Source organism: Papaver somniferum, chromosome 7 (assembly GCF_003573695.1).
Source record: "Papaver somniferum cultivar HN1 chromosome 7, ASM357369v1, whole genome shotgun sequence".
In the NCBI taxonomy this organism is placed as follows: Eukaryota; Viridiplantae; Streptophyta; class Magnoliopsida; order Ranunculales; family Papaveraceae; genus Papaver; species Papaver somniferum.
Window position 1 is genome coordinate 1,499,711 of NC_039364.1, and position 144,179 is coordinate 1,643,889.

At 35.9% G+C, this 144,179-nt stretch overlaps 4 protein-coding genes, 3 long non-coding RNA genes and 8 pseudogenes across 7 annotated transcripts; 9 read left to right on the forward strand and 6 right to left on the reverse strand.

Moving 5' to 3' along the window:
• Positions 1-5,275: 5,275 nt before the first annotated feature.
• On the reverse strand, positions 5,276-8,931 carry LOC113294267 (annotated as a pseudogene).
• Positions 8,932-10,027: 1,096 nt separating this feature from the next.
• On the forward strand, positions 10,028-16,941 carry LOC113293563 (annotated as a pseudogene).
• Positions 16,942-18,159: 1,218 nt separating this feature from the next.
• Positions 18,160-18,988, forward strand: LOC113292770 (annotated as a pseudogene).
• Positions 18,989-27,219: 8,231 nt separating this feature from the next.
• LOC113300477 lies at positions 27,220-28,249 on the reverse strand. The gene is made up of 2 exons (XR_003335811.1): positions 27,917-28,249; positions 27,220-27,798 (listed from the first exon to the last, which is right to left on the reverse strand). It is a non-coding gene; the product is annotated as an uncharacterized LOC113300477 (long non-coding RNA).
• A 5,712-nt stretch (positions 28,250-33,961) lies between these two features.
• On the reverse strand, positions 33,962-35,120 carry LOC113300467. Its single transcript, XR_003335809.1, has 2 exons — positions 34,774-35,120; positions 33,962-34,655 (listed from the first exon to the last, which is right to left on the reverse strand). It is a non-coding gene; the product is annotated as an uncharacterized LOC113300467 (long non-coding RNA).
• Positions 35,121-39,296: 4,176 nt separating this feature from the next.
• LOC113294281 (norreticuline-7-O-methyltransferase-like) lies at positions 39,297-40,889 on the forward strand. Its single transcript, XM_026542677.1, has 2 exons — positions 39,297-40,163; positions 40,322-40,889. Exons 1-2 carry the CDS (start codon positions 39,387-39,389, stop codon positions 40,616-40,618), a joined length of 1,074 nt encoding a protein of 357 aa, XP_026398462.1. The 5' UTR covers positions 39,297-39,386; the 3' UTR covers positions 40,619-40,889.
• Positions 40,890-62,054: 21,165 nt separating this feature from the next.
• LOC113292792 (UDP-glycosyltransferase 90A1-like) lies at positions 62,055-63,654 on the reverse strand. Its single transcript, XM_026541646.1, has 2 exons — positions 63,502-63,654; positions 62,055-63,158 (listed from the first exon to the last, which is right to left on the reverse strand). Exons 1-2 carry the CDS (start codon positions 63,652-63,654, stop codon positions 62,055-62,057), a joined length of 1,257 nt encoding a protein of 418 aa, XP_026397431.1.
• A 425-nt stretch (positions 63,655-64,079) lies between these two features.
• LOC113300468 lies at positions 64,080-65,732 on the forward strand (annotated as a pseudogene).
• A 430-nt stretch (positions 65,733-66,162) lies between these two features.
• LOC113299893 lies at positions 66,163-66,879 on the forward strand. Its single transcript, XR_003335241.1, has 3 exons — positions 66,163-66,334; positions 66,421-66,484; positions 66,839-66,879. It is a non-coding gene; the product is annotated as an uncharacterized LOC113299893 (long non-coding RNA).
• A 6,601-nt stretch (positions 66,880-73,480) lies between these two features.
• On the reverse strand, positions 73,481-75,214 carry LOC113292596 (annotated as a pseudogene).
• A 743-nt stretch (positions 75,215-75,957) lies between these two features.
• LOC113294299 lies at positions 75,958-77,604 on the forward strand (annotated as a pseudogene).
• Positions 77,605-85,333: 7,729 nt separating this feature from the next.
• On the reverse strand, positions 85,334-86,728 carry LOC113292808 (annotated as a pseudogene).
• A 1,081-nt stretch (positions 86,729-87,809) lies between these two features.
• On the forward strand, positions 87,810-89,634 carry LOC113294298 (annotated as a pseudogene).
• A 6,466-nt stretch (positions 89,635-96,100) lies between these two features.
• On the forward strand, positions 96,101-97,930 carry LOC113294301 (codeine O-demethylase-like). Its single transcript, XM_026542697.1, has 4 exons — positions 96,101-96,434; positions 96,510-96,757; positions 97,003-97,333; positions 97,445-97,930. The coding sequence occupies exons 1-4, from the start codon at positions 96,165-96,167 to the stop codon at positions 97,688-97,690; spliced, it is 1,095 nt and encodes a 364-aa protein (XP_026398482.1). The 5' UTR covers positions 96,101-96,164; the 3' UTR covers positions 97,691-97,930.
• Positions 97,931-104,463: 6,533 nt separating this feature from the next.
• On the forward strand, positions 104,464-106,270 carry LOC113294305 (codeine O-demethylase-like). Its single transcript, XM_026542701.1, has 4 exons — positions 104,464-104,773; positions 104,849-105,096; positions 105,342-105,672; positions 105,784-106,270. The coding sequence occupies exons 1-4, from the start codon at positions 104,504-104,506 to the stop codon at positions 106,027-106,029; spliced, it is 1,095 nt and encodes a 364-aa protein (XP_026398486.1). The 5' UTR covers positions 104,464-104,503; the 3' UTR covers positions 106,030-106,270.
• Positions 106,271-144,179: the final 37,909 nt, after the last annotated feature.

Here is a 144,179-nt window from a genome sequence, read left to right on the forward strand (position 1 = left end):
CCTATCTTGGGATACTTGATAGAACCTATCTTAGGTTTTGTAATCATGGTAGAACCGATCCCTACCTATATTGTGAGTCTCGGTAGAACTGATCCTAGTTATTGTTGGGAATCATGGTAGAATTGATCCCTACCTATATTGGGAGTCTTGGTAGAACCGATCCTATATATTGTTGGAAGTCATGGTAGAACCGATCCCTACCTTTATTAGGAGTCTCAGTAGAGATCATAGTTATTGTTTGGAATCATGGTAGAACCGATCAGTATCTATATTAGGAGTCTTGGTATAACCGATCATAGCTATTTTTGGAATCATGGTAGTTATGATCCCTACCTATATGGCGAGTCTTGGTAGAACCGATCCTAGATATTGTTTGGATTCATGGTAGAACCGATCCCTACCCGTATTTTGAGACTTGGTAGAACCGATATTAACCTCTGTTAGGAGTCATGGTAGAGCCATTCCCAAGATCAAAATCGATTTTCAACATTCACATATTACTTTACGGTTTTTTGTGAATTTGGAATTAGGGTTTTCTAGGTAGGAAAGTTTCAGATGTGGATATAATATGTACATGTACATAATTATCATTGATTGTTCAAAGATATTCCTGGATACTCAAGGTGATCCCAAACCGAAATATTGATAATATTTTAATTAAGATTTTCGAATTATATTTTTTAATTTTCCAACAATCAAAACATATCTCTAAAAAATATATATTAGTTATGTTAGATCATTGCTCGGTTAAACCCACCAAGTATTGGTATGTCAAGTTTGGTTATCATATTTGAGTATCAAAATTCAATTAGGTTAACTTGATTAAAATTACTAGAGTCAACTTTGTTTAGGTTAGACTAGAAAATCTATGAATGTTGATACATACAGTTATTACTTTGAATACGTGAAGAACGTGAAGACGTATCGATTATAACGAAGACATCATCCTCGCACTTGAGGTTAGTATGTGATATCGACTTGACTTGTTTCTATTCCAATAATTTATTTCATGTCATTCAAGATTGAAAACTAACATAAGAGGTTATATATATATATATATATATATGATACTTTAGTATTAAACTTGATCATATTAGTATGATCAAAATGTCAATGAAGTATATTGAATTACTAAGTATAACATTTATCTTTTCAACTTCGTGAATGCGACATAAACATAATCTATGTAACTTGATACTTGAGTGTGTATTGGGTATAAGTGTAATTCCATCCTAAGAAACCATGTTATATTACATTGGTTTAAAGGAAGTAGATATACCAACTTGCTTCGTAATCGAAAATAAATCAATATGTTTATTAGCCCGGTTTTCAGTGAAGATATTTGGATAACCAATTTGAACATAATGTGGGAATTCAGGTAGAACCGATCTTAACTTTATGTTGAGGGTCAAGGTAGAATCGATCCCTACCTATCTTGGGATACTTGGTAGAACCGATCCTAGATTTTTTTTGGAATCATGGTATAAACGGTCCCAACTATATTCTAAGTCTTGGTAGAACCGATCCAAATTTGTCACAAGAATCACTCATTTCGGTTGAGTGAATCAAAATCTTGGGTTTCACAAATATCACAAAATTAAGGTTTTTTTTTTCTCCTCTATACTTTACTTTTTTCTTAAACTCTAAATAAAATATGATTTTGATTTGTTTTAGAGTAAATATAAGTGAAATTTGATTATCAAAACTAAACTAGATTATCAACATTAAACTAGATTATCAACACTAAACTATGTAAGGGTTAATTAGTCATTAATTATTATTTTTTTGATAAGAGGCTTTTGAAATTACAATCTAATGATCCTTTTTGTCATATTATATCAGCTCCTCTGATAAAACCCCCTTCCCCTATAACATGTTACTAAAAGTGATCGACAATTTCTTTCACTACATCTTCAACATACAGTGTGAGTTCTTCCTTTTAATTACTAATTAGACTCACGAGTTCAATCAATTAAATTGCTCTAAAATCCCAACAAGATGAAATGTGGAAAAGATATGATGAGTTACATAATTTGGGCAGCTGCAGTGAGGGTGAAGAATAAACTCGTAAGCTTGTTGATCCTGATGTTTTCTCTAGAGCTACAATGCCCGTTTTTAGTCTTGTAACACCTGCCTCTAGTCGGATTGTAAAAACCACCTCCGCCGCCACCGCAGCTGTGTCCACCATCACCGCCGGCTATTAAGTAGAAATATCGACGGTTAAAGGTTTATGATTTAAACAGAATTTACACAAAAGAGTTTTTGTGTATTATCTTTTTCAGATCTGTTGGCTGTTGGATCTTAGGGTAAGTGGACAACCTTTCTTCTTATATGGATTTGAAATTGCCCGTTTAGTTTAGGGTTTATTATTGATCGTTGATTTATTTGATCTAACGCATAACATATATTTTGTGGCTGATCGCCTGACCAGATTTGCTGACCAACATATTTTCCATAGACGGATGTGATTGTGTATTTTATAAACGTGGAGGTTTCTTAAGGATTAAATATGTACTTGATCAAGCATGAATTGCACATACAAACTTAAAGGACTGATTGCAATAGGACAACTCCAGTGAGCGTGACGAATAAACCCGTATGCTTGTTGATCCCGATGCTTTCTCCCTAGCTACGATGGCCATCATTGGTCCTGCAACTTCTGCCGCTTGTAGGATCGTAGTAACCGTAAAAACCACCACCGCCGCCGTCGCCGCTAAGTCCCTCACCACCACCGCTCAAACCAACAAGACATACATTATGACAGTTAGAGAGTTTTTTTATCAACAAAAACAGATCTATGAGAGAAAAATATATCTATGAGAAAACAAGTTATCATCTTATCAAAAATTAAACAGAGAAATAATTATGTTGATGAACATACCATAAATCGAACACAACAAGATCAGGAATAAGAAAAGGAATGATGCTGCTTTGATATTTATATTGTTTCAGTCTCTTCTCTATAACCTTTTACGATTTAGTTAGATCAGTGAGTTTTCTTTTTTGAAACAAAGGGATGGTTCAGTGAGTTGTGTATTATTGTTGGTAATTTGAGTGATTAAAAAATAAGGTTTGGACTGATTTGTTAATGGAGAAGTAGAAATGCAAAGGCGGCAGCGGCAGTTAGAGATATGGTTTTACATTAGTTAGGTTTATTATGACCGTTTGTTAGATCTAACAGTGTTTATTTACTGATTGAAATCAAAATAACCTTGTGACCCTAAATGAAAATGCGAATTCAGATATACCACTATGATTCACTCAAAATAACCCTGGTAGTAATGAAAATCTATGTATGCTCATACTACGATTCACTCAAAGTTCCAGATGTCGACATAATTTGAACATGTACATAACTCTTATCACTGATTCTTCAAAGATATTCTTTGATACTTAAGGTGATCCCAAACCCAAATTTGGAGAATCTTTTAATTAAGATTTTCGAATTATATGTTTTTGATTTTCCAGCAATCAAAACATATCTTTATAAAACTATATTATTTAGTTGCAAAACTAATATTAAATACTTTGTAAAGAGAGATTTCATAATTACAAGTTGGATATTAGTTGGAAATATGATAACCGGAATCAGATACTTTATTGCATATCATTCGAGGTTTTCATTTTTATAATTTCCTTATTGTCCAAACAACCTTGGTATATAAATAGATATGTTTGTCAATCTTTCAAACTATCCTTAGCCAGGAAAACTTCATTGTTTCCGGCGGAAATCTCTTATGTCCGCTCATTTAAAGATTTCTTTTGGATAAAAAATATCTAGAAAGTACCGTTGGTGGAAACTAGACAAGAGCATTGTTATTTAGTTTTCGATTATTGATTTGATGGAATAACGGTTGTTGAAACTTTAATTTCACCTAGTTTGATTATTCTTGAGATCTTTTTGATCTGACATAAGGTCACTCAAACTAGATCAAAGTATCTACATGAGCTTCAAAACTTTTTTTTAATGAGGACAACTTGTGATCATCCATTGTTGACAGACTTTGTTTTTTGCGTGATCGATCATAACTGGAATCAAGTTGTTGTGTGTAGGTACAATTGAAGATTTGAAGACAAGAAGATTTTTCTGATTAAGGAGTCATATACATTGGGAACTATCATTTGATGGTATCTTCAATATCCTAATCTGATAATTATGAATTTGGATCTGATTATTTCGGATCTTAATTGATCTTGCCCGAAAAAGGAGTTTACTTGTTTAAATAGAAGATCATTTGTGAAAACCCAACATGTCTTTATTCTTAAGAATTGATAGAGGAGTTGCCAAACAACTTTGTTCATTTACTGTTTGGAGTACGATCAAAAGGAGTTGAGTGATTAAAAAGCAACTCAAGTTAGTAATTTCTATCTTCGGATTCACGTGTGTTGGCCAGACGGTTTTAGGCGCAGGAATACTAAGGGAACTAAGAAACTAGGGGTAGATTACTTGGTCTCAACTATACGAAGTTGAGTTTATTCTTTGTATAACGGTTTAATTCTGTAAGTATTCAAAACTGGACTAGGTCTCGGAGTTTTTCTACACTTGCGTTTTCCTCACCATCTTGATTTGTCATTTACTTTACTTCCGCATTATAATTTTTTTATGTTATAATAAAGTAAATAACACGTGTACGTTGATCCATGACACTTGGTCGTGATCCTATAGTATGTTGGTTTCATACCGCAACTATTATCAAGTGTACACCTCGTTGTTGTATTATCTCGATTTTGTCCATAGACGGTCACTTGGTATCAGACTTATATAGGTTGAAATCGAAAAGATTGTGGTGTACTTGGGTACCCTCGTCATTTCATAGAAACTTACCCTAATACAATGTTTTAGATCCATTTTAAGACATATATAAAAAAATATAGGCATATCAAATAAAGACAAATAAGATCTCTAGGTGGTAATTCTAAAATCCCCTTATCGGCTTATCCATGTATTTTCTTAATGACAAAACTGCTCTTATGCATGTTTTTTCATTTTAATTTTCTTGTATTATTTTTTTGTGATTTTTGTTATTTACAGCGCACTAGGTTCGGCTAACAATTTATCAGCTGAACCTCCGAGTATTCTTCATATGCGTAGAAAAATATGAAGTTCGTCTGATAACTTGTCAATCCAACCTAGGTGTTTTGAAAACATACCCAGGTTCAATCGACATATCGTCCAAGATTCACTCTGTAAGAGACAAACTTAGGTTTGGCTTGTTCTAAAGGAAAACAAAGGTATACGGACTTAGTGTTTTTATTCATAAAATGAACTTGAGCTATCATTTTCGTGATTAATTACAACCGAACTGTTCAGCAGCACCTTCAGAATGAAATAATTACAGTTTGGTTGATAATTCAACCAAACTTCATTTTGTAACATCCAAAAAACTTGAGTTTTTATTTAAATAAACCTAATGTATCAATCAAACGCAAGAGAACAAGACATAGGTTTGTGGGAAATACTTTTTATTCGGTACATTTCCTTGTAACGAGGATTTGGTTCTTACTTTACAACTTCTCTCGATCAGTTTTCTGATTCAACTCCTCCCACCTCTTCACCAGTTCGCGAGCTAGAAAAGTGATAAAACCGTTTCATTTAGTCAAAAAATTCAAGTTGGGAAAGGTAGAAGGGAAGAAAAAAAAATTAATAGAAAAATCAAAAAAGTAAAAAGAATATAAAATAAAAAGTAACAAATAAATAAGTAAACTAATAAATTAATCAAGGTAACTCACCCTAAGATACCCCTTATAAACACACCTTAGCCAGGCAAATCATTTCATATGCCTCAAAACAGCCTTAATACTCTAAGGTGGAGACCTCTGACTTCATATTTACCGGTGTTGATGAACTAATGTCTGATAGAATGGAGATGTTTTTTTTCTTCCAATTATTTGCTCCATGGAACGGATTTGTTGAACCATAACCTAGCTTTTCCAAAAAATTCTCCATGGACTCTAGCTATATTTGCCTTCAATTGCATCCAAGGGATAATTGTTGTGTATTTTCCCTAAGCATATTGATAAAAATCTGAGTCCTGCTATGGAGAAGGTAACCCATAGTTCCAATTGGTTGCTTTCAAATTTTAAATCTGTTGTTTGAGCTGTGCAATGTCAGGCACATAGCGAATGTTACTGCTAAACATGCTCCAGCTGAATAAAATTTTGGACTGAAATTTCAAGGAATTTTGAAAGGTTACCTGAGCAAATGACTACCGGTCAAACAATAACTCAAGAAGAACAGATTTTGAAAGGTTACCCGAACACCATCAACAACACAACGATCCCCGACGTCAAAAGGGTGCATTACAAATACGAAGATGATAGCTTCAAATATTTGTTTCGCAGTATTTCCAAACATAAAATCAACCAATAACATTTGCGAGGACATGAAAACAACCACTTTGGTTGTTAAGAAGCCCATAATGAGAAGCATCACAATAATCATAATAACGATAACAGCCCCCGAAACAAGTTTGTTCAACTGCCTCACAGCTGTTTTGGTGTCATTTAGAGAATGCGCTAGTGACTTGCGCTCAAGGTAGACTTTCACCTGATAACAAAAACCAAAAATCCTCAATTTACAGAAGTTGAAAATGATTACTTGACCAATTAGCTCATTGTGCATACCGGTCTTGCATAATGAGCTAAACTTTAATGAACATAAATTGCTTTTGTAGAAATGACATAGGCTTGGAAAACAATCTTAGGAATATAAAACCGGAGGAAACAACAAAACTTGAATGATCTAAAGAAACAAAAGTTGAAAGGTATATTACCACCCAGTTCCTCAAAGATGACTTCTTAATTTTTCCGGTCTCCACAGCTCCTTCAAATAAGGGAAGCACATTATCCACCTCCTCTTTACTCAAGAACCTCATCAAGTCATCCTCATCAATATACCTAGTAGTCCACAAAAAGAAAAAGTAAGAACAAGAACTGACCAAATTATTTTTTTTTCAGATATCATCAAAGCGACTAAACGATATCCTTGCTTGCTATTAGGTTTGGCGACATTCCTGAAAATCCGATAAGCAGCAGCTTTTGCTTCCCACTCACTAGTAATCTCCTTATCTTTCTGCTCATCATGTTCACTATATATCTGATCGATTGTATTTGAAATCGTGGACAACCCTGAAGTCCTTATCACATTAACTAATCCCTTCATTGTCCAAGCAGAAACCTTCTCTTGTTTCATCTTATTAAGCTTATTCACATCTATGACATCCGGTGCTTCAGCTCCTTTAGGTGTCTTCGTACTCCGGAAACTCAATTGCCTTGTACTTGCAACAGCCCCAACCTGCTCAGCTAACTCCATCATTGGTGGTCCAGAAAGTGTTTGAAGTACATACTGATGAAAAATACTCTCTTGTATCCTATCAAAGAACGTGTTAACGTGAAATGAGCCAGCCAACATCTTTACCAACAATGTCTTCACAAGCCATATAACTGATCCAACAAGTAACGAAATAATTCCAGTCGAAACATAATCCAGAAACTTAGTAGTACTTCTCGACCTTTTTACCCCACGGTTGAACAACAATGTCCATGACAACAACACCAAACTCAACCATATAACAATCTGAACACTCTTCTTCAATCCGTAAACGAAATACAAAACTTTCTTCTTAAACAAAAAATTCTTCTCGATCAAAAACACTAAAACATGAATAATCCAAGCCGTAACCAACCTTCCACACACAACATCCATTACCATGACACACCATTTCCATTGTTCCAACCCCCACATCATCATACGTTGCAATCTATGAACTGTTAAGCTACAAACTAACAACCAGTAATACAAATCAACAAAATCCATTCAATGATAATTCTAGTTGTTTCCCACTTACGTGACGTTACATCCGCAGGTGCACCCTTATCGATCTTATAAATTTCCTCATCCTCATCCTCCTCTCCTCCAGGGGACGACAAGAACGGCGTCTTCGGAGAAACAGGTGCAGTCTTTGTACCACCACCTGCTCTAGGTGTACCCCCAGCTACTCTATTTGTCGGTGAAGTCCTAAACGGAAACGGCGGCGCCTTATCTTTATCAACCAAATCTGCAGCTGAAGGTGCAGATGGTTCAACAAACCGAGATTTCGGCTTCCAGAATGCAGACCTAGCTAAGGCTCTTCTTGGTGTAATGTTATCAGGCACTTTCGGAGGCCGGCGAGGGCTTCCACAAGCTCTTGAAATCTCAGGTGATGGACAGAATGAAGTCATTTGGATTTTTGGTCTATCAAATTCTTGATATCCTCCTCCGCCACCACCACCACCTCCTACATTTGAATTTCTTGGTGGAATGAAATTGGTTTCTGATGATTTAGTAGGTGTCGTTGAAGTTGAGGTTGGAGATTTTTGTTGTGGTTTGATTGGTTCATCACCTGATGAGATTGTTAAAACTACTTCTACCCCTCCATTACTCCCATTTTCTTTCTTAATTGAAGGATCCATTTTGCCAAAACCCTAACTAGTTATAAATTTGAAATCACCATTGAAGGATGAGTTTTTTCTTGAGATTTAGTACTTCCAGTAAAGACCCAGATTCTATTATCAACTTTATTGACCAAAGAGAAGATCAAAAGTAAGAAATTTTCAACATTTACAGCTAAAAGAGGAGATTCTTTACTTCAGATTTCAGTAACCCCAAACTAAGATTTCAAAAAGAAAACACTCAAATTTGTGACAAGTATCGAAATTTCTACCTGATTTAGTGGAATCAAACTGAGATCTGTAAAGGGTTCTGCTCAATTTTTGAATCTAACAACTTGATGACTTCTAATCAGCATTTTCTTTTCTCTTACAAAACAGGGGTTTTCAGTGAAGAACAGAGCAGAAGAGAAGATGAATAAAAAACTAAAAAACACACTCAAATCTCCAGAAAGTTTAGATATTTCTGGGTACTTTCAATCTAAAAGACTGAGCTTAAAAATGGGTCTGTCTCAATTTTTAAATCTAACAGCTCTCTGATCTCATAATACTAGTAGGGTTTGTCTTTCTTTTGAGAACAGTAGTTGAGTGTGAGCAGCACGTGGAGTTGAACAGAGAAATTATTAATACAGCAATTATTAAGTGAAGTTAAGGATTTTCATACAAGATTAGAGATTAAATAATTGATAGATTTGAATCAAAAAATTCAATAATTTTATGGTATAATAATAATCACGGGAGAAATTGCCGAGAAGCATCGTTTCTTAACAAGAAAACATGTCTCAAAGCCTGCACAATTTACGAGGACAAATTACCAATTTTATTTGGTTTTTATTGCTTTGCAGAACACTTTATTTATCAAGAAATTGCTCTGCAGAATTAGACCAGCTTTTTCAACAAATAAATTACGGTACAATGGAACCTTCGGTATCCTAACGATTTGCATTCATGCATGCGGATTTTCCGGTCAAGTGTGAATCCCGCTTACATCTTTGATTGACAAATAATTTTCAACTGAGGTTATTGGTATCAATCATCATCTAAAATTCCAAATCATTAGTTAGCGCCACTGGAGACTTTTTTTCAGCATCTTTAATAAATATCCTCAAGTTCCATGCATATATGCACACCATTATGATTTTATTTGACTTTTCATTTTTTTTTTTTTTTTTTTTTTTTTTTTTTTTTTTTTTGTAAGTAGCTGATGGGTTAGAATACCAGCTTATCTTCTATCCGTCGTCACACAAAGGCATCAAGACTAATCATACCTTAGATGACAGTCACTCCAAAGGACATGAGGTAGTACTCCAATACAGTGCTAGCACCCTTTAGCCTGGCCTAGTATGCATAATACATGAAACTGTTAACATTCCATCATTATACGTTCTCTAAGTCCATCGATTACCGAGATACATTGAATTGCAATTACTATAATGCACGGTTATGAATAAATTCTCAAATTTCGAAGAGTTTTTTGACTTTTCATTTCTCCGTTCTTTTCTATAAATGGCTGATGATGGGTTAGAATGCAAACAAGCCATACCAATTAATCAGACTCTATCTATAATCTGAGAAAAAGTACTTGTTACTGGAAAGATAAATGGGAATGCAAACTGACAAGGTGAGGTTCAATGTTGGGGGAAAACTCTTTGAAACAACAGCAACAACACTTGCAAACGCGTGCAGAAGTTCCGTGTTTGGAGCTATGTTTGATGATCAATGGAACCTTCAACCTAGAGAAGTCAATGATGAATACTTCATCGATCGAGACCCTGAATGTTTCTCTGTTCTTCTTAATCTCTTAAGAACAGGTGAGTTTCATCTTCCTCCTAACATACCTGAAAAATTACTCTACAAGGAAGCTTTATTTTATGGTCTTTTAGAAAATGTTAGAACTGCAAAGTGGGGCAGATTTGATGGTTACCAGTTAAACCTAACAAGTACGGTCAAGGGTCGCGCTCCTCACCATTGTACTGCAATAAGGGCAAGTCCTAATGGAGGTTGTGCTGTTGCTCATATAAGCTTTGTTCATGTGTACAATTGGATGCTTGAAGAACACGCACCGTTGATTCTGGATCATCGAAAAGTTAATGGTATTGGGTAGATCGATTCAGAGAATATTGTCGTCAGTGCTTCCAAAAGATCAGGGGATAGAGATGGAGGAATGGGTCTTTTCAGTTCATCGACAGGTGATCTAATGCACAGGTATGAGTTTAAAGGCCAAACTGCTGGAAGTTTATGTTCTAACTCTAATAGTAAGATATTTGCTAGTTGTACTGGCGGAATTGGAATGTGGGATCAAGTTACTGGGAAACAGACTGATTATTTCAATGAACCTTCTGATTGTCCTCTTGGTGATGCTGATAAGATTCAATGGCTAAATGGAAGTAACTGTTTATTTGTTTCTGCATTGTTCCCATGGAGAGACCAGAGTCACATTAGTCTTTTAGATTTTAGAATCAAAACAAGGGTTTGGTCTTGCTCCAACAAAGTTCATGTAAAAGAAAAATATATTTACGATCCAATTGCAATCGAAGAAAGTAATTCAATATGTGTGGCTGGTAATAATGAAGATTTGGGTTTCATAGATTTGAGAAGTACCATTGGTAGCATCAGATGGAATCCAATAACTCGGAAAAACAAAACGTATCCTTCTTATCCTAAATTAACATTACATGGAGGACATATATTTTATTCCAGGGGAGGCAATGATGGTATCTCTGTGTTTTCTGGACCTGAGTACTCGCTTTTAACATCTAGTCTTGGTGGTGTAACTATGATGTAGCAAAGAACATGATATAACAAACTAGTTGCTTAGGTTTTGAAGATAGATGAAGTTCCGTCAAGAACTTAGTTAAAATCTGACTTTAGGATCTAGATTCTAAGGTAAAAAGATTGATAATCAAACTTGATAATAATATTGATAATAAGAGATGTGTGTCTAAACAAGAAGGCATAGCCTTTAAATAGGTTTTCAATAACCGACTAACTGAAAGAAAGAAAAAGGAAATCTACCTAAACTAGGAAAGTAAGAACTTGTAAAGCAACAAAAGTAGTTAGACGGATGGGATCAACTATAACAGTTGATACGTTTGAAAAGGGATAAACAACTATAGTTGATACAGTAGTAATGGATCAACAAACATTGTTGATACTGTCAAAGATGTACTACATCAGTCCCCTCTTGTTGAAAGAAACTCTGCCTCGAGTTAATGAATAGAAAGAACTTCATTCTCTCCATGGAATGTAAAAATTTCTTGCACATTGAAGATGTTACAGATGCTCAAATTCGATGGTAGATCAACAATATATGCATTATCACTGATTTTCTTCAAAATCTTGAACGGTCCATATTTCTTCATCTTGGTCTTGTTACAAGTACCAGTAGGAAATCTTTCTTTTCTGAGATGAATCATAACCAATTCTCCTTCATCTAAAGTTTTAAGTCTTCTATGCTGATTTGCATCTTCCTTGTATTTGTTATTAGATTCTTCAAGCTTTGACTTAACTTCTTGATGTATGAGTGAAGCTTTCTCAACAAAGTTATCCGCCTTAGCATTTGATTTACGTAGCTTGGAAAGAACTACCAAATCCAAAATATGATTAGGAACCTTAGAATAAACAATTTGAAAAGGTGTTTTACTTGTGGATCGATTGACTGAAGTGTTATAGGCAAATTCCATATTTGGAAGTAGATTATCCCATTGTTTCTCTTTTCCTCCAATAACCTTGACTCTAATCAGATTTCCTAAAGACCGATTGACCACTTCAGTTTGTCCATCTGTTTGAGGATGAGCAGTTGTACTATACTGAAGTTTAGTTCCCAAACGCATCCACAAAGACTTCCAAAAGTAACTCAGAAACTTAGTGTCTCTATCAGAAGTAATTGTCTTGGGAATTCCATGCAGACGTACCACTTCTTTGAAAAATAGGTAAGCAACATTGGAGGCATTTATAGTTTTCTTGCAGGCTATGAAGTGAGCCATTTTTGAGTAACGATCAACGACCACCATAATAGAATCATTTCTCCTGGCAGTACGTGGTAAAACAAGCATAAAGTCTATGCTGATATCTACCCAAGGTGCAACAGGAATGGGAAAAGGAGTATACAATCATGTATTTTGAATATTCCCTTTAGATTGATGGAAAATAATGCACTTCTGTATATACTTCTGAACGTCTCTTTTAATTGAAGGCCAAAAATAATGTTCTTCAACCAAAACAATGGTTTTATCACGTCTAAAATGTCCACCAAGACCACTTCCATGTAGTTCTTGTAATATATGAAGACGTAAAGAACATCGTGGAATACATAATCGATTCCCTTTTAAAAGAAACCCATCTTGAATAAGATAATCAATACCACTGCTTATTGAAGATCCACACTTTTCCCATAAACTCTTAAATTATTTGTCTTCACCATAAAGATCTTTCAAGAAATCAAAAGCTAAACTCTCATGTTTAAGAGTAACTATAAGATGAGATCTCATAATCAAAGCATCAACAACTTGATTAAGTTTTCCACTCTGATGTTTAATGGGAAATGTATATTGATTGATAGTTGATAATCAGTGTTGACAACAAACTTTGCTGAAGTTTTTAAAAATTTGAGAGCTTGATTATCAGTGTTGACAACAAACTCACTGTGAATAAGATAAGGATGCCAATTCTTAAGAGCTTGAACAAGAGCAATTAAGTCCAACTCATAAGTTGAGCACTTCTTCCTTGTATCTGAATTCTTTTCACTATAATATGCAACTATATTTCCTTCTTGACATAATACAGCACCAATGCCGACAACAGAAGCATCACAATGGATCTCAAAAGGTTAATCAAAATTTGGCATGGCAAGAACAGGTGCACTGCACAATTTTTATTTAAGAAGATTAAAGCTCTTATCTGCCTCTTCAGTCCATTCAAAAGTATCACGCTTCAAACAATCTGTTAAACCAGCTGCAATAGTGCTGAAATTTCTAACAAATCTTCTATAGAAAGAAGCTAACCCATGAAAACTTCGTACTTCTTTTATAAATGTTGGAGTAGGCCAATCCAGAATTGCCTTAACCTTAGAAAATCATCCACAGAAATACCACTATCTGACACAACATATCCCAAAAAAGTAACTATGTTTGTAAAGAATATGCACTTCTTTAAGTTCACATAGAAAACATTGTTTTCTAAAGCATGAAACACTTGAGATAAATGTGAAATATGTTCTTCTTCACTGTTACTAAAAATTAGTATGTCATCAAAATATACTATGACAAACTTTCCAAGAAAAGGTTGTAGAACTTGATTCATTGGGCGCATAAAAGTACTAGGAGCATTAGATAATCCAAAAGGCATTACTAACCATTCATATAAGCCTTCTTTAGTCTTGAATGTTGTTATCCATTCATCACCTTCACGAATACGTATTTGATGATATCCACTACGTAAATCAAGCTTGGTAAAGACTTTAGCACCAAATAGCATATTAATCATCTCATCAATTCTTGGTATAGGAAATCTACATGGTATTGTGACTCTGTTTAAAGCTCTACAATCAGTACACATACGATGTCCACCATCTTTCTTGTCTACCAAAAACGCTGGACTAGCACATGGACTTTTACTGAGTCTTGTCAAACCATTTTGTAACAAATCATCAACCTGACCTTGTAATATTTCATGTTCCTTAGGACTTAACCTATAATGAAGTTGATTAGGGATAAAAGTTCCAGGTATAAAGTCTACCTGATGTTGTAAATCTCTAAGTGGAGGTAAAACATTTGGTAACTCAAAAGGAAATAAGTCACTAAAAAAATATAACAAAGGTTGTACCTTGTCTGGAATCTCCACCATATGTTTAATAAATTCATGAGAGCTCAAATAATGAGTGTTCAAAAATTGAACAATTGTAGCTACCAGGGCAGTCATCTTCTTGTTTGTTGGCTCCTTGACTGAAGTAGAAGTTTGTAAAGGCCATAAAACTTTTGTAAAACCTTCATGAACAAAAGTATAAGTGTTTTCATAAAAATTATGAACATCACGAATATCATATTGCCATGGCCTTCCCAACAGTAAGCTTGCTGCATTCATATAAATAACATCACATAGTACATAATCCTCATATCCAGGAAAAGAAAACTTGACCAAGCACTGATGAGTGATTTGATGAGTTGAAAAACTTTTGATCCAACAAACTGAGTATGGGTTTGGATGAGAAGTAATAGATAAACCAAGTTTTTCAACAAATTGTGCAGAGACATAATTTTCTGTGCTTCCACTGTCAATGATCATGTTGCAAAGCTTCTCTTCAATGAGACAATGAGATTTGAAAATATTATGTCGTTGAGTAGGACATGGTTCAGTGATTAAAACTGGTCGAATTACTCCAAGGAAATCAGCATTGTAAGTCTCATGTTCTTGTAGATAAGTAATTTCATCATCTACTAATATCTCTTCTTCTTGTGTATCTTCCGGAATTTCATTAATATAAGCATGAAACTTGCAACAGTCACTAGAAGTATGGCCAGTTTGATTGCACTTGTTACATCTATCCCCTATAAATTTTGAATAAAGATTAGATGGTTTAGATAAAGGAGGAAATTGCTGTTGAAATTGATTACCTCTAGTATTGCGAGCAACATATCGTTGTGGAGTAGTCAGAGGTGGTTTAGCAGATGGTATATGCATCATTGGAGCAGTTTCTGAAGGAATATATGTTGATTGTTGTTGCTGAGATGATTGGCTAGTACTTCTGTCTTGTTGATCAACAAAGACAGTTGACCCTTTTTGATATGGATCAACAACTACTGTTGATCCCTTTTCACCCTGGTAACCACGAAGTATTATATGGTCTGGCAGATTTATAAAAATGTTGATAAACAGCTTGACGTGGATTTGCTTGTCTAGAAGTACTGAGTACACACTTTTCAATCTTAATAGGTTTTTGAATCGCCTCAACCATGGTAAACACTGATTGTGTCATCCCTTGCTGAATTAAGTTGTCTAACCGTCAATAAAATGTGCAACCAATTTTGCTTCAGTTTCATTCAACTGGTTACGTGTAACCAAGCTATAAAATTCAGCTACATATTCCTCGAAAAGTCTAGCTCCTTGTCGACAGTGTTGAAGTTTAATAAACAGTTGTTGCATATAATCATGAGGTAAAAACTTATCTCTTAATAAATCTCTCATTCTTTTCCAAGTACGTATTGGATGTTTGTTAACGTTACGTCGATCTTCAGGGATCTTATCCCACAAAGCTGCAGCTCCACCTTTTAGCTTATATGCAACCAGTTTTACTTTAGAAGAATCAGGTACCTCCATGAAAGTAAAGAAAGATTCTACTTCATAAAACCAATCCAACAATTCATGTATTTTTAAAACACCATGAAAGTTGGGAATATCAGCTTTTAATTTGTATTCAGGCAAAGTTCCATAAGGATTAATGCTGGATTTTAACCTTTTTTCATCTTCCCACTTTTTTCTTCTTCGACTTCAATTTTGTCCTCATCTTCATCACCGTGGAGATTCAAATTTGCAGGTTTCTTATAAGGACTATTAAGAAAACTCTCAAATTGTTTTGTGAACTTAAGAAATTGAGAAATTTCTTCAGGAACATGAGTAGACTGAACAAAAGGATTCTTCTTCATATCTTTAGGTGTTTCATCATCTTCATGAGCTTTTGTTTTCTTAATTTCATCTTCAGTATCATCAGATAAACCAGGCATCTCAACTTCAAAACCAACATGTTTCCATAATTTATCTAGACTCTCCCTGAAAAACGAACTTCTGTTCGATAGTTGCAAGCTTCGTATCTAAGATACAATTGATTTGTGTTTGTAACTTTGGCTTAAGTTCTGTAATGAGAGCAGTAGATAATGATTTGAAAAGTGCTTTAGCAAGGGCTTCGTTGTGTAAATTTTTCTCCCATTGAAAAGAAAATAGGGTTTTGAATTTGTATTGCGGAAGCTGTGTGTAGGATCTGTTCATAGATAAGAATATAAAAACACTGTATCTGATACCAACTGGTGTAGCACAGAACATGATATAGCAAACTAGTTGCTTAGGTTTTGAAGATAGATGAAGTTCCGTCAAGAACTTAGTTAAAATCTGATTCTAGGATCTAGATTTTCTAAGGCAAAAAGATTGATAATCAAACTTGATAATAATATTGATAATAAGAGATGTGTGTCTAAACAAGAAGGCATAGCCTTTAAATAGGTTTTCAATAACCGATTGAACTGAAAGAAAAAGGAAATCTACCTAAAATAGGAAAGTAAGAACTTGTAAAGCAAGAAAAGTAATTAGACGGATGGGATCAACTGTAACAATTGATACGTTTGAAAAGGGATAAATAACTATAGTTGACACAGTAGTAATGGATCAACAAACATTGTTGATACTGTCAAAGATGTACCACACCAAACTAGCGACTTCTCAATAGGCTGCGACCCACTTTTCACTCTCCATTGTCTGAAGAATGTTTTCGACGTGTGGGAGACTCCATCTCCCCCCATTATTTAACAATTCCGGTTTAATGCTTAGACCGTCACCATCTCGACATTTGGTGGTACTGCTATTAGCGGTGTCTCTCTAGTTACATGTTGCAGAAGTGATTTTGGATTTGATTTTATCATATGTAGGTTTGATGTTTATTTACATACATTCCCATTAACAGTTCTGGTTTATCAGCTTATCATGATACATAATGCTTGTAATCTCAAACATTATTAGTTCATGTTTTCCTACTTTATATTGTGTCTACAGTTTAATGCGTAAACCATTCACCCGAATCACCCCAACAGAGAATAGGGCCTGATCATGCGCATGGCGTGCACCTACGTCCCTAGCTAGACAATATGATAATTACACGAGTGCTTAGAATCTTCATTAGTAGCCTAGTACGTAACAGAACCCTAAGATTCCTAAATCGGTAATTTTCCTAAGGATCCCATCGAAGGAAGGATTATCTATGGATAGTCATAACCAGATACTGATTCTAATTCTTCCAGGGCATTCCTTTATATACCCCTCGAAAATACTAACGGTAGGCCCACTAAGTTGGTTATGACAATTTAGTTAATAAGATAATTATAAAATTGCATGAAAATTTTGTTATAGATACCCCTACTTAAAAAAAATACTGACGGAGACAAAAGAAAGAAGATATTTCATCTTCCTCGGAGGTAAATCCCTAATTGTGAAATTAATTTCTTTATCTTCAATATCTTCTTCTGTTTATACGAACTACATAAAAATACTCAAATTCATTATAAGATCCGGGAAGTATTCATGCCCAGTTACGAACATGAACTTCAACAATGATAGAAGGTGGAATTGTACTACGGACAAACAAACAGTTCCCCACCCACTAAGTTCAACACCGTGTACATTTCAATTTCACAAAACAAAGAAACCCATGATCACCTGAAGTTCATAAAGTCAGAAACTCCATTAGTACAGTATTTAACTTTTAGACCTTTCTTGAAACATTATTAGTACAAAATCTTTTATAACTCGTATATAGACAATTTTCAGGGGTATATAGATAAAGGGGTATCATTAATAATTTCAAGGGGTACATAAAGGAATTCCCTTCTTTTATAACTAGTATATACGTTTTATCAGTATAAATACTCACCGTAACCCATCCTCAGATCACACGATTCTCTAATAAATTTTCTAGTCTTTGCTCTCTAGCTAACCATATCTCAGATCATACTGAAGAAGTTAACGAGAAATATGTCGAAGTCATCATCAGACGTTGTGTGTTTCGGTGAGATGTTAATTGATTTCGTGCCAGATGTTGCTGGTGTATCACTAGCTGAATTAAGTGCTAAAGGCGCACTAGGTTTAGCGCCTAGCCAAAAAAGGCGTCAAATTATATTTGAGTCTGGTTTTTTCTAAATTTCAGGCGCTTTCCTAGCGTCTTTTACAACATAGGGCTCCGGGTGGTGCTCCTGCTGATGTCGCTTGTGCCATTACTAGGTTCTTCTGCTTTCATTGGAAAGTTTGGAGATGGTGAATTTGGGCATATGTTGGTTGATGTATTGGAGTGAACACTGTAGGTGTATGCTATGACAAAGATGCAAGAACTTCTCTTGCTTTTGTTACGCTGAAAAAAGATGGTGAAAGGGAGTTTATGTTTTACAGAAACCCTAGTGAAGACATGATGTTAAAAGAATCTGAGATTAACATGGATTTGATCAAACAGGCTAAAATCTTTCACTATGGTTCCATTAGCTTGATCACTGAACCATGTCGTTGAGCACACATGGCTGCCATGAAAGCTGCCAGAGAATCTGCTGCTTTACTTTCTTATGATCCTAATGTAAGGTTTCTCTGGCCTTCTGCTGAAGCTTCTCGCGAAGGTATCATGAGTATCTGGACTAGTGCAGACGTTATCAAGGTTAGCGATGAGGAGGTAGAATTCTTAACCCAAGGGGATCCATCAGATGAGAAGAATGTTATGTCACTTTGGTTCGACGGTTTGAAGTTGCTGTTGGTAACTGATGGAGAGAAGGGTTGCAGATACTTCAGCAAGAACTCCATGTTGGATATCTTCTGCTGAAATTGGATGCTATAACTGTGAACAAAACGGATCGAGGCGTGAAGAAACTCACTGTCCTTAAGAATAGATTTCTCCCCTACAATGCAAACGGTTAATGGCGTCTATTCCCCAGAATTCAACGATCTTAATCCGGTAAGAGTGCACTCTCAATACTGGATCCTTATGAACAATACTAAGTATATTTTCTTGGCAATCAGAAATTCACAATGGTGTTGCTGATTAGAGAGAACGAGAGAGAGAGATTGCTCTTTTCATTTCTTACAGTTGAGAAGTCTCACCGTTTATATAGAAATTCAACAGATGTGTCTCTTAGGATTAAGACCCAATTATACATCTGTTCGTCCTTTATGAAACTGTTGATTGGTGTTAACCAATCAACACAACACTTCACTAAGTGGTGCAATTCTCTTTGTCACTCTTCTCTGTAACCAACCGATTGTAACTGCACGTAACTTAACATGTTACAGTATGTATTTTGAAACTTGGTATAAAACTCCAACAATCCCTCACATTTCAAAAATATACCTTAAAAGAGTAGTCTTTAAAACATCACAAACTAAGCGCATTAGAATTGGTGCCTTTTGGGCTATGAACCAATCTTTGTTTGATAAATCATATTTTACTAGAAGAATATGGTGAAACAAAGGTTTCTATGAAGCACTATTATGTTTGTAAAGCAGAGGGCTTATCATCCACGCGGAGTTTATCAATCAGTATTGTTCTGCGGTTTGGCGCTTCTCGGTCCTGCGCCCTCCTGGTTTCATGAGTTATGTAGAAACATGCCTTAGTTTCTACTGGAATCGACCTTATTCCAAACTCACATAGGTGAATCTCCATCAAATGTGTACTGCATTTATACACCCCAACAAATGGTATGGAATTCATTAAGAGTATTTGTAATAACTCATCCTTACTGCATATGTGCACTATCGCGCCATAGGAATGGACTTCTCAAAATTTTGATAGTGCTGTAGAACAACTAGTGATTTGTTTTTCCTCTATGAACCTATTTGATGATGTTTTCAATCAAATAGGTGAGATTACAGTCACCATTGATCTAAGGTTTAGGCATTAGCCCCATTCCCTTCGACGATTCTGCCACTATCCTTCTATTTAGTGGTTTTGTCAGAGGATCGGCCAAATTCAACTCTGACTTTAAATAGTCTATAGTTACTATTCCGGACTCTAGTAACTGTTTAACAATACGGTGTCGTATTCGAATGTGTCTATTCTTCCCATTATACATTTTATTCTTTGCTATTGCTAGTGCTGCCTGACAATCACATAGCATATGCACTGATGGAGGCGGTTTAATACCAACGGGAAGATCTTCCAAGAGATTTATAAGCCACTCATCCTCAAAACATGCCTTCTCTAAGGAAATTAATTCTGATTCCATTGTCGACCGAGCAATACAAGTTTGCTTAGACGATTTCCATGATACTGCACCTCCGCCAAGAGTGAATACATAACCACTAGTGGATTTGATTTCGTCAGAATCAGAGATCCAGTTAGCATCACTATAACCTTCTAAAATTGGCGGAGTGCCACTGAATTTGATTCCGTAATCCATTGTACCTTTTAAGTATTTGGCAATTCTTTCGGTGGCAGTCCAATGGACCTTGCTGGGACTTTGTGTATATCTACTAAGTCTGCCCACGGCATAAGCAATGTCAGGCCTTATTGAATTCATCAAATACATAAGGCTTCCAATAATTTGAGCAAATTCAGTTTGCGAAACACTATTTCCTTTATTCTTCTGAAGATGGATATTTGCATCATATGTTTACAGTCAAAATATCCAAACTTTCTCAAGAATTTTTCTACATAGTGCTCTTGAGATAATATGAGACCATCGCTAGTTTTATTTATTTTTAACCCCACAATAACACTAGCTTCTCCCATATCCTTCGTATCAAATTTAGAGGCTAAAAATTTCTTAGTATCATCGACAACAGCAAGGCTAGTTCCCATGATAAGCATATCGTCGACATAGATAATGACATAACTACTAGAATCAGTAGATTTGTAGTATATGCATGCATATGCCTCATTGGTTTGATATCCATTAGATACTAGCACGGTATCAAATATTTCGTGCCACTGTTTTGGCGCTTGTTTCAAGCCATACAGTGATCTAACTAGCCTGCAAACTTTGGTTTCACTACTAGCCACCACACAACCTTCTGGTTGATTCATATAAATTTCCTCTTCCAATTCGTAAAAATGTTGTTGTAACATCCATTTGATGGATAATAAGATTATGAACAGTATCTATCAAACTCCTTTAAAAATCCAAGTCATATGAGGCCCTACTTCGCACGGTGGGAATACCTCCTTCCTCCTTCAACGGTGACTGTGACCCACTCTTAGAATTGCTCCGTTTCACTTCAGGCCGTGGGTTATAACCCCATAGGTGTCACTATCCATCTACAAAAACCCCATTAAAACAAAAATAACACAAAAACCCCATTTGACCTTAACTGTCTAAATTACCCATTAATATATTTGAGCCCACGCAAATAAATCCCACCTCGTTATCTTATAATGATTAAACTTTCTCTTTTCTCCCTCCAAAACAAGAAGAAACCTAGATCTGAAACAATTTTGATTCCTTTTTCTTCTTACTCCACAAAACAGTTTTATGAACTCGATACTAAGGAATCTAACCTTAAATGAAAGCAAATTAGGTTTAAGTTTCTTTTTGATTTTGACATAAATCAAAAAATGGCGAAGAAGCAAGAGAAAAAGAAAGGAAAAATCTTAAGAAAATGGCTGAACAATCTCCAAAAGGTAAATCAAAATCTAATTTCAATCCACCATTGATTTTACTGTCTGATGTATACATAAATTGATTTTTGATTTCACAAATTTTAGTTTCGTCATTGATTTTGCATAAAATAGGTTTCATCAGTGATTTCATAAGTAGGTTTTTGTTAGTTTCATAAGTTAGCTTCATCCGATTCAATATTTTTAGTTTCATAATGGATTTTATGATAGTCTCATAATTGATTTTATGATAGTTTCATCCTCTTCAATTCTGTTAGTTTCATAATCAATTTTCTTCAATGGTTTCTTTGATGAAACCAGGTTTCATCAATTTCATATATGATTAGCTTAACTCTGTTGGTGATTTTCTTCAATGGTCTCTTTGATGAAATCAATATTGGTTTCATCATTTTCATCTATATTGGATAAAATTCGTTAACAGAACACATAAACATCGCTTAACTTTGTTGGTGATTTTGTTCAATGGTCTCTTTGATGAAACCAATTTTCATCTATGATTCGTTTAACTCTATTGGTGATTTTCTTCAATGGTATCTTATGGTTTACATATGGTTCAACAACAGGAAAAAAAGAGATATACATAGCTGTATAGGTGCTCGTTGCATCATTTTTAATTATTGGTGTTTAGTTAATGTTTTCTGTTGACATGTTTAGTTAATGTTTTATGTTAGCGTGTTTAATGTTAACGATGAAGCCAGATTTGGTTTAATCATTTTCAGTTATTGGTTTTCTGTTGCTAAACACTTTCATCTTGTCACTTGTAACCGTAGTAAATGGGTTTTAAAGATGGAATCAATTTGGTTTCATCATTTTCAGTTATGGTTTGCATATGCTTGATTTTTGTTTTTGGTGCTTATGGTTTAACAACATGGAGAGAAAGAGAAATAGAGTCGTATAGGTGCTTGTTGCATCATTTGTGTGTGGTAGCATTTGCACGGCACGATGCAAATCTCCCCCGTGATGAGCAGACAAGTAAACCAACAACATACACCATGCAGACCCCTTGGTGTTGTCAACAAATAGGGTAAGCTAGAACAATCATCAAATATTTGGAAGTTTGGTAAAACAATTTTTTTTTTTTTTTTGTGAGTGCGAAATATTGAAACATTTTTTTGGTTGTTTCAGAAACGATTGCGGCCTTCATGTTTGCTATTACATGTACAACCTCTTGAAGGAAAACATGGCGTCTCCTGAAGATGATATACAAGAAAAGGTACATAATTTCAGACCAAAGTTGGCGTGTAAGATCCTCCTTGAAAACGGAGAATAATACTCGCATGTGGTGCCCAATGTTTTTTTTTTACAGTTCTTCTTGCAGATTCAGTTTTAGTTGAAGTTCAAAATCACAAAATGGAGCCAAACCATTGTTAGCAACTGTTTTTTCTGTAATGCGTCTTGATGGTTATTCTTTTATTCTCACATTCAATAAGTGTCAAATATCTCCACTTTTCGCCTCCGAAAACCCTAATCTTCTTAACTCATTGTTTATTTTTTATGTGCCGCTTTTTTTCTTATATTTATCTGTGTTTGGCTGTTTATTTTGATCTGATTTTATTCGTTTTTTGTGATAATATTTTTTTCTCTGATTTATCTTTATTGTTTTTCTTATTGTGAATTCATGTTGTTAATAATTTTGATTTTTTTTATGTTGTTTAGATTTTTTGTGGTGAGAAGATAGTAATTTGGATTTTTCAGTTCATAGAGAATTTGTGTTTCCATAGGAATACTTTGTTCAGCCTTGCAAAGCAGTACGAAACTGGAGAGGCGCTCCCAGAAGAATATGTTGCAGGATACTACTGTTACATGTGGAGAGAGGTGTTATCAGCCGATGCTTTCTCTGCATTTGAGGATGTTTGGTTGCCAACAATACTAATGGTTTAATGCAGGTAACCTTCTTCACATCCTCTCGAACCTTAAATTGTTCTATTATCATACCACTATCTGCGCGACAAAAGTCCCCATCCATTTCTTCCCTAGCTTTGCACAGTTGTGGGCCATGGATTTTTGATTGAATAGCAAAGAAAAGAAAGCATACTTCGACATAGACGATGAAGAATATCCTTGAACATCAGGTACTTATGCGGTTTGCATACTGTACTTTCTTTGGTTGTTCTATTGTCATTCCATGAGTACAGTATTCGTGGTGACTTCAATTAGCTATCTACGTATCTTAATTATGAAGTCTGTACACTTTCTAAATTTTTTATTTTAGACGCATTATGTGACATAGAGAAGTTCATTGTTGGAACAAATGTATACGTTTTAGACTATATGCCACCTTTATCAGTAACACTCAAGGTTGGGGTTCTCTCATTGATGATTGATCCACTGAATTGCAATCCATGTGCTTGCTTATAACCCTTTTTATTTTAGATGTTAAATTAATGTCTCTTGCGTTTCAGGCCATTGCTAATAAGTTGACTTAGGGAACCAGAAAGGGAGTAATATCAGTAATCGGAGGAGCTGGATTGATTGCAGCCATGAAAAAAGTAGGTCAGGCAAACAAGAGAGTAATAACAATCGCTGGGGTGCTGAATCGATGAAAACAGTAGAAACAAGATGTGCCACATGACCACCAGAGGAGCTGCCAGTAAGGAGCCTTCTAGAGACTATGTGCCTGCTTCGTTTATAGTAAAATTAATAACGCATGTGACCATAGCTTTCAACATCCAGAAGCTTTAACATCTAAAATGGGGCTTAGGGTGAATATACATTGATTTTCGATTTGCTAACTTTTATTTTTATGCATGCATGTTCTAGGTTTCGATTATGTCAACTAGCTTGGATTAATTTTAATATATTTTCTGTAGGTGGTAGTCAATTTATTATAGAAGTTATCGTCCAATACAGTCCATAAAGAGGAATAAAATTGACGGAACAAGACTGCATTGAGACACAAGCATGGCACTGTGCAACACGAGGAAAAACTGTGTGATTATTCTTTTTTTTTTCAATGTAATTGTGCCATGGTGACACTACCTTCTTCAAATCGATAAAAAGGTACTGATTTTTTTTTATTTAAGACATACCAGAGACATTACTTAACGTGTCCTGGATATTGCCTATGTATCGAGCTGTGATTTCTACCGGTCGTTGTTTTGCTAATTCGTAAACACTAAGTACAACCAAAGAACCACCTAACTTTATTAATTTTCGTGCCTCCATGGATCTTCAAAATTTATCAGATTGATGAACCTCCTCTGTATCAGAATAAAACCACGGTCACGCACTCTCTAATAGCTCTGCTAATAACAAGGAGCGTGCAGGCATATCGCATGTTCGTGGAATTGTAGGGGGTATACTTTTACTGTCTCCAATTTGAAACTTATATTCCGTTCCTAAAGTATTCACCAACAGTTGTTTTGTCACGGCCATTTTTGCAACGGATTTATCAATGCAATCTACACCAGCAAAATCGTTGCCTTTGTGTGGTGAACCATGACCTGCTTCACGATCCCATATTCACTGGTCAGCCCATTCGACAGCGATCATCATTTTCTGGTGAAAAAAGTCCCTGCTTCACTGTTCATTCCCTTATTGCTTCCAGAGGTTAGATTCAACAAACTTTGTGAGTGGGAATGCGGACCAGAACACTTGAGGTAAGGTCAGATTGCTAATATTAATGAGGGTAAAAAGCCTATGTGCCTGGGTCTGAACTCGCTGTCATATTATTCAAAATTTGTGGAAAGGAATAAGCCAGTGGAGAGGTGCATATCAACAGTTAATGCATCATCAACTTTTGGACCATTTTTGCGTCTTTTCGAGGCTCATCTAATCTGTGGGTCACACACCACCATCTACGTTTCCCTCGGGAGTCGGGTCATATCATATGTGTCCTCCATTTATGTTTTTGATAGAAAACCTACGTAGTAAGAAAAATAGCATAGTTGGGTTTTTCATTGGATTTTTTTTTTTCTTTTTTGTAATATGGGTGGAGTTCGGTTACTAGATAGTTTCAGAATTTTTTGCGAACCAACCGAACAGAGTAGCCAAAGTTCGGTTAAAGAGAAAAATAACACAGGTTCGGTTACATTGTTTTTTTTTTGTTTTTTTATTTTTGGGTAGAGGTCGGTTACTAACTAGTTTTAGAATTTTTTGCGAAACAACCGAACAAAGTGGGAAAAGTTCGGTTAAATCATAACTCAACATAGTGGGAAAACTAGCACAGTTCGGGTATATTGGTTTTTTTTTTTTTTTTTGTATTATGGATAGAGTTCGGTTACTAACTAGTTTTAAAAATTTTTGCGATCCAACCGCACAGAGTGGGAAAAGTTCGGTTGAATGAGAACTCAACATAGTGGGAAAAATAGCACAGTTCGGTTACATTGGAATTTTATTTTCTTTTTGTAATATGGGTAGAGTTCGGTTACTAGATAGTTTTAGAAATTTTTGCAAACCAACCGAACTCGCAGTTTGGTAACCTAATTTTAAATCCTATTGAACCGCATTGTTCTTCGTGTTCTTCCTTTCAGGAAGTTTGGTTAAGAAATTAGGATTTTTGTGAATCGCGTCCTAACCGAACAAGAAGAGAAGAACATGAGAGAAGAATAGGGGAAGAAGAGAAGAACCCTATTTTGATGATAACTATTCAATTAAAAGTATAGGGGAAGAAGAGAAGAACATGAGAAAAGAATAATTTTCGACCAAACGAGTAACATCAAGGAAAGAGAAAAGAAGAAGAGAACAATTATTTTTTTCAAAACTAAAAAATTTCGATTCCTCTCCTATTTTTTATTTTGATTTTGATTTTGATAGTAGATTCATTTAGATCAGATGTATATGATTAGATTTATATAGTTATTAGGTTAGTTTTTATTTAAATTAGAGCAAAGGATAAATGTGTATTACCTAACTTTAGGACACCCCTTATAAGTATAGGGAGGTTGGCCTAATAAGATCACGGTACCAAAAAAACCATGATACCTACAAAATCATTCTTCTTTAACCAGAATGCAAAGTGTAAGTCACTTGGTCGCTTAGTATTACTTTATGTGAATCAGGACGTAGTTACTAGGACTTGCTGCAGTATAAATGGCGTCCCCACTACTCATGGATGAACATCCGGTAACAGAAAAGAAAATATTATGTTGGAAAAAATTTCGAACAAGAGATGGTTCATGGACTTTACTTATGTATCACATAGAGAAGTAATAATTACCTACTGATTGTGTATCATTGACAGATGTTTCGTGAAATCTTGAATAGATGACAAATCAATACAAGTTCATTAAAGATTGGATTTGTTTTCCCAGGAACTACTTATCGTGAACTAGTACAACTTCTTTAAAAATGACTATTTCATGGGCACTAGTACTACTATAGCTGATTAGCAAATTATCGGTATTAAATTGGATTTGCTAAAAAATGATTATTAATAAGGGGAAAGGATTTTATTAAATCCACCCCAAAATCAGCTTTCCCTCGGGTAATCGTGGCTTTCCGCCTGGCAATTATCTTTAACATTTGCAGATTTTTATTAGCCGCATACATGATACATCTTACTAATACAAAAAAAAGGTAATACATCTTACATATAAAAAAGAAAAAGTATTGATAATCCAACTGCTGCTGTGTTGAATCATAGAGTACTCTGATCTTCTAGCTTTTTTATATTCAACCAACATCGATTGTTACTCTTCTACTTGCTCTTAAATCTACATTACTTAGTGTTGTTGGTTAGAGGAACAAAGATTTGACAAACTACTCATCATCATCATCAAGGTTAGAGGAACAGCCGCCAAAAGCATCGATCATGTGCTTTGCCAGTGATCGGTCTTCTTCATTTTTTGTATGTCAGCGGGCGTTTAGTAGTTGCAGTACCACCTGAACTTCTCCCTCAACTTCAGAAAGATGTAGGTAATGCTAAAGGAAGAATTCTTGGAAAACATGGAAATTGGACTGATCATATATATACCAAATGAAGAGATCACAAAACTAATAAGAATCCAATTAGAAAAACGTCTCCAATGGGGTTTCAAACCCACCCTGATTCAATCTCCATCTCAGTTGCCGTTTGAAAACTGCATATCCAAATTGATGATCTTAATTTTAGAACACGAGTTAAGAAGAAATTAGGAAGAAACACAAATTAAGAGTACTGTAACATGACTGCACTAAGAAAGAGAGAGTAACACTTACAGTGCCCTAATTCAAGTAGCTAGTTGAGAAAGATGTTCTTCATGCGGGTTGATTCGTAACCCCATTTGAGACCTTTTTGTAATTGGTTTCTTATCAGATTTCTGATCTCTTCATCTGGTACACCAATTTTCATGTTCCCCAAGAGCTGTTCCTTTGGGATTACCTACATTTTACTCAACTTGCAATAACACAGTTTCTAGAGAGGAAGACAGGAAGAAGTGTTGGTAGTACCATAAGCACAACTGATATGGTTATTAAATAGAGAAGTTTGTAAGAAAAAGTAAGGAATAAGATAATGCAGTGACTAAATACAACCCTCAATTGAGTTAAATACACCCATCACTACAACAACACTCAAATTTATAGAGTCTAACTGAACAACACCAAAAAAAGATTATATACTAATAAGGAAAGACAATTTTGAGTCTCTCACACTCAATTGCGTTACAATGCAGTGACTCGCCTTTTTTTTTTTTTTTTTTGGTTTCAAGAGAATAATAATCCCAAAATCCTCCAGATAAAATTATCTGGTCTCACTCTAAAACTGGAAAATACACGACATCTTCTGGTTACAAATGTCTAATTGATTATTGATTTTTCGTGGTTGTAGTAATGAGATTCAAACTCTCGGACTTGTGAAGATTAAATTTAAAGATTTAATAAAAATAAATAAACAATTTTATATGCACAATATTAACAAAATATGGGAGAGAATTTTTACCGGGGATCAGGATTCCACCATTCACCAAAATTTATGTGATTCAATAACAATTCTTATCATGCAATTCTAGACAATATAACTCCAATCAAAGGAAATTGTGATTCTAATCATTGCCTAAATTAGATTTTGAAAACATCCACTGTTAATCGCGAGCATGAAGTATCAAAAGCAATTTACTAAGCATACTCCATCAAGAGAAAACACAATTGATTAATAAAAATCATTTACTCCATTTTTATTCGGTGCAATTAATCATAAAAGAGTTGCATAAATAAATTTAAATAAATTTTACCACATAACTTTTGGAAGAATGGCTTCCTCCGTCACCCGTGGGATTGGGTTTAACTCATCATGGTGTAATGCATCTCAAAGTATATTATTATTGATCCAAAGTTGAGTACAAATGATGAAATAAAAAGAAATAGTTTCAAGACTGTCCTTTGCGACACACAAGAAGCGTAGGGAAGAACGGCACTACAGAAGTGCTGTAAGCTCGTCGCGGGAAAGGAATTGAGAATTGTCGCAAATTTGCGACCCTAATCAACGACTTTCCTGGACTGTACAATGTTCTTCGTCTTCAACTACACCAGAAGAACTCTTCTCTTCTCTGCGTGATTTTCTTTTGATTCTCTCGACTCCTAAACTTCCCCCAGACTCTCCAACTCTTCTCAATTCTTTAGCCTTGTATTTATAGTGTTTTAGAACAAAAATATCCGACCATAACACCGTATAATCTCCCATTAATCCCGTCATTGCTCGCTGCCCATATTTAACAATAATTTCCATTTTTGGCTTCTACACACGTAAACTTTGATCCTGCACGCTCTAGTTAACCTTCCCCACGCCTCCAAAGTCATCGAACTCCTCCAAAACACTCCATGCATGACAAACACACAATCAAACTCGTGTTACAGGACACGTTGCTCTGTTTTGAGCTCGTGACTCAAACCAGGATTTCCAGCCAATTCCGATCAAATCTGATGCCCACAATGTGTTCCCTATCCAATATCACAACTTCCCACCAAATTTCAGCGATTAAATCGCACTAAAACACCTTCATTTTCTCGATCACAAATCTGCCAGTTTTGAATATATTTTTCCCGCCAAAAAGCTGTTTTTGAATTTAAAGAGAAGATGGATGCCCCTTAACTAGAGCTTGGGTGCGAATAGCAATTGGGTGGAAATAGTAATTTTTATGGATTCCTCCGGGACATTTCTGGGATGCTTCCGGTGCATTTCTGGGGTGCCTACGATACATTTCTCCGGGGTGTAAAACACTGCTTTTTGAGCCCATTTCTCCGCAAGGGCTTATTTCTCTAAAAATTCCTACAAAGACATAAAAGAATACAATAAATACAAAATTGAGCACTAACAATACATACAATAGAGACATATTAGACACATAAATGCGTCTATCACTAATCCAAGGTCAACCAACACACACGCCGCTACCACCTACCAAATTCCTATGAAAATTAACATGTCCACCAAAAATTCGGTTTTTCTTATGGAAAGCCATCAATTAAGGATTGCCAACCTTCTCTCTTTTACATCGAATCCATTTAACCAACTCACAAGTATGCCCAAAATGTAATAATCATTCGGAATCAGCAAGCCACCTGAGTAATATGTTCGGATTTAATCCCAAAATCCTTCTTATCCTTTACTGAGTAATATGTTCGGATTTTTTTTTTTTTTTTTTTTTTTGAAAATAACAATCCCAAAATCCTTCTTCTCCTTTACTGAGTAATATGTTCGGATTTAATCAAAAGGTCGAGATTCTGTATCCAAATGTTTTGATTAAACCAGTACTAGATGTGATTAGTTGAACGGTTGAAAAATTTAACTAATGCAGCATCTAACTACCATTATTCCTTGATCATCTTACTGCCGTTTAAATGTCTCCTCCATCAAAAACAGTTTTTTTTTCCTACTTGATCATCAAAGTTAGCAAATAATCATTGATTTGTTTTAGGATTAGGTTATAATAGCAAGTTGACGGTGATGATAAAATCTACGGAGACTATAGATTTGGAATCACGATTAATGACATTTCTTGAGGTGGTTATAGCGATGTTTCTTCTCTTAGTAATGAAAGTTCTTTTTGTCTCCTAATTCTACCTCATGCAATAAGCATTTTTAGTGGGTTTAATTAAGCGGGATAATTTCTCAAATATCCAAATGTTGAACCATTTGGGTGGTCATCCTATAGTTCATGGTACAAGTACATATATACACTCACTCGGTCTACATATACACGGCCAGTTAATTTGAATCATTATATTCTGCTGCCGGTGTTTCTTCGCCCCAAAAATTTTTCTTAGTCATTTAGGGTGATTGTCCATTTGCTTTACGGACGATTTCTTCAAATCTTTATGCATGAATCGTGGCTTTGTATTTTTCGATTTAAAAACATCAATCAATTGACACGGTATCGCATTTAATCTATTTTAAATATGAGAGATTTAGGACATCCGGGTTCACAGTGAGGGAGCCAGACTTTTATTCAAGTGGAGATAAATTCATATAGTAAAACTTTGGGCATAACATCGGTTTTGTATCATTTTCTAAGTGAAAATCAAGTTTAAATTAAATTAGAGATAGTAATTATTTGTATTTGATGCATATTTAATTATTAAGTTTGCAATTTTGCTCGTATCAAGTAGAATTTTGATTTTATCATACGTATTTGCACCACAAAACGTGTAAATTACAAGGGATAAGATGGACCCTTCAGTACACTTTAAAGTTGTGAAAGGTCGGTCGTATAGTTTATTACATTGCAGAAGAATTGGTAGGTGGTAGTCAATTTATTATGCAAGATATCGTCCAATACAGTCCATAAAGAGGAATAAAATTGACGGAACAAGACTGCATTGAGACACAAGCATGGCACTGTGCAACACGAGGAAAAACTGTGTGATTATTCTTTTTTTTTTCAATGTAATTGTGCCCTGGTGACACTACCTTCTTCAAACCGATAAAAAGGTACTGATTTTTTTTTATTTAAGACATACCAGAGACATTACTTAACGTGTCCTGGATATTGCCTATGTATCGAGCTGTGATTTCTACCGGTCGTTGTTTTGCTAATTCGTAAAAACTAAGTACAACCAAAGAACCACCTAACTTTATTAATTTTCGTGCCTCCATGGATCTTCAAAATTTATCAGATTGATGAACCTCCTCTGTATCTGAATAAAACCACGGTCACGCACTCTCTAATAGCTCGGCTAATAACAAGGAGCGTGCAGGCATATCGCATGTTCGTGGAATTGTAGGGGGGGTATACTTTTAGTGTCTCCAATTTGAAACTTATATTCCGTTCCTAAAATATTCACCAACAGTTGTTTTGTCACGGCCATTTTTGCAACGGATTTGTCAATGCAATCTACACCAGCAAAATCGTTGCCTTTGTGTGGTGAACCATGACCTGCTTCACGATCCCATATTCACTGGTCAGCCCATTCGACAGCGATCATCATTTTCTGGTGAAAAAAGTCCCTGCTTCACTGTTCATTTCCCTTATTGCTTCCAGAGGTTAGATTCAACAAACTTTGTGAGTGGGAATGCGGACCAGAACACTTGAGGTAAGGTCAGATTGCTAATATTAATGAGGGTAAAAAGCCTATGTGCCTGGGTCTGAACTCGCTGTCATATTATTCAAAATTTGTGGAAAGGAATAAGCCAGTGGAGAGGTGCATATCAACAGTTAATGCATCGTCAACTTTTGGACCATTTTTGCGTCTTTTCGAGGCTCATCTAATCTGTGGGTCACACACCACCATCTATGTTTCCCTCGGGAGCCGGGTCATATCATATGTGTCCTCCATTTATGTTTTTGATAGAAAACCTACGTAGTAAGAAAAATAGCATAGTTGGGTTTTTCATTGGATTTTTTTTTTCTTTTTTGTAATATGGGTAGAGTTCGGTTACTAGATAGTTTCAGAACTTTTTGCGAACCAACCGAACAGAGTAGCCAAAGTTCGGTTAAATCATAACTCAACATAGTGGGAAAAATAACACAGGTTCGATTACATTGTTTTTTTTTTTTGGGTAGAGGTCGGTTACTAACTAGTTTTAGAATTTTTTGCGAACCAACCAAACAGAGTGGGAAAAGTTCGGTTAAATCATAACTCAATATAGTGGGAAAACTAGCACAGTTCGGGTATATTGTTTTTTTTTTTTTTTGTATTATGGATAGAGTTCGGTTACTAAATAGTTTTAAAAAATTTTGCGATCCAACCGCACAGAGTGGGAAAAGTTCGGTTGAATGAGAACTCAACATAGTGGGAAAAATAGCACAGTTCGGTTACATTGGAATTTTATTTTCTTTTTGTAATATGGGTAGAGTTCGGTTACTAGATAGTTTTAGAAATTTTTGCAAACCAACCGAACTCGCAGTTTGGTAACCTAATTTTAAATCCTATTGAACCGCATTGTTCTTCGTGTTCTTCCTTTCAGGAAGTTCGGTTAAGAAATTAGGATTTTTGTGAATCGCGTCCTAACCGAACAAGAAGAGAAGAACATGAGAGAAGAATAGGGGAAGAAGAGAAGAACCCTATTTTGATGATAACTATTCAATTAAAAGTATAGGGGAAGAAGAGAAAAACATGAGAAAAGAATAATTTTCGACCAAACGAGGAACGTCAAGGAAAGAGAAAAGAAGAAGAGAATAATTATTTTTTTCAAAACTAAAAAATTTCGATTACTCTCCTATTTTTTATTTTTATTTTTATTTTGATAATAGATTCATTTAGATCAGATGTATATGATTAGATTTATATAGTTATTAGGTTAGTTTTAATTTAAATTAAAGCAAATGATAAATGTGTATTACCTAACTTTAGGACACCCCTTATAAATATAGGGAGGTTGGCCTGATAAGATCACGGTCCCAAAAAAAATCATGATCCATAAAAAATCATTCTTCTTTAACCAGAATGCAAAGTGTAAGTCACTTGGTCGCTTAGTATTACTTTATGTGAATCAGGACGTAGTTACTAGGACTTGCTGCAGTATAAATGGCGTCCCCACTACTCATGGATGAACATCCGGTAACAGAAAAGAAAATATTATGTTGGAAAAAATTTCGAACAAGAGATGGTTCATGGACTTTACTTATGTATCACATAGAGAAGTAATAATTACCTACTGATTGTGTATCATTGACAGATGTTTCGTGAAATCTTGAATAGATGACAAATCAATACAAGTTCATTAAAGATTGGATTTGTTTTCCCAGGAACTACTTATCGTGAACTAGTACAACTTCTTTAAAAATGACTATTTCATGGGCACTAGTACTACTATACGCTGATTAGCAAATTATCGGTATTAAATTGGATTTGCTAAAAAATGATTATTAATAAGGGGAAAGGATTTTATTAAATCCACCCCAAAATCAGCTTTCCCTCGGGTAATCGTGGCTTTCCGCCTGGCAATTATCTTTAACATTTGCAGACTTTTATTAGCCGCATACATGATACATCTTACTAATACAAAAAAAAAAGGTAATACATCTTACATATAAAAAAAAGAAAAAGTATTGATAATCCAACTGCTGCTGTGTTGAATCATAGAGTACTCTGATCTTCTAGCTTTTTTATATTCAACCAACATCGATTGTTACTCTTCTACTTGCTCTTAAATCTACATTACTTAGTGTTGTTGGTTAGAGGAACAAAGATTTGACAAACTACTCATCATCATCATCAAGGTTAGAGGAACAGCCGCCAAAAGCATCGATCATGTGCTTTGCCAGTGATCGGTCTTCTTCATTTTTTGTATGTCAGCGGGCGTTTAGTAGTTGCAGTACCACCTGAACTTCTCCCTCAACTTCAGAAAGATGTAGGTAATGCTAAAGGAAGAATTCTTGGAAAACATGGAAATTGGACTGATCATATATATACCAAATGAAGAGATCACAAAACTAATAAGAATCCAATTAGAAAAACGTCTCCAATGGGGTTTCAAACCCACCCTGATTCAATCTCCATCTCAGTTGCCGTTTGAAAACTGCATATCCAAATTGATGATCTTAATTTTAGAACACGAGTTAAGAAGAAATTAGGAAGAAACACAAATTAAGAGTACTGTAACATGACTGCACTAAGAAAGAGAGAGTAACACTTACAGTGCCCTAATTCAAGTAGCTAGTTGAGAAAGATGTTCTTCATGCGGGTTGATTCGTAACCCCATTTGAGACCTTTTTGTAATTGGTTTCTTATCAGATTTCTGATCTCTTCATCTGGTACACCAATTTTCATGTTCCCCAAGAGCTGTTCCTTTGGGATTACCTACATTTTACTCAACTTGCAATAACACAGTTTCTAGAGAGGAAGACAGGAAGAAGTGTTGGTAGTACCATAAGCACAACTGATATGGTTATTAAATAGAGAAGTTTGTAAGAAAAAGTAAGGAATAAGATAATGCAGTGACTAAATACAACCCTCAATTGAGTTAAATACACCCATCACTACAACAACACTCAAATTTATAGAGTCTAACTGTTTTAAGAACACCAAGAAAAAAGATTATATACTAATAACGCAAGACAATTTTGAGTCTCTCACACTCAATTGCGTTACAATGCAGTGACTCGCCTTTTTTTTTTGGTTTCAAGAGAATAACAATCACAAAATCCTCCAGATAAAATTATTTGGTCTCACTCTAAAACTGGAAAATACACGATATCTTCAGGTTATAAATGTCTAACCCAAGGTTAACCAACACACACGTCGCTACCACCTACCAAATTTCTATGGAAATTAACATGTCCACCAAAAATTCGGCTTTTTTTGTGGACAACCATCAATTAAGGATTGACAACCTTCTCTCTTTTACATCGAATCCATTTAACCAACTCACACGTATGCCCAAAATGTAATAATCATTCGGAATCAGCAAGCCACCTGAGTAATATGTTCGGATTTAATCCCAAAATCCTTCTTCTCCTTTACTGAGTAATATATTCGGATTTTTTTTTTTTGAGAATAACAATCCCAAAATCCTTCTTCTCCTTTACTGAGTAATATGTTCGGATTTAATCAAAAGGTCGAGATTCTCTAACCAAATGTTTTGGTTAAACCAGTACTAGATGCGATTAGTCGAACAAATGAAAAATTTAACTAATGCAGCATCTAACTACCATTATTTCTTGATCATCTTACTGCCGTTTAAATGTCTCCTCCATCAAAAACAGTTTTTTTTTCCTACTTGATCATCAAAGTTAGCAAATAATCATTGATTTGTTTTAGGATTAGGTTATAATAGCAAGTTGACGGTGATGATAAAATCTACGGAGACTATCGATTTGGAATCACAATTAATGACATTTCTTGAGGTGGTTATAGCGATGTTTCATCTCTTAGTAATGAAAGTTCTTTTTGTCTCCAAATTCTACCTCATGCAATAAGCATTTTTAGTGGGTTTAATTAAGCGGGATAATTTCTCAAATATCCAAATGTTGAACCATTATCATCAAAGGCTGATTTTGAATGGGTGAATGATCATTTGAATTATAAGATTATTAACCTAAAGACTTAAAGGCCTAGTTAAATAAAGCCCCCATGATGAACGGTGGCCTCGCTTCTTATTGATCGAAATAGGTCTTTTTTTGAGTTTTTTGTGAAACGAGAGTTTTGGCGACGACATTTGGCCACATATAATTGGTTTTAAAAGAATAGGAAATCCGGATTGTACCTCAGCTGGTTTCATGCGCTCCACAGTGATTTCTTGCGCTCCAGGAAGTCCCAGATTTGAGTCCCAGATGACGCAATATTACGAGTCCATTTTTGTGCAGACTCCTGAGTGTACACGTAACAAAAGAATTCTATTGGCTAGATTAAAACGAACCCGTATCCATTTAATATTATTATTATTATTATGTTTTATTTAATTTAATTTATTAATTTTAACTTTAAAAAGGTAATAAAATGTTATTATTACTTAAAATATAGAATTTTTATAATAACTAAAATGATCCTTCTTCCTCGACCATCCTTAAAAAAAAAACAGTGATTCTTCCTTGGTGTGAAGATCATCAATATGCAACAAAATTTTATGTTTCTTTCGATCCTTGGACAATCTAGAACAAGTAAATATTTTTTTCCAGTCGAATACTTTTGAACTATACATAGACATCTTAATTTCGTTCCAACTCCAACAAAATCAACAACTGCATGAGTTCCTTAATTTGTATGGATTCAGATTCACCAATAACTATGATATTGATGATGTGTCTGTCGCCAATAACATATCATTATCTTTGCTGTACCATTTTCCCTTACAAGCGACTAAAAACTACTAGTGATTGATCATTAATATATGCTTAGATCCGTCCTTGATGATTTCTGTAATAATTCCTAGTATCGTTATTGATTGTCGGAGACAACTTAGAACAGAACACAAATGAAACATTGGGTTAGGAATTAAGTACCATCGTGTGCATCGGAAGAATTACAGGAATGTTCGTTGACGCCAGATCATGATATTCTCATCAACTCATCCAACAACACTCGCTATGTAAAGTTTCAGCACTCATTATGTAAAGTTTCAGTAAAATGGATATGTATCTAAATCAATCGAATTTATGAATACTACCCATTTTAAAAACGCTATATTCTAGGTAACCATTTGTAGGATATATCCTTCTTACCTTTTAAAAAATCATATCGAATTAAAACAAAAATAAAATAATTATTACATAGATAAGTGTGTTTGTTTTGAACCAACCAACGAGATTCTTTTGTTACATGCACACTCTTTAAAGGAGGAATGTATACAAAATTGGACTCCAATATTACAAAGTTTGACATGGATTGCAGAGTTAACTTTCCCCCTTGCGACAACCATAGTCTCACTATCCGCTTCGGCTCCCTCGATTTAGTTCCTCTTGAGGCTCGACGGTACGCTAGTACGACAACCTGTTCAACTAATGTAGTAGTACGCTGTTAGCTTGTTCGATTTCCAATTAGTTAAATATGTAATAAATGAATAAATAACTTTTTTTTTTAAAAACAATATCCAGATAAAAAAAAGGAGTAGTAATTTAGCTAGTTTTACACATCTTATTTTCGATATGATGATTTATTTTTATAGTAATACATATATTAACTAAAATACTTGGAAAGTATTTAAAATAAGTGTGCTAGCACAACACAACACGACACATTACACTTACTTTTCTGGCATATTACAACATGCTATTTAATACGACACAACACATCACCTCTGAATGTCTGGCACAGCCAGGCCATCATACAATATGCTAAGCACGAGACTTCGTGGGCTGGGATGTGCCGGGCCGGCAAGTTATACACCTCTAGGTTAGATGTATAAAACGTGCAGACACAGCCCAACACATCCCATTAAGAGGCGAACCCGCCGTGCTACATGTGGTGTTCCGCCGTGCCAGAAATTAAGGCATGTTGTGTTGTCCCATGCTTGAGCGTCCTATGCCATAATGTGTTGTGCCTAGCACATTATTTTATATTTTTGAAAAGAAATATTTTCAACATATTTAGATTTTGTATGTGTTTTTATAATTCGACATCACGAAGATAAAATGTCAAAAAACGGTCGCAATAAAATTTTTTTGAGAAATATACAAAAAAAATTGTTGTATTGTACCGTATTACATGTTATGACTTGTTTTGTTAACGTGTTGTGCCGTGTTGTGCCAAATGTTTATTCGTGCCACGTATTGTTGTGCCATTGTACTGATTATTCTGACCCAGCACAACACATCAAACTAACATGTTGTGTTGTGTTAACTCACATGTTAAGTTGGGTTGTGCCCGTGCTGGCACGACCTAGTTTACAACTGTAATCTAGGTTCTACCATACTTGTATTTTTCCTTTTTCTTTTATGTTTCTTCTCTTGATCGTATTGGAATAATTGGTAACCTTGACTTGTTACTAATGAAAAGGCTCTTTCTTTATCATCAAAAATATAAAACAATTGTAGATTTTAATGCTGTATTAAATGTGGACAAGCATTTAATACAAGTGTCTGTTTCTATTCTAATGGCCGAACCATATTATGCGAAGGAAAACTTATCGAATCTATTCCAACGGCTTCATCTTTCAGTAAATTTAACTTATCTACTTTTTGCTTGCTCTATTTTATTGTCTAAATCCGTGAACTTATGAAATTTCCTCCGCTTTTCCTTGTTCGCAACTCTCTTTTTTTCTTCTTGTCATTTCCAGTGGAATAATTGAATCAAACCCACACCGACAGTTTCATTTTTCAGCAATGGCTGTGACACACAAAATTCCTCCGATTGTTTGTCGACCACACTCCAATAGTAAGGTCATGTGAAACAGTCAAATGATTGAGCCAAAGCAGATTAATTCTCTCTTATGCTCAATAGACCTCACTAACAATGAAAAAGCTGATGGTTTGGCCAGAGAGAAGATAAAAAGCTTTTACCATAGCAGGAAATATGACTGGCCTTTCTCTAAGGAATTGGGTACCAGATACTATATTAATGCACATACAATGTGTGTGTATGTTTGATGCTCACGGGATGCTCGTGGGAAGTTTGCTATTATCTTCAGAAGTAACACATACAGGTACAGTACAATAAAAGATTAATGATTTAAAAGGAAAGCCCACGCTTTTTCTGTTGCCGTGGCAAAAATTTTGTGTCTATAAAATATACTCCAGAAACATCTCTTACTCATCATCAACAGCAACAACTAAACTTTTAGTTCAGAGAGAATAAGAGAGTCCCAGAGAGAAAAATGGAAGTAGTTAGCCAGATTGATCAAGAAAATCAAGCAATAATCTGGAAACAAATTTATGGTTTTTCGGAATCATTACTTCTCAAATGTGCAGTTCAATGTGAGATTGCTGAAACTATTCATAACCATGGAACACCGATGTCTATATTGGAATTAGCTTCTAAGCTTCCAATTGATCAACCGGTTAATATCGAGCGTTTGTACCGTGTGATGCGTTACTTAGTTCACCAGAAACTTTTCAACAAGGAAGTTATCACCACGCTTAATGGTGGAACCGTTCAAGTAACAGAGAAATACTGGTTAGCTCCACCAGCGAAATACCTAATAAGAGGGTCTCAACAATCAATGGTTCCTTCAGTTTTAGGAATAATTGATGAAGATATGTTTGCTCCGTGGCATATTCTAAAAGACAGTTTAACTGGTGAATGTAACATTTTTGAGAAAGCGTTAGGAAAGAGCATTTCTGTTTATATGAGCGAAAATCCTGAAATGAATCAAATTTCCAACGGAGCAATGGCTTTTGATAGTGGATTAGTTATTTCGCATTTGGTTAATGAATGCAAAAATATTTTCGGTGATGAAATTAAAACACTCGTTGATGTTGGTGGTGGTACTAGTACTGCAGTCGCAGCAATTTCCAAAGCGTTCCCCAATATTAAGTGCACGCTCTTTGATCTTCCTCATGTTATAGCTGATTCACATGAAATTCAAACTATTAAAAAAGTTTCAGGAGACATGTTCAAGTCAATTCCTAGTGCTGATGCCATATTCATGAAGGTAATTATTTTTGCTTTTAGTATTTCTTTATAATTTAATTCAGTCAATTCCTAGTGCGAGGTTCTTTTCCTTGCCAATAGGGCTAGTCTCTAGCTGGGTTGGTCTCTGTATGTGTGGCTCATATGATTTTAACTTCTTACTCATGTAAAACATTTCAGAATATCCTTCACGATTGGAACGATGATGAATGTATTCACATTCTAAAGCGTTGCAAAGATGTAGTGTCATCGGGAGGGAAACTTATTATTGTTGAAATGGTGTTGGACGTGGATTCTGTTCATCCATATTCAAAACTTAGACTCACATCTGATATAGATATGATGGTTAACAATGGAGGTAAAGAGAGAACCGAAGTGGAATGGAAGAAACTTTTTGATGCAGCAGGTTTTGCTAGTTGCAAATTTACTCAAATGTCAGCAGGTTTTGCAGCTCAATCTATAATTGAGGTCTATTGATGATGATATATGTTGAGGAATCGCGTTTAGCCTATTTGGAGGCCGAGAGTTTGTTAGCTTTAGAGACTAACAAAGGCGTTCCTATTATTGGAAACTTTGTATCTTCAAGTAATTTCATGTCTTTAAAAAAAAATCAGATTTACTGTGTTTGGCAAGTTTATAATTTTCCAGTAATAAAGTTTGTAAGGGTGAAACTTTTTATGTATAAGTAGGGCTTCTGTAATGATTTGACCAATAATAATATCGTGATCAAATTCGTGTTTCTAATAATTTACTCTCCCTCATCTCCTCTAGAAAGAAGACAACAAAATCCTAGTATGTCCTTTATCCTTCGTCGTCTTGTTCAAATCAGGTCCACTTAATCTGAGCAAGGTTTTAGTTTTTGTGTTTTAATTATAACTAATTTGTTTTTGTTTTTTCTAAATAAATAAATACAAAACTAACATTGTTTTATATTTTTTTTAAATATTTTTATTAAATAAAAAATATTTTTATTTTTAAATATTTTTATTACATTAACTAGTTGGAAACCTAACAAGCTAAACTCCAACAACGTACTACTACATTAATTGAACAGGTTGATGTGCTAGTTTACCAGCGAGTTTCATGAGTAACCTAGCTAAAGGAGCCGAAACGGATGGGAGATAAGATTTTGTCACAAGGGGGTCAAGTTAACTCTAACTTCCATGTTAATTTCTGTAATATTACGCCATTCGGAACTCGAACCTGGGACCTCATGGAACGCATGAAACTTTGGAAAACAGGGATGACCAGCCAGACATGAACCTTCTATATAAATTAATATTTGTTTTATAATATAAATTAATATTTATTTTAAAATATTTGAAGGACTATCTGCACCAGCATCCTAGCCATCAATAATGCAACAAAGATTTTGAGTTGATAAAGATCCGATTAGCCGAGAAACTTTACAAAAAAAAAAACATATAAATACAGATTTGTATAGATTGTAGAATATTAGGAACAAGATACCTAAAGACCAATTTCAAATGTAACATATTTCAAGCACCTATATTAATAGGAGGAAGGCACACTTTTATTAATAATTATCTTCAACCGCATGTCCTAATGAATGGGCAGTAGAAAAAAAAGGATCTAAGAGCACCCGCAGTGGTGCAGTGGTGCGATCAAAACCGAAGATCAAATATAAAAAAAAGACTAAATTTTGGATTTAGTCGGTGTTGCTACGTTACGGTAGTGGACTATATTTGATCGAGCAGAATATTACGTTCGTTTGCTAAGGAATGTTCGTCCGTTATGGAGTGTGGACTTTATGCCCACCGGTTATGGGGCGGAATTGTAATCAACGCCCCACCATGGAACGAAGATAATATGTATGTCTGATGGCGCGTTATTAATACGTGCGCCCGTGGTCGGGCGTACATTATATGTCCGCTCACCTTTCAAACTTTCAATTGAAGGTATTTACTGTGATTTGTGATATTTTTATTGTTGTAAACTTGTAATTTTATTCAACACCTCACAATTTTGTCTGATCTAAAAATTGCCTCAACTACTTTTTTTTAGTGAGTTGGAGATTTTTTAATTATCTGAAACACTATAATCGCGATAATTGGTTGAATCATCTAGAACATATTTTGATATTGGCTGAAATGAACTGTTTATTAGTACTTACATTGATATCATCTAACTCACATATGCAATTCAATTTCCATGTCAACATATTTTGCTATTCAATTTCCATGTCAACATATTTTGAAATTGGGGCAAACCTATTATCACCGTATGCAAGGAGGCGTGAACTATACTAACGCATTAATGGGGCGAATTTATATTGTTCGTCTAACTGGGACGAACCTAATAACAACGCCTGTCATGAGGCTTAAATTTTATTTACGCCTAATTATAATCGGGCGTACATTTTACCAACGCTCCATTGCAATGTATTTTAGAACTTCGCCTCACCATGGAATGGGGAATATACAACCGCTTCATATGAAATGTACTTTATAACTTCTCCTATTAGCAAACGTACGTTATACGTTCGCTCGACTATATATGGTTTTGGTCTGGTCCCAGACCAAATATAGTCTGGGATTTAGTTTTAATCCAGCTTTTACTCTTTAGACGTCCCACTGTGTCACGTTTCTGGACCATATTTATGGGTTTGATCGTCCATTATGATTGCTCTAGGCACCTATAAAAAAAAAAGCTAGTTTATTTATTTGACTCCCCTGTGACTTCATAGTTCTTAATGTTAGCTTTGGGAAAGGTGGACAATTCATTATCTGAGTGGGATACTATGATTATTTTTTTTATTTTTAGGGTAACCAGCATTTTATTTATTTAATTTTTTTAAGCACTGGTTACAATTCTGAGAAACATAACTAATATTATGACAAGAATTACAATTTGATGTAGAAAGTTTGGGTAAGTGTGTTCCCGAATAGTTGTTGTTGTCGGTGTTGTAAGGTGTATTTGGTCTTCAACTGCTTTGTTGGCCAACTAGTGGGATACTATGTACATGTATAGCTGTACTATTTTATAAAAAGGTATACTTACTATGATGTACATGTATAGCTGTGCTATTTTATAAAAAGGTATACTAACCCAATTACCAAATCAGCTTGCACAAATTAGGCGAAGAAAAAACATAGTGGTTCCCTCGATCACTCCTTAGTTTTGGGCAGGTGACAACCACTAAGTTGTCTTACTCTGATAACTTCTACTAACCCAAATAAACCAGACGTTCGAGAATGGCTTAGCAGTAATAACCAAGATAAAATAATTTAGCTAAAATATATGAAACTTGTTTCGAGGCATACTCTTTTTTTTTTTTTGAGACATCCCTAATGGTTCCAAAATAGGGTCATTATGTAAAAAACATAATTACCCCTTATCCACCATTTTTTTTTATAATGGTAAAACTATCCTTAATTAAAGTTAATGATTTTGATTAGATTTATTGATGTTAATGATTGATTAAAGTTAAATTGTTAGTGTTATACTAGTACACAAATCAGATCTTTGTGATAGAGTTGGGTTTTTGAGAGGGAGAAGAAGTGGAAAAAAAAACCCAGGTTTTTCAGATTATTAAACTTCAAGACTGATGATTCAAATGACGAAGGAGAATCTTCATCACGTAAACAGAATATAATACATAAGTATGTTTAATGTCTTTTTTATAGGTTGAATTCCTAAATAAACTGATTTTTCACATGCAAATTCGGCGAACCTGTGAGAGTTCGTCTTATAACCGATATGATAGATGAACATTTCGGCTCATTCGATAAATAATACTTGTCGGCCGAACTTCTATCTTGATAGAAAAAACACAAGTCAAAGGTTCGACATATAAACTAAATAACGAATCAATTGTACCATTTTTAAATAACATGTTCGTCTTATAAACTAAATAATCAGCCGAACCTTACACAAATACAATACACCGTGGGAAGTTAGTCATAAGGTTCGGCTGATAAATCAAATTTTCGAATCATCCGAACCTGGAAAAATTACTTCTTTTACCTTTTATATGGTTCGACTCTATTTTCATATTATCTAATCAGCTCAACTTACATTCCGCTAAAAAAATATTAAACTAGGTTCAACTGATAATTGAGATAAACATATGAGCCGAACTGTTCGTAAGCACCTTCAGGGGTGATGAACATAGTGAAGTTTGGCTTCTCATGTGTCTCAATTATAAGTCGAACTTCACTTTGTGATCATAAAAAACTAGGTTTTTTTTTATGATTAAACTTATTCCATCAATAAAAAAGAACGAAATAAGAAACGAGTTTATAGAAAATATCTTCTAATACTCATTTCAAAATTCGTTTTTTCACCCGGTTGAATTTCAGTTTCAACACCTTAAGTTCTTCTTGTTCTTCAATTGATGGATTAAAATAAAAATTTAAAAGCGCAACTAGTACTTGTTTTTTTATAGGAGTCATTTTATATCCATGTTTAGTATGGACGATCAAATTTTCATGAATCGATGATCCATCGTGACAATTAATAAAGTGTTGATTTTGATTTTTTGATTTTAAAGTTAGAGAAAAAGAGATTATGTTTTAGTTTAAAAGTGATTTTGATTTTTGATTTTAGGTTTTTAAGGGTAAGTGCACTTTAGTATTTTAAATCGTATTAGGATATACATGTAATTGCTCTACCCTTTAGACACCCCTTATAAACCCACCCTAGATGAGATAATGAATAAGTATGCCTCAAATAAATGAGTACGCCTCAAAACAGGTTTCAAATATATACCAAGAACTCCAGAGTGCAATTGGTCCTGATTAACAGAAATCCAGATTAAAGCCCAATAAAAATACTACCTCCGTTTTAGAAAAAGAGATACTATCTCTTTTTCATTTTAGCTTAAAAATAAGCCGAATTGGAAAAATAATAGTATCTTTTTTTTTAAATCGGAAGGATTATAGATGAAGTTAAACGAAAAGAGACAAAGAGATGAATAAATAGAGGATAAAAGATGAGTTAAGGACAAAAAAAATTATTTGATTTTAGGCTTTTCTGAGAAATTATAGGACATTCTCGGGGAGAAATACTGTAATATCCTATTGGTCGGGTATCCCTCTAGTGATATCTAGTTTGTGGAAAATTTATGTGAACATGAGGTGATTTTTTATTGGTCTAAATATTTTCAAAGTGGAGCCAGAAAGCTATGAGAATTGAGAGAAAATTTTAACTAGAGGAAAAATTTGTGAAATTATGTTATATATATAATATATTAGAAATGTTATACTCCTATATTGTATGCTCCCTATCATACATGGAAAGCCAATCTGTGCAACAAGACAATAAGAAGAAAAAACACTAATCAAAATAATCACGTGATATTCTCTCTCTAACTTTTCCTTTTTATCATCTTCTTCGCTATGTTACAGTGTTTTCATCTTATTGTAGTTGCATCTTTTCTGATGTCTACACCCATGATGATTTGAACCATCAAAACATACATCAACGCACATCAAAGAAGATAAAATGCAGGAAAGTAAAGGGAGACAAATCATTTTACGTGGTTCGGTCAATTGTGACCAACATCCACGGGTTTCACTATGATGTGAGGTGTTTACAAGTTTCTCCATTGGAGAGGCTCTCATGGAGCTTTAAGGAAGACGTAAAAGACCTATGGAGGCCATCATAGAGAGAGATATAGCCTTAGCTAGAGACCACCCAAAGGATCCCCCTAACCCTATTTTTATTTCTCTTATATAGGGTAGGTGGTTACATTTACAAATATGCCCATAGGGCTGACTAGATAGGATAAGACTAAGTAGTTCGGTATATATAGTGTATTTGGGTGTATCGTAGTAAGATACTCCGGCTCTTAATCTTGCGCCACGTAGTGAGCTCATCTTTTGCACTCACATTTCGCTGATTTGGTTGAGGGTTGTTGGAACTATAATCATTAAGCAAATCAGTATCCGGTGCGGCTTCGAAGGAAAGGGGAGTGGTTGCGCGAGATTTCCGGGCATGCTTGGTATTGATTTGGATTCACTTATGTGGTTGGAGTAGTCCGATTTTGGCTATTGCGATGTTTGAGATTCACGATCTGTGGTCTGTGCTACACGATGTAGATGTGCGAGTTGCAACTCTGAGTAATTGCGATCGCTCTGAATTCTTGGTTATCGTTTTTTTGCTGGTGTTGGTTCGTCACTTCAGTTGGTGGTTTATGCTCCAACTATGTCTAGGTTGGTTGGCATCAGTTTCTGACGACTTGTCGTAGTTGTGTCTCTCTGGACCATCATAGCCTGTTAGATTTCTTCACAATTGGTTGATTTCCTTTGCATCTGTACCTTGCTCCTTGCTCAGAGAGATGAGGATTTTTCCTTATGGGTATGTCAGTTTCAACATATATGAAATCAAATGAAATCAAATGAAATAAATTGAGATAACTTGAGGATAGATAAGCTTTGAATCCTGTAGCTCTTTACTGAGTGTAAAAAGTGGTATGTGTATAATTCATCGTTGTGGGGTCTACCAAATGACTTCAAATTGTAGTCCGAGGTCTTGCCCCGAGGACTTACTGAATGCCTCAAATCGTGCTGCTTCCCGATTTATTAGATGCTATCGGATGGTGGTCCGAGGTCTTATTGTGTGCTCCGAGATTTATCGGATGCATGTATCTGTGGGGACTCAAAATGTCTTCGGATGGTAGTCCTTGCCCCGAGGACTTACTGTTTTCCACAAATCGCATGGCGATGAGATTTTATTTTATTCCTCCGGACAGTGGTCCGAGGTCTTACTTTTTTCTCCAGTTGGAGACTTGTTTTTGTGGGGACTCGAAATGTCTTCAGATCTTAATCCAAAGTATTGCCCCGAGGACTTACAGATTGCCTCAATCATGTGGACGTAAGATTTTGTTGAATTCCTTCGGACAGGAGTCTGATTTCTTACTTTGTGCTCCAGTTGGAGACCTGTTTCTGAGGGGACTCGAAATGTCTTCGGATCGTAATCCGAAGTCTTTCCTCGACGACTTACAGATTTCCTCAATCGGTGATCCGTGGATCTTTACCTTTGCTGAAGGTACTGAGGGTATATACTGCCCTCTTTGGTTTTTCAAAGCTTAGGAGATTATAGATTTTGAAAGCCAAAGTCAAGGTTTTATCCCTAACTCCAATTTCTGAATCATCATTGATGATGGTATTGCATGTAGCTTGTACATGCGTAGTAAATCAAATTTAAGGTAGATTAGCAACCAAGCAAATTCAAAATTATAATGAAATTACTGTAGTTTAACCTTGATACAATTTTACTTCTGCACTGGTGTGCGATTTTATACGAGGATCACACCATAGTAACATCCCTTTCGTCCTTGCACAAGTTATGGGCTATAAGTCGGAGAAGTGATCAACTTCTATTTTGGACAGATAACCTCTTACAGTACAAGTCGAGAGGACTTCGAGGATCCTCCTGCTGCCGAATATGTGTCCTTATCAAAAATATATTCGTAAATTATGTATAGTGCCTCACTTTCAGAAGGCACCTGCCTTATAGTTGGCTCGTGGCACTAACTATAGTGAGGGAGATGCCTCTGATAGTTGATTCGCACTTCACCCTAATGTGAGTCAACCACATGGTACCTCCTGAAGTACAGGACATCATCTGACTCGTGGTCGAGATGGCATTACCCTAGGTCAATGATTCCATCTCAGGTAACTTAGGGAATCCCCGCATCATCCAACTTTTACGGTCAGATGGCATTGCCCTAGGTCATTTTCCGTATCAGGCAGTTTGATCATTTCTCGCATCAACCTGTTAAGGATGAATGGTGTGGATAGCACTTTACTGTTCGTGATGGTCTCAAGGAGACGTTTCCTCGCATAGAGGTCATGCCCCTGTTACCACTCGTGATGGTCTCGAGGAGATGTTTCCTCGCGTAGGACTAGTGTTCTGATTACCATTCCGAATGGTCTTGAGGAAATGTTTCCTCGCATAGGGAATGTACCCCGATTACCATCTGTGATGATTTAGAGAGGATATTTTCTCATATTGGGATTATACTCCACTTACCATTCATAATGTAACAAATTTAATACTAAGTAACCTGCAAACAACATATAGAATTCATACATTCAACGGATGAAAATAATGAATAAATGAAGCACATGAAAAATATTATGCATCGAGAAGAGGTCTTCTCGTAAGGGGCTCGTAGCCCGATTACCATCGTGGTAGTCTAGAGAAGATGTTTTCTCGTATGGAGTTCATGCCACTATTGTCATCTGTGATGGACGATTTTCATATTAAGCACAATATATTACCCTGCAAAAAACACACATTTGACAAGGGGGAGATATTTATATCACATTCATTCAATGTTCCTCCAAGAAAACATATGTATATAACAAGCAGATGGAGATGTATGTATGATACACCAAGTAACCATGCAGGAAAATACATCAGGTGTACCTACAAGAAAATACAAATATATGTGGGGAGGAGGATGTATGTCACATACATCAAGTGACCCTGCAAGAAAAGGCAAACACAACAATAGCTTTATTGCGGATTACAACTGATCCGAATCTAACCTTAATGCATGATAAGCATGCCTTTATGTAGATTTCAACTAATATGACTTTATTTTTATCTAGCATGATGCTAGTTCCTAATGCATGATAGTCATTCCTTTATGAGGATTATGTCTAATCCGACTTTACTTTATGCGGATAATTAATCCGACTTAATTGAATTCAATCTCAGGAGATTCGTTTAATGTGAGCAGGTGCGCTAGATTGCGACACTTAATTTTGGATGTACCAGTGTGATACGTATATCGGCTTAAGTCTCTGGAAGTACCAGTGCAATACGTATATCGGATTAAGTTTTTGTGACTAGCTATTTTCTTAGCTTGCTCTTAAGCAAAATTGTGCCTTGGTTAGGCATATTGATACTCATTATCGAATGTAAATAGATGAGTTAGAAACTGCCTTATATCAGGTGCAATACGTTAGGCATATTCATTTAATGTGATTCTCGTTGTGGAGCAGGTGCGCTAGATTGCGACACTTAATTTTGGATGTACCAGTGTGATACGTATATCGGCTTAAGTCTCTGGAAGTACCAGTGCAATACGTATATCGGATTAAGTCTTTATGACTAGCTATTTTCTTAGCTTGCTCTTAAGCAAAATTGTGCCTTGGTTAGGCATATTGATACTCATTATCGAATGTAAATAGATGAGTTAGAAACTGCCTTATTCGCCCTTAGACTGGCAGGAATAGAAGGAGATCATATCATCCTTGAGCTTTTGTAACGTTTATCATGAGGTTGCTATTTGCCTCTTAAACCCCCGGAAATCGTTGGTTAGTAATATCAAAAATAATATTTATAGATGAGCATGCTTCAAATCAGTGATTAGGAATGTTTAAGTTCATTTATATAAAATGATGAATTTAGAGATAAAAGTATCCCCTGCTATGGACGTTATTATGCAAGCTAAACGGTGAGCTTGGCGAGCTCGGATGCACTGTCGTGACCAATCGAGATGAATGCATTGAGCATGTAAAGCATTTTATGCATATTATATCATGATAATTTATTATGAATGGCATGTTGGATGACATGAGCATGTTTCGTAGTTTTGAATGTCACTGAATACAGTAAAATGGTTCTTTAACTATCACATTATTATGTGACGTAATGCATGTGAATGCTATCATTCATGTATTGGCTACTTAGAGATTTTATATATCATGTTAAAAATAAAATGCATCAGTGGCATACTACCCTTCATTAAGGAGTTGGTGTTGCTCATTCAAAAGTAAGCAATTCTAATATGTTATAACGATGCTAAAGTTTGCTTCTAAAGCATTCAATTCATTCAAGTGATTCTATCTAACCCCTGTAATAAGGTATCGCTTAGAGTAATACTACATGCGATTCTGGATTATGCATTACTGTATGTATAAGTATTATACATATCAAATTGCGTCTCGAGATTAGTGATGCTTAGCCTGCTGTTAAGCTAGATAACGGCTTATTGGACCATGCCCATTGTTTCTTTGCATCGGCGATTTACTCCAGCCCCTGTGAACTTCATTTGAAGGTTAACAGCCATTTAATACAGCTAAAGACAAGTTATTTTGTCATAATTCATAAAATAGTGATTTTTATTGTAGCTTATGAGATTTTAATTAAACATGTATGTTCAGACTTGATTTCAGTTTAAGAAGTCGTGCAGCATAATAAATTTCATAGATAGAGATAAGAATTTCTCCTGTTTTAGTTTGTTGCTCTCGAGGTGATTCTCGTATCGTAGTGGGCTTCGCGAGCAAGGATGCACCATCGTTGATGATCCAAGATGAATGCTTTCGACAGCATAAGATTAATGGTCTTGAAGTGACCATCTGAGCAGACACCACAGAAGAGTCCTTCCGTAGGGTATGTTATCATGTACCTGTTGGTCATGAAATGCATCAAATATCTCTTGATCCAAAGCATTAATCATATATGAGTATTCTAGGTATTAAGCATTTAGCTATTATTAATCAAAACAAATCAAGAGATAAGGCAAGAGAGGTATGCTATCCGAGTTGCTGGTCGGAGATGGATTGATGAATCCGAGTCGAGGTACAATCCGAGCTCATGCTCTGGTTTCACTGTTCATTGCCTATCCGAGTTTGATGCTCGGGGATGAACTGTTGAGTCCAAGCTGATTGCTTCTTCACTATACGATCTTAATCGTGTCCGACATCATCGCCTATGGTACGATATGTGTTGGACTTATTGTGTTGAATGTCTGTCCGATCTCGGTTGAGCATCATCGTACTGATAGATTTCACAAGAGTCGACCATGGTTGACTGTCCGAGATGGCTGCTCCGAGTTGAGCTGTGCGATATGGATTCTACTTCCGATATCGCTTGTAGTTCAAGCTCTGGTTGGCTTGCAGTACGAGCTATGGTTCTTCACGAGATGGTGAATCATTCCGATGGGATTTCGTCCATCGCTGTTTTTCTGAAACAGCAATTCAATCAAGTGAGAAATCTCAGTGAACTCGTTCTTAAATTGCTATGTAAAGCAGTAACAAGATAGAGCGATGAAAAAAGCCTTAAATCTGGCTAAAGTGTTGATGAGGTTTTATTCATCTTTCTGCTGGAGGTTGTTCTCATCAATCTGAACGTCTCTTTCTCCTTCATTTGGTTATCGTCTGTCCGAGACTTGTGCCCGGAGATGAACTGTTGAGTCCGAGCTAGTATTGAGCATCATCGTGTTGATTGCTTTTCCACGAGCAGATAGAGTTGAGGCTCTGAATTGAGCTGTACGAGATAGTCTGTCTGATTGTATCGGTGGTATCTCCACGAGTTGGTCTCGAGTTGAACACGAGCTGGATTGCGACGTGATTTCGTCCATCATCGTGTTTTGGTGACCAACTTCAATTGGCCAGCACGATGTACTTTGAAGCTCTCTTCACTGAATGTTGTTTTTGCTATTGCTGTTCCGATATGGCTTCACAATTGTCAATTTCTGCAGCAGCAATTCAATTGAGTTAGTCAATTTCTCCGATGTCTAATACAGTACGAAGAGATAGTGAAGAGAAAAGCCTTGAATTAGGCTAAGATATGATTAATCTTCTAAGAGTAACCACAGTCATCGATTATAACCAAAAATTTGGTCGAAAATCCAGACGATGCGGAGAGAAGTATCGATCAAATACCAGACCATCGATCAGATACCTGACTATATTTGGTCGATAGTTTGGTTTTGGTCGGGCGTAATTTAAATCTACGCCCAACATCAGACGCAAATATTAGTTGTGTTTCGAGTGAGGCGTAATTTTAATTTGCGCTTGGTAATCAGGCGGAAATAACAAGTTCGTCTGTTTGAAACGGAACTTTAAACTACGCCCGATGGGACGTAGTTTAATTTGCGCCTGATATCGGGCGGTATCTTTCAATTCCGCCTCAACCAGACGGTATATTTCAATTGCGCCCGATGGGACGTAATTTTAAACTACGCCTGAAAACGCCTGAAATCGGGCGCAATTATTAGTTACGCCTGGTACTATATGGGGCGTAATTTTAAACTACGCCCCATCCCTCACTGATTTCAGGTTTCGATTTTGTAGAGTACCGTTGGAAATCTCATTTCATGTTTTTCCGAATTTTCGAATTTCCCCGAGTACCGTTGGAAAAAACTACTGCCGTCGTATACCTATAAATACAGAGTTATTCGATCTATCTATCACAACAAAAAAAACAGAGTCATTTCATTGTCATTCAAACCAGTATAATAGTTTTTTCATTTAACTCGTTGCATTGTCTCTCCAATCAGTTTTGGATTTTTTTCAGACTCGGTTTAATGGCACCACGAATTCCTCGAGGTCCTAATTTTACAACAATCAAAGATTTAACCATGTGTAAAATTCATTTATCAATCTCTCAAGATCTCGGTGTTGGAACCGATCAATCCGAAGCAGAATTATGAAGTCGCATCAAACATGATATTAAACAATTATTACCTAATAAGCCGAAGGGGTCTTGGGGCTCATGGCAGAAACGACATCAGGTAATAAGCAAAGATGTGGCATTGTTCTCTACAAAAGTGGGGGAAATAAAAGGTGAACATCATACTGGATGGGGTCCTGAAAGGGCGGTAAGTTTTCTACAATTTTTCTCCAGTTTTCTACAATTTTAACTTGCACATGAACTAAACTGTTACATAAAAAAATAATAGCTCGAAGAAGCAAGGCTGCGGTTCAAGGATTATAACGATGGGAAGCCATTTAAGCACGAAGAGTGCTACCCAATTATGTTGGAAAATATAAAATATAATTGACGACCAACATTTTTGTTCGACACGACGCACGATGAAGAAAATTATGACAATGACGAAGAGGATGGGCAAGGACATGATAAAGGAACTCAAGCTGACTGCATTAATGATAGTGAGATAGGAGACATAGAGAAAAGACAACGCGACAAGTATTTTGGTAAGAAAGAGGGAGAGAAAAATCAACTGCCCAAGAGGAAATGATGGGACAACTTATTCAGGAACAACAACATTTCAATGCCCATTACGAAGCACAATCGAAATTCAAGATGGAACAAAGAGCAGCCGATTTTGCCGTAAAACAAGCTGAGTGGGCGGCAAAACAAGCTAAGGCAGTGGAAGATGATGAATTACGCATTATGATGACGGATCTCGATAAATTGGATCCCTTACAAAGAAAGTACTTCGAACTTCTAAAAGCGGACATTGTGCGGAATAAGAGAAACCAATCTTCAGCATAGGCGTATTATGTCTAATAGGAGTAGTTTAATTGTGTTTTAAAATTTATTATTATTCTTGCCAGTTTAGTTTATTATGTAATATTTGGATTTTAATATTATTTTCTTTCGATTGAATTAATTTTAAAACCATTTTAAACTACTTAGCAGGAATTAATTAAAATATGACGATGCATACATAGAGAAGAGATAATACATTTAAAGTAAAAAAGAAAAGAAAATGACAAAAACAAATTTTAATAAAAACAAAGCATATAGTTACACTTATCCTTGTGCCCAAGATTTTAACTATCTCCATATTCTGACCATATGTGTTCGATCAAGTCATCACGCAAGTTGGTATGCGTTTGTTTGTTATGCATTGCACGAACACGCTGCGCATCTCTAATTGGGGAAAGTGCTTCACTGTTTTCTCTTGATATAACAACTGGTGATGGGTTCCTGCGTTGTTCATATACATGTGGCCAGTCACCGGGTAGACGCTCATCCTGAACTATCATATTATGTGAAATAATACAGGTTTTCATGATATATGCAAGCACATATGGATCCCACATTCTTGCAGGTTGTTTGATGATTCCAAATTGTTGTTCCAGAACACCAAATCCCCGTTCTACATCTTTCTGTGCACCCTATTGCATCCCAGAAAATTTTATTTTCTTTTTCCCCTCTAGATGTTTAATGGACATAATAATAATAGCAATCTCTGGGTAAGTGTCATCACCGAGATAATACGGAATATCATATGAATACCCGTTTACCACAAAGTTCACTGGTGGTGATTTTCCTGTGACAATACTTCGAAAAACATATGAACGGTTCATCACATTAATATCATTTTTTGAGCCGGGCATACCAAAAAATGCATGCCAAAACCATAGGTCATACGACACCACCAGCCTCCAACACAATACTTTCGCTCCCTTTATACGTTGTGTAAGCCCCTGATTCCGCCGAAGGACATTTATCCCATTTCCAATGCATGCAATCTAAACTACCCAGCATCCCTGGAAATCCCCTGCTTCTGTTTTGATTAAACATCAGTTCAACATCAGCAGCAGTTGGTTCATGCAAATATTCTTTGCCATACAAGTGGACAATAGTATTACAAAACCTACGAGTAGCTTCCAGAACAGTAGTTTCTCCAATGCATAAGTACTCGTCTACTGCATCAGCCGCACATCCGTAAGCTAACATTCGAATTGCTGCAGTTACTTTTTGATGAGGGTTCAATCCCATAACTTCACATGCATTAGGCTTTTGAACAAAATAACGATTTACACCGACAACATCTGTAACTATTCGATTAAACAATTATCGACGCATTTTAAATCTTCTACGAAATACATTTGGTGGAAAGGTTGGGTTCGGGCAAAAGTAGTCTCTCCATAGAAGTTCAGCTCCCTCATCCCGATTCCTCCATAATTTGATACGAGTTTGAGGCCAGCGCGAATTCGTAACAAGGAGTCCCAAACTAACAACCATGTTATTTTTATGAATTGCTATTGCATCATCATCAGAGGAATAAAAACTATTATTATTAGAAGAAGAAGAACTTGAAAAAAAATTGTTTGAGGTGATCTCGTAGTTTTCCATTATAATCAGAAGAAATGGTGTGTTGGTTTGTAGATATTGAAGACGAGGTGTTTAACTTATAAAGAAAATAAGATAAGAGACATTGAAAAAAGTAGACATACTACTCAGAACTGAGACCGACCACTCACTGTCACTCTAAGATTCGTAGTCGACTGACTATACACCAACGATTAAAAAACTCACACATCAACTATCAGTCTAACTTGTCACTTTATGAAATGACTATACATTGTAACTTGAAATTAACCGTTCATATCATCTGTATTCTCCTCCAAAGACGCCGAGCGCGGAGGGATAAAAGGCATATTGACTCTCGAAGTGGGATTAATTGACGACGTTGTTGAAGCTGATCCTTGTCCCATTGTTGAAGCTGATCCTTGTGCCATACTCATCCAAACTGGTTGTGGTATTGTTTGGGAAAAGTGACCGAATCCAAGGGTAGGTTGGGATTGTGGTGCCATATGAAAATGAGAGAGTTGTACCTCCAACATGTGGTTCTGATGTCTTAGTCTTTCTATTTCCGCAACATTCGACCTCCTAATGTCCAATTGATCCTTTGTTTGATTTAATATAAAGGTACGTAATTAATGACCAAAATCAGCATGCTCTTGATAAAATGAATAACATTCATCCTGTCACATAAAAATAACATGAGCACATATTATTGTGAAATTAAAAAAATTTAATACTCAACTTATACTTACGGGGGGATATTTGATGTTGAGGAGGAATAGGTATATGTTCAGCCGGCTTTTCAATCGTGTGATTATGAAGCTCACCGTCATACCCATATAATGGAACATCTTCTGCGGTACAAGAAATAGGTTGCTTTTGCCGTTCCTTGAAGGGAGATATATTCTCAAGATTCAATATCTCTCTTCCATCACTGTCTCTTGCTAAAACTCGGCTCAAGAAATTATCATGGAAGTCCTCTATGATTTTGAATGAATGTATTATGGAATTACAATGTAGATTTATTTTTGCCTTTGCTCCTACTTCAATCAAATATGTATTCACTCCTTTATCTGCATCGGGCGCATGACCTTCTGGTGGTGGTGGTGGTAAATTCTGTGGTTGTTGTACCAGAAAATGGATTAACTTTCCCTGATCAATCATTCTCAGTATTATTTTCTTCACATTCCTGCAGTTGTTTGTCGTTTGGCCGTGGAAGCGATGGTATGCACAGAATTCTCCACTTCTCCTTCTTGGTGGTGGATCATTTCCCAAATTTGGTGGTGTTGGTATCTCTTCCATCAAAATTATTGCTTCCCAGATTTTGCCTATTGCAGTATTTAGATGCGGCATTTTGATGTGCTCCCATACTATTTTATTATTTCATTGACTTTGATTATAATATTTATTTTGCCCTCCATCTCCTTCTGGTTGGTTATCGAGTCTTTGAATCTTATTATTTCCTTCACGATTACGGAACTTTTTTCTCTTTCAAATTCTTCTTGATCCCTACTACCCATAGCCACCTTTTCTTGTTTTCCTTGAGATATGCTTGCGACTGTGTTCACTATTTTTGGGAGAAGACTTGCATTCCCATCTTTTGTGCTTGTATTCACGACAAGATAGGATTCAATTTCGTTCGGTTTCTCTTTGAGAGCAATGTACTCCTCCTGATACTCGCGTATCTCCGTCATTGATATGGCATTTTTGATCGATTGCAAAGAGTGCATTAATGAATGCTAGTATGAAGTTTCTGACATCTACTGGACCAGCCATGTTACTACACATGGTTCTCCATCGCATGGTTAAGCTTCGCAAGATCTTATTTGTCCTTCTTCGCAGACCAAACAACTCCTCTATACGTGGGCGTAATACATTATTACTGATGTACGCTCCTAGGAATATTGACTGTATATGGTTGAATGACCTTATCGTTCCTGGGGGTAATCACTCGAACCATTTCAGAGCTTCGCCTGATAAGCTAGATGGAAAATACTTGCATAAAACCGCATATGATCTTCAATGGGTCATCAACGATATTAGTGAACATAGGTAAATTGCATTTAGGAGGTATTCTCGTCATCTGTATTTGTCTTGCAAATGGTGTTTTCCTGCTTCTTCAATGGACTCATCCAATTGTCTCATTCCTCGTTCTCTTCTGATGGTCATCATTTCTCTTACTTCTGCTAACTATCTTAGGATTTTCTCATTTATCATTGGGTCTTGTTTCATTGGCCTTTTCAATCTTGCTTCCCTTTCTCTATTTTCACGCCTGTTCTGTAGTGTCGCCTCTTCTAGGTCTTGTTCTTCAACTTCATCTCTACTTCTCCTACACCTCTCTCTTTTATCTCTTCCATGCATTTGTGCGTCATTATACCTTTCATATTCCTTAATGCGATCCCGTGAAATTCTTGCCATTTTTCTGCCTTGTGGTATAATTCCTCCCTGTTCTCCATCAATCTCCTCATTATGGTTACGGAGCGTGCGATAACGCTCGTGTCCTCTTACTTGATTGTCGTGATTATTCTGACACACAGCCTCTTGTAATTCTCGTTCTTCAGGTTCTCGTATTCTTCTTTGTATTTCCATTTCACGTCTCAAGTTGGTTTGTGCGTCATTGTATCTCTCAGCGTCATTTTCTCGCTCATAATGATTTCGTAGCATTTCTATTCCTTGTAATATCATCCTTCCTTGTTCTGGGTCATTCCTACCATCCTGTAATATTATCTCTGTTACCCTCTTGTGTCCGGTAATCTTCGTTATGTTGCACGTACCGATCATCAATCGGATGTCGTTGCATGCGATGTTCGCCGCGTGGATCATGTAAATATTCATGTATCTGAAAGTTCTCGACAATGTTGTCCAAAGGTGGTTCTTGTATAATATGTCTTCTACTAGACCTTTACCTCGAGCATGTGGTGTTTCTTAATCTGTGCTCTTGTAATCTTAGGTTCTCCTCTCTCAACTCGTTATTCTGCCGATTCGCACGCTCCTCATCTTTTCTTCACCTTTATGCAACCAGTCTCTGTCTAAGTTCTTCTATTGTCATATTCTCTTAATTTCCTTCTATAAGTCCTTCCTCCACAGTTCTTTGTTGTTCTTCTTCTATTAAATCTGTTTGTGAGGTGTGAACACTTACTCTATCGTAATCGATAATTTTATTCTGCATTGGTTTATTTTGAATCTGAGTTTGTACTTGATTTCCTATGTTGTTTCTTTCTCCCATCCTTGACGCTTCTCCGATTTCACTCCTTATTCTACCAGCGATTCTCTTGCTCCTTCTAATTGCTACTGCTTGTTCTGCTGTAATTGCTCGCCTCACCATCTTTTCTGTCTGTAACAACTTACTAACGATGATTATTTTTCAGAAACAACAAAGATAGTTCACTGAATCTTTCAAACTTTTCCAAGATTATGAAGATCTGCTAACTTTCTTTTCAAGAAATTCCACCAACAGGGTATATCATTCCGAGCTGATTTCTAGCGCCAAAATATAGTTGCAGGAAATCCTACAACCACACCCTTAGTGAGATCTATAAATCAATTCAAGTAGTCATCATAAAATTCATAAGAACGTCTATTGGATCTTTAATTTGAATATACAAAATAATAAGGAAACTCTAACTTGGAGAACAAACAATCTTTCTCTTTCCTCAATTTCTTGTCTAAACTCTGAAGAATATCTCTCTCTCGGAAATGCAAGACCGCTCGGCTCTTTATATATGGATTTACATAGTGGATGACAGCTAATAAAGCCCCTATTTTCGGATCTGGCACGCGTCATTGACGCACGCTTAAATTGACTCTTTTCGCACGTGCTCTATAATATCGCACGGTTCTTCACACTTTTCTCGTGACTAAGCTGACATCATCTGTTGCGTCATTTTGAATGTACTGTATGCGGTTGTCTTCGCTCAGACTTGATGGTCGTTACTTCGCATGTCTGATATGTGTGCAATATTTTCCTACAGCCAGGCTGGGAACGACGATCATCTACAGAAACACGATATGTATCGTAGATTGGTAACCATTAATCACGCGGTAATGATTAATCAAACCAGATATACGGTCGTAGATGTTTCTCTATAGTAGACTGATAAAAATATTGACAGATTTGAATGACCAATTTTAAGATTAAACAACACGTCTAGATAAAGTAAAATCGCTATCCCAAAAAATTAATAGTAGTGGTGAATGAAATATAGCAACATGTTCGATTTCGAAATAAAAACAACGTACAAAATGTTTAAGATAAAATAAAAATCTAGGAATTACCAATAGGTACCATTATAGTGTTCTTAGTTAGTGGCAGGTCAACACATTAAAGCCAACTAATCAGAGGTCCATAATTAAAAGAAAACATGAAAATGGACCAAATTTTTTAAGCCCAGGTCCTGTAGACATGCGGGACCAAAGATGTTTATTTCAAAAATTCCTAATATAACCTTCACCTAACAAATAACATTTTAAGTTTTCTATATTGTCGATCAAAAAAATTCAGATTGGTTTTCTTCTCTCCTTTCTCTTTCTTCTGCTGTTGTTGGTGCTGGTGAATTTAGACGTAGGGTTTCTGAAGGTCGCCCTCTTTTTGCAGGTATGTTATCTAATCTTTTATATAATGTTTTTTTTTTGTGTACTGTTATGCTTTCAACTGAATCATAAAGATTAGATCGATTTCATGATTTTGGTAACTCGATTATAATGATGTTCTCTATGTTAGTGATTTATGTGATTTACATTGTTTATATTTCTATTTGTGAATTGCTTTTTCTGTTTTTGTTTTTATAAATCTTCTTTGTGATTGTTCGATTCTGTTGTTTCTCATAGATTCTTAAAAAAGTGAGAGATCTATGCTTTCGATTTCATTATCTTTCTGTTTTCGCTTCAAAATCAGGCTTGTTTATACTTTCAGATCGTATTATCCAGCAGTACATATACGTAATACTCATAGAGATCGGTCGTTGTTGTTTTTTTTTTTATGAATCTTGTTCATATTTATTCTGTTATTTGGTTAGATTATCATGTTTTTGATGATTTTAGCTATCGATTTTATTATTTTTCTGTTTTCGATTTGTTTGTACTTTCAGATCGTATTATCCATCAGTACATATATGGAATACTCATAGAAATTGCTCTTAGATTCTGGTTCTTTCATAGATATCTCATTTTTTTAGTTTGATCCATCAGTACATATGTGAAATACCGTATTATGTGCTTCGATTCTGTTGTTTCTCATAGATTCTTAATTAGTCTTGTCATGAAGTTGATTTGTAGTTCATGAAACTGCAGTACATATATGACATACTCATAGAAACTTCTCTTAGATTTTGTTTCTTTCATAGATCTCTCACTTTTTTAGTTTGATCCATCAGTACATATGTGAAATACCGCATTATGTGCTTCGATTTTGCTGTTTCTCATAGATCCTTAATTATTCTTGTCATGCAGATGATTTGTAGTTCATGAATCTGCAGTACATATATGGCATACTCATAGAAAATGCTCTTAGATTCTGTTTCTTTCATAGATCTCTCACTTTTTTTAGTTTGATCCATCATTACATATGTCAAATACCATATTATGTGCTTAGATTCTGCTATTTCTGATAGATCCTTAATTATTCTTGTCATGCAGTTTGATTTGTAGTTCATGAATCTGCAGTACATATATGTCATACTCATAGAAACTGATCCATCAGTACATATGTGAAATACTGTGTATTAATACTGTTACATCTTTGTCACATTTACAGGTTCAATACATGTCTGATGCTGAGTGATCCAATCCAAATACTTACTCCTATGCATACATCTATTATAAGCATCATCATTTTTCCTTCCTTCTGGCAACCAGGCTATATTAATTGATAGTCCCGACAGTTCCTTCATAAATGCCTTTCTACATGGATCAGAGAGTGCACCAGCTCATTGTATACTGATGTCTACTTTCCGAATGATTCATACACAGGTTTCTACTCGCCATTTTCTTTGTGCTTTCTCTTTGTGTTTTCATGAATCTTCAGTACATATGTCACATACTGATAGGAAGTGCAGTTCAGAACTTATTGCATAATGATCTTTGTTACGTTTGATTCAGTACTGGAATTGGATATGGAGATGATCTGGAGCTGCAGTTCAGAACTTATTGCAAGAAATGACAGATTTTGAATGATAGGAACAAGAGTTGCTATTGGTTCAGATTTGCAAGCTTGTGAAATTGGTGGTGGTCTTGATAAAGTTACAAATTGGTTGTGATGTGTGTTTGAAAGAAGGTGTGCTGAAAATGGATTTGGAGGAACACAGAAGGTTGGGTTGCTGATGTAAACTAAAGATACATATAAGATAGAGGAGGAATTGTATGTGGTGATTACTGTGAACAAAATCAGTGGATGAGATGTTCGTCTCAATGGGTTTATGAAGATGGTAGTGATGTGTAAACAGGGAAGAATAACAAGTCTGTGTTGCAGCTGAATTGAAATGAAAATTGTGTTGATGTAGCTGTTGCAGTTGTGGTTTAAGCTAAGAAGATTGTGATGCAGTAAGAGAGAAGATTACTGAGAAATAAAATAGTAGAAGTACTCAAATTTGTAAACAGTGTAGCAGATATGTACTCAAATTTGTAAACAGTGTAGCAGATATGTACTCAAATTTGTAAACAGTCCTTTATATGTTTTAATTAAATTTGGACCTCCAGATAAATAAAATCCTGATTTGGTAGAAGTATGTTATTTCACACGTACTTAAACAGTGGAGTATATTAGTCATTTCCATGTTTTCAAATAACTTTGGACCTTAGGATAAGAGTAAAATCCAGTTGGACCCTACTATAAATAACCTTATGGGCTTAGTACCAAACAAGAAATTTTCCAATAGAAATTATATAGATTCAAAGCCAGGTAGCGAGGAAAACAACATAAACGTTGAGCATGTTTAGATCTTGCTGAAAGGAGATGTTTCACTACTTCTTCTTCTTCTTACAACAAATCATCTGATCGATGAGCATGTCTAGAGCATGCCAAGAAGATCCACCTTCTTCCATGGCATTTCTAGCTTTTTCGCGGATCTTCTTCACATTTTTCCTAATTTCTTTCCCTTTCGCACCTTCAGTATTCATCAACTCTTTAACTTTATTCGCGATACACTCGGAATTAAAACCCACGAACAGCACCATTCCTTGTTACAACCTTAACACCAATGCCATAATGCTCTTCAACCATTCTAGCATTCCAATATTGATTAGTTGCGATTGGAAATCCCAACAATGGTACTGATTCGCAAATGCTTTCCAACACCGAATTCCAACCGCAGTGACTCATAAACCCGTTTACTGAATCATGTCTTAGTATTTCAAGTTGATCAACCCATTGATTCTTCACCAATAGCCCTCTTCCTTTTATTTTCTCCTCAAACTCACCAATAAATTCATCTCCTGGCGGCAATCGCAAAACCCACAAGAAATTTCCTCCAGAATCCTCCAATCCAATAGCTAATTCTCTGAACTGCTCGATTGTAATTTCTGCCAGAGACCCAAATGCAACATACAAGACAGGTTTTTCATCATCTAACATCTCATCAAGCCATTGAATCCACGTAGGTTTTTTCTTGTGTTCATCCGAGTTTGCAACTTTTGGTGCTGCAGCAAGACAGAGTGGTCCAACAGACCTAACTTTCGGTGGTGAATTTTCTCTAGAGTTCAAGTAATCTTCAAATTCCGACTCGAGTCCACAGAAACTGTTGGAGATTATGTTGTTAGGTTTACTTGATGCACTAAACATATCCGAAAGAAAATCAGTCGCTTCACCTGGTTGTGGATCAGTCATTTTAGGTTCAAGATCATTCTTGGTAAGCTGGATGTTAGGAAATTTTGGAGCAAGACTAAAAAGCTCGTCATTGGAATCGACAGGAAAATTTTGATTGGAAAGGATATCGAAGATTGTCAACGTTAAGTTACTAGCTGGATTGAATTCATATCTGGGTATGTTTAACTTGGAAGCTGATTCAAGACTCCATGGAAAGAATGCATCAGAAATTATACAATTGACATCCGGGTGAAGACTCTCGAGAACTCTTTCAAATTCAGGTTGAAGGAGTTTAGTTTGATTAGCAAACGCGAAAAAGGGAGAAAATGATGGTAATTTATCAACACTTTCAATTCCTTGAAGAATATCAGGATGAGTAAATTTTGGCAATGTTAAGTCTACAACAGAAGGTTTTGTATCGGATAAAGATTGACGGATGAATGCTGAATTTTCCTGAGTAGTGAAGATGGTGACAGTGATATATTTACGGTGAAAGAAAAGGAGGCGAGCTAGATTTACAAGTGGTATTATATGACCTTTTGCAATTAAGAAGAAGAGAAAGAAGTAGACATATTTGTGATCTTTGAAGATGAAGAAGAAGAAGTACTGTTGTTTTTATCAGTTGGAGGCAGTGATTGTTTGTTTGTTTGTTGTTTTTTTTTTCTTTTTTTGTGTGGTGTATATATAAATAAAGGTTATAATGTTGAGGTTGGTCATTTAGCCAATGTGTTTCACATGTATTAATTTGCACTCAGTACAAAAATAATAGATGTACGTAGCATTCGTCCTACCTTACATAATTGTCGGCCGTGTTGGACATCTTCAATAAATGGAAAATAAAATCTTCGTCGCATTTTGTTTGCCGCTGTAATGGGTTTCTCGGGTTTCCAGTCCCCTGAGGTGTCACGTTCTCGATTAATTTGCAAATTGCAACCTGTTGCGTTTTCATTTATTGTAACGGTCCTTTCCAAATGGTTGTCACGGACGGTTGTTATCTTTCAGCTAGGGAACAAAGGCAATAACCTATGGAGGTAGCCAAAGTTGTGTACGATTACTAATTAAAAATTCACGGACGGTTGTGGTTGTGGCAGCAATGGATTTGTTTTATCGCAGTTGGGTTGGATTGGAAATTGAAAATTTTATCTTCTGCGGTATACTAAATCAAAATGATAACTAGTTGTGGATGCTATCTAGATGAAATTAATGTTTGTGTTCAGACTCATCCACATGTTTTGCAGAACGTCTGATAATTGCATATCTGCTAGCTTGTCCTTTTTTAAAATAGAGATCAAAACCAAACACAACACGCATGAACCGTGTGGTTCTAGAAGAAAGTGTCATTAGAGAGTGATCGATATATATATATCATCCACTAAAGAGAAACAAAGACATAGACTTCACATTCTCTCAAGTCCTTATAAGAAAGAGATTTAAAGAATTCATGGAGACACCAACACTTATGAAGCTGGGTAATGGTTTGTCAATACCAAGTGTTCAGGAATTAGCTGAACTCACGTTTGCAGAAGTTCCATCTCGATACGTATGCACCAACGATGAAAATCTGCTGTTGATGACTATGGGTGCATCTGAAATAGATGATGAAACAGTTCCTGTCATCGATTTGCAAAATTTACTATCTCCAGAACCAGCAATTGGAAAGTCAGAATTGGATAGGCTTCATTATTCTTGCAAAGAATGGGGTTTCTTTCAGGTACGTAAATATGTCAATTTTGATTAGCGTTTTACTAGTTAGCACCGCTAATTAATCTGCTTAATTATTTTTCAGTTGGTAAACCATGGAGTCGACGCTTTATTGGTAGACAATGTAAAATCAGAAATTCATAGTTTCTTTAACCTTCCATTGAATGAGAAAACCAAGTATGGACAGAGAGATGGAGATGTTGAAGGATTTGGACAAGCCTTTCTTGTATCAGAGAACCAAAAACTTGACTGGGCAGACATGTTTTTCATCAACACTCTTCCACTCCATTTAAGGAAGCCTCATTTATTTCCAAACCTCCCTCTGCCTCTCAGGTTGTTATTTCGACACACCCTCATCTTTTAATTTAAATTTTGGATCAGTTAAGACACAAAATGCTTAATAACACTCTTTATAGGATCTTTCTGCATATATAAAAAGGTATTATGCATGTCGTGCCAATCCAAACATCAAGCATGCATTTCCTAGCTATAATATTAGATGGAAAATATATTGAAGTTGCATGTACGATTAATACTCTTTATATGATTCCTAATGAATTTACCTCTCCTTTTTGCAGGGAGACAATAGAATCCTACTCATCAGAGATGAAAAAACTATCTATGGTTCTCTTTGAGATGATGGGAAAAGCTATAGAAGTAATTGATATTAAGGAGGCTATAACAGACGCATTAAGAAGACAAGTGGATTTCAATCAAACCTCTACCAGACGCATTCATAGTGAATGTTGGAGACATTTGGGAGGTATTTATACATGGCTTACTGGTCGGACCTTGTTGTAAGAGAGCACTACTGGCGTTGACTATATATACACGAAAACCTGCTTAATTGCTTAATGTTTTTTCCCTTCTACAGATAATGACCAATGGAGTTCAACGCAGCGTCGATCATGGGGGAGTAATAAATTCAACAAAGGAAAGGCTCTCCATCGCAACATTTCATAGCCCTAAACTAGAGTTGGAGATAGGCCCGATATCAAGCTTGATCAGACCAGAAACACCTGCTGTGTTCAAAAGTGCTGGTAGATTTGAGGATCTTTTGAAGGAAGGTCTTTCAAGGAAGCTCGATGGAAAATCATTTCTTGACTGCATGAGGATGTGAGAAACTGATGATTAATACAACAATCCGACATGATTTATCGAATAATGAGATAGTTGTTTTAGACGACACTGCTCTCTTTCTAGCTGTAATCTGTTACAACATCAGTATAAAAGTGGAACGATCGAGTATTTTCAGAGCTCCAGCTAGTAATTTCATTTGCAATGTAGTTCTGTTTTTCCAATAAATTAATTTTGGTACCCAGCAAATAACAACTTAGTATGGTACCCAATATTCTAAAAATTAATGAATGATACTTGTAGCTGTCGTTGGCGATTAAATCAAACTATTGACGTAACACTCAAAATAAAAATATTAATAAATATTATATTATTTAATGTCGGGACATCATCGATAGCCAGCTAATCAAGAAAGAACAAGTGACTCTAATTTAGGGGTGCACATACCCTATCCATACCCGCCAATCCTACCCTATCCGCCAGTGTTGTAACCTTATCCTATCCTACCCATTATTTGGCGGGTAGGGTGACGGTTAGAGATTTTTTTACTCGCCGTTAAATGGGTAGGATGACGGGTAAAGCACGAAATTACCCTACCCTACCCGCCTACCCGTCTAATACTGAAAAGGCAGAGTAACCCTTGTATTGTTTTCTCCTCCTGCCTATTTTTTTGTTATTTTAAAACATATTAGGGGTAAAAGACAAAGTAACCCTTGAATGGATTTTACTTTCTATCGAACCATTTCATCTCTTTTCATTCGAACCATTTCTCTCTTTTCATTCGAACCATTTCATCTCCTCGTCTCTGCAGTAGCGAAGTGAAGTCTGGGTTTCGATCTGAAGCTGAAGATGTAAGTGATTTGTTTGTTCGATTTGTGTATCGTTATGTGTTGAATCTATTTTTTGCTCATCTCAATCCACTTTCTTATCTCTGCAGAAGAGAATTTAGGGTTTCAGGCTGCAAGTGCAGTTTGAGGTTTTGGGGGTTTCGATCTGAAGATGTAAGTGTTTAAAGCTTTCAATTTGTGTTTTGATTTGGGTTTCGATCTGTTCTTTTGGATTAGGCTTTCATTAAGGTGTTGATGTGTTAATTAGATTTTCTATTTTATATTAGTAACTGATTTTGAAATTTTTATGAAAAATCCTATACTACTTAAATAGAACGTGGGAATTAAGATTTCTATGTATTCTTTTGCTTAGGTTTGTTTGCTTTGTTATATAAAACCCTCTTTGCTTCATCTATTTGATTATACTTGGTTTTCCATAATACAAGTGTTTTGAATTAGATTGCTATGTGGCTGCCTTGATTTATTGTGTATTAACTCTTTGCTTCATCTATTTGATTATGCATACAGATATTTCTTAAGAGAAACGATGCTGGTGACCATTTTCCCTCACTTGCAATTTGCTTAGGCTTTGAACTATTAAGTATCGTTATCAGGTTTGGTTCTCTCCCTTATAGACACATTTCTTGATCTGTATCTTTGATAATTTTAGATGAATTTTCGTGTCTTTGCTTCTAGTTGTCCGTTGTTTAACATGTATGATATATGGTCAACTGTTGTTCAAGTAAATCAACTGACTTAAGTGTAGCTTATGAAACCTTTTTGTCTTATAAAACAATTCTTAACATAGCTCAATAAATGAATTTAGAGAACAAAAAGTAGGTTTGTTCTATTACAGATTGTTTCAGGGAGCAGAGCTTATACCTTGTTACAAAACATATACATCCCACATATGATGAGCATGATTAGACACTCATACCCCTTAAGAGTTCTTATTCTCATCCAGGGAGAGATGAGAGTCAAAGAAAGAGATTACTGCTTGTGACATGTCCTTCCACATTGTGGAGAATCTGGTGGTTTTTTGAAAACATATATGTTTTTTAAACAACCTTTTCCATGTATAGATTTTCTACTTTGTGAATCCAAATTTTTAGAGAAGCAATATGAAGTAGATACCTTTGTATTTCGCAATTAATGACTACATTGGTAGGAACTGCATTGGTTGATAACTTTCACCTTAGGTGTTGTTGATATACTGGTGTTACTGTCAGTTAGTATTTTCCAGTTTGGGTGTAGTTATCATGAATGAACTCAAATTTGATTAAGTTTTGTGTTGAAGTTTGCTAGTAAAAAGTATTACGAGCATAAAAGAGTACTTTTATGTAGTCTTTGAAGGTTATGTTAAGAGTGATGTTTCTATTTCATTGTTGGAATGTGGAGATCTTTGTTATGTTATATTAGTGTGGTTAGAAGCCATAGTGTATCAAGCACCCTGTGTAAAAAGCTAGAAATCCCAATATAGACATCAAATATTTCTCATGTACAAAGTAGTATGTTATAGTTAGCAACTGGTACTTATACCTGACTTAGCTCCTTTGTGACTGTTTTACAGGGACTGTCGTAAAGCTTTATCACCCTGATTGTGTTGGAAAGGTTCCTCAATTTGCGAAACTGTGGTGCCCTGGATTTGTAGTAAGTATATCAACACCTCTCTTCTGTTATGTTTTTGTTCATGTTCTGTACATACACATACATATATGTTGCATGGTACTTACAGTGTTTATGTTATATGTACAAAAGCATTTAACATATTGTATTGTATATATATGTAACCCGGATTCTCCAAGGTTGTCATTTTCTGGGTCTCATCGATGGAATTACAATGTAGATTTCTTTTTGCCTTTGCTCCTACTTCAATCAAATATGTATTCACTCCTTTCTCTGCATCGGGCGCATGACCTTCTGGTGGTGGTGGTGGTAAATTCTGTGGTTGTTGTACCAGAAAATGGATTAACTTTCCCTGATCAATCATTCTCAGTATTATTTTCTTCACATTCCTGCAGTTGTTTGTCGTTTGGCCGTGGAAGCGATGGTATGCACAGAATTCTCCACTTCTCCTTCTTTGTGGTGGATCATTTCCCAAATTTGGTGGTGTTGGTATCTCTTCCATCAAAATTATTGCTTCCCAGATTTTGCCTATTGCAGTATTTAGATGCGGCATTTTGATGTGCTCCCATACTATTTTATTATTTCATTGACTTTGATTATAATATTTATTTTGCCCTCCATCTCCTTCTGGTTGGTTATCGAGTCTTTGAATCTTATTATTTCCTTCACGATTACGGAACTTTTTTCTCTTTCAAATTCTTCTTGATCCCTACTACCCATAGCCACCTTTTCTTGTTTTCCTTGAGATATGCTTGCGACTGTGTTCACTATTTTTGGGAGCAGACTTGCATTCCCATCTTTTGTGCTTGTATTCACGACAAGATAGGATTCAATTTCGTTCGGTTTCTCTTTGAGAGCAATGTACTCCTCCTGATACTCGCGTATCTCCGTCATTGATATGGCATTTTTGATCGATTGCAAAGAGTGCATTAATGAATGCTAGTATGAAGTTTCTGACATCTACTGGACCAGCCATGTTACTACACATGGTTCTCCATCGCATGGTTAAGCTTCGCAAGATCTTATTTGTCCTTCTTCGCAGACCAAACAACTCCTCTATACGTGGGCGTAATACATTATTACTGATGTACGCTCCTAGGAATATTGACTGTATATGGTTGAATGACCTTATCGTTCCTGGGGGTAATCACTCGAACCATTTCAGAGCTTCGCCTGATAAGCTAGATGGAAAATACTTGCATAAAACCGCATATGATCTTCAATGGGTCATCGACGATATTAGTGAACATAGGTAAATTGCATTTAGGAGGTATTCTCGTCATCTGTATTTGTCTTGCAAATGGTGTTTTCCTGCTTCTTCAATGGACTCATCCAATTGTCTCATTCCTCGTTCTCTTCTGATGGTCATCATTTCTCTTACTTCTGCTAACTATCTTAGGATTTTCTCATTTATCATTGGGTCTTGTTTCATTGGCCTTTTCAATCTTGCTTGCCTTTCTCTATTTTCACGCCTGTTCTGTAGTGTCGCCTCTTCTAGGTCTTGTTCTTCAACTTCATCTCTACTTCTCCTACACATCTCTCTTTTATCTCTTCCATGCATTTGTGCGTCATTATACCTTTCATATTCCTTAATGCGATCCCGTGAAATTCTTGCCATTTTTCTGCCTTGTGGTATAATTCCTCCCTGTTCTCCATCAATCTCCTCATTATGGTTACGGAGCGTGCGATAACGCTCGTGTCCTCTTACTTGATTGTCGTGATTATTCTGACACACAGCCTCTTGTAATTCTCGTTCTTCAGGTTCTCGTATTCTTCTTTGTATTTCCATTTCACGTCTCAAGTTGGTTTGTGCGTCATTGTATCTCTCAGCGTCGTTTTCGTGCTCATAATGATTTCGTAGCATTTCTATTCCTTGTAATATCATCCTTCCTTGTTCTGGGTCATTCCTACCATCCTGTAATATTATCTCTATTACCCTCTTGTGTCCGGTAATCTTCGGTGTGTTGCACGTACCGATCATCAATCGGATGTTGTTGCATGCGATGTTCGCCGCGTGGATCCTGTAAATATTCATGTATCTGAAAGTTCTCGACAATGTTGTCCAAAGGTGGTTCTTGTATAATATGTCTTCTACTAGACCTTTACCTCGAGCATGTGGTGTTTCTTAATCTGTGCTCTTGTAATCTTAGGTTCTCCTCTCTCAACTCGTTATTCTGCCGATTCGCACGCTCCTCATCTTTTCTTCACCTTTATGCAACCAATCTCTGTCTAAGTTCTTCTATTGTCATATTCTCTTAATTTCCTTCTATAAGTCCTTCCTCCACAGTTCTTTGTTGTTCTTCTTCTATTAAATCTGTTTGTGAGGTGTGAACACTTACTCTATCGTAATCGATAATTCTATTCTGCATTGGTTTATTTTGAATCTGAGTTTGTACTTGATTTCCTATGTTGTTTCTTTCTCCTATCCTTGACGCTTCTCCGATTTCACTCCTTATTTTACCAGCGATTCTCTTGCTCCTTCTAATTGCTACTGCTTGTTCTGCTGTAATTGCTCGCCTCACCATCTTTTCTGTCTGTAACAACTTACTAACGATGATTATTTTTCAGAAACAACAAAGATTGTTCACTGAATCTTTCAAACTTTTCCAAGATTATGAAGATCTGCTAACTTTCTTTTCAAGAAATTCCACCAACAGGGTATATCATTCCGAGCTGATTTCTAGCGCCAAAATATTGTTGCAGGAAATCCTACAACCACACCCTTAGTGAGATCTATAAATCAATTCAAGTAGTCATCATAAAATTCATAAGAACGTCTATTGGATCTTTAATTTGAATATACAAAATAATAAGGAAACTCTAACTTGGAGAACAAACAATCTTTCTCTTTCCTCAATTTCTTGTCTAAACTCTAAAGAATATCTCTCTCTCGGCAATACAAGACCGCTCGGCTCTTTATATAGGAATTTACATAGTGGATGACAGCTAATAAAGCCCCTATTTTCGGATCTGGAGAGCGTCATTGACGCACGCTTAAATTGACTCTTTTCGCACGTGCTCTATAATATCGCACGGTTCTTCACACTTTTCTCGTGACTAAGCTGACATCATCTGTTGCGTCATTCTGAATGTACTGTATGCGGTTGTCTTCGCTCAGACCTGATGGTCGTTACTTCGCATGTCTGATATGTGTGCAATATTTTCCTACAGCCAGGCTGGGAACGACGATCATCTACAGAAACACGATCTGTATCGTAGATTGGTAACCATTAATCACGCGGTAATGATTAATAAAACCAGATATACGGTCGTAGATGTTTCTCTATAGTAGACTGATAAAAATATTGACAGATTTGAATGACCAATTTTAAGATTAAACAACACGTCTAGATAAAGTAAAATCGCTATCCCAAAAAATTAATAGTAGTGGTGAATGAAATATAGCAACATGTTCGATTTCGAAATAAAAACAACGTACAAAATGTTTAAGATAAAATAGAAATCTAGGAATTACCAATAGGTACCATTATAGTGTTCGTAGTTAGTGGCAGGTCCACCCATTAAAGCCCACTAATCATAGGTCCATAATTAAAAGAAAACAGGAAAATGGACCAAATTTTTTAAGCCCAGGTCATGTACACATGCGGGACCAAAGATGTCTATTTCAAAAATTCCTAAAATAACCTTCACCTAACAAATAATATTTTAAGTTTTCTATATTGTCGATCAAAAAAATTCAGATTGGTTTTCTTCTCTCCTTTCTCTTTCTTCTGCTGTTGTTGGTGCTGGTGAATTTAGACGTAGGATTTCTGAAGGTCGCCCTATTTTTGCAGGTATGTTATCTAATCTTTTCTATAATGTTTGTTTTTGTTTACTGTTATGCTTTCAACTGAATCATAAAGATTAGATCGATTTCATGATTTTGGTAACTCGATTATAATGATGTTCTCTATGTTAGTGATTTATGTGATTTACATTGTTTATATTTCTATTTGTGAATTGCTTTTTCTGTTTTTGTTTTTATAAATCTTCTTTGTGATTGTTCGATTCTGTTGTTTCTCATAGATTCTTAAAAAAGTGAGAGATCTATGCTTTCGATTTCATTATCTTTCTGTTTTCGCTTCAAAATCAGGCTTGTTTATACTTTCAGATCGTATTATCCAGCAGTACATATACGGAATACTCATAGAGATCGGTCGTTTTTGTTGTTTTTTTTATGAATCTTGTTCATATTTATTCTGTTATTTGGTCAGATTATCATGTTTTTAATGATTTTAGCTATCGATTTTATTATTTTTCTGTTTTCGATTTGTTTGTACTTTCAGATCGTATTATCCATCAGTACATATATGGAATACTCATAGAAACTGCTCTTAGATTCTGTTTCTTTCATAGATCTCTCACTTTTTTTAGTTTGATCCATCATTACATATGTCAAATACCATATTATGTGCTTCGATTCTGCTATTTCTGATAGATCCTTAATTATTCTTGTCATGCAGTTTGATTTGTAGTTCATGAATCTGCAGTACATATATGTCATACTCATAGAAACTGATCCATCAGTACATATGTGAAATACAATGTATTAATACTGTTACATCTTTGTCACATTTACAAGGTTCAACACATGTCTGATGCTGAGTGATCCAATCCAAATACTTACTCCTATGCATACATATATTATAAGCATCATCATTTTGCCTTCCTTCTGGCAACCAGGCTATATTAATTGATAGTCCCGACAGTTCCTTCATAAATGCCTTTCTACATGGATCAGAGAGTGCACCAGCTCATTGTATACTGATGTCTACTTTCCGAATGATTCATACACAGGTTTGTACTCGCCATTTTCTTTGTGCTTTCTCTTTGTGTTTTCATGAATCTTCAGTACATATGTCACATACTGATAGGAAGTGCACTTTGTTATGTTTGATTCAGTACGTATATGAAATACTGAAATAAATGATCTTTGTTACGTTTGATTCAGTACTGGAATTGGATATGGAGATGATCTGGAGCTGCAGTTCAGAACTTATTGCAAGAAATGACAGATTTTGAATGATAGGAACAAGAGTTGCTATTGGTTCAGATTTGCAAGCTTGTGAAATTGGTGGTGGTCTTGATAAAGTTACAAATTGGTTGTGATGTGTGTTTGAAAGAAGGTGTGCTAAAAATGGATTTGAAGGAACACAGAAGGTTGGGTTGCTGATGTTAACTAAAGATACATATGAGATAGAGGAGGAATTGTATGTGGTGATTACTGTGAACAAAATCAGTGGATGAGATGTTCGTCTCAATGGGTTTATGAAGATGGTAGTGATGTGTAAACAGGGAAGAAGAACAAGTCTGTGTTGCAGCTGAATTGAAATGACAATTGTGTTGATGTAGCTGTTGCAGTTGTGGTTTAAGCTAAGAAGATTGTGATGCAGCAAGAGAGAAGATTACTGAGAAATAAAATAGTAGTAGTACTCAAATTTGTAAACAGTGTAGCAGATATGTACTCAAATTTGTAAACAGTGTAGCAGATATGTACTCAAATCTATGGTCCTTTATATGTTTTAATTAAATTTGGACCTCCAGATAAATAAAATCCTGATTTGGTAGAAGTATGTTATTTCACACGTACTTAAACAGTGGGGTATATTAGTCATTTCCATGTTTTCAAATAACTTTGGACTTTAGGATAAGAGTAAAATCCAGTTGGACCCTACTATAAATAACCTTATAGGCTTAGTACCAAACAAGAAATTTTCCAATAGAAATTATATAGATTCAAAGCCAGGTAGCGAGGAAAACAACATAAACGTTGAGCATGTTTAGATCTTGCTGAAAGGAGATGTTTCACTACTTCTTCTTCTTCTTCTTAGAACAAATCATCTGATCGATGAGCATGTCTAGAGCATGCCAAGAAGATCCACCTTCTTCCATGGCATTTCTAGCTTTTTCGCGGATCTTCTTCACATTTTTCCTAATTTCTTTCCCTTTCGCACCTTCAGTATTCATCAACTCTTTAACTTTATTCGCGATACACTCGGAATTAAAACCCACGAACAGCACCATTCCTTGTTACAACCTTAACACCAATGCCATAATGCTCTTCAACCATTCTAGCATTCCAATATTGATTAGTTGCGATTGGAAATCCCAACAATGGTACTGATTCGCAAATGCTTTCCAACACCGAATTCCAACCGCAGTGACTCATAAACCCGTTTACTGAATCATGTCTTAGTATTTCAAGTTGATCAACCCATTGATTCTTCACCAATAGCCCTCTTCCTTTTATTTTCTCCTCAAACTCACCAATAAATTCATCTCCTGGCGGCAATCGCAAAACCCACAAGAAATTTCCTCCAGAATCCTCCAATCCAATAGCTAATTCTCTGAACTGCTCGATTGTAATTTCTGCCAGAGACCCAAATGCAACATACAAGACAGGTTTTTCATCATCTAACATCTCATCAAGCCATTGAATCCACGTAGGTTTTTTCTTGTGTTCATCCGAGTTTGCAACTTTTGGTGCTGCAGCAAGACAGAGTGGTCCAACAGACCTAACTTTCGGTGGTGAATTTTCTCTAGAGTTCAAGTAATCTTCAAATTCCGACTCGAGTCCACAGAAACTGTTGGAGATTATGTTGTCAGGTTTACTTGATGCACTAAACATATCCGAAAGAAAATCAGTCGCTTCACCTGGTTGTGGATCAGTCATTTCAGGTTCAAGATCATTCTTGGTAAGCTGGATGTTAGGAAATTTTGGAGCAAGACTAAAAAGCTCGTCATTGGAATCGACAGGAAAATTTTGATTGGAAAGGATATCGAAGATTGTCAACGTTAAGTTACTAGCTGGATTGAATTCATATCTGGGTATGTTTAACTTGGAAGCTGATTCAAGACTCCATGGAAAGAATGCATCAGAAATTATACAATTGACATCCGGGTGAAGACTCTCGAGAACTCTTTCAAATTCAGGTTGAAGGAGTTTAGTTTGATTAGCAAACGCGAAAAAGGGAGAAAATGATGGTAATTTATCAACACTTTCAATTCCTTGAAGAATATCAGGATGAGTAAATTTTGGCAATGTTAAGTCTACAACAGAAGGTTTTGTATCGGATAAAGATTGACGGATGAATGCTGAATTTTCCTGAGTAGTGAAGATGGTGACAGTGATATTTTTACGGTGAAAGAAAAGGAGGCGAGCTAGATTTACAAGTGGTATTATATGACCTTTTGCCATTAAGAAGAAGAAAAAGAAGTAGACATGTTTGTGATCTTTGAAGATGAAGAAGAAGAAGAAGTGCTGTTGTTTTTATCAGTTGGAGGCAGTGATTGTTTGTTTGTTTTTTTTCTTTTTTTGTGTGGTGTATATATAAATAAAGGTTATAATGTTGAGGTTGGTCATTTAGCCAATGTGTTTCACATGTATTAATTTGCACTCAGTACAAAAATAATAGATGTACGTAGCATTCGTCCTACCTTACATAATTGTCGGCCGTGTTGGACATCTTCAATAAATGGAAAATAAAATCTTCGTCGCATTTTGTTTGCCGCTGTAATGGGTTTCTCGGGTTTCCAGTCCCCTGAGGTGTCACGTTCTCGATTAATTTGCAAATTGCAACCTGTTGCGTTTTCATTTATTGTAACGGTCCTTTCCAAATGGTTGTCACGGACGGTTGTTATCTTTCAGCTAGGGAACAAAGGCAATAACCTATGGAGGCAGCCAAAATTGTGTACGATTACTAATTAAAAATTCACGGACGGTTGTGGTTGTGGCAGCAATGGATTTGTTTTATCGCAGTTGGGTTGGATTGGAAATTGAAAATTTTATCTTCTGCGGTATACTAAATCAAAATGATAACTAGTTGTGGATGCTATCTAGATGAAATTAATGTTTGTGTTCAGACTCATCCACATGTTTTGCAGAACGTCTGATAATTGCATATCTGCTAGCTTGTCCTTTTTTAAAATAGAGATCAAAACCAAACACAACACGCATGAACCGTGTGGTTCTAGAAGAAAGTGTCATTAGAGAGTGATCGATATATATATATCATCCACTAAAGAGAAACAAAGACATAGACTTCACATTCTCTCAAGTCCTTATAAGAAAGAGATTTAAAGAATTCATGGAGACACCAACACTTATGAAGCTGGGTAATGGTTTGTCAATACCAAGTGTTCAGGAATTAGCTGAACTCACGTTTGCAGAAGTTCCATCTCGATACGTATGCACCAACGATGAAAATCTGCTGTTGATGACTATGGGTGCATCTGAAATAGATGATGAAACAGTTCCTGTCATCGATTTGCAAAATTTACTATCTCCAGAACCAGCAATTGGAAAGTCAGAATTGGATAGGCTTCATTATTCTTGCAAAGAATGGGGTTTCTTTCAGGTACGTAAATATGTCAATTTTTATTAGCGTTTTACTAGTTAGCACCGCTAATTAATCTGCTTAATTATTTTTCAGTTGGTAAACCATGGAGTCGACGCTTTATTGGTAGACAATGTAAAATCAGAAATTCATAGTTTCTTTAACCTTCCATTGAATGAGAAAACCAAGTATGGACAGAGAGATGGAGATGTTGAAGGATTTGGACAAGCCTTTCTTGTATCAGAGAACCAAAAACTTGACTGGGCAGACATGTTTTTCATCAACACTCTTCCACTCCATTTAAGGAAGCCTCATTTATTTCCAAACCTCCCTCTGCCTCTCAGGTTGTTATTTCGACACACCCTCATCTTTTAATTTAAATTTTGGATCAGTTAAGACACAAAATGCTTAATAACACTCTTTATAGGATCTTTCTGCATATAAAAAGGTATTATGCATGTCGTGCCAATCCAAACATCAAGCATGCATTTCCTAGCTATAATTTAGATGGAAAATATATTGAAGTTGCATGTACGATTAATACTCTTTATATGATTCCTAATGAATTTACCTCTCCTTTTTGCAGGGAGACAATAGAATCCTACTCATCAGAGATGAAAAAACTATCTATGGTTCTCTTTGAGATGATGGGAAAAGCTATAGAAGTAATTGATATTAAGGAGGCTATAACAGACGCATTAAGAAGACAAGTGGATTTCAATCAAACCTCTACCAGACGCATTCATAGTGAATGTTGGAGACATTTGGGAGGTATTTATACATGGCTTACTGGTCGGACCTTGTTGTAAGAGAGCACTACTGGCGTTGACTATATACACGAAAACCTGCTTAATTGCTTAATGTTTTTTTCCCTTCTACAGATAATGACCAATGGAGTTCAACGCAGCGTCGATCATGGGGAGTAATAAATTCAACAAAGGAAAGGCTCTCCATCGCAACATTTCATAGCCCTAAACTAGAGTTGGAGATAGGCCCGATATCAAGCTTGATCAGACCAGAAACACCTGCTGTGTTCAAAAGTGCTGGTAGATTTGAGGATCTTTTGAAGGAAGGTCTTTCAAGGAAGCTCGATGGAAAATCATTTCTTGACTGCATGAGGATGTGAGAAACTGATGATTAATACAACAATCCGACATGATTTATCGAATAATGAGATAGTTGTTTTAGACGACACTGCTCTCTTTCTAGCTGTAATCTGTTACAACATCAGTATAAAAGTGGAACGATCGAGTATTTTCAGAGCTCCAGCTAGTAATTTCATTTGCAATGTAGTTCTGTTTTTCCAATAAATTAATTTTGGTACCCAGCAAATAACAACTTAGTATGGTACCCAATATTCTAAAATTAATGAATGATACTTGTAGCTGTCGTTGGCGATTAAATCAAACTATTGACGTAACACTCAAAATAAAAATATTAATAAATATATTATTTAATGTCGGGACATCATCGATAGCCAGCTAATCAAGAAAGAACAAGTGACTCTAATTTAGGGGTGCACATACCCTATCCATACCCGCCAATCCTACCCTATCCGCCAGTGTTGTAACCTTATCCTATCCTACCCATTATTTGGCGGGTAGGGTGACGGTTAGAGATTTTTTTACTCGCCGTTAAATGGGTAGGATGACGGGTAAAGCACGAAATTACCCTACCCTACCCGCCTACCCGTCTAATACTGAAAAGGCAGAGTAACCCTTGTATTGTTTTCTCCTCCTGCCTATTTTTTGTTATTTTAAAACATATTAGGGGTAAAAGACAAAGTAACCCTTGAATGGATTTTACTTTCTATCGAACCATTTCATCTCTTTTCATTCGAACCATTTCTCTCTTTTCATTCGAACCATTTCATCTCCTCGTCTCTGCAGTAGCGAAGTGAAGTCTGGGTTTCGATCTGAAGCTGAAGATGTAAGTGATTTGTTTGTTCGATTTGTGTATCGTTATGTTGAATCTATTTTTGCTCATCTCAATCCACTTTCTTATCTCTGCAGAAGAGAATTTAGGGTTTCAGGCTGCAAGTGCAGTTTGAGGTTTTGGGGGTTTCGATCTGAAGATGTAAGTGTTTAAAGCTTTCAATTTGTGTTTTGATTTGGGTTTCGATCTGTTCTTTTGGATTAGGCTTTCATTAAGGGTTGATGTGTTAATTAGATTTTCTATTTTATATTAGTAACTGATTTTGAAATTTTTATGAAAAATCCTATACTACTAAATAGAACGTGGGAATTAAGATTCTATGTATTCTTTTGCTTAGGTTTGTTTGCTTTGTTATATAAAACCCTCTTTGCTTCATCTATTTGATTATACTTGGTTTTCCATAATACAAGTGTTTTGAATTAGATTGCTATGTGGCTGCCTTGATTTATTGTGTATTAACTCTTTGCTTCATATTGATTATGCAGCAATACAGATATGTTCTTAAGAGAAACGATGCTGGTGACCATTTTCCCTCACTTGCAATTGCTTAGGCTTTGAACTATTAAGTATCGTTATCAGGTTTGGTTCTCTCCCTTATAGACACATTTCTTGATCTGTATCTTTGATAATTTTAGATGAATTTTCGTGTCTTTGCTTCTAGTTGTCCGTTGTTTAACATGTATGATATATGGTCAACTGTTGTTCAAGTAAATCAACTGACTTAAGTGTAGCTTATGAAACCTTTTTGTCTTATAAAACAATTCTTAACATAGCTCAATAAATGAATTTAGAGAACAAAAAGTAGGTTTGTTCTATTACAGATTGTTTCAGGGAGCAGAGCTTATACCTTGTTACAAAACATATACATCCCACATGATGAGCATGATTAGACACTCATACCCCTTAAGAGTTCTTATTCTCATCCAGGGAGAGATGAGAGTCAAAGAAAGAGATTACTGCTTGTGACATGTCCTTCCACATTGTGGAGAATCTGGTGGTTTTTTGAAAACATATATGTTTTTTAAACAACCTTTTCCATGTATAGATTTTCTACTTTGTGAATCCAAATTTTTAGAGAAGCAATATGAAGTAGATACCTTTGTATTTCGCAATTAATGACTACATTGGTAGGAACTGCATTGGTTGATAACTTTCACCTTAGGTGTTGTTGATATACTGGTGTTACTGTCAGTTAGTATTTTCCAGTTTGGGTGTAGTTATCATGAATGAACTCAAATTTGATTAAGTTTTGTGTTGAAGTTTGCTAGTAAAAGTATTACGAGCATAAAGAGTACTTTTATGTAGTCTTTGAAGGTTATGTTAAGAGTGATGTTTCTATTTCATTGTTGGAATGTGGAGATCTTTGTTATGTTATATTAGTGTGGTTAGAAGCCATAGTGTATCAAGCACCCTGTGTAAAAAGCTAGAAATCCCAATATAGACATCAAATATTTCTCATGTACAAAGTAGTATGTTATAGTTAGCAACTGGTACTTATACCTGACTTAGCTCCTTTGTGACTGTTTTACAGGGACTGTCGTAAAGCTTTATCACCCTGATTGTGTTGGAAAGGTTCCTCAATTTGCGAAACTGTGGAGCCCTGGATTTGTAGTAAGTATATCAACACCTCTCTTCTGTTATGTTTTTGTTCATGTTCTGTACATACACATACATATATGTTGCATGGTACTTACAGTGTTTATGTTATATGTACAAAAGCATTTAACATATTGTATTGTATATATGTAACCCGGATTCTCCAAGGTTGTCATTTTCTGGGTCTCATCGATGGAATTACAATGTAGATTTCTTTTTGCCTTTGCTCCTACTTCAATCAAATATGTATTCACTCCTTTCTCTGCATCGGGCGCATGACCTTCTGGTGGTGGTGGTGGTAAATTCTGTGGTTGTTGTACCAGAAAATGGATTAACTTTCCCTGATCAATCATTCTCAGTATTATTTTCTTCACATTCCTGCAGTTGTTTGTCGTTTGGCCGTGGAAGCGATGGTATGCACAGAATTCTCCACTTCTCCTTCTTTGTGGTGGATCATTTCCCAAATTTGGTGGTGTTGGTATCTCTTCCATCAAAATTATTGCTTCCCAGATTTTGCCTATTGCAGTATTTAGATGCGGCATTTTGATGTGCTCCCATACTATTTTATTATTTCATTGACTTTGATTATAATATTTATTTTGCCCTCCATCTCCTTCTGGTTGGTTATCGAGTCTTTGAATCTTATTATTTCCTTCACGATTACGGAACTTTTTTCTCTTTCAAATTCTTCTTGATCCCTACTACCCATAGCCACCTTTTCTTGTTTTCCTTGAGATATGCTTGCGACTGTGTTCACTATTTTTGGGAGCAGACTTGCATTCCCATCTTTTGTGCTTGTATTCACGACAAGATAGGATTCAATTTCGTTCGGTTTCTCTTTGAGAGCAATGTACTCCTCCTGATCTCGACTCGTATCTCCGTCATTGATATGGCATTTTTGATCGATTGCAAAGAGTGCATTAATGAATGCTAGTATGAAGTTTCTGACATCTACTGGACCAGCCATGTTACTACACATGGTTCTCCATCGCATGGTTAAGCTTCGCAAGATCTTATTTGTCCTTCTTCGCAGACCAAACAACTCCTCTATACGTGGGCGTAATACATTATTACTGATGTACGCTCCTAGGAATATTGACTGTATATGGTTGAATGACCTTATCGTTCCTGGGGGTAATCACTCGAACCATTTCAGAGCTTCGCCTGATAAGCTAGATGGAAAATACTTGCATAAAACCGCATATGATCTTCAATGGGTCATCGACGATATTAGTGAACATAGGTAAATTGCATTTAGGAGGTATTCTCGTCATCTGTATTTGTCTTGCAAATGGTGTTTTCCTGCTTCTTCAATGGACTCATCCAATTGTCTCATTCCTCGTTCTCTTCTGATGGTCATCATTTCTCTTACTTCTGCTAACTATCTTAGGATTTTCTCATTTATCATTGGGTCTTGTTTCATTGGCCTTTTCAATCTTGCTTGCCTTTCTCTATTTTCACGCCTGTTCTGTAGTGTCGCCTCTTCTAGGTCTTGTTCTTCAACTTCATCTCTACTTCTCCTACACATCTCTCTTTTATCTCTTCCATGCATTTGTGCGTCATTATACCTTTCATATTCCTTAATGCGATCCCGTGAAATTCTTGCCATTTTTCTGCCTTGTGGTATAATTCCTCCCTGTTCTCCATCAATCTCCTCATTATGGTTACGGAGCGTGCGATAACGCTCGTGTCCTCTTACTTGATTGTCGTGATTATTCTGACACACAGCCTCTTGTAATTCTCGTTCTTCAGGTTCTCGTATTCTTCTTTGTATTTCCATTTCACGTCTCAAGTTGGTTTGTGCGTCATTGTATCTCTCAGCGTCGTTTTCGTGCTCATAATGATTTCGTAGCATTTCTATTCCTTGTAATATCATCCTTCCTTGTTCTGGGTCATTCCTACCATCCTGTAATATTATCTCTATTACCCTCTTGTGTCCGGTAATCTTCGGTGTGTTGCACGTACCGATCATCAATCGGATGTTGTTGCATGCGATGTTCGCCGCGTGGATCCTGTAAATATTCATGTATCCGAAAGTTCTCGACAATGTTTCCAAAGGTGGTTCTTGTATAATATGTCTTCTACTAGACCTTTACCTCGAGCATGTGGTGTTTCTTAATCTGTGCTCTTGTAATCTTAGGTTCTCCTCTCTCAACTCGTTATTCTGCCGATTCGCACGCTCCTCATCTTTTCTTCACCTTTATGCAACCAATCTCTGTCTAAGTTCTTCTATTGTCATATTCTCTTAATTTCCTTCTATAAGTCCTTCCTCCACAGTTCTTTGTTGTTCTTCTTCTATTAAATCTGTTTGTGAGGTGTGAACACTTACTCTAGTAATCGATAATTCTATTCTGCATTGGTTTATTTTGAATCTGAGTTTGTACTTGATTTCCTATGTTGTTTCTTTCTCCTATCCTTGACGCTTCTCTCGATTTCACTCCTTATTTTACCAGCGATTCTCTTGCTCCTTCTAATGCTACTCTACTGCTTGTTCTGCTGTAATTGCTCGCCTCACCATCTTTTCTGTCTGTAACAACTTACTAACGATGATTATTTTTCAGAAACAACAAAGATTGTTCACTGAATCTTTCAAACTTTTCCAAGATTATGAAGATCTGCTAACTTTCTTTTCAAGAAATTCCACCAACAGGGTATATCATTCCGAGCTGATTTCTAGCGCCAAAATATTGTTGCAGGAAATCCTACAACCACACCCTTAGTGAGATCTATAAATCAATTCAAGTAGTCATCATAAAATTCATAAGAACGTCTATTGGATCTTTAATTTGAATATACAAAATAATAAGGAAACTCTAACTTGGAGAACAAACAATCTTTCTCTTTCCTCAATTTCTTGTCTAAACTCTAAAGAATATCTCTCTCTCGGCAATACAAGACCGCTCGGCTCTTTATATAGGAATTTACATAGTGGATGACAGCTAATAAAGCCCCTATTTCGGATCTGGAGAGCGTCATTGACGCACGCTTAAATTGACTCTTTTCGCACGTGCTCTATAATATCGCACGGTTCTTCACACTTTTCTCGTGACTAAGCTGACATCATCTGTTGCGTCATTCTGAATGTACTGTATGCGGTTGTCTTCGCTCAGACCTGATGGTCGTTACTTCGCATGTCTGATATGTGTGCAATATTTTCCTACAGCCAGGCTGGGAACGACGATCATCTACAGAAACACGATCTGTATCGTAGATTGGTAACCATTAATCACGCGGTAATGATTAATAAAACCAGATATACGGTCGTAGATGTTTTCTCTATAGTAGACTGATAAAAATATTGACAGATTTGAATGACCAATTTTAAGATTAAACAACACGTCTAGATAAAGTAAAATCGCTATCCCAAAAAATTAATAGTAGTGGTGAATGAAATATAGCAACATGTTCGATTTCGAAATAAAAACAACGTACAAAATGTTTAAGATAAAATAGAAATCTAGGAATTACCAATAGGTACCATTATAGTGTTCGTAGTTAGTGGCAGGTCCACCCATTAAAGCCCACTAATCATAGGTCCATAATTAAAAGAAAACAGGAAATGGACCAAATTTTTTAAGCCCAGGTCATGTACACATGCGGGACCAAAGATGTCTATTTCAAAAATTCCTAAATAACCTTCACCTAACAAATAATTTTAAGTTTTCTATATTGTCGATCAAAAAAATTCAGATTGGTTTTTCTTCTCTCTCTTTTCTCTTTCTTCTGCTGTTGTTGGTGCTGGTGAATTTAGACGTAGGTTTCTGAAGGTCGCCCTATTTTTGCAGGTATGTTATCTAATCTTTTCTATAATGTTTGTTTTTGTTTACTGTTATGCTTTCAACTGAATCATAAAGATTAGATCGATTTCATATGATTTTGGTAACTCGATTATAGATGTTCTCTATGTTAGTGATTTATGTGATTTACATTGTTTATATTTCTATTTGTGAATTGCTTTTTTTTGTTTTTGTTTTTATAAATCTTCTTTGTGATTGTTCGATTCTGTTGTTTCTCTCATAGATTCTTAAAAAAGTGAGAGATCTATGCTTTCGATTTCATTATCTTTCTGTTTTCGCTTCAAAATCAGGCTTGTTTATACTTTCAGATCGTATTATCCAGCAGTACATATACGGAATACTCATAGAGATCGGTCGTTTTTTTTGTTTTTTTTTATCTTGTTCATATTTTTCTGTTATTGGTCAGATTATCATGTTTTTAATGATTTTAGCTATCGATTTTATTATTTTTCTGTTTTCGATTTGTTTGTACTTTCAGATCGTATTATCCATCAGTACATATATGGAATACTCATAGAAACTGCTCTTAGATTCTGTTTCTTTCATAGATCTCTCACTTTTTTTTAGTTTGATCCATCATTACATATGTCAAATACCATATTATGTGCTTCGATTCTTCTGCTATTTCTGATAGATCCTTAATTATTCTTGTCATGCAGTTTGATTTGTAGTTCATGAATCTGCAGTACATATATGTCATACTCATAGAAACTGATCCATCAGTACATATGTGAAATACAATGTATTAATACTGTTACATCTTGTCACATTTACAAGGTTCAACACATGTCTGATGCTGAGTGATCCAATCCAAATACTTACTCCTATGCATACATATATTATAAGCATCATCATTTTGCCTTCCTTCTGGCAACCAGGCTATATTAATTGATAGTCCCGACAGTTCCTTCATAAATGCCTTTCTACATGGATCAGAGAGTGCACCAGCTCATTGTATACTGATGTCTACTTTCCGAATGATTCATACACAGGTTTGTACTCGCCATTTTCTTTGTGCTTTCTCTTTGTGTTTTCATGAATCTTCAGTACATATGTCACATATGATAGGAAGTGCACTTTGTTATGTTTGATTCAGTAGTATATAATACTGAAATAAATGATCTTTGTTACGTTTGATTCAGTACTGGAATTGGATATGGAGATGATCTGGAGCTGCAGTTCAGAACTTATTGCAAGAAATGACAGATTTTGAATGATAGGAACAAGAGTTGCTATTGGTTCAGATTTGCAAGCTTGTGAAATTGGTGGTGGTCTTGATAAAGTTACAAATTGGTTGTGATGTGTGTTTGAAAGAAGGTGTGCTAAAAATGGATTGAAGGAACACAGAAGGTTGGGTTGCTGATGTTAACTAAAGATACATATGAGATAGAGGAGGAATTGTATGTGGTGATTACTGTGAACAAAATCAGTGGATGAGATGTTCGTCTCAATGGGTTTATGAAGATGGTAGTGATGTGTAAACAGGGAAGAAGAACAAGTCTGTGTTGCAGCTGAATTGAAATGACAATTGTGTTGATGTAGCTGTTGCAGTTGTGGTTTAAGCTAAGAAGATTGTGATGCAGCAAGAGAGAAGATTACTGAGAATAAAATAGTAGTAGTACTCAAATTTGTAAACAGTGTAGCAGATATGTACTCAAATTTGTAAACAGTGTAGCAGATATGTACTCAAATCTATGGTCCTTTATATGTTTTAATTAAATTTGGACCTCCAGATAAATAAAATCCTGATTTGGTAGAAGTATGTTATTTCACACGTACTTAAACAGTGGGGTATATTAGTCATTTCCATGTTTTCAAATAACTTTGGACTTTAGGATAAGAGTAAAATCCAGTTGGACCCTACTATAAATAACCTTATAGGCTTAGTACCAAACAAGAAATTTTCCAATAGAAATTATATAGATTCAAAGCCAGGTAGCGAGGAAAACAACATAAACGTTGAGCATGTTTAGATCTTGCTGAAAGGAGATGTTTCACTACTTCTTCTTCTTCTTCTTAGAACAAATCATCTGATCGATGAGCATGTCTAGAGCATGCCAAGAAGATCCACCTTCTTCCATGGCATTTCTAGCTTTTTCGCGGATCTTCTTCACATTTTTCCTAATTTCTTTCCCTTTCGCACCTTCAGTATTCATCAACTCTTTAACTTTATTCGCGATACACTCGGAATTAAAACCCACGAACAGCACCATTCCTTGTTACAACCTTAACACCAATGCCATAATGCTCTTCAACCATTCTAGCATTCCAATATTGATTAGTTGCGATTGGAAATCCCAACAATGGTACTGATTCGCAAATGCTTTCCAACCCGAATTCCAACCGCAGTGACTCATAAACCCGTTTACTGAATCATGTCTTAGTATTTCAAGTTGATCAACCCATTGATTCTTCACCAATAGCCCTCTTCCTTTTATTTTCTCCTCAAACTCACCAATAAATTCATCTCCTGGCGGCAATCGCAAAACCCACAAGAAATTTCCTCCAGAATCCTCCAATCCAATAGCTAATTCTCTGAACTGCTCGATTGTAATTTCTGCCAGAGACCCAAATGCAACATACAAGACAGGTTTTTCATCATCTAACATCTCATCAAGCCATTGAATCCACGTAGGTTTTTTCTTGTGTTCATCCGAGTTTGCAACTTTTGGTGCTGCAGCAAGACAGAGTGGTCCAACAGACCTAACTTTCGGTGGTGAATTTTCTCTAGAGTTCAAGTAATCTTCAAATTCCGACTCGAGTCCACAGAAACTGTTGGAGATTATGTTGTCAGGTTTACTTGATGCACTAAACATATCCGAAAGAAAATCAGTCGCTTCACCTGGTTGTGGATCAGTCATTTCAGGTTCAAGATCATTCTTGGTAAGCTGGATGTTAGGAAATTTTGGAGCAAGACTAAAAAGCTCGTCATTGGAATCGACAGGAAAATTTTGATTGGAAAGGATATCGAAGATTGTCAACGTTAAGTTACTAGCTGGATTGAATTCATATCTGGGTATGTTTAACTTGGAAGCTGATTCAAGACTCCATGGAAAGAATGCATCAGAAATTATACAATTGACATCCGGGTGAAGACTCTCGAGAACTCTTTCAAATTCAGGTTGAAGGAGTTAGTTTGATTAGCAAACGCGAAAAAGGGAGAAAATGATGGTAATTTATCAACACTTTCAATTCCTTGAAGAATATCAGGATGAGTAAATTTTGGCAATGTTAAGTCTACAACAGAAGGTTTTGTATCGGATAAAGATTGACGGATGAATGCTGAATTTTCTGAGTAGTGAAGATGGTGACAGTGATATTTACGGTGAAAGAAAAGGAGGCGAGCTAGATTACAAGTGGTATTATATGACCTTTTGCCATTAAGAAGAAGAAGAAAGAAGTAGACATGTTTGTGATCTTTGAAGATGAAGAAGAAGAAGAAGTGCTGTTGTTTTTATCAGTTGGAGGCAGTGATTGTTTGTTTGTTTTTTTTTCTTTTTTGTGTGTGTATATAAATAAAGGTTATAATGTTGAGGTTGGTCATTTAGCCAATGTGTTTCAATGTATTAATTTGCACTCAGTACAAAAATAATAGATGTACGTAGCATTCGTCCTACCTTACATAATTGTCGGCCGTGTTGGACATCTTCAATAAATGGAAAATAAATTCGTCGCATTTCGTCGCTTGTTTCTGTAATGGGTTTCTCGGGTTTCCAGTCCCCTGAGGTGTCACGTTCTCGATTAATTTGCAAATTGCAACCTGTTGCGTTTTCATTTATTGTAACGGTCCTTTCCAAATGGTTGTCACGGACGGTTGTTATCTTTCAGCTAGGGAACAAAGGCAATAACCTATGGAGGCAGCCAAAATTGTGTACGATTACTAATTAAAAATTCACGGACGGTTGTGGTTGTGGCAGCAATGGATTTGTTTTATCGCAGTTGGGTTGGATTGGAAATTGAAAATTTTATCTTCTGCGGTATACTAAATCAAAATGATAACTAGTTGTGGATGCTATCTAGATGAAATTAATGTTTGTGTTCAGACTCATCCACATGTTTTGCAGAACGTCTGATAATTGCATATCTGCTAGCTTGTCCTTTTTTAAAATAGAGATCAAAACCAAACACAACACGCATGAACCGTGTGGTTCTAGAAGAAAGTGTCATTAGAGAGTGATCGATATATATATATCATCCACTAAAGAGAAACAAAGACATAGACTTCACATTCTCTCAAGTCCTTATAAGAAAGAGATTTAAAGAATTCATGGAGACACCAACACTTATGAAGCTAGGTAATGGTTTGTCAATACCAAGTGTTCAGGAATTAGCTGAACTCACGTTTGCAGAAGTTCCATCTCGATACGTATGCACCAACGATGAAAATCTGCTGTTGATGACTATGGGTGCATCTGAAATAGATGATGAAACAGTTCCTGTCATCGATTTGCAAAATTTACTATCTCCAGAACCAGCAATTGGAAAGTCAGAATTGGATAGGCTTCATTATTCTTGCAAAGAATGGGGTTTCTTTCAGGTACGTAAATATGTCAATTTTATTAGCGTTTTACTAGTTAGCACCGCTAATTAATCTGCTTAATTATTTTTCAGTTGGTAAACCATGGAGTCGACGCATGCTTTATTGGTAGACAATGTAAAATCAGAAATTCATAGTTTCTTTAACCTTCCATTGAATGAGAAAACCAAGTATGGACAGAGAGATAGGAGATGTTGAAGGATTTGGACAAGCCTTTCTTGTATCAGAGAACCAAAAACTTGACTGGGCAGACATGTTTTTCATCAACACTCTTCCACTCCATTTAAGGAAGCCTCATTTATTTCCAAACCTCCCTCTGCCTCTCAGGTTGTTATTTCGACACACACCCTCATCTATTAATTTAATTTTTGGATCAGTTAAGACACAAAATGCTTAATAACACTCTTTATAGGATCTTTCTGCAGATATAAAAAGGTATTATGCATGTCGTGCCAATCCAAACATCAAGCATGCATTTCCTAGCTATAATATTAGATGGAAAATATATTGAAGTTGCATGTACGATTAATACTCTTTATATGATTCCTAATGAATTTACCTCTCCTTTTTGCAGGGAGACAATAGAATCCTACTCATCAGAGATAAAAAACTATCTATGGTTCTCTTTGAGATGATGGGAAAAGCTATAGAAGTAATTGATATTAAGGAGGCTATAACAGAGATGTTTGAAGATGGGATGCAATCAATGAGGATGAATTATTATCCTCCTTGTCCTCAACCAGAGCGTGTAATTGGTATTACGCCACACTCGGATTTTGACGGTTTGACAATCCTCCTTCAACTCAATGAAGTTGAAGGATTACAATAAAAGAAGACAAGTGGATTTCAATCAAACCTCTACCAGACGCATTCATAGTGAATGTTGGAGACATTTGGGAGGTATTTATACATGGCTTACTGGTCTGCCCTTGTTGTAAGAGAGCACTACTGGCGGTGACTATATATACACGAAAACCTGCTTAATTGCTTAATGTTTTTTCCCTTCTACAGATAATGACCAATGGAGTTCACCGCAGCGTCGATCATCGGGGAGTAATAAATTCAACAAAGGAAAGGCTCTCCATCGCAACATTTCATAGCCCTAAACTAGAGTTGGAGATAGGCCCGATATCAAGCTTGATCAGACCAGAAACACCTGCTGTGTTCAAAAGTGCTGGTAGATTTGAGGATCTTTTGAAGGAAGGTCTTTCAAGGAAGCTCGATGGAAAATCATTTCTTGACTGCATGAGGATGTGAGAAACTGATGATTAACACAACAATCCGACATGATTTATCGAATAATGAGATAGTTGTTTTAGACGACACTGCTCTCTTTCTACCTGTAATCTGTGACATCATCAGTATAAAAGTGGAACGATCGAGTATTTTCAGAGCTCCAGCTAGTAATTTCATTTGCAATGTAGTTCCTGTTTTTCCAATAAATTAATTTTGGTACCCAGCAAATAACAACTTAGTATGGTACCCAATATTCTAAAATTTAAGGAATGATACTTGTAGCTGTCGTTGGCGATTAAGTCAAACTATTGACGTAACACTCAAAATAAAAATATTAATAAATATTATATTATTTAATGTCTGGACATCATCGATAGCCAGCTAATCAAGAAAGAACAAGTGACTCTAATTTAGGGGTGCACATACCCTATCCATACCCGCCAATTCTACCATACCCGCCAGTGTTGTAACTTTATCCTATCCTACCCATTATTTGGCGGGTAGGGTGACGGTTAGAGATTTTTTACCCGCCATTAAATGGTAGGATGACGGGTAAGCACGAAATTACCCTACCCTACCCGCCTACCCGTCTAATACTGAAAAGACAAAGTAACCCTTGTATTGTTTTCTCCTCCTGCCTATTTTTTTGTTATTTTAAAACATATTAGGGGTAAAAGACAAAGTAACCCTTCAATGGATTTTACTTTCTATCGAACCATTTCATCTCTTTTCATTCGAACCATTTCATCTCCTCGTCTCTGCAGTAGCGAAGTGAAGTCTGGGTTTCGATCTGAAGTGAAGATGTAAGTGATGTGTGTGTTCGATTTGTGTATCGTTATGTGTTTGAATCTATTTTTTGCTCATCTCAATCCACTTTCTTATCTCTGCAGAAGAGAATTTAGGGTTTCAGGCTGCAAGTGCAGTTTGAGGTTTTGGGGGTTTCGATCTGAAGATGTAAGTGTTTAAAGCTTTCAATTTGTGTTTTGATTTGGGTTTCGATCTGTTTTTTGGATTAGGCTTTCATTAAGGTGTTGATGTGTTAATTAGATTTTCTATTTTATATTAGTAACTGATTTTGAAATTTTTATGAAAAACCCTATACTACTGAAATAGAACGTGGGAATTAGGATTTCTCTGTATTCTTTTGCTTGGGTTTGTTTGCTTTGTTATATAAAACCCTCTTTGCCTCATCTATTTTGATTATACTTGGTTTTCCATAATGTAAGTGTTTGAATTAGATTGCTATGTGGCTGCCTGATGTATTGTGTATTAACTCTTTGCTTCATCTATTTGATTATTGCATACAGATATTTCTTAAGAGAAACGATGTTGGTGACCATTTTCCCTCACTTGCAATCTGCTTAGGCTTTGAACTGTTAAGTATCGTTATCAGGTTTGGTTCCCTCCCTTATAGACACATTTCTTGATCTGTATCTTTGATAATTTAAGATGAATTTTCGTGTCTTTGCTTCTAGTTGTCCGTTGTTTAACATGCATGATATATGGTCAACTGTTGTTCAAGTAAATCAACTGACTTAAGTGTAGCTTATGGAACCTTTTGTCTTATAAAACAATTCTTAACATAATTCAATAAATGAATTTAGAGAACAAAAAGTAGGTTTGTTCTATTACAGATTGTTTCAGGGAGCAGAGCTTATACCTTGTTAAAAAACCTATACATCTCACATATGATGAGCATGATTAGACACTCATACCCCTTAAGAGTTCTTATTCTCATCCAGGGAGAGATGAGAGTCAACGAAAGAGATTACTGCTTGTGACATGTCCTTCCACATTGTGGAGAATCTGGTGGTATTTTGAAAACATATATGTTTTTTAAAGAACCTTTTCCATGTATAGATTTTCTACTTTGTGAATCCAAATTTTTAGAGAAGTAATATGAAGTAGATACCTTTGTATTTCGTAATTAATGACTGCATTGGTAGGAAATGCATTGGTTGATAAATTTCACCTTAGGTGTTGTTGATATACGGGTGTTACTGTCAGTTAGTATTTTCCAGTTTGGGTGTAGTTATCATGAATGAACTCAAATGGATTAAGTTTTGTGTTGAAGTTTGCTAGTAGAAAGTATTACGAGCGTAAAAGAGTAATTTTATGTAGTCTTTGAAGGTTATGTTAAGAGTGATGTTTCTATTTCATTGTTGGAATGTGGAGATCTTTGTTATGTTATATTAGTGTGGTTAGAAGCCATATGTATCAAGACCCTGTGTAAAAAGCTAGAAATCCCAATATAGACATCAAATATCTTCATGTACAAAGTAGTATGTTATAGTTAGCAACTGGTACTTATACCTGACTTAGCTCCTTTGTGACTGTTTTACAGGGACTGTTGTAAAGCTTTATCACCCTGATTGTGTTGGAAAGGTTCCTCAATTTGCGAAATGTGGAGCCCTGGATTTGTAGTAAGCATATCACCACCTCTCTTCTGTTATGTTTTTGTTCATGTTCTGTACATACACATACAGATATGTAGCATGGTACTTACATGTTTATGTTATATGTACACAAGCATTTAACATATTGTATTGTATAAATATGTAACCGATTCTCCAAGGTTGTCATTTTCTGGGTCTCATCGATGGGATCTGAAAATATCTATTTTATGTTTCCAAAAGATGCAGACGTGTAATTTCTCTAGGCAGTTGTAAGAAATGTAATACTTTAAAATAGCGAGATAAGTCAATGCTAGGATTTGTTGGTAGACCTATATAAAATTTAGAAGGTTGGTCTAATCTCTATCTAGAATATCATAAAATGTCTAGGATTTGTTGGTAGACCTATATAAAATTTAGAAGGTTGGTCTAATCTGTCAATTTAAATCTGGTAGACTCGCATTGCTGCTTCAATTGTGGTGGAGGTCCAGAATTTCATTCGTGCGGAGTTTGTGAAGTTCTGAGAGATACAGCTTATGTGGTTAAGCTGAATCTTTATAAAACTATAGATCATAACTGCCAATAACCTAATATTCTCACCAAAAATACATTTAGAAGCAATTTTTGGTACAACTATATGTTACTTTAGAAAAACATGTTCTCTCACAGATAGTTTGACTTAAAAGAACATCGCAAGGTAACACATTGCCAGATTAGCTTCTAACTAACTTGCCTACTAATGAGCCTTATAACATCTCAATTTTCTAAACCTGTATATTCTTGTTACTTACTATCTGTTGCTTTGGTACATAAGAAAAAATTCGGCGTTCATGCTGAACATCAAAAAATTCTTGTTACTTACTATCTGTTGCTTTGGTATATAAGAAAAAATCGGTGTCTTATCTTCATTATGATTTTCTTGCAATGTGTGGATTTTTGGTTGAATGTAACATTAGGATTTTTCGAAGTTCATGTTGAACATCAAAATTCCATAATGTTCTAAGGTTGCTCATTGTATGGATTGTGTTTTAATTGCTACGGTAGAAATACCTTTTGTTTTTTTGGTTTCCTCCTCTTTGCAACCTTATGTGCTTAGTGATAGTCCTGCTTTAAACATATTCGCTCATGTTGTTGCATAGTTTGGTCAATGTGATTTTTATAGAAGTTGAAAACAATGTACAGTATATGCAAACCGAAATGAAGAAGTCATAAGCCAGTTGACTTCTTCATTTAGATTATGCATGATCTGTAGTTTTAGCCTTTTGCTGAATCTTTATAAAACTACAGATCATAACTGGCAATAATATTCTCCCAAAAATACAAATGACAATAACCTACAGATCCGCTGTTAACAACTTTAGCCTTTTGCTAAATGTCTTTTTGAATTATGCATCATGGAAGTTGTGAATTTAGTTACTGGTCTTGTTTCATAGAATTAGGTACAACACTATATGTTACTTTCACTTGGATGACATATTTGCAGTGGTTAGTTGTGGATTCTGAATGCCTTGATTGTTGATAGAGCATTAGGTTTGTTTAGTTGCTTCCCTAATGGAATTAGGTTATTGAATACGTAGTTTGGTGATATTGACGGTTTTAGATTACTGGCAATACACATGGAATACGTAATTTTGGAGTAATGTGAACTATGAGCCATGAAATGAACCTCTGGATATGTCAAACGTGAACAATTTGATACTTTTGGAAGCTCTAACAACCAGAATAGCTTTCAATTTTATTGTTTCTCGCAATAGTATTACTGTTGTGAAGTCTATTTTAGTATACTTACATGTGTTCTTATTTTCTACACTGGCCTGCACAGGTTAAAGCCCTTGATACGTATTTGTGTTTGCTGGCCTAATTTGAGGTTGAATTTTTTCATGTATGCAGATTTATTTGGTGATCTTAGTACTTATTCCATCATCGTAGATGATGATTGAAGAAGAAGGTCAATATGAGGATTTTGGTAGGTCATATAACCGTTTGATGAGACATGAATATGAGGATCCTCTGAAGAAAAAAATTATCACACCACTTGGTTGAAAAAAACTAGTTTGATTTTATGTTTTTGATCTGAAGTCTAGCTTTTAAACAGTTTGTAAACAGTGATTCAGAATTGAAAAAAACAAGCTTGTAAACATTTAACGTATAAGGTTTAAAAAAAATTGAAAAAAAAAAAAGGTTATACCCGCCACCCTATCCTACCACCCGCCAGTTAACGGATCAGGTAGGATATTACCCGTTTAATGGCAGGTAGGGTGGCGGGTAAAAATTTCTTCCGCCAGTTAGCGGGTAGGGTGGCGAAATGGGCCATATCCTACCCACCCTATCCGTTGTGCAGCCCTACTCTAATTAACTTAACCTGGTGGCTAAAAATGAAATAATGCAACAACTAGAATGATTTTTGTTTGTATTTACACATCTCCCACACCTTTTATACTGCCTATGTTTTCTTCTTCCCCTTCGGAGACAAAAAAAAAATAAAAATAAAAAAGGTGTTTGCACCAAAAATTACGTTTAAGCACAAAATTACGTTTCCTCCTATACTTTTATTATTTCATGCTTGTATTTGCTATGTTTCCTCACATTTATTAGTTACGCGAATTAATAATTTAACACTATGCGAAGACGAACGCGCATTATATATCCAAGATGACGAATTTGATGATGTCACTAAATCACGATAAAAGTTTGAAGATCTATGCGTCAGCAAAGAATCTGTGCGGCAATGTAAATGTCCAAGCGACTTTGACACATGTCAGATCCGAAAATAGGGGATTTATTAGCTGTCCTCCACTATGTAAACTCCTATAAAAAGGACCAACTACCATTGTAAAAGGGAGAGATCTTTTTAGCGAGCATAACCTAGAATTTTAGGAGAGAGAGTATTATTTGTTTCCCAAGTTAGGGTTTCATCATTTCTCATTTGTATTTTTTCTATGTTTTTAACAATAGATCTTGAGTATTTCATCATAGTTTCTTAGATTGTTTGACAGATTATCATTATGGTGTAGTTATGGGATTTCCTGCGACTACATTTTGGCACTAAAATACAGTTCGGATGAGTAATTGGGATCATCCCTGCCTGTTTAGATTTCTAGAAAAACTAAAACCTTTTGTTAATCTTGTTTTTATAAAAGAGATTGTATTTGCTGCTTTTATGGAGTTTTGAGAACTTTTAGCGCAAAAAGATTTCTTAAGAGTGCTTAAACACACATATTTGATTTAACGAACTCATGATTTGATAAAAGTTTTCACAAATATAAGAGTATATTTTGTGAAGAATCTCTACTCTTTCAATTTACTACAGGAAATCAGGCGAAATCTTAGGATCTAACAATCTATTTCAAGAAAGGGAACAGAAGATCCGCTGATGAAGGAGGCGGAACAGCAATGGAAACAGGGTTATACAGGAACGCGCAGAGTCAACAGGAACAAAATGAACAAGTAAAGACAATAAGGATCATAGGAGAAAGAAGAGGAAGCAGACGTCTGTAGTGCAATTGAATAACAAAATCGATTTTGAATGTCGCAGATTTTCATGCAGGAATTAAAGGAAAAACACACAAGCGACTATGAAGGAAGGAAGATCCTGACTGTTGATAAAGAAGCACCCCTGAATGAATGGCAAAAGATGCATTGGTTGTCACTGTACCTGACAGGAAAAGCAAAAGCTGAGACGGCGTGAAAACATCAGAAGAATGGGCAATCTCCCCTCCTTTAACCCCTCCTTTATTGGTTGTCCTACCTTACATAATTGTCGGCGGTGTTGGACATCTTCAATAAATGGAAAATAAAATCTTCGTCGCATTTTGTTTGCCGCTGTAATGGGTTTCTCGGGTTTCCAGTCCCCTGAGGTGTCACGTTCTCGATTAATTTGCAAATTGCAACCTGTTGCGTTTTCATTTATTGTAACGGTCCTTTCCAAATGGTTGTCACGGACGGTTGTTATCTTTCAGCTAGGGAACAAAGGCAATAACCTATGGAGGCAGCCAAAATTGTGTACGATTACTAATTAAAAATTCACGGACGGTTGTGGTTGTGGCAGCAATGGATTTGTTTTATCGCAGTTGGGTTGGATTGGAAATTGAAAATTTTATCTTCTGCGGTATACTAAATCAAAATGATAACTAGTTGTGGATGCTATCTAGATGAAATTAATGTTTGTGTTCAGACTCATCCACATGTTTTGCAGAACGTCTGATAATTGCATATCTGCTAGCTTGTCCTTTTTTAAAATAGAGATCAAAACCAAACACAACACGCATGAACCGTGTGGTTCTAGAAGAAAGTGTCATTAGAGAGTGATCGATATATATATATCATCCACTAAAGAGAAACAAAGACATAGACTTCACATTCTCTCAAGTCCTTATAAGAAAGAGATTTAAAGAATTCATGGAGACACCAACACTTATGAAGCTGGGTAATGGTTTGTCAATACCAAGTGTTCAGGAATTAGCTGAACTCACGTTTGCAGAAGTTCCATCTCGATACGTATGCACCAACGATGAAAATCTGCTGTTGATGACTATGGGTGCATCTGAAATAGATGATGAAACAGTTCCTGTCATCGATTTGCAAAATTTACTATCTCCAGAACCAGCAATTGGAAAGTCAGAATTGGATAGGCTTCATTATTCTTGCAAAGAATGGGGTTTCTTTCAGGTACGTAAATATGTCAATTTTTATTAGCGTTTTACTAGTTAGCACCGCTAATTAATCTGCTTAATTATTTTTCAGTTGGTAAACCATGGAGTCGACGCTTTATTGGTAGACAATGTAAAATCAGAAATTCATAGTTTCTTTAACCTTCCATTGAATGAGAAAACCAAGTATGGACAGAGAGATGGAGATGTTGAAGGATTTGGACAAGCCTTTCTTGTATCAGAGAACCAAAAACTTGACTGGGCAGACATGTTTTTCATCAACACTCTTCCACTCCATTTAAGGAAGCCTCATTTATTTCCAAACCTCCCTCTGCCTCTCAGGTTGTTATTTCGACACACCCTCATCTATTAATTTAATTTTTGGATCAGTTAAGACACAAAATGCTTAATAACACTCTTTATAGGATCTTTCTGCAGATATAAAAAGGTATTATGCATGTCGTGCCAATCCAAACATCAAGCATGCATTTCCTAGCTATAATATTAGATGGAAAATATATTGAAGTTGCATGTACGATTAATACTCTTTATATGATTCCTAATGAATTTACCTCTCCTTTTTGCAGGGAGACAATAGAATCCTACTCATCAGAGATGAAAAAACTATCTATGGTTCTCTTTGAGATGATGGGAAAAGCTATAGAAGTAATTGATATTAAGGAGGCTATAACAGAGATGTTTGAAGATGGGATGCAATCAATGAGGATGAATTATTATCCTCCTTGTCCTCAACCAGAGCGTGTAATTGGTATTACGCCACACTCGGATTTTGACGGTTTGACAATCCTCCTTCAACTCAATGAAGTTGAAGGATTACAAATAAGAAAAGAAGACAAGTGGATTTCAATCAAACCTCTACCAGACGCATTCATAGTGAATGTTGGAGACATTTGGGAGGTATTTATACATGGCTTACTGGTCTGCCCTTGTTGTAAGAGAGCACTACTGGCGGTGACTATATATACACGAAAACCTGCTTAATTGCTTAATGTTTTTTCCCTTCTACAGATAATGACCAATGGAGTTCACCGCAGCGTCGATCATCGGGGAGTAATAAATTCAACAAAGGAAAGGCTCTCCATCGCAACATTTCATAGCCCTAAACTAGAGTTGGAGATAGGCCCGATATCAAGCTTGATCAGACCAGAAACACCTGCTGTGTTCAAAAGTGCTGGTAGATTTGAGGATCTTTTGAAGGAAGGTCTTTCAAGGAAGCTCGATGGAAAATCATTTCTTGACTGCATGAGGATGTGAGAAACTGATGATTAACACAACAATCCGACATGATTTATCGAATAATGAGATAGTTGTTTTAGACGACACTGCTCTCTTTCTACCTGTAATCTGTGACATCATCAGTATAAAAGTGGAACGATCGAGTATTTTCAGAGCTCCAGCTAGTAATTTCATTTGCAATGTAGTTCCTGTTTTTCCAATAAATTAATTTTGGTACCCAGCAAATAACAACTTAGTATGGTACCCAATATTCTAAAATTTAAGGAATGATACTTGTAGCTGTCGTTGGCGATTAAGTCAAACTATTGACGTAACACTCAAAATAAAAATATTAATAAATATTATATTATTTAATGTCTGGACATCATCGATAGCCAGCTAATCAAGAAAGAACAAGTGACTCTAATTTAGGGGTGCACATACCCTATCCATACCCGCCAATTCTACCATACCCGCCAGTGTTGTAACTTTATCCTATCCTACCCATTATTTGGCGGGTAGGGTGACGGTTAGAGATTTTTTTACCCGCCATTAAATGTGTAGGATGACGGGTAAAGCACGAAATTACCCTACCCTACCCGCCTACCCGTCTAATACTGAAAAGACAAAGTAACCCTTGTATTGTTTTCTCCTCCTGCCTATTTTTTTGTTATTTTAAAACATATTAGGGGTAAAAGACAAAGTAACCCTTCAATGGATTTTACTTTCTATCGAACCATTTCATCTCTTTTCATTCGAACCATTTCATCTCCTCGTCTCTGCAGTAGCGAAGTGAAGTCTGGGTTTCGATCTGAAGGTGAAGATGTAAGTGATGTGTGTGTTCGATTTGTGTATCGTTATGTGTTTGAATCTATTTTTTGCTCATCTCAATCCACTTTCTTATCTCTGCAGAAGAGAATTTAGGGTTTCAGGCTGCAAGTGCAGTTTGAGGTTTTGGGGGTTTCGATCTGAAGATGTAAGTGTTTAAAGCTTTCAATTTGTGTTTTGATTTGGGTTTCGATCTGTTCTTTTGGATTAGGCTTTCATTAAGGTGTTGATGTGTTAATTAGATTTTCTATTTTATATTAGTAACTGATTTTGAAATTTTTATGAAAAACCCTATACTACTGAAATAGAACGTGGGAATTAGGATTTCTCTGTATTCTTTTGCTTGGGTTTGTTTGCTTTGTTATATAAAACCCTCTTTGCCTCATCTATTTGATTATACTTGGTTTTCCATAATGTAAGTGTTTTGAATTAGATTGCTATGTGGCTGCCCTGATGTATTGTGTATTAACTCTTTGCTTCATCTATTTGATTATGCATACAGATATTTCTTAAGAGAAACGATGTTGGTGACCATTTTCCCTCACTTGCAATCTGCTTAGGCTTTGAACTGTTAAGTATCGTTATCAGGTTTGGTTCCCTCCCTTATAGACACATTTCTTGATCTGTATCTTTGATAATTTAAGATGAATTTTCGTGTCTTTGCTTCTAGTTGTCCGTTGTTTAACATGCATGATATATGGTCAACTGTTGTTCAAGTAAATCAACTGACTTAAGTGTAGCTTATGGAACCTTTTGTCTTATAAAACAATTCTTAACATAATTCAATAAATGAATTTAGAGAACAAAAAGTAGGTTTGTTCTATTACAGATTGTTTCAGGGAGCAGAGCTTATACCTTGTTAAAAAACCTATACATCTCACATATGATGAGCATGATTAGACACTCATACCCCTTAAGAGTTCTTATTCTCATCCAGGGAGAGATGAGAGTCAACGAAAGAGATTACTGCTTGTGACATGTCCTTCCACATTGTGGAGAATCTGGTGGTATTTTGAAAACATATATGTTTTTTAAAGAACCTTTTCCATGTATAGATTTTCTACTTTGTGAATCCAAATTTTTAGAGAAGTAATATGAAGTAGATACCTTTGTATTTCGTAATTAATGACTGCATTGGTAGGAAATGCATTGGTTGATAAATTTCACCTTAGGTGTTGTTGATATACGGGTGTTACTGTCAGTTAGTATTTTCCAGTTTGGGTGTAGTTATCATGAATGAACTCAAATGGATTAAGTTTTGTGTTGAAGTTTGCTAGTAGAAAGTATTACGAGCGTAAAAGAGTAATTTTATGTAGTCTTTGAAGGTTATGTTAAGAGTGATGTTTCTATTTCATTGTTGGAATGTGGAGATCTTTGTTATGTTATATTAGTGTGGTTAGAAGCCATATTGTATCAAGAACCCTGTGTAAAAAGCTAGAAATCCCAATATAGACATCAAATATCTCTCATGTACAAAGTAGTATGTTATAGTTAGCAACTGGTACTTATACCTGACTTAGCTCCTTTGTGACTGTTTTACAGGGACTGTTGTAAAGCTTTATCACCCTGATTGTGTTGGAAAGGTTCCTCAATTTGCGAAACTGTGGAGCCCTGGATTTGTAGTAAGCATATCACCACCTCTCTTCTGTTATGTTTTTGTTCATGTTCTGTACATACACATACAGATATGTAGCATGGTACTTACATTGTTTATGTTATATGTACACAAGCATTTAACATATTGTATTGTATAAATATGTAACTCGGATTCTCCAAGGTTGTCATTTTCTGGGTCTCATCGATGGGATCTTGAAAATATCTATTTTATGTTTCCAAAAGATGCAGACGTGTAATTTCTCTAGGCAGTTGTAAGAAATGTAATACTTTAAAATAGCGAGATAAGTCAATGCTAGGATTTGTTGGTAGACCTATATAAAATTTAGAAGGTTGGTCTAATCTCTATCTAGAATATCATAAAATGTCTAGGATTTGTTGGTAGACCTATATAAAATTTAGAAGGTTGGTCTAATCTGTGTCAATTTAAATCTGGTAGACTCGCATTGCTGCTTCAATTGTGGTGGAGGTCCAGAATTTCATTCGTGCGGAGTTTGTGAAGTTCTGAGAGATACAATGCTTATGTGGTTAAGCTGAATCTTTATAAAACTATAGATCATAACTGCCAATAACCTAATATTCTCACCAAAAATACATTTAGAAGCAATTTTTGGTACAATACTATATGTTACTTTAGAAAAACATGTTCTCTCACAGATAGTTTGACTTAAAAGAACATCGCAAGGTAACACATTGCCAGATTAGCTTCTAACTAACTTGCCCTACTAATGAGCCTTATAGCATCTCAAATTTTCTAAACCTGTATATTCTTGTTACTTACTATCTGTTGCTTTGGTACATAAGAAAAAATTCGGCGTTCATGCTGAACATCAAAAAATTCTTGTTACTTACTATCTGTTGCTTTGGTATATAAGAAAAAATTCGGTGTCTTATCTTCATTTATGATTTTCTTGCAATGTTGTGGATTTTTGGTTGAATGTAACATTAGGATTTTTCGAAGTTCATGTTGAACATCAAAATTCCATAATGTTCTAAGGTTGCTCATTGTATGGATTGTGTTTTAATTGCTACGGTAGAAATACCTTTTGTTTTTTTGGTTTCCTCCTCTTTGCAACCTTATGTGCTTAGTGATAGTCCTGCTTTAAGCATATTCGCTCGTGTTGTTGCATAGTTTGGTCAATGTGATTTTTATAGAAAGTTGAAAACAATGTACAGTATATGCAAACCGAAATGAAGAAGTCATAAGCCAGGTATGACTTCTTCATTTAGATTATGCATGATCTGTAGTTTTAGCCTTTTGCTGAATCTTTATAAAACTACAGATCATAACTGGCAATAATATTCTTACCAAAAATACAAATGACAATAACCTACAGATCCGCTGTTAACAACTGTTAGCCTTTTGCTAAATGTCTTTTCTGAATTATGCATCATGGAAGTTGTGAATTTAGTTACTGGTCTTGTTTCATAGAATTAGGTACAACACTATATGTTACTTTCACTTGGATGACATATTTGCAGTGGTTAGTTGTGGATTCTGAATGCCTTGATTGTTGATAGAGCATTTAGGTTTGTTTAGTTGCTTCCCTAATGGAATTAGGTATATTGAATACGTAGTTTGGTGACATTGACGGTTTTAGATTACTGGAAATACACATGGAATACGTAATTTTGGAGTAATGCGAACTATGAGCCATGAAATGAACCTCTGGATATGTCAAACGTGAACAATTTGATACTTTTGGAAGCTCTAACAACCAGTGAATAGCTTTCAATTTTATTGTTTCTCGCAGTAGTATTACTGTTGTGAAGTCTATTTTAGTATACTTACATGTGTTCTTATTTTCTACACTGGCCTGCACAGGTTAAAGCCCTTGATACGTATTTGTGTTTGCTGGCCTAATTCGAGGTTGAATTTTTTCATGTATGCAGATTTATTTGGTGATCTTAGTACTTATTCCATCATCGTAGATGATGATTGAAGAAGAAGGTCAATATGAGGATCTTTTGGTGCAGGTCATATAACCGTTTGATGAGACATGAATATGAGGATCCTCTGAAGAAAAAATAAATTATCACACCAAGTTGGTTGAAAAAAACTAGTTTGATTTTATGTTTTTGATCTGAAGTCTAGCTTTTAAACAGTTTGTAAACAGTGATTCAGAAATGAAAAAAACAAGCTTGTAAACATTTAACGTATAAGGTTTAAAAAAAATTTGAAAAAAAAAAAATGGTTATACCCGCCACCCTATCCTACCCGACCCGCCAGTTAACGGATCAGGTAGGATATTACCCGTTTAATGGCGGGTAGGGTGGCGGGTAAAAAATTTCTTATCCGCCAGTTAGCGGGTAGGGTGGCGAAATGGGCCATATCCTACCCACCCTATCCGTTGTGCAGCCCTACTCTAATTAACTTAACCTGGTGGCTAAAAATGAAATAATGCAACAACTAGAATGATTTTTGTTTGTATTTACACATCTCCCACACCTTTTCTACTGCCTATGTTTTCTTCTTCCCCTTCGGAGACAAAAAAAAAATAAAAATAAAAAAGGTGTTTGCACCAAAAATTACGTTTAAGCACAAAATTACGTTTCCTCCTATACTTTTATTATTTCATGCTTGTATTTGCTATGTTTCCTCACATTTATTAGTTACGCGAATTAATATATTTAACACTATGCGAAGACGAACGCGCATTATATATCCAAGATGACGAATTTGATGATGTCACTAAATCACGATAAAAGTTTGAAGATCTATGCGTCAGCAAAGAATCTGTGCGGCAATGTAAATGTCCAAGCGACTTTGACACATGTCAGATCCGAAAATAGGGGATTTATTAGCTGTCCTCCACTATGTAAACTCCTATAAAAAGGACCAACTACCATTGTAAAAGGGAGAGATCTTTTTAGCGAGCATAACCTAGAATTTTAGGAGAGAGAGTATTATTTGTTTCCCAAGTTAGGGTTTCATCATTTCTCATTTGTATTTTTTCTATGTTTTTAACAATAGATCTTGAGTATTTCATCATAGTTTCTTAGATTGTTTGACAGATTATCATTATGGTGTAGTTATGGGATTTCCTGCGACTACATTTTGGCACTAAAATACAGTTCGGATGAGTAATTGGGATCATCCCTGCCTGTTTAGATTTCTAGAAAAACTAAAACCTTTTGTTAATCTTGTTTTTATAAAAGAGATTGTATTTGCTGCTTTTATGGAGTTTTGAGAACTTTTAGCGCAAAAAGATTTCTTAAGAGTGCTTAAACACACATATTTGATTTAACGAACTCATGATTTGATAAAAGTTTTCACAAATATAAGAGTATATTTTGTGAAGAATCTCTACTCTTTCAATTTACTACAGGAAATCAGGCGAAATCTTAGGATCTAACAATCTATTTCAAGAAAGGGAACAGAAAATCCGCTGATGAAGGAGGCGGAACAGCAATGGAAACAGGGTTATACAGGAACGCGCAGAGTCAACAGGAACAAAATGAACAAGTAAAGACAATAAGGATCATAGGAGAAAGAAGAGGAAGCAGACGTCTGTAGTGCAATTGAATAACAAAATCGATTTTGAATGTCGCAGATTTTCACGCAGGAATTAAAGGAAAAACACACAAGCGACTATGAAGGAAGGAAGATCCTGACTGTTGATAAAGAAGCACCCCTGAATGAATGGCAAAAGATGCATTGGTTGTCACTGTACCTGACAGGAAAAGCAAAAGCTGAGACGGCGTGAAAACATCAGAAGAATGGGCAATCTCCCCTCCTTTAACCCCTCCTTTATTGGTTGTCCTACCTTACATAATTGTCGGCGGTGTTGGATATCTTCAATAAATAGAAAATAAAATCTTCGTCGCATTTTGTTTGCCGCTGTAATGGGTTTCTCGGGTTTCCAGCCCCCTGAGGTGTCACGTTCTCGATTAATTTGCAAATTGCAACCTGTTGCGTTTTCATTTATTGTAATGGTCCTTTCCAAATGGTTGTCACGGACGGTTGTTATCTTTCAGCTAAGGAACAAAGGCAATAACCTATGGAGGCAGCCAAAATTGTGTACGATTACTAATTAAAAATTCACGGACGGTTGTGGCAGCAATGGATTTGTTTTATCGCAGTTGGGTTGGATTGGAAATTGAAAATTTTATCTTCTGCGGTACTAAATCAAAATGATAACTAGTTGTGGATGCTATCTAGATGAAATTAATGTTTGTGTTCAGACTCATCCACATGTTTTGCAGAACGTCTGATAATTGCATATCTGCTAGCTTGTCCTTTTTTAAAATAGAGATCAAAACCAAACACAACACGCATGAACCGTGTGGTTCTAGAAGAAAGTGTCATTAGAGAGTGATCGATAATATATATATCATCCACTAAAGAGAAACAAAGACATAGACTTCACATTCTCTCAAGTCCTTATAAGAAAGAGATTTAAAGAATTCATGGAGACACCAACACTTATGAAGCTAGGTAATGGTTTGTCAATACCAAGTGTTCAGGAATTAGCTGAACTCACGTTTGCAGAAGTTCCATCTCGATACGTATGCACCAACGATGAAAATCTGCTGTTGATGACTATGGGTGCATCTGAAATAGATGATGAAACAGTTCCTGTCATCGATTTGCAAAATTTACTATCTCCAGAACCAGCAATTGGAAAGTCAGAATTGGATAGGCTTCATTATTCTTGCAAAGAATGGGGTTTCTTTCAGGTACGTAAATATGTCAATTTTTATTTGCGTTTTACTAGTTAGCACCGCTAATTAATCTGCTTAATTATTTTTCAGTTGGTAAACCATGGAGTCGACGCTTTATTGGTAGACAATGTAAAATCAGAAATTCATAGTTTCTTTAACCTTCCACTGAATGAGAAAACCAAGTATGGACAGAGAGATGGAGATGTTGAAGGATTTGGACAAGCCTTTCTTGTATCAGAGAACCAAAAACTTGACTGGGCAGACATGTTTTTCATCAACACTCTTCCACTCCATTTAAGGAAGCCTCATTTATTTCCAAACCTCCCTCTGCCTCTCAGGTTGTTATTTCGACACACCCTCATCTTTTAATTTAATTTTTGGATCAGTTAAGACACAAAATGCTTAATAACACTCTTTATAGGATCTTTCTGCAGATATAAAAAGGTATTATGCATGTCGTGCCAATCCAAACATCAAGCATGCATTTCCTAGCTATAATATTAGATGGAAAATATATTGAAGTTGCATGTACGATTAATACTCTTTATATGATTCCTAATGAATTTACCTCTCCTTTTTGCAGGGAGACAATAGAATCCTACTCATCAGAGATGAAAAAACTATCTATGGTTCTCTTTGAGATGATGGGAAAAGCTATAGAAGTAATTGATATTAAGGAGGCTATAACAGAGATGTTTGAAGATGGGATGCAATCAATGAGGATGAATTATTATCCTCCTTGTCCTCAACCAGAGCGTGTAATTGGTATTACGCCACACTCGGATTTTGACGGTTTGACAATCCTCCTTCAACTCAATGAAGTTGAAGGATTACAAATAAGAAAAGAAGACAAGTGGATTTCAATCAAACCTCTACCAGACGCATTCATAGTGAATGTTGGAGACATTTGGGAGGTATTTATACATGGCTTACTGGTCTGCCCTTGTTGTAAGAGAGCACTACTGGCGGTGACTATATATACACGAAAACCTGCTTAATTGCTTAATGTTTTTTCCCTTCTACAGATAATGACCAATGGAGTTCACCGCAGCGTCGATCATCGGGGAGTAATAAATTCAACAAAGGAAAGGCTCTCCATCGCAACATTTCATAGCCCTCAACTAGAGTTGGAGATAGGCCCGATATCAAGCTTGATCAGACCAGAAACACCTGCTGTGTTCAAAAGTGCTGGTAGATTTGAGGATCTTTTGAAGGAAGGTCTTTCAAGGAACCTCGATGGAAAATCATTTCTTGACTGCATGAGGATGTGAGAAACTGATGATTAATACAACAATCCGACATGATTTATCGAATAATGAGATAGTTGTTTTAGACGACACTGCTCTCTTTCTACCTGTAATCTGTGACAACATCAGTATAAAAGTGGAACGATCGAGTATTTTCAGAGCTCCAGCTAGTAATTTCATTTGCAATGTAGTTCCTGTTTTTCCAATAAATTAATTTTGGTACCCAGCAAATAACAACTTAGTATGGTACCCAATATTCTAAAAATTAAGGAATGATACTTGTAGCTGTCGTTGGCGATTAAGTCAAACTATTGACGTAACACTCAAAATAAAAATATTAATAAATATTATATTAATTAATGTCCGGACATCATCGATAGCCAGCTAATCAAGAAAGAACAAGTGACTCTAATTTAGGGGTGCACATACCCTATCCATACCCGCCAATTCTATCCTACCCGCCAGTGTTGTAACTTTATCCTATCCTATCCATTATTTGGCGGGTACGGTGACGGTTAGAGATTTTTTCACCCGCCGTTAAATGGGTAGGATGACGGGTAAAGCACGAAATTACCCTACCCTACCCGCCTACCCGTCTAATACTGAAAAGACAAAGTAACCCTTGTATTGTTTTCTCCTCCTGCCTATTTTTTTGTTATTTTAAAACATATTAGGGGTAAAAGACAAAGTAACCCTTGAATGGATTTTACTTTCTATCGAACCATTTCATCTCTTTTCATTCGAACCTTTTCATCTCCTCGTCTCTGCAGTAGCGAAGTGAAGTCTGGGTTTCGATCTGAAGCTGAAGATGTAAGTGATGTGTGTGTTCGATTTGTGTATCGTTATGTGTTTGAATATATTTTTTGCTCATCTCAATCAACTTTCTTATCTCTGCAGAAGAGAATTTAGGGTTTCAGGCTGCAAGTGCAGTTTGAGGTTTTGGGGGTTTCGATCTGAAGATGTAAGTGTTTAAAGCTTTCAATTTGTGTTTTGATTTGGGTTTCGATCTGTTCTTTTGGATTAGGCTTTCATTAAGGTGTTGATGTGTTAATTAGATTTTGTATTTTATATTAGTAACTGATTTTGAAATTTTTATGAAAAACCCTATACTACTGAAATAGAACGTGGGAATTAGGATTTCTCTGTATACTACAAGCCAGTTATGACTTCTTCATTTAGATTATGCATGATCTGTAGTTTTAGCCTTTTGCTGAATCTTTATAAAACTACGGATCATAACTGGGAATAATATTCTCACCAAAAATACAAATGACAATAACCTACTGATCCGTTGTTAACAACTTTTAGCCTTTTGCTAAAGGTCTTTTCTGAATTATGCATCATGGAAGTTGTGAATTTAGTTACTGGTCTTGTTTCATAGAATTAGATACAACACTATATGTTACTTTCACTTGGATGACATAGTTGCAGTAGTTAGTTGTGGATTCTGAATGCCTTGATTGTTGATAGAGCATCTAGGTTTGTTTAGTTGCTTCCCTAATGGAATTAGGTATATTGAATACGTAGTTTGGTGACATTGACGGTTTTAGATTACTGGCAATACACATGGAATACGTAATTTTGGAGTAATGCGAACTATGAGCCATGAAATAAACCTATGGATATGTCAAACGTTAACAATTTGATACTTTTTGAAGCTCTAACAACCAGCGAATAGCTTTCAATTTTATTGTTTCTCGCAGTAGTATTACTGTTGTGAAGTCTATTTTAGTATACTTACATGTGTTCTTATTTTCTACACTGGCCTGCACATGTTAAAGCCCTTGATACGTATTTGTGTTTGCTCGCCTAATTTGAGGTTGAATTTTTTCATGTATGCAGATTTATTTGGTGATCTTAGTACTTATTCCATCATCGTAGATGATGATTGAAGAAGAAGGTCAGTATGAGGATCTTTTGGTGCAGGTCATATAACCGTTTGATGAGACATGAATATGAGGATCCTCTGAAGAAAAAAAAAATTTCACACCAAGTTGGTTGAAAAAAACTAGTTTGATTTTATGTTTTTGATCTGAAGTCTAGCTTTTAAACAGTTTGTAAACAGTGATTCAGAATTGAAAAAAACAAGCTTGTAAACATTTAACGTATAAGGTTTAAAAAAAATTTGAAAAAAAAAAAATGGTTATACCCGCCACCCTATCCTACCCGACCCGCCAGTTAACGGATCAGGTAGGATATTACCCGTTTAATGGCGGGTAGGGTGGCGGGTAAAAAATTTCTTATCCGCCAGTTAGCGGGTAGGGTTGCGAAATGGGCCATATCCTACCCACCCTATCCGTTGTGCAGCCCTACTCTTATTAACTTAACCTGGTGGCTCAAAATGAAATAATGCAACAACTAGAATGATTTTTGTTTGTATTTACACATGTCCCACATCTTTTCTACTGCCAATGTTTTCTTCTTCCCCTTCGGAGACAAAAAAAAAATAAAAATAAAAAAGGTGTTTGCACCAAAAATTACGTTTAAGCACAAAATTACGTTTCCTCCTATACTTTTATTATTTCATGCTTGTATTCGCTATGTTTCCTCACATTTATTAGTTACGCGAATTAATATATTTAACACTATGCGAAGACGAACGCGCATTATATATCCAAGATGACGAATTTGATGATGTCACTAAATCACGATAAAAGTTTGAAGATCTATGCGTCAGCAAAGAATCTGTGCGGCAATGTAAATGTCCAAGCGACTTTGACACATGTCAGATCCGAAAATAGGGGATTTATTAGCTGTCCTCCACTATGTAAACTCCTATAAAAAGGACCAACTACCATTGTAAAAGGGAGAGATCTTTTTAGCGAGCATAACCTAGAATTTTAGGAGAGAGAGTATTATTTGTTTCCCAAGTTAGGGTTTCATCATTTCTCATTTGTATTTTTTCTATGTTTTTAACAATAGATCTTGAGTATTTCATCATAGTTTCTTAGATTGTTTGACAGATTATCATTATGGTGTAGTTATGGGATTTCCTGCGACTACATTTTGGCACTAAAATACAGTTCGGATGAGTAATAGGGATCATCCCTGCCTGTTTAGATTTCTAGAAAAACTAAAAACCTTTTGTTAATCTTGTTTTTATAAAAGAGATTTTATTTGGTGCTTTTATGGAGTTTTGAGAACTTTTAGCGCAAAAAGATTTCTTAAGAGTGCTTAAACACACATATTTGATTTAACGAACTCATGATTGATAAAAGTTTTCACAAATATAAGAGTATATTTTGTGAAGAATCTCTACTCTTTCAATTTACTACAGGAAATCAGGCGAAATCTTAGGATCTAACAATCTATTTCAAGAAAGGGAATAGAAGATCCGCTGATGAAGGAGGCGGAACAACAATGGAAACATGGTTATACAGGAACGCGCAGAGTAAACAGGAACAAAATGAACAAGTAAAGACAATAAGGATCATAGGAGAAAGAAGAGGAGGCAGACGTCTTTAGTGCAATTGAATAACAAAATCGATTTTGAATTTCGCAGATTTTCACGCAGGAATTACGGGAAAAACACACAAGCGACTATGAAGGAAGGAAGATCCTGACTGTTGATAAAGAAGCACCCCTGAATGAATAGCAAAATATGCATTGATTGTCACTGTACCTGACAGGAAAAGCAAAAGCTGAGATGGTGCGAAAACATCAGAAGAATGGGCTATAGATCGAACCTTGATACATACAGGGATCTCTGTGGACATCTGATAGACGCATTTATGTGTCTAGTATATATTAATTGTATACATTGTTAGTGCTCCAATTTGTACTTATTTGGTTATTTTATTTATTTGTAGGTGTTTTTGGAAAAATAAGGCTTTGCGGCTAAATTGGCTAAAAATGTGGCATTTGGACCTCCGTTGATAGTGTATCGGAAGCGCCCCAGAAGTGTACCGGAAGTACCCCATAAATACCCCGGAGGAACCCCAAAGAAGTGCGGAAAACATCCCGGAAGAATTGCAAAAGGCACCACTAAGTTGGATGAGGGGCACCCCATTTCAGGGCATGTGCTAAAGGGACTCTCGAACTGGATAAGGGGAGGTCATCTTCATAGTTTCAAACTGAAAAAATGGCGGGAAAATGCATGCAAGAACTGGCAGATTTTGTGTTCGATCTTGGAGCTGTTTTAGAGCGATTCAATGGGTGTATTTGGTATGTATGGACTCTACAAGACATAAGGGGCCTGTTTAAATCGTCTAGACCCAGCCAATTGGGCTGGATAAGTCGGAAAAATCACACGAAGTCCAAACAGGGACACGTACTTTCTGTTGAAGTTTCAAAGATTTTTTGAGAGAGTTTTGGGCGAGTCTCACGCTGGATAGACTCTCTATAGTATTATTCAACTCCTGGGAGAGTCTTGGGGAAAGTTTATAGCTAAAAAACGCGTACAGGGAGATGACAGGAGAGATATTCTCTCAACAGCGCAGAGAAGAGAAAAAAAAGAAGAAGTCGGATTCACTCGAGATTTTTGGGGGTTTGGTAGCTATATAAGTGTTGGGTCGAGTCATAGGAAAGTTTTTAGAAACCTTTAGGAGAGAGTTGGGAGTTAACGAGAGACGAGAAGAAGAAGTTACAAGAGGTATTGTTGTTGCTGCTGCTGCTGCTCGAGGAGGAAGAAGAGACGAAGAACAGACTCGCAGAGTCCGTCGTTCTTCGAAAGTCTTAAAAGCAGAACAAGTATCGTTCTTATACAGCAGTAAAGGCTTATCGTTTACAGTAGTCTCAAAAACACTTACCCCTTTGTAACAGTGACGCTGTAACACTTCTACAGCGTTGCTAATTCCTGTTTCATCTTATATACATCAATAAAAACACCTATTTTAGCCATCAATACATCTTGTGAGTGTGGTTTTGGGATGAGGAGCTAAACCCAATCCCAGGGGTGATGGAGGAAGCCATTCTTCCAAAAGTTATGTGGTAAAATTTATTTATGCAATCCTTTTATGATTAATTGCACGGAATGAAAATTGAATAAATGATTTTTATTAATTAATTGTGTTTTCTCTTGATGAAATATGCTTGGTTTATTGCTTTTGATATTTCATGCTTGCGATTAACAATGGATGTTTTGAAAATCTGATTTAGGCAATGATTAGAATCACAATTGTTTTTGATTTGAATTATAACGTCTAGAATTGCATGATAATAATTATTATTGAATCACATGAATTTTGGTGAATGGTGAAATCCTAACCCCTGGTCTTTCCATAATATTTACATCACCTTTGAATTTAATTTGTTTTATCTTTAATTTTTTATTAAGTCTAAAAATTATTTCCTTCACAAGTCTGAAAAGAACCCAGTTTTTACCACTTTTACAACATCATTTGAAAAACCATCAAATTTTTGGCGCAGCCGACGCGGATTTGTGTTTAGGTAGCATTTTTTTTTTTTTAGATTTTTTTTTTACTTATTATTTGTTTATTATTTTTATTTGTTCCTTTTTACGTTTCTTTTGTGTCTTTGATTTACAGGTTCGAAGTGGAATACTAAGGACTTGGGAACAAAAAGCTTAAAGCTAAAAGAGAAGAAAAAAAAAAAAAGACATAATTTTTTTTTAGGACTTAATTTTTATTATTATTTTTTTTGTATATAGCTTTTATTTATTTATTTTTAGAATTTGTAAATAGGCTTTATTTTTCATAATTTTTGTAATTTTTGGACTTTTTATTTGGACTTTATTCTGGACTTTTGGACATTTTTTTTTATTTTTTTTTCAACCCTACGGAAAGGTATCCTTAAATACAAACTGTTTGCAGGGAAGGACGACGATTACGATATCGTCTCGGCCCCTCGGGTTCGCACACGGCATAGGAGTCATGGCCCGAGTTGACTTCAACGGTTCATCCCCCGTCTGGTACGGGAGATAAGTCCAATCGAAACACTCGCGAATCCCCTGCAAGCGAGTTACTGTACTCCTTAAGGTGCTAATTGTTTGAGGACGAACCAGACTGTCTTTATTTTCCTAGTAAAGGGCAAGGCCTGGCCTAAACAAGATAAGGGTTCGGATTTCATCACCGTTATCTTCTTGCCCATCTTAGGAAAACAAAACCTAACGCGAACCCAGGCTTTAAAAATATGATTAGAAAGAGACCTATAGGGTATCGAGCTTGTTAGGAAAAAATTTCGAAGGATATTGGTTACCTTTTAAGCAATCTCGAAGTTCATAATGGTTTCTGTTAGTTGAATGCGTGACTGCGCCGCCTTGTGATGGCGGTGAGGCCTTGGGTATCAAAGCTCCACTGAGCTTCCCTCGCCTCAATTCAACTTACTTTAACTCAGATTGATTCCAGAAGGGTTTTCTTAAACTGTAACAAATTCCCCTTCGAGAGATAGAAGCTGGTCTAGAAACAATCTAAGTGGATCCATCATGCTTTTTGTTTGCTAGAAATCTTTAGGTTTGCTTTGGTGGAGTCGAGTCGGCCTTGTTTGTGATTGTATAGAATCCTTCTGTAGTTTATATTTCTTCGGTGATGAATCCTTTTGAGGAGACGCCACCTGCGATGACGTTGCGAGAATATATGTCTAGAAATTCTCGTTATCAAGAGACGTCTTCGGAAATGACTCTTGGTGAATATATGCGTGGGCAGCGATATATGGATACTCCAACTTTTATTGAGGAATCACCTCTAACGATGTATGAGAAATATTATAAACATAGACCATGTAGTTGGGAACAAAGCTTGAGAATTCGTGAATATAAAAAATTATATTGTGATGATGATGAGGAGGAGGATGGTGATGATGATTATAATGATATTTCTAGTTCAAATCCAAATAATTTTAATAATTATTTACCTATTCAAAAGGACGAGGATTTGACTAGAAATACCCACGTTTTAGACGATGATTACGAAACTGATGATGGTTTAGAGGAACCAGTTTATCTTGAGAGTACTGTTTTCGAATCAAACGATTTAGAAACAATAGTCTTAGATGAACTCGTAGAGATTAGCGGGGATGAACCTGACTTAGAAAAATCAATCGCCCACTTTCAGGAATCTGATGACCTAGAAATTAGGGAGATTATGACCAGTCTACCTAGAGACGCCGAAAACTCTAAGTTTGGGGGTGATTATCATTCTCCATGTTCTTTAACTCTTACAAAAATCCCTCACGTGGGACTTGACATCAATTCCTCAACCATCTTACAAGACTATCTTCGTACTCGTTTTCCCGAACTTAATAATATTCAACAAGAGTCTCAACTGTTAGAAACCCATTCTTTGGTTGATGAGGTTAGCCCAGGCAATAATACCAAGATTGACTTTGTTTTCCCACCAAAAACTTTTCTACCAATTGTGGGAACTTTTGATTTTAAGATGTGTCGGTTATTAAGTTTTGAGACTAAACCTAATAACTTTAGGATATTAGGGTCGACACATTTTCTTAAGGAAGACCACCTCTTTCATTGTGGTCAGCTGTGTGAGTCAAATATGATTGACTTAGAGGATCCCCAGTTATTCAGGTTGTTGTTATGTGCTTATAAGTTCTTAGTTGAGTTTTTCCAGACTCTAATACCTGAACCGGATCTTATCTTTGAGGAAATCCTACCGATGAAAACCTTTTATTTAGACCCTTTAATAGAGCCTGAACCTGAACCACAACTATATGTAGTTGTCTTAAGCAAGGGTATGTTCGGTATCTTCTTGGTCTGTTGCAGTTTCCTCTTCTTGTGGGTAACACTTTTTGATCCAGATGACCCACAGTTATTCCGGCTACTACTATATGATTCTACGTGGTGACTAATACCTTTCCTACGTCTGGCTGAAGACTTTAAACTTAGCACTTCTTGGGAGGTAACCCAATATTCTTGCGACACGGTAATATCTTTCCTTATCTCTTTTGCTTCAAGTGGTAACAGTTTTTCCTTGTTCATGCTTTTAATTTTATCTTTAGAACATTGAGGACAATGTTAGATTTAAGTTTGGGGGTATGGGAGAAACATTTTAGTCGCATTTTTGAAACTTCTAGCGTCACATGGTATCCGATTAGCTAAGTTTACATATTGTTTCTCACCGAAAAGATAGAAATTGGAATGCTACAGATAACAACTTATTGAGACATTAGATAAAAAGACATTGAGATCCTTGAAATTCAGGAGAGAACTTGTTCTTTTTAGAGGGTAACCGTGATGGACCTAACCATACATGATGGAAAGGAAAGTAGGTCAGGAAATGCCAGAAAGACAAAGCAACCTCACAATGTAGTCTTAGTTACTGGATTGCGACTCTCTCTCAGTAGAAACTTATCATCATCAACAAGCGGAGCGACATCAAAATCTATGAAGAAAGTGAAGACGTTTTAGGTTTAGAAGCAACAATAGAAAAGAATAATTCAAAAATCAAAGTTGAAGTTATAAGAGAAAATGATATAAGTTGTTAGAATCCATGATACCAAGACATCACAAGTTGCGAAGATCCAAGTTTTGAAAGTCCTTCTCTCATGGCCATGTAAATTTTTGTCTTGTAATATTATATCAAAAAAAAAAAAAAAAAATGAAAAAAAAATAATGAAACATCATTACGTTCTTTTTGTTCAATAAGGCCATAGGGAAGAAGAAATTTATAAGTCAAGCAAGAAATAGAAGAGAAGAGTTAATTGTCAAGGTTCTATGAGGTTCGAGAGTTTATCATCAACAGTTGAAGACCGAAGAAGGCGTTGTTTCTACTGGGCACTGTGAGAGAGTCGAAGAAAGATGCATTTTGGTTGCTTTGTTAGTCTGCTTTCAATCTGACATAAGATCTTTCTAGCACTGGTTTAACTCATCACACGTAATTAGTCCAGCTGTATAGCAGATGTCCCTCTCATTTTTATCTCTCTCCTAATCTTATCCAGCTGTAAAGCAGCGGACGCATCTTACAATGTTTATCTAGTTGTATAGCGGATATCTCATTATCTAGCAGTCGTGTGGATGTGTCTCCCCTTTTCTTCAGTTAGCTTTAGAGCTGACACCTTTAATTTCTCTGGCATTCTAGTTACTTGGAGATAGGTTGAGAATATGTATGTCCTCATAGCTCTTTGGATACTTGTGACCAATTAGGAGTAAAGGTTTTGTGGGTATATCTCTGGTAAGCCCTCCCGAGACTTTAACTCGGCCACTAGGGCCACCTAGGGGTTTAAAGGCTTATTGCATACGCTAAATGCAATCGACGATGCCTGCGACAGTGAGTTAGGATTTTATTTTCTATTTGATTTGCTCGGGACTAGCAAATAATAAGTTTGGGGTATTTGATAGACGCATTTAATTGTATACATTGTTAGTGCTCCAATTTGTACTTATTTGGTTATTTTATTTATTTGTAGGTGTTTTTGGAAAAATAAGGCTTTGCGGCGAAATTGGCTAAAAATGTGGCATTTGGACCTCCGTTGATAGTGTACCGGAAGCGCCCCAGAAGTGTACCGGAAGTACCCCATAAATACCCCGGAGGAACCCCAAAGAAGTGCGGAAAACATCCCGGAAGAATTGCGAAAGGCACCACTAAGTTGGATAAGGGGCACCCCATTTCAGGGCATGTTCTAAAGGGACTCTCGAACTGGATAAGGGGAGGTCATCTTCATAGTTTCAAACTGAAAAAATGGCGGGAAAATGCATGCAAGAACTGGCAGATTTTGTGTTCCATCTTGGAGCTGTTTTAGAGCGATTCAATGGGTGTATTTGGTATGTATGGACTCTACAAGACATAAGGGGCCTGTTTAAATCGTCTAGACCCAGCCAATTGGGCTGGATAAGTCGGAAAAATCACACGAAGTCCAAACAGGGACACGTATTTTCTGTTGAAGTTTCAAAGATTTTTTGAGAGAGTTTTGGGCGAGTCTCATGCTGGATAGACTCTCTATAGTATTATTCAAGTCCTGGGAGAGTCTTGGGGAAAGTTTATAGCTAAAAAACGCGTACAGGGAGATGACAGGAGAGATATTCTCTCAACAGCGCAGAGAAGAGAAAAAAAAGAAGAAGTCGGATTCACTCGAGATTTTTGGGGGTTTGGTAGCTATATAAGTGTTGGGTCGAGTCATAGGAAAGTTTTTAGAAACCTTTAGGAGAGAGTTGGGAGTTCACGAGAGACGAGAAGAAGAAGTTACATGAGGTATTGTTGCTGCTGCTGCTCGAGGAGGAAGAAGAAGACGAAGAACAGACTCGCAGAGTCCGTCGTTCTTCGACAGTCTTAAAAGCAGAACAAGTATCGTTCTTATACAGCAGTAAAGCCTTATCGTTTACAGCAGTCTCAAAAACACTTACCCCTTTGTAACAGTGACGCTTTAACACTTCTACAGCTTTGCTAATTCCTGTTTCATCTTATATACATCAATAAAAACACCATTTTAGCCATGAATACATCTTGTGAGTGTGGTTTTGGGATGAGGAGCTAAACCCAATCCCAGGGGTGATGGAGGAAGCCATTCTTCCAAAAGTTATGTGGTAAAATTCATTTAAATTTATTTATGCAATCCTTTTATGATTAATTGCACCGAATGAAAATTGAATAAATGATTTTTATTAATTAATTGTGTTTTTTCTTGATGAAATATGCTTGGTTTCTTGCTTTTGATATTTCATGCTTGCGATTAACAATGGATGTTTTGAAAATCTGATTTAGGCAATGATTAGAATCACAATTTTTTTTGATTTGAATTATAACGTCTAGAATTGCATGATAATAATTATTATTGAATCACATGAAGTTTGGTGAATGGTGAAATCCTAACCCCTGGTCTTTCCATAATATTTACATCACCTTTGAATTTAATTTGTTTTATCTTTAATTTTTTATTAAGTCTAAAAATTATTTCCTTCACAAGTCTGAAAAGAACCCAGTTTTTACCACTTTTACAACATCATTTGAAAAACCATCAACATCCTATTTTATAGCGCGTTCAAAAACATGGGATATAGTGACGCAGACCTAATGCCGCCTACATGCAATATTCACGGTTTTAATAAGGCGATCACAAAGCCAAAAGGTGAGGTGATTATATGTATACCTTTAAGAGAAATTGAAATACAGGTAACGTTGTACGTAGTAGACGCGGAGTCATCATATGACATGCTTCTAGGAAGACCATGGTGCACGGAATAAATGGTGCAGCATCAACTCTTCATCGACGTATAAAGGTGAAATCAAACGAGATACAGGGGTGCAAAATTGCTACGTATAACCTTCACCCCAATCAACCGTTAAAATATGGAAACCTCGTTATCGCGGCAATACCAACCCATTGCATGGACAATGCATGATCAAAATATGGAAACTTTATATACACATTAATGAAAAATCAATTACCATGGACAATCAATGATCAAAATATGGAAACAAATAAAATCAAGTATTAAGAGAATTAGGTGATTATGTAGTTTTAAGGTAACGGACATGTCGGGCATGCTGCTAGTGGTGGATGATTAGGAATTGGAGACGTGGCAGTAGAGATAGATGTGTTTGATTGAATTCGTGTCTTCATATATGTGAGAAAGAGCATGATATTCACTTTTGTTGTATTTTTCTTGTAAGTTGATTACTTTTCAGCCATGAAGGTTCTCTTAGGCCGGCCTGACTTCTTTCGTTATTTAACAATTTAGTGTTACATCAATCTGTCGTAGAAGTCTAAAGCATAAAGTGAATTAGTGATCGCCTAGGGCGCTAGGCGATAAGCTTGGCGCCTCGCCTCACCTAGGACCTAACACTAATTAGAATTATTCATAAACCCTAATATAATGAAAACAAATCATGATGATAAAAGCTCCAAAAGGATATATAACTAATAAAACTTCAATTCATCCTTAATTAACAAAACTTAGCAAGAAGAAATATACTGGTTCCCCCCACCCCCACCACCAAAAGGGTAATAGTGAGGCTAGGTGTCTTGCACGCTATACATTCTCCCGGTCAATCTATCATTTTCATTTTCTATAGTGGTAATTGAATAAATATTTTTATTGGGCCTTCATAAATATCCTTGCCAACAATAAATATGTCCCTTTCCATTCGGATAAAAATACTTCCTCCGTCCCCATTATAAAAGTGGAGAAGTAAAATTTTTTAGTCCCTATAAATAGGTATAAAACCAATTTCAATGTGGTTTCTTCCATGTTTACCCTTATTAAAGAACATGATATTAACAAACTTAGTTAATGCCTTTAATAATTCCCAAAAACAATTACACTTTCTAATGGATAAAAACTCTTAATAAATTGATATTTTTCATATTGGAATTGATGAGGGTAAACCAGGGAACATAAGAGAATTTCACTTTTCCGCCTATATATAGGGGATGGAGGGAGTATATTCTTCCATTCATGTCAAATCTACCCTCCACGTGAATCTAGTTTGTTCTCCTCTAAACAAAAAGGAAACCTATCGTTTCCTTTCTGATTTTCTCTCTCTCATCTCCGAACCACAACAACCACCACCATTTTCATCGTCATCACCACCATTCCAGCACCACTTCCATTTCCTTCACCACCTCAGATACTCATACTAAACCCACCATCGCCATCATCCCCACCAGATCGATCGATTTTCACTGTAAATCTCAAATATAGTAATGAATCAGCAAGAAACTAATCTCGAGCATAAAAAAAAACATTAGATTCATTTTAATATCAACTGGATTTGGCTTGAATAACCTAAAATTGATGATCTTAGTTTTTAAAGAATTGTATGTATCAATTGGAAAGAGATGATGAAAATTGGATCTGAAGATTCAATCGTCAAAAGACAAATTGAAAGATAGTTTCAGCTGATAGTGAAAAGATCAAAAGGTAAAACAATAAAAAATGTGTTTCATTACAATTTGGTACTTTAATTTATGATATGGGTTTGATTTTAATCTTCGAAGTGATTCTTCGTTGGTACCTATGTGATGGATTGATGAATTAGTAATAAAAGCATTTTTATGTTTGATATTAGGATATAATCTGAAGTTTCCTTACAAATTATGAAAGAAAAATTTGTTCTCTTTCATCTGCAAGATGGTGCCAAGGTAAATTGGTATGAATTCATATGCATTTACCTGATTTCAGTCACCTCAATCATATTTGATTTTGTTGGCACTTTTACGAATGGAAAAGCATGTCATTTTGTTACAATATATGCAGGAGAAGTCTTGTAGTTTCATAGTTTTCCATGCAAATCCATTTAGTAGCCCATATGGAACAATTTTTCTAGTTTCCACAGTTGCATCCTAAACCTTCCAGCATCATGAATGGGGATTCTAATCAATGTCATTTTTATTGGTAGATTTACTGATGGTCTTTTAACTACTAAGTATGTTTAGTCTAATTAGATTTCTTGCTGTATTTTACTCGGTATTATGTATTCGATTCGTTCTTTTGATGCTTGTATGGTTTAAGTTTGGACATTAGTATAGCAGTAAGTTATCTTGATTCTCCGTGCCATACATATTTACTTCGACTAAAATTTGTGACCACTGATTTCCTAAATGATGTACTAAAAGTTAGTTGTGCTATTGTGGACGGTAGTTTTATGTTTGGAACTCTTTACATAAGTAAATTATTATCAAGTACGACATTTACTTGAACTGTCATAAACTATGATTGCATTAATTAATGAAAATTGTTGCTGGCTGTATTGGATTATAGGTGATGTAATGTGTTTTGAGTAGTGGCTTTTGGATGGGATAATGAACTAACATGTACAACACTTGGTTTGTTAAAAATCATTAGTATATTACTTACCAGTTCTTGCTAAGGAAATTTAAATGGGATTTTTCTGCATCTGAATTCAGTAATGTTATTTATGAAGCGACAGATGATGATCATTTGTTATTGTTTATATGTTTTTGTGGGATTAATTGTTACTGTTGATCCCATTTATGAGATCAACTACGATTGTTGACCCAATTTTTTATGGGTCAACTACGGTTGTTGATCCCATTTATGGGATGAACTCATGTTGTTGACCCAATTTTTTGGGATCAACTACTGTTGTTGATCCAATCAACTCATATTATTGACAATATTTTCTTGGATTAGTATAAGCATGCTTCTTTCAATGTTGAACTTGTGGTGTAATAGTAGCGTGACTGACTCCATGTCAGATGATGTGTATTGGACTCACGCCAAGTTCACTCCATTTACATGGATCCGCTTTCATTGTTGATCCAATTTAGGGGATCAAATTTATTCCATTTTGAAATAAAAAAATATTATATGGGTGAGGGTGTTAAGGCAATCTCCCCTCCTTTAAAACACCAAGTCATATGAGCTCCCACGTCGCATGGTGAGTGTGACACCCTCTCAAATTAAATGAGATAAAAGCTTTGAACTAGAGAAATTTTTGGAGAGGACAAGTGACGGGAATCTATTGGTTTGAGCATGAAAATTTGAATTACACTCTGTTTACACCCAGTATTTAACTGTCCATTAGTAACAACGTTAGCAAAAACGTGGGTGGACAATAGTTTCTACAAGTTTTTGTGCCTAAACAATTTGTTACACTTGGTTTACACTGGATACTTAACTGGACGTTATATAACGTCGTTACCTCGAGATCTAAACCTAACTAAAATGTCGTCGTGTTCTTATTCACATATCGGAAAATCTGAAACAGAAAATTTCAGGACCTGTATCTTCCTCTGCAACATATAACCCTAGTTGCGCCTCCACCTAATTCTTTCTTCTTATCTTTGTTTTTCCTTTCTATCTGGAGAGTATTCTATTTGAGAAGCGATGGCTAAGAAGCGATGGCTAAAACGGTTTCGTTTCTAAGGTTTTAAGCCTTCGATCAGTTAACCCGTTTTCAATTCCATCATATTTTCAGTATTTTGGCAGTGAGAATTTAGAAGTTGAAGATGATAGATTGATTTTTTTGATGGATGTGGAGTGTTATAGTATTTCTCGTGCGGTAAATAAGAGTTCGTTGCTCGGACTTGAAAAGATTTATAAATAAAAATATATACACAATATTTGTCACAGGATCAAGAGACACTAGGACTCAGGATTCCACCATTAATCATTCACACAATTCATATATTTATTCCAAACAATTATAGCTCAAATGATATCGACTCTTATTCTTGCCAAAGTAGATTTTTAGAAGATTTATTGTATATCACTAGCATGACGCATCAAAAGCACTAAGACCAAGCATACATCATCATACGATATCACAACCAATTAAGAAAAATCATAAAACAATTTATAAAAAGTGCAAGTAGTCAAAAAAGAATTAAATATATAGTTATTGTATGCGTAAAGAACGGCTTCCTCCATCACCCAGTGTTGGGATTTAGCTACTCATATTAATCATGTTCTCAAAATACATTTTTATAGCTCAAAATATGATTAAAAGAGTCAAAAGTTATAAAACAATGGTTCTGGGACCCACAAAATACGTCCAGAAAGAAACGATACCAGGGAACTGCAGTAAAACAACGACACTCCGCTGCTGCTCTAGACGCTGCAGAAAATAAGACGGCTCTGTGCAGTCTGTTCTTCGTGTTCTTCAAGGTCCTCTAATGGCAGCAGCAGCAGCAGGTGGGAATTGTTGTTAATCCTTCTTCTTCGCTCCTCTGCGTCCCAAACCTTCCCCAAACTCTTGATAAAGCTTCTCTGAACTCCCACAGGACTTTTTATACTCGACAGGCCCAAAAATCTCTTGGTTTAATCCCGAATATCTTCTATTATTCTTCACGGCCTCGTCCGTTATTTCTTTCCCTGTGGATTCTGATTTCTCGTTAATAGCAGATATTTGGTTTTTAATAACTTTCCAAACTTTGTTAAGATAGGATAGAAGAAAATATTATGATATCTTCTGCTGATTAATCACCATATCTTCGAAATATGTTCACGCTCCTGCTGTTGACGCTGTCTTCCTCCAACAGATTATCCATCCCATTTTGATTAGTTAAACTGCCCAAACTAACTTTGTTTGATCAATACAAGTCCATCCCAATCATTTACAGCGATTGAATCTCGTTAAAACAGCCCGAGAATTCAACTCCAAAATCTGCAGCGTCTGCATGAAATATTCCCGCCAAAATCGTTTCAAATGGGGAAGAAATTGGTAGACCCCTATCCAGAGAAGGGGTGCGAATAACAGCTGCCTTGGGGGTGCCCCTTAGTAATTAGGTTACCCCTTATCCAAACTTGGGAGTCCAAATAACACGTGTCCTCCGGGTGCCAAAATCAACTTTTCGAGCCGAATTTTCCAAAAATGTTTATTTCCTAAAAATACATAAAATCACAATATTAGTACAAAAATAGAGTTCCAACAATACGGACATTGAGGACAAATTAGACACAAAAATGTGTCTATCAAATACCCCCAAACTTATTATTTGCTAGTCCTCGAGCAAAACTAATAAAAAATAAATAAAACCGAGTTAATCTCGGGAGGGTTTACCAGAGGTGTGCCCACAAAACCATTACTCCATACCCTAGCTTATCTATGCAGAACCTTGGAAGGCACTAAAGAATCTCCTTGGTTGGCATACTTATTGACTATAGGAGGAAGTACCCTGATGCGAAATTTCAATTGATGTACACGAGTTTGCACTCAAGCATACTAAAATTCATATAAAGTGACAGAGCTCTACTAAGATAGTTGCACTATGGACATCATATTCGGAGTCAAACTAATCATATGGATAGAAAAAAGAGATGGAAATAGAAAAATGTAGATGGTTTTGATGTTAACCAAATGATCGATGTTTCACATATCTGTCTGAAGGCCACTGCCAGAATGAACCTATCCTAATGGACTGAGATACCGGTCTGACTAATATCAACACAACTGGCATATACAAGGGAACCAATGGTCAATAACTTAAATCTAGATCAACATACTGGCAAATACAAGGGAACCAGCAGTTGACTACACAGAACAATAACATTTTTTTTAACGGCATGAATAGATCTTTTGGATCCAAGCGCATGCTTCTTGTCAGCATATTACACGATAGTTCCCACGGGTCCTGCATTCCACGCTTGCTTAGGCGACGGAAACAGGGAGAACACACGCATATTGCTATCCAAGTGTTAATACTTATTCCGATTGGTCTAACTGGTCCGGTCTTTTTTTTTTTTTTTTTTTTAGTAGTAACTCAGTCACTCTAATTCACCCTATCAGTGGTAACAACTTGAATCGTGTGCCCCACCTAATCACTTAGAGAAACATAGTTTAAAAAAATTAAAATAAAAAAAAAATGAAAAGGACTCAACGAGATATGGTGAAACTATCATGTTATTACTAACACCTGAGCTTTGTGCTTTTATGAATAGACTCTTTCGATGTTTCCATCTAATCAGATTGGTTCCTCAACTCCTATAACCAAGATGTTCCCATCCACTTAGATTGGTTAGTGCAATCCTAAATAGGCATAAATTTCTAAGCTCTGGAGTTTATTTATTGCAACTAAAAAGTTTCTCCCATACCCCCAAACTTAAATCTAACATTGTCCTCAATGTTCTAAAGATGAAACTAAAAGCATGAACAAGGACAAACTATTACCATTTGAAGCGAAAGAGTTAAGGAAAGATATTACCGTGTTGCATGAGCATGGGATACCTCCCAAGAAGTGCTAAGTTTAAAGTCTTCAGCCATACTTAGGAAAGGATTAGTCAACTCGAACCATAAAATAACAGTCGAAATAACTGTGGGTCTTCAAAACTAAATAGAGCTGACCAAAGGAAACTGCAATGAACCAAGAAAGTGAACAAGACTAGCATGCCCTTACTTAGTTTCCTGATTAAGAAATTTATATCTAACTGTGGTTCAGGTTCTACGAAAGGGTCTAAATAGAAAATTTTCATTGGTTGCGTTTCTTCATAGGTGGGATCCGAATCATTAGGTCCTAGAGTCTGGAAAAACTCAAATATGATATTATAAGCGCACAATAATAACCTAAATAACTGAGGATCCTCTAAGTCAATAAGATTTGACTTACATAATTGACCACAATGAGAGTAGTGGTCATTCTTAAGCAAATGTGTCGATTCTAATTTCCTAAAGCATTTAGGTTTAGTCTCACAACTTAATATTCGACACATTTGGAATATAAACGTTCCCACAGTTGGAAGAAAACTATTTGGTGGGAAAACAAAGTCAATCTGGGGACCATAGCCTGGGCAAACCAGAGGATGGGTTTCTAACGACTGAAATTCTTCCTGGACATCATTAGGTTCGGGAAAACGAGTATGAAGGTAATCTTGTAAAATTGTCGAGGCAGAGATATCAAGTCCTAAGTGAAGGGACTTTCTGAGAGTTAAAGGTAAGGCACTAGGAAGGTGATAATCACCCCCAAATTTAGAGTTTTGGGTATCTCTAGATAGACTAGCTACAATTTCGCTAATTTCTAGGTCATCAAATTCCTGGAAATGGTCAATTGATTCTTCTAAGTCAGGTTCATCCTCACTCATCTCTACGAGTTCATCTTCTTCGTCTAAGACTATTGTTTCTAAATCGCTAGACTCTAAAACATTATTCTCATAATAAACTCGTTCCTCTAAATCATTATCGGCTTTGTAAACAGGAAATACTACATCTTCTAAAACGAGGGTATCTCTAGTCAAATCCTCGTCCTTTTGAATAGGTGATTAATTATTAAAATTATTTGGATTTGAACTAGAAATAATATTATCATTGTAAAGCTCAATTGGAGTAACCATTTCCTGATCACTATTCTTACATAAGTATGATTCTCCATCAACACTATCCTCATCATAATAACATGAAAAAGATCGAAACTCATCAAAACAAGTAGTGTTACCAATTCTAACCTCGTCATCTTGATTATGAAAATAACTATCCTCATTTTTAAGGGTATTATTGGAAACAATATATTGGAAAGTAAGATTATTTCGAGCAAGTCTTTCGTTCGTCTCAGCCATCAGCTTGAGGGATTCCTCTATAGAAAGTTCACTCATTATTGTAGTTCTTTCGTCTATAATTACGCTATTCATCTCAGCTAACTTACGTGTCGACTCAGCTAACTCCTTGAGGGACTCTTCTAAAGGAGGAATAGGAACAGAGGGATCATAAAAAGGACTACTTTTCAATAATTTGATTGTATCCTCTAGAGACGAAGAACTAGTACTATAATCTTCTTGCTCGTAAGACTGATGCATGCGTGGATAGTAATTGGGCTCACCAGGGTATGACCCATATCCTTCCAAATGATGGCGTTCCCAACCACTATTCACACTATGGTCATAATAATGTCCATATTGTTCAGTTGGATAATTATATTCATTCTGATGGCTATTATAATACCAGTTTGACATTTTAACTGCAAGGGAATTCTAAAAAATCACAAAGAAGGCTGACTCGACCACGACAAGCCTATTTTATCTAGCAAACAAAAAGCATGATGGCTCCCTTAGATTGTTTCTAGACTAGCTTTTATCTCTCGAAGGGGAATTCGTTACAGTTTAAGCAAACCCCTCTGGAATCAATCTGAGTTAAAGTAAGTTGAATCAAGGCGAGGGAAGCTCGGCGGAGCTTTGATACCCAAGGCCTCACCGGTATAAGGCGGCGCAGTCACGCATTCAACTCACAGAAACCATCAAGAACTTCGAAGTATGCTTAAAAGGTGACCAATATCTTTCGAAAATTTTTCCTAACAAGCTCGATACCCTATAGGTCTGTTTCTAATCAGATTTTAAAGCTTGGGTTCGCGTTAGGTTTTGTTTTCCTAAGGAGGGCAAGAAGGGAACGGTGATGAAATCCGAACCCTTATCTTGTTTAGGCCAGGCCTTTCCCTTTACTAGGAAAATAAAGACAGTCTGGTTCGTCTACAATTAGCACCTTAAGGAGTACAGTAACTCGCTTGCAGGGGATTCACGAGTGTTTCGATTGGACTTACCTCGCGTACCAGACGGGGGATGAACCGTTGTCGTCGACTCGGACTTGATGTTTTTTCAAAAGTTGTTGTAGATAGTGGTAAAAGGGGTTCTTTTCGAACTTGTGAAGGTAACTCTTTTTTTTTTTTAAGATTTAAACAAATAAATAAATGAAGGAAATTAATAGTAATGTCAAGATTTTAGAAAGATTAAGGCTCAGGATTCACTATTACTTCAAGTTGGTTGGTTATAAATAATATTTCAGAAATTATTATTAAGCTCTTTTTCTTATTAAATCACTTTTTAATTTAAAAGGTGTCCAAATATTAAGTTGTAATCCTTAAGCATGATTTATCAAAGAATATATTCTAAGCATAAAACATCAAACTGATTCACAAATAATTAAGAAAACCAGTTTATCCCTTTTTTTTATATTTTTATCCAAGTGAATTAAATAAAATAAATAATTAACGAAATTATAAATAAAAATATTACCAATCAAACATGAGTAAATAGATTCTCCATTGCCTCAATCATCAGGTATTTTAGCCGCTCATCATGTTGGAAAACCTCTCAAATAATTTCATTGATGCTCAAAAGTGTTTTACAATGAAGAGAAAGACAAGAAAATGATGTAAAACAGGATTTTGCGACCCACAGCACTAGTAGAACTATGGTCTTTCGTCACGGTTGGGCTTGTCACGGTGATATGGGTTAACGGGACTAAATTATGTTTTGGTCCCGGTATTGGGTAAATGTCGTGGCTGGCTTCATCCGGAGTGGGTCGTCCAGTAACTGTTTATGTTTTTATAGGACACGGTATCTGGACCAACGCGTGTCTAAAGAGCTAATGTTCGACACGAACAAGACTTACTCCGTGTCTACAACTTGCATTGGGTTCCACGATCTCTAACTCCGGTTTTTTCTTATTTTTTGGTCGATCACTAGTCCACTTCTTTCAGTTCTTCACACTTTTTTTTCTTCTCAACATCTCCATTTTCTTTGCCATCCATAAAACCGTCGAGAAGGAAAACTCTAAGAGATCCTCATATATCCAATCCTCAAACTCTTATTTTGTTGAAAAAGATGGTTTATATTTTTGATTGACCAATTTTGATAAGGACTTCTCGTCTTGTAAAAAAATAATAATTTGGGGTTTGTTAGGTCTACAGGTGGTGTAGTGTTCAAATGTTGATGGACCTCCCTGCTGGAATCAGATCTTTGATTATCGTAGCTATCAATAATGCAACAACTATAAGTAAAATTATCTATTTCCTTACCTGTAATGGCATGGGTTCTCAATTTTTGTCTTTTCTTTCTTATCTATTTACCGTCTCTAGTTTTATCTTCATTTTGATTCCTCTTGTTGGTTCAATTCATTGCATAGGGATAAATCTATTCAATTCTTAAGATTTGAGTTGTTCTCAAATCTATTCAAATTTTTTTATTCAATTCTTATTGCATTTTGATTCCTCTTTGTAGGTTCAATTCTTATGGTATTTGAGTTGTTCTCAATTTCTTTTTTTATTGTTGTTGAAATCTAATAGTTGTCATAGTAAGAAAGTTCAGACAAATTCAATTTGCGAATTTCGTGGATCTGGGACTCTTAAATTGGAAGAAACAGAAGGCTTGTTTAGTTGGTCATCCAATTATATATCATTTTCTAGAAGGTGTGGGTTATGATAATGGGGAGAGCTGGTTCTCTGTTTGATAGAGGTTTATGTGTTTTTGTGATTTCTATGTATGTCTTGAATTTACTTAGTTACCTTTGGTTTTCAGTTCACAAGGTAGGAAAGTTAGTCATTTGAGTGGATTGAGTTTTATCGGAAGTTTTGTGCCAGTAATTTCCTTCTTACTTGTCAAGTTTAATCTTGTTGCTCGGCAATCAGTAGTGATGTATTTAAGGTAAACCCTAACCAGTTACTAGCATTATACTTTATCTGCGTAATTGGAAGGGCTAGTAATAAATAGATTTGATCTGCCAATTATGCTTATGCATAGTAATGAAGTATGTCCATATGTAAAGATGGTGCGCTAAGAGTTTAAGAATCATGTATCTGTGTATTGGTTTTAAGATCATTATGCAAAATTGTTGTTTATAGATATTTCTGATCGTTTTTTTTCTCTAACTTTATTTCGTGTATACTCATTGGATACTCAAATGGTTTGTTGGTGGGTGTAACCAAGGTTGAGTGTTTGTTAATTACAGTGAGAAAACTTAGGACGGTATAACACTGGCTCTCAGTAGTTGGCTAGATATGATTAATCATTTTTGGTATTACTATGGTACTTCCTTTGTTTGGTGATACAAGTTTTCTAGTGAATTTCTTTCAGTTTAAAACATGGAACCTCTCATTTTTCTAGGTATTCACATCTTCATGTATAGGATTTTCTTTTTGGGTCGCTAGCTGTTCGTTCCTTACGGCTGGCATTGGAAATACATAACTTATAAAAGAACTGGTCATCATATTGAATTTACCTTCACCTGAGTTTCAGGTACTAATTGTACCTTTTTTTTTCTTTTCTTTCACCATTGTAATAATTTACTCTATCAGCTGCATTGTGTATAAAAAGTACTAGTTTGGATTTGTATTATATACTTGTTTAACTGGTGAATTTTTATTTTCACAAGGAGCAAGCACCTTCAATCATTTTCATGAATGACGTTGACAATATTGGATCTGCTTGTATGGAATCTGGAACTGTAATGCTTATAAGTGCAGAAAACCAAGGTAGCTGGCTAATTTTTTCATACTGTACTGTATTGGAGATTGAGTTTCCTACTTTTTGAAGTTTTGCCAGACATTTTAGTGTTGCCTGATGTAAAATTATATGGCACGCAGGAGCATAAATCTTGACATACTAATTTTGCTAAATTTGTTTCCATTAGTGTACGAAGAAAGTAACCTTTTACTTAAACCCTATGAACAAGTTGAAAGGATGAAATCCCAGTCAGTTTGATTCACCCAGGCACATACTTTCTATAAATCACGTAAGTTAGAGATGCCAATGTATTTAATTTAATTTGTTATTTACTCTGTTGTATGGAGAATTTATGACTTATTTATTGACACTCATTTCAAATTTCTTTCAGCAACTTTGGTTGCTTGCTTTCAACATTTTTGTATATACTTCAATTGTGGTTTAGTCATATTTTTTTATAGTTTCGAGGAACCGTGGAGAATTACAAACTCCAAACCTTCACTTTAGTCCTGCCTCCTTCCAAGCTTGTGTGTGTTACTTATTTTTTTTTGCATTTTGTCCATTAATTCTACCATGTTCGACTTCTGATGTAATGTTGATCACTTTCTATGACTAATGTCTAGTCTTGTGGTGTTTGCATCCCATTTCACAATGTGATTGAAGCTTCTGTAATAATATGTTATGGGTCGGATGAAATATATACCTTGGCCTTCGTACTCAATATATAAGAAAATGCTAAGTCATATTTTGCGTTTTTCAACTAGTTTTTATACTTACGTCAAATTCCTAATAATGTACATTCTGATGTTTCTTTTGGATATGGATGCTAGTGGCTTTGAGTGAATTGTGCCTGGGAAGGTGGTGAATGGTGATTAGTGATGACTGATATATGAGTAAGCTTCACGTGCGCACCGAGTATTGCACAATGTCCGTGTAATAGAATGCAATTGAAGATCGGCGCAGTCATCCAAGACTCATACATGCTTGCTTATTCCTTACACTGGTAAGTTCCTATATGATTTCTTATACGTGGGAACCAGTGTACACACTCATGCGGGATATAGGTTACTTTTTCCTTGGTTTGTTGTTGTATGCATGTATCTAATCTAATTGTTGCCATGTCTTTCACTTGTGAGGTCAGGGTAGTCATATTGCTTGATTTTCATACAAAAAATTATATCATTTAGTATTTACCAGACATCTTACTGTTGTTTAATGTAAAAATATATGGTTTTGCAGGGCATAACTCTCACCACCGTAATTTTTCAAAAAATGTTCCCTTTAGTGCACGAGGAATGACAGAAGATTGCGAGCAGTGACTTGGCATTCTCCTGTCTGGAAGAGTATATTCGTTGTTCGCAGAAAGGCAACAAATTTCAGCAGTGTTTAAGATCTTACGTTGTGACATGAAATTTGCATTTTGTTTTATTTGTCTCATCCATATATTATTTTGCAACCAATCGACATCCTAGCGTAAGAGTTTGGACTTGAAGGAGGCATACACAAGCATCTTCAGTAAACAGGACCTGGAGTAGGCAGACAATGGAAGTGCAGTTGTCCTTCCGGAAATTTTTTGGAGGTTGTCCTTCCAACTTTTTTATGCGAATGCACTTATATGTATTGATACTTTTTGACGATATTGATTTTACTTGTAAAACTCAATCAGATTTCGTATATCAAGATATTTATAAACCATGTTGATTTTCCACTATATTACTTGACTTAATGCAATGATGGAAGATTTCATTTACATAATTTGTTACTTCTCATTCATACTTCATTCTTTAAAGCGCAAAATTATACTAATCACCCAAGTAATATCCTGTGAATGAGCAACGGTAGACATAGTGAATGTAAGGGATCCCACAGTACTACCTAAAATTGTCCCGATAAAGAATTGGAATCCGTGTCCAATGAACAAATTTAGTCACGGTGTGTTACAGATTTTCGAGACAAATGAGCAAATTTGTCTCGGTTTACGGTGAAATTCCGTGACTAATAAGGTTGAGGTCACGGTGGAATACACAAATTAGTCACGGAAATCACCGTGACCAAATGGTATAGTTTTTGGCCTCGCAGGCTTTGGTCACGGTGTTCCAAAAATGAAATATCTTGACCGTACATCTTTGGACACGGTAAATTACCGGGACGAAAGGCCATTTTTGTACTAGTGCAGAAGGCGTCCAGAGTCAACGACAGAGCTGAAGTGCTGTTGTCGTTGGGAAACTACGACCCACAGAAGACAGTCGATGTCACTGTTGATAAACGACGGTCCTGGAGAGTCTGTTCTTCACGTTCTTCATCCTCGCAGTAGCAGCAGCAGTAGCAGAACCAGAATCTCTGCAACTTGGATTTTCTTGCTCTGTAGTGCTCTAAACCCCTCCCAATTCTCTCTTTTCTATATATAAAACAAAAAAAAAAATTCCTCTTTCGCTCCTTTCGCTTTAAGCTTTTCCTTCCAAGGTCCTTAGTACTCCACTTCGAACCTGCAAATCAAAGACAAAAAGAAACGTAAAAAGGAAAAAAAAAATAATAAAGCTAAAAAAAAATTCTACTTAAGCACAAGTCCACGTCGGCGGCGCCAAAAATTTTGATTTAAGATTTTTTGTGGGTTGTAGTAATGAGGTTCAAACTCTCGGACTTGTGAAGATTATTAAATAAAAATATATACACAATATTTGTCACAGGATCAAGAGACACTAGGACTCAGGATTCCACCATTAATCATTCACACAATTCATATATTTATTCCAAACAATTATAGCTCAAATGATATCGACTCTTATTCTTGCCAAAGTAGATTTTTAGAAGATTTATTGTATATCACTAGCATGACGCATCAAAAGCACTAAGACCAAGCATACATCATCATACGATATCACAACCAATTAAGAAAAATCATAAAACAATTTATAAAAAGTGCAAGTAGTCAAAAAAAAGAATTAAATATAATTATTGTATGCGTAAAGAACGGCTTCCTCCATCATCCCAGTGTTGGGATTTAGATAATCATATTAATCATGTTCTCAAAATACATTTTTATAGCTCAAAATATGATTAAAAGAGTCAAAAGTTATAAAATATTGGTTCTGTGACCCACAAAATACGTCCAGAAAGAAACGATACCAGGGAACTGCAGTAAAACAACGACACTCCGCTGCTGCTCTTGACGCTGCAGAAAATAAGACTGCTCTGTGCAGTCTATTCTTCGTGTTCTTCAAGGTCCTCTAATGGCAGCAGCAGCAGCAGGTGGGAATTGCTGTTAATCCTTCTTCTTCGCTCCTATGCGTCCCAAACCTTCCCCAAACTCTTGATAAAGCTTCTCTGAACTCCCACAGGACTTTTTATACTCGACAGGCCCAAAAATCTCTTGGTTTAATCCCGAATATCTTCTATTATTCTTCACGGCCTCGTCCGTTATTTCTTTCCCTGTGGACTCTGATTTCTCGTTAATAGCAGATATTTGGTTTTTAATAACTTTCCAAACTTTGTTAAGATAGGATAGAAGCAAATCTTATGATATCTTCTGCTGATTAATCACCATATCTTCGAAATATGTTCACGCTCCTGCTGTTGACACTGTCTTCCTCCAACAGATTATCCAGCCCATTTTGATTAGTTAAACTGCCCAAACTAACTTTGTTTGATCAATACAAGTCCATCCCAATCATTTACAGCGATTGAATCTCGTTAAAACAGCCCGATAATTCAACTCCAAAATCTGCAGCGTCTGCATGAAATATTCCCGCCAAAATCGTTTCAAATGGGGAAGTAATTGGTATCCCCCTATCCAGAGAAGGGGTGCGAATAACATCTTCCTTGGGGGTGCCCCTTAGTAATTAGGTTACCCCTTATCCAAACTTGGGAGTCCAAATAACACGTGTCCTCCGGGTGCCAAAATCAACTTTTCGAGCCGAATTTTCCAAAAATGTTTATTTCCTAAAAATACATAAAATCACAATATTAGTACAAAAATAGAGTTCCAACAATACGGACATTGAGGACAAATTAGACACAAAAATGTGTCTATAAAATACCCCCAAACTTATTATTTGCTAGTCCTCGAGCAAAACTAATAAAAAATAAATAAAACCGAGTTAATCTCGGGAGGGTTTACCAGATGTGTGCCCACAAAACCATTACTCCATACCCTAGCTTATCTATGCAGAACCTTGGAAGGCACTAAAGAATCTCCTTGGTTGGCATACTTATTGACTATAGGAGGAAGTACCCTGATGCGAAATTTCAATTGATGTACACGAGTTTGCACTCAAGCATACTAAAATTCATATAAAGTGACAGAGCTCTACTAAGATAGTTGCACTATGGACATCATATTCGGAGTCAAACTAATCATATGGATAGAAAAAAGAGATGGAAATAGAAAAATGTAGATGGTTTTGATGTTAACCAAATGATCGATGTTTCACATATCTGTCTGAAGGCCACTGCCAGAATGAACCTATCCTAATGGACTGAGATACCGGTCTGACTAATATCAACACAACTGGCATATACAAGGGAACCAATGGTCAATAACTAAAATCTAGATCAACATACTGGCAAATACAAGGGAACCAGCAGTTGACTACACAGAACAATAACATTTTTTTTTAACGGCATGAATAGATCTTTTGGATCCAAGCGCATGCTTCTTGTCAGCATATTACACGATAGTTCCCACGGGTCCTGCATTCCACGCTTGCTTAGGCGACGGAAACAGGGAGAACACACGCATATTGCTATCCAAGTGTTATACTTATTCCGATTGGTCTAACTGGTCCGGTCTTTTTTTTTTTTTTTTTTTTTTTAGTAGTAACTCAGTCACTCTAATTCACCCTAGCAGTGGTAACAACTTGAATCGTGTGCCCCACCTAATCACTTAGAGAAACATAGTTTAAAAAAATTAAAATAAAAAAAAAAAATGAAAAGGACTCAACGAGATATGGTGAAACTATCATGTTATTACTAACACCTGAGCTTTGTGCTTTTATGAATAGACTCTTTCGATGTTTCCATCTAATCAGATTGGTTCCTCAACTCCTATAACCAAGATGTTCCCATCCACTTAGATTGGTTAGTGCAATCCTAAATAGGCATAAATTTCTAAGCTCTGGAGTTTATATTGCAACTAAAAGTTTCTCCCATACCCCCAAACTTAAATCTAACATTGTCCTCAATGTTCTAAAGATGAAACTAAAAGCATGAACAAGGACAAACTATTACCATTTGAAGCGAAAGAGTTAAGGAAAGATATTACCGTGTTGCATGAGCATGGGATACCTCCCAAGAAGTGCTAAGTTTAAAGTCTTCAGCCATACTTAGGAAAGGATTAGTCAACTCGAACCATAAAAAACAGTCGAAATAACTGTGGGTCTTCAAAACTAAATAGAGCTGACCAAAGGAAACTGCAATGAACCAAGAAAGTGAACAAGACTAGCATGCCCTTACTTAGTTTCCTGATTAAGAAATTTATATCTAACTGTGGTTCAGGTTCTACGAAAGGGTCTAAATAGAAAATTTTCATTGGTTGTGTTTCTTCATAGGTGGGATCCGAATCATTAGGTCCTAGAGTCTGGAAAAACTCAAATATGATATTAGAAGCGCACAATAATAACCTAAATAACTGAGGATCCTCTAAGTCAATAAGATTTGACTTACATAATTGACCACAATGAGAGTAGTGGTCATTCTAAGCAAATGTGTCGATTCTAATTTCCTAAAGCATTTAGGTTTAGTCTCACAACTTAATATTCGACACATTTGGAATATAAACGTTCCCACAGTTGGAAGAAAACTATTTGGTGGGAAAACAAAGTCAATCTGGGGACCATAGCCTGGGCAAACCAGAGGATGGGTTTCTAACGACTGAAATTCTTCCTGGACATCATTAGGTTCGGGAAAACGAGTATGAAGGTAATCTTGTAAAATTGTCGAGGCAGAGATATCAAGTCCTAAGTGAAGGGACTTTCTGAGAGTTAAAGGTAAGGCACTAGGAAGGTGATAATCACCCACAAATTTAGAGTTTTGGGTATCTCTAGATAGACTAGCTACAATTTCCTAATTTCTAGGTCATCAATTCCTGGAAATGGTCAATTGATTCTTCTAAGTCAGGTTCATCCTCACATCTCTACGAGTTCATTCTTCGTCTAAGACTATTGTTTCTAAATCGCTAGACTCTAAAACATTATTCTCATAATAAACTCGTTCCTCTAAATCATTATCGGCTTTGTAAACAGGAAATACTACATCTTCTAAAACGAGGGTATCTCTAGTCAAATCCTCGTCCTTTTGAATAGGTGATTAATTATTAAAATTATTTGGATTTGAACTAGAAATAATATTATCATTGTAAAGCTCAATTGGAGTAACCATTTCCTGATCACTATCTTACATAAGTATGATTCTCCATCAACACTATCCTATCATAATAACATGAAAAAGATCGAACCTCATCAAAACAAGTAGTGTTACCAATTCTAACCTCGTCATCTTGATTATGAAAATAACTATCCTCATTTTTAAGGGTATTATTGGAAACAATATATTGGAAAGTAAGATTATTTCGAGCAAGTCTTTCGTTCGTCTCAGCCATCAGCTTGAGGGATTCCTCTATAGAAAGTTCACTCATTATTGTAGTTCTTTCGTCTATAATTACGCTATTCATCTCAGCTAACTTACGTGTCGACTCAGCTAACTCCTTGAGGGACTCTTCTAAAGGAGGAATAGGAACAGAGGGATCATAAAAGGACTACTTTTCAATAATTTGATTGTATCCTCTAGACGAAGAAACTAGTACTATAATCTTCTTGCTCGTAAGACTGATGATGCGTGGATAGTAATTGGGCTCACCAGGGTATGACCCATATCCTTCCAAATGATGGCGTTCCCAACCACTATTCACACTATGGTCATAATAATGTCCATATTGTTCAGTTGGATAATTATATCATTCTAATGGCTATTATAATACCAGTTTGACATTTTAACTGCAAGGGAATTCTAAAAAAGCACAAAGAAGGCTGACTCGACCACGACAAGCCTATTTTATCTAGCAAACAAAAAGCATGATGGCTCCCTTAGATTGTTTCTCTAGACTAGCTTTTATCTCTCGAAGGGGAATTCGTTACAGTTTAAGCAAACCCCTCTGGAATCAATCTGAGTTAAAGTAAGTTGAATCAAGGCGAGGGAAGCTCGGCGGAGCTTTGATACCCAAGGCCTCACCGGTATAAGGCGGCGCAGTCACGCATTCAACTCACAGAAACCATCAAGAACTTCGAAGTATGCTTAAAAGGTGACCAATATCTTTCGAAAATTTTTCCTAACAAGCTCGATACCCTATAGGTCTGTTTCTAATCAGATTTTAAAGCTTGGGTTCGCGTTAGGTTTGTTTTCCTAAGGAGGGCAAGAAGGGAACGGTGATGAAATCCGAACCCTTATCTTGTTTAGGCCAGGCCTTTCCCTTTACTAGGAAAATAAAGACAGTCTGGTTCGTCTACAATTAGCACCTTAAGGAGTACAGTAACTCGCTTGCAGGGGATTCACGAGTGTTTCGATTGGACTTACCTCGCGTACCAGACGGGGGATGAACCGTTGTCGTCGACTCGGACTTGATGTTTTTTCAAAGTTGTTGTAGATAGTGGTAAAAGGGGTTCTTTTCGAACTTGTGAAGGTAACTCTTTTTTTTTTAAGATTTAAACAAATAAATAAATGAAGGAAATTAATAATAATGTCAAGATTTTAGAAAGATTAAGGCTCAGGATTCACTATTACTTCAAGTTGGTTGGTTATAAATAATTTTCAAAAATTATTAAGCTCTTTTTCTATTTAAATCACTTTTTAATTTTAAAAGGTGTCCAAATATTAAGTTGTAATCCTTAAGCATGATTTATCAAAGAATATATCTAAGCATAAAAATCAAACTGATTCACAAATAATTAAGAAAACCAGTTTATCCCTTTTTTTAATTTTTAATCCAAGTGAATTAAATAAATAAATAATTAACGAAATTATAAATAAAAATATTACCAATCAAACATGAGTGAATAGATTCTCCATTGCCTCAATCATCAGGTATTTTAGCCGCTCATCATGTTGGAAAACCTCTCAAATAATTTCTGATGCTCAAAGTGTTTTACAATGAAGAGAAAGACAAGAAATGATTGTAAAACAGGATTTGCGACCCACAGCACTAGTAGAACTATGGTCTTCGTCACGGTTGGGCTTGTCACGGTGATATGGGTTAACGGGACTAAATTATGTTTGGTCCCGGTATTGGTAAATGTCGTGGCTGGCTTCATCCGGAGTGGGTCGTCCAGTAACTGTTTATGTTTTTATAGGACACGGTATCTGGACCAACGCGTGTCTAAAGAGGCTAATGTTCGACACGACAAGACTTACTCCGTGTCTACAACTTGCATTGGGTTCCATGATCTCTAACTCCGGTTTTTTCTTATTTTTTGGTCGATCACTAGTCCACTTCTTTCAGTTCTTCACACTTTTTTTCTTCTCAACATCTCCATTTTCTTTGCCATCCATAAAACCGTCGAGAAGGAAAACTCTAAGAGATCCTCATATATCCAATCCTCAAACTCTTATTTTGTTGAAAAAGATGGTTTATATTTTTGATTGACCAATTTTGATAAGGACTTCTCGTCTTGTAAAAAAATAATAATTTGGGGTTTGTTAGGTCTACAGGTGGTGTAGTGTTCAAATGTTGATGGACCTCCCTGCTGGAATCAGATCTTTGATTATCGTAGCTATCAATAATGCAACAACTATAAGTAAAATTATCTATTTCCTTACCTGTAATGGCATGGGTTCTCAATTTTTGTCTTTTCTTTCTTATCTGTTTACCGTCTCTAGTTTTATCTTCATTTTGATTCCTCTTGTTGGTTCAATTCATTGCATAGGGATAAATCTATTCAATTCTTAGGATTTGAGTTGTTCTCAAATCTATTCAAATTTTTTTATTCAATTCTTATTGCATTTTGATTCCTCTTTGTAGGTTCAATTCTTATGGGATTTGAGTTGTTCTCAATTTCTTTTTTTATTGTTGTTGAAATCTAATAGTTGTCATAGTAAGAAAGTTCAGACAAATTCAATTTGCGAATTTCGTGGATCTGGGACTCTTAAATTGGAAGAAACAGAAGGCTTGTTTAGTTGGTCATCCAATTATATATCATTTTCTAGAAGGTGTGGGTTATGATAATGGGGAGAGCTCGTTCTCTGTTTGATAGAGATTTATGTGTTTTTGTGATTTCTATGTATGTCTTGAATTTACTTAGTTACCTTTGGTTTTCAGTTCACAAGGTAGGAAAGTTAGTCATTTGGGTGGATTGAGTTTTATCGGAAGTTTTGTTCCAGTAATTTCCTTCTTCCTTGTCAAGTTTAATCTTGTTGCTCGGCAATCAGTAGTGATGTATTTAAGGTAAACCCTAACCAGTTACTAGCATTATACTTTATCTGCGTAATTGGAAGGGCTAGTAATAAATAGATTTGATCTGCCGATTATGCTTAGGCATAGTAATGAAGTATGTCCATATGTAAAGATGGTGCGCTAAGAGTTTAAGAATCATGTATCTGTGTATTGGTTTTAAGATCATTATGCAAAATTGTTGTTTATAGATATTTCTGATCGTTTTTTTTCTCTAACTTTATTTCGTGTATACTCATTGGATACTCAAATGGTTTGTTGGTGGGTGTAACCAAGGTTGAGTGTTTGTTAATTACAGTGAGAAAACTTAGGACGGTATAACACTGGCTCTCAGTAGTTGGCTAGATATGATTAATCATTTTTGGTATTACTATGGTACTTCCTTTGTTTGGTGATACAAGTTTTCTAGTGAATTTCTTTCAGTTTAAAACATGGAACCTCTCATTTTTCTAGGTATTCACATCTTCATGTATAGGATTTTCTTTTTGGGTCGCTAGCTGTTCGTTCTTACGGCTGGCATTGGAAATACATAACTTATAAAAGAACTGGTCATCATATTGAATTTACCTTCACCTGAGTTTCAGTACTAATTGTTACTTTTTTTTTCTTTTCTTTCACCATTGTAATAATTTACTCTATCAGCTGCATTGTGTATAAAAAGTACTAGTTTGGATTTGTATATATACTTGTTTAACTGGTGAATTTTTATTTTCACAAGGAGCAAGCACCTTCAATCATTTTCATGAATGACGTTGACAATATTGGATCTGCTTGTATGGAATCTGGAACTGTAATGCTTATAAGTGCAGAAAACCAAGGTAGCTGGCTATTTTTTCATACTGTACTGTATTGGAGATTGAGTTTCCTACTTTTTGAAGTTTTGCCAGACATTTTAGTGTTGCCTGATGTAAAATTATATGGCACGCAGGAGCATAAATCTTGACATACTAATTTTGCTAAATTTGTTTCCATTAGTGTACGAAGAAAGTAACCTTTTACTTAAACCCTATGAACAAGTTGAAAGGATGAAATCCCAGTCAGTTTGATTCACCCAGGCACATACTTTCTATAAATCACGTAAGTTAGAGATGCCAATGTATTTAATTTAATTTGTTATTTACTCTGTTGTATGGAGAATTTATGACTTATTTATTGACACTCATTTCAAATTTCTTTCAGCAACTTTGGTTGCTTGCTTTCAACATTTTTGTATAGACTTCAATTGTGGTTTAGTCATATTTTTTTATAGTTTCGAGGAACCGTGGAGAATTACAAACTCCAAACCTTCACTTTAGTCCTGCCTCCTTCCAAGCTTGTGTGTCACTTATTTTTTTTGCATTTTGTCCATTAATTCTACCATGTTCGACTTCTGATGTAATGTTGATCACTTTCTATGACTAATGTCTAGTTTGTGGTGTTTGCATCCCATTTCACAATGTGATTGAAGCTTCTGTAATAATATGTTATGGGTCGGATGAAATATATACCTTGGCCTTCGTACTCAATATATAAGAAAATGCTAAGTCAGATTTTGCGTTTTTCAACTAGTTTTTATACTTACGTCAAATTCCTAATAATGTACATTCTGATGTTTCTTTTGGATATGGATGCTAGTGGCTTTGAGTGAATTGTGCCTGGGAAGGTGGTGAATGGTGATTAGTGATGACTGATATATGAGTAAGCTTCACGTGCGCACCGAGTATTGCACAATCCGTGTAATAGAATGCAATTGAGATCGGCGCAGTCATCCAAGACTCATACATGCTTGCTTATTCCTTACACTGGTAAGTTCCTATATGATTTCTTATACGTGGGAACCAGTGTACACACTCATGCGGGATATAGGTTACTTTTTCCTTGGTTTGTTGTTGTATGCATGTATCTAATCTAATTGTTGCCATGTCTTTCACTTGTGAGGTCAGGGTAGTCATATTGCTTGATTTTCATACAAAAAATTATATCATTTAGTATTTACCAGACATCTTACTGTTGTTAATGTAAAAATATATGGTTTTGCAGGGCATAACTCTCACCACCGTAATTTTTCAAAAATGTTCCCTTTAGTGCACGAGGAATGACAGAAGATTGCGAGCAGTGACTTGGCATTCTCCTGTCTGGAAGAGTATATTCGTTGTTCGCAGAAAGGCAACAAATTTCAGCAGTGTTTAAGATCTTACGTTGTGACATGAAATTTGCATTTTGTTTTATTTGTCTCATCCATATATTATTTTGCAACCAATCGACATCCTAGCGTAAGAGTTTGGACTTGAAGGAGGCATACACAAGCATCTTCAGTAAACAGGACCTGGAGTAGGCAGACAATGGAAGTGCAGTTGTCCTTCCGGAAATTTTTTGGAGGTTGTCCTTCCAACTTTTTTATGCGAATGCACTTATATGTATTGATACTTTTTGACGATATTGATTTTACTTGTAAAACTCAATCAGATTTCGTATATCAAGATTTTAAACCATGTTGATTTTCCACTATACTTGACTTAATGCAATGATGGAAGATTTCATTTACATAATTTGTTACTTCTCATTCATACTTCATTCTTTAAAGCGCAAAATTATACTAATCACCCAAGTATCCTGTGAATGAGCAACGGTAGACATAGTGAATGTAAGGGATCCCACAGTACTACCTAAAATTGTCCCGATAAAGAATTGGAATCCGTGTCCAATGAACAAATTTAGTCACGGTGTGTTACAGATTTTCGAGACAAATGAGCAAATTTGTCTCGGTTTACGGTGAAATTCCGTGACTAATAAGGTTGAGGTCACGGTGGAATACACAAATTAGTCACGGAAATCACCGTGACCAAATGGTATAGTTTTTGGCCTCGCAGTCTTTGGTCACGGTGTTCCAAAAATGAAATATCGTGACCGTACATCTTTGGACACGGTAAATTACCGGGACGAAAGGCCATTTTTGTACTAGTGCAGAAGGCGTCCAGAGTCAACGACAGAGCTGAAGTGCTGTTGTCGTTGGGAAACTACGACCCACAGAAGACAGTCGATGTCACTGTTGATAAACGACGGTCCTGGAGAGTCTGTTCTTCACGTTCTTCCTCCTCGCAGTAGCAGCAGCAGTAGCAGAACCAGAATCTCTGCAACTTGGATTTTCTTGCTCTGTAGTGCTCTAAACCCCTCCCAATTCTCTCTTTTCTATATATAAAACAAAAAAAAAATTCCTCTTTCGCTCCTTTCGCTTTAAGCTTTTCCTTCCAAGGTCCTTAGTACTCCACTTTGAACCTGCAAATCAAAGACAAAAAGAAACGTAAAAAGGAAAAAAAAATAATAAAGCTAAAAAAAAATTCTACTTAAGCACAAGTCCACGTCGGCGGCGCCAAAAATTTTGATTTAAGATTTTTTGTGGGTTGTAGTAATGAGGTTCAAACTCTCGGACTTGTGAAGATTATTAAATAAAAATATATACACAATATTTGTCACAGGATCAAGAGACACTAGGACTCAGGATTCCACCATTAATCATTCACACAATTCATATATTTATTCCAAACAATTATAGCTCAAATGATATCGACTCTTATTCTTGCCAAAGTAGATTTTTAGAAGATTTATTGTATATCACTAGCATGACGCATCAAAAGCACTAAGACCAAGCATACATCATCATACGATATCACAACCAATTAAGAAAAATCATAAAACAATTTATAAAAAGTGCAAGTAGTCAAAAAAAAGAATTAAATATAATTATTGTATGCGTAAAGAACGGCTTCCTCCATCATCCCAGTGTTGGGATTTAGCTAATCATATTAATCATGTTCTCAAAATACATTTTTATAGCTCAAAATATGATTAAAAGAGTCAAAAGTTATAAAATATTGGTTCTGTGACCCACAAAATACATCCAGAAAGAAACGATACCAGGGAACTGCAGTAAAACAACGACACTCCGCTGCTGCTCTTGACGCTGCAGAAAATAAGACTGCTCTGTGCAGTCTATTCTTCGTGTTCTTCAAGGTCCTCTAATGGCAGCAGCAGCAGCAGGTGGGAATTGCTGTTAATCCTTCTTCTTCGCTCCTATGCGTCCCAAACCTTCCCCAAACTCTTGATAAAGCTTCTCTGAACTCCCAGAGGACTTTTTATACTCGACATGCCCAAAAATCTCTTGGTTTAATCCCGAATATCTTCTATTATTCTTCACGGCCTCGTCCGTTATTTCTTTCCCTGTGGACTCTGATTTCTCGTTAATAGCAGATATTTGGTTTTTAATAACTTTCCAAACTTTGTTAAGATAGGATAGAAGCAAATCTTATGATATCTTCTGCTGATTAATCACCATATCTTCGAAATATGTTCACGCTCCTGCTGTTGACACTGTCTTCCTCCAACAGATTATCCATCCCATTTTGATCAGTTAAACTGCCCAAACTAACTTTGTTTGATCAATACAAGTCCATCCCAATCATTTATAACGATTGAATCTCGTTAAAACAGCCCGAGAATTCAACTCCAAAATCTGCAGCGTCTGCATGCAATATTCCCGCCAAAATCGTTTCAAATGGGGAAGAAACTGGTAGCCCCCTATCCAGAGTAGGGGTGCGAATAGCAGCTGCCTTGGGGTGACCTGGGGGTGCCCCTTAGTAATTAGGTTACCCCTTATCCAAAAGCGAGAGTCCGAATAACACTTGTCCTCCGGGTGCCAAAATCAACTTTTCGAGCCGAATTTTCCAAAAATGTTTATTTCCTAAAAATACATAAAACACAATAACTTAATGACCATCCATGTATATGTGGACCTTTAGAATTTTGTGGAGGTAAAACACACTATGGGAAAATCAAAATTATTCTCCATCCGCTTGCTGCGTGTCCGGATACATCATCCGGCTTCTTAGTGTCCCGACCAAAAAATCCTATCCGGCTACTTGATGACCGGATGATATATCTTTTTAATTTTCAGATAAAATTCCAGAAGCCGCGTGTTCTTCCCATCTTTCCTCAGAAAAATAAAATGGTTCTTCCGTTTGAGTGTCTCCTTCTCTGGAATACTCATCCGGTCACTCAGTGACCGGATTGCTAAAGTAAAATATTTCATCCGGTTATAAACTGACCGGATGACAAAAAAAAAAAAACGAATCCGATCATTGAATGTTCGGATGATATATCCGGTCATCCAGTGACCGGATGGACTACTCCACCATACACTCCTCAAATCAGTGGAGTACCATCTGGAGTTTAGAAAGATGTGGACCTAAATTCTGCCCATAGTGTCATTTTTATCCATAAAATCTGGATGGTCTGTAAGATAGTAAGATATGGATTTATTTCTACTCCATAGGAGTTGGAGTTGCCCTTACGATGGGTTATAGAGTTCTCATGATATATATCCGGAAAAATGGGTTTAATTTCGATTGAATAACAAGGGAAACAGACAGAGTTTTCACGATTATTATGAGAGTTTCAGAAATGGGAAGAAGAAGACTGATACACATGCACCAGTAAACCTCTCCAGGTAATCACAAAGAGGGTTTAATGAGTTGTAAGTATAAGCTTTCGATATCTTTCTGCTTACAATTTTGATTTTGTTTAAATTGCTTTCAAAGTGTATGTTTAAATACTTAAATGATTGATTTGGTTCGATTTGAGCACGGAAAAGTCTTTCCTTAAATTAATGTGATGTACCATGCAGGGTTTACTTGGTTAGTGTTCTGATAATTTATAGTGTTATGATGATTTATGACTAATCTGATAATTTCTGGATATCACAATAAACATCAAAGGGTTAAAGTCTAAATATGGGGCTTTCCCTTACTGATAGTGAACCTCATAACACCTACCCGCATCTCCGTTGCTATATCAAAAACTAGAAGAGAATGGTCGTCGTCCAATCTCAGCTAACTTTCATGTATGAGCGGCTCAATTTTTATTTTTGTTTTCATCTATTGATGTGAAAAAGCTAAATGTGGTTTGATTTTTCATGTTTGTTCAGCGAATATATTGATAACACGTAGGTTATCTTTATGCTTCTTTGTATGCTTTTTTAAGTTCTGTAACCTAGAAATGAAATTTTCACTATGCAATAGTTAAGTAAATGTGGTAAGAGGAAATGTATGTAAACATAATATAGGTATACAATATAATCTCTAATAATAACAGTTTCCCGTTAGGATGAAGTGGCTGTTAACATACATTTGCAAATTCCGTGCAGGTAGGTAAGAGTCGTAAGACAGCTTAACCATCCCATCAAGGTTGGAA

Excerpts from the sequence above, each read along its gene's own strand:
- LOC113294281 (XM_026542677.1), top strand. The coding sequence starts at position 39,387 with ATGGAAGTAGTTAGCCAGATTGATCAAGAAAATCAAGCAATAATCTGG. Across the intron at positions 40,164-40,321 it reads CTGATGCCATATTCATGAAG|AATATCCTTCACGATTGGAA; the intron begins GTAATTATTTTT and ends AAAACATTTCAG.
- LOC113292792 (XM_026541646.1), bottom strand. The coding sequence starts at position 63,654 with ATGAAAACGCAACAGGTTGCAATTTGCAAATTAATCGAGAACGTGACA. Across the intron at positions 63,159-63,501 it reads CCAACACGGCCGACAATTAT|GAAAATTCAGCATTCATCCG; the intron begins GTAAGGTAGGAC and ends TTCACTACTCAG.
- LOC113294301 (XM_026542697.1), top strand. The coding sequence starts at position 96,165 with ATGGAGACACCAACACTTATGAAGCTGGGTAATGGTTTGTCAATACCA. Across the intron at positions 96,435-96,509 it reads AAGAATGGGGTTTCTTTCAG|TTGGTAAACCATGGAGTCGA; the intron begins GTACGTAAATAT and ends ATTATTTTTCAG. Across the intron at positions 97,334-97,444 it reads ATGTTGGAGACATTTGGGAG|ATAATGACCAATGGAGTTCA; the intron begins GTATTTATACAT and ends TCCCTTCTACAG.
- LOC113294305 (XM_026542701.1), top strand. The coding sequence starts at position 104,504 with ATGGAGACACCAACACTTATGAAGCTAGGTAATGGTTTGTCAATACCA. Across the intron at positions 104,774-104,848 it reads AAGAATGGGGTTTCTTTCAG|TTGGTAAACCATGGAGTCGA; the intron begins GTACGTAAATAT and ends ATTATTTTTCAG. Across the intron at positions 105,097-105,341 it reads AACCTCCCTCTGCCTCTCAG|GGAGACAATAGAATCCTACT; the intron begins GTTGTTATTTCG and ends TCCTTTTTGCAG.